The sequence below is a fragment of the Diceros bicornis genome, chromosome 28 (genome assembly GCF_020826845.1).
Source record: "Diceros bicornis minor isolate mBicDic1 chromosome 28, mDicBic1.mat.cur, whole genome shotgun sequence".
Taxonomy (NCBI): Eukaryota; Metazoa; Chordata; class Mammalia; order Perissodactyla; family Rhinocerotidae; genus Diceros; species Diceros bicornis.
Genome location: NC_080767.1, coordinates 39,321,394 through 39,464,293, shown reverse-complemented (window position 1 = coordinate 39,464,293; position 142,900 = coordinate 39,321,394). Strand labels below are relative to the sequence as shown.

The following is a 142,900-nucleotide window of genomic DNA, read 5'->3' as shown; positions in this document are numbered from 1 at the left end:
AGGGAGGATCTGTGCTTAGGTAAGTGTTTGTCTTCTTTGTGGAGGAATGAATCAGTAAAGAACCGAGCGTGCCAGATCCTGTGAAAACATAATGAATATAATTGTTTCCCCACCTTCACTTCTCTTTAGGCAACTTCACTGTGGATATAAATTCATTTTTGAGAGATTCTAAAAGAAGTATATAAACATTATTCTTTTTTTGATCACATATTTTCTTGCTAGATTATTCCTTTTTAAGGTTATTACTAATTCATTTACCAGCATTTACTACATATATTGTTCATTTCTTTCCCTGTGCTTTGCACATATTTCTGTCCTCTTTGTAATCCAGCTCCCCTAACTTCTTCAAATGTTAGTCACCTCTTTAAGAAACCTTTACTAATTGTCTTTAGCTGACAACTTTCGTTCCTTATTTGAGAGTCTACTAGACCTAAGACATTGTGTCAGCTGCAGTAGAGGATAAAGTATGTGAGAAGGTCTACACAAATAACTATGATAAAAAAGTAGAGTCTAACAGCCCTGAGGGAAATAAAGCAGCAAGTTCTAGGATGACTAAATAACAGCAGCAGCTGAGTGAGTTAGAGCACTTGTCTCAGAAGAATACTATGGAAGATTAAATAGCCAGGGAATGTTTGATGTAGGAGGAGGCATTTGAGTTGGACTTTAAGGATGGATAGGGTTTTGATAGGTGGTGCTAATAGTCAGGGCATTCTGGTTCTTTTTTTTTTTGTGAGGAAGATCAGCCCTGAGCTAACATCCATGCCAATCCTCCTCTTTTTGCCGAGGAAGACTGCCCCTGAGCTAACATCCGTGCCAGTCTTCCTCCACTTTATGTGGGACGCCGCCACAGCATGGGCTGACAAGCAGTGCGTCAGTGCACGCCTAGGATCCGAACCTGGGCCGCCAGCAGCAGAGCGTGTGCACTTAACCGCTACGCCACGGGGCCGGCCCCCATTCTGGTTCTTATTTGGGACAAAGCCAGCTATCTGTTTTGCTGGATGTAGGGTATATTATGGAGGTGTGAAAAATAAAGCTAGAAAGAAACAATAGAGTGAGATCTTGTAAGTACTTGACTGAGCCTTTAAATTTTCTTGGACGACATTGAGGAGCAATTGAAAGTCTTTGAGTAGGGCATTATTTTGCCACTGCATATCTGATAGAGCAGTGGGAAAGGACTGGAGGTAAGAGCTTGTGAGTAATGGGAATTCCTGCCAATTGAATGAAAGGTAGATAACAGCAAAGCCATATTGAGATATGGATGGATGAAGGGTGTATGTCTCTGCTTACCCATTAGCTCAAGGATTCAGTCCTTCATGCCAGCCAGATGGCACACACAATTCAGAGTCATGCTAAACCAGAATTTCTTATATCCTGGATTTTGTTTAGATCTGTAAATACCAAGTTTTTCTTTCTCTTTTTTCCTCTACTTTTGTTGTTTACTGAAGGATGAGAGTATAAAGTTCTGGGAGAAGTTGAGCTGAGTAGGAAAGATTGTTTCGGGTGTTGCAAACCGGATGAGAAAGTTGAGTTCATCTAGACTATCTCAATTTGTTCCCCATTAAAAAATGTCTTACAAAAGTGTATAGTATTGCTTGAAAAAAATGCAAGAACAATTTAAAACTTTGCTAGCTTTTTAAAACCTGTAGTTGGCAGCATTTTAAATTACTTGCTGCTTTGCTTTGTTTTGTTACTACCCAGATAAAGAATTCTTATTTCTCAATATATTCTAGTACCTTTTTCTAATTGTTTCATAATTCAGCAATTACTCCATTGTATTTCAGATGATAGTGTGGATCCTTTCTGGCCAGCATTACACTGTTTCATGGTGATTCTGGATCGCCTTGGATCTAAGGTCTGGGGTCAACTTATTGATCCTATTGAGGCATTTCAAACTATTATCAACAACGTGAGCTACAATAGAGAGATTCAGAATATACGGAACAGCTGTGTAAGGTTAGTTTAGTTAATGTGTCAAGATTTAAAAATAATCTCTATAAGGAAGTCTGTTGTAATTTGACTTAACAATAGGATTTTCTTTTTTTTCCTTCATTTCAGTAATTTTTATTTATTCTTAATATTTAAGGACCAAGTTAGAACCGGAGTTATATTTGAATGATACGGGGACTTGCAGCCAGATTGTATACAATTATAATCCTGAAAAGAACAAAAAGGTATAAAACATTTTGAGAATTCAGATGATACTGTATTGCCTTTATATTGTGTAGACAGTGTTTTACGTAATTGGTTGAAATACTGGTTTCGTGATATGTAGTTATTCTGAATCAACCACTGCGTAAAGGCTTTCTGATTGAACAGATGTATTGTGCGTGGGGAAAAAAATGGACTCTAACTACAGTGTGCACACTTTGGAAGGTTAATTTAAGTGTAGTTAGGAAGGGTGGAAAATTTATGGGATGGGGGAGGTAAGTGACATGACTAGAAATCAAAGTCATCTAATGGAAAGAAGGCCAGAGTACATGGCGATGTTGTAAATTTACATTTTCATGGAACCTTAACCTCGAAATTGAACTATGTTTTCAATTTCTTGGGGATATGGATAGGTAAACCAAACTAGGAAAATTGAGCAGTACATTTTCTTGTTTACAACTTGTGTGTGAAACCTATCATGAATGGTGCTGGTTTATCTGAATGTCAATATTTCTTTCATTTTAGGATTCAGGGTGGAGGTCAGCCATTTGCCCGGATTATTGTCCTAACATGTATGAAGAAATGGAAACATTATCCACCGTTCTTCAGTCCGATATTGGTCAAGACATGCGTGTTCATAACAGCACATTTCTGTGGTTCATCCCTTTTGTTCAGTCCCTCATGGATCTTAAGGATTTGGGTGTGGCTTATATAGTAGAGGTTATTCATCACCTGCACTCCGAAGTCAAAGATGTCCTCAACCGAGCAGATAGTGTGTGTGACCAAGTTACTGAATTGTGTGTGTGTGACAAAGTTACTGAATTTTTTCTTCTAATTTTGGTGTCAGTGATTGAACTGCATAGAAATAAAAAATGTTTGCATTTGCTGTGGGTTAGTTCCCAGCAGTGGGTTGAAGCCGTTGTAAAATGTGCCAAACTTCCTACCACTGCATTTGCACGAAGTTCTGAGAAATCATCTGGAAATTGCTCCAAAGGAACGTCAGTGATGTCATCTCTGTCATTGCATTCAGTGCCATCTAACTCTGTACAACATGCTTGTGTGCAACTGATTAGAAGTCTCCTTAAAGAAGGTTATCAGCTTGGGCAGCAAACTCTTTGTAAACAATTCTGGGATAAGCTCAATTTATTCCTGCGAGGAAATTTATCTCTAGGTTGGCGGTTGACTAGTCAGGAAACCCATGAGTTACAAACTTGTTTAAAGCAAATTATTAGAAACATAAAATTCAAAGTACCTCTGTGTAGCACTTCTGTGGATCTGACTCCTACGTGTAAAACGCCTCCTGTATCTTATATTAAAGAAGAAAATGAACAAATAGGAAAGAAGTCTAAAAAAGACATGCACTCTCTGGAAAATTCCAGCCCAACATTTCCTAAAGAGCCAGTGAAAGCTGATGCATATCAAGTGCAAGAGAGTATATTGTTCAAAGCAAGTAACACTGTAGAGGATAATGAGCAAAATGATATAAAAGACATCAAACTGGAAAACCATCTCTCACCTGAGTCATGCTTAAAGCAGAGTAGTAAAAACCTTTTCACTGAGAGAGCTCAAGATGAAGTTAAAAGTACAAGGAAGCAGAAGTCTGTAAAAGAGAATTCCTCACATACACCACAGAATTGCACTTTAAAGGATGATGCTCTTGGTCAAACTTCAAAAACTAAGGCACAGAAAGATGAAATCTGTGCTAAGTTATCACATGTAATAAAGAAGCAACACAGGAAAAGTACTTTGGTCAATAATGCTGTCAATTTAGAGGAAAACCTGACTGGGTCTAACATTGAGAGTTTCTTTTTAAGGAAAGATAGAGGAAGTCAGAAAGGGGATGGCTTTATACACAATATCTCTTTAGACCCTAATGGTATTTTGGATGATAAAAATGGGGAACAAAAATCACAAAGCAGTTTATTACTGAAAAAGAAACGAATAAAAAATGAAGAGTTAGATATTTTCTCTTCCCATGAAAACAGTTGTCAAATACAAGAATGTCATGTTGATGATAAAGATTTGGTCTCATTTACAGAAGTGACCAATACTTTCATGAAGAAAACATCTCCCTTTAAAGATCCCATGACTGTACTTGAATCAAGAGATAAGGAAATTAGCAAGAGTACTGATCAGGTTTCTTCTCATTTGAGAGAACAGGCATCTTGCATCAGTCCGAAGTCTGACACTTTAACAGATTCTCAGATAGACAGAGATCTCCACAAATTGTCTTTAATAGCTCAAGCCAGTGTTATTAAGTTTCCATCAGATTCAGCTCAAAAAAGCTCATCCCAGCTACAAAGAAAAGTAAAAGATGATAAGAGATGTTTCAAAGCTAACCAGAATAATGTTGGGGAAACCTGTCGTGGACAGGTGATTATTATTTCAGATTCTGATGATGATGATGATGAAAGAATTCTGGGTTTTGAGAAGCACATTAAACAAGATAAAATATGTGTTGAGAAAGAATGTCCAGGGCAGCATACATCAGTAGTTAATACAAATGTGGAAAAGAAGCTAATAAAGGAAGAAGAGACAAAGTCCCTTTTGCAGTTTGAGGAATCTGATTCTCAGTTTTTTGAGTTTGAAAGTCCATGCGAAGTGTTTTCAGTTTGGCAAGATCAGATGCCAGACAACAAGAATTCAGTTCAAGAGGATGAAAAAAATTCATGCTTGACTCCTATAGCTGATATCACAAATGATTGGGGTTATGATACAGATTATGTATCTGAAGCAGTTATTAAACAAGTATCAGAGGGCATTGAAGAACACACAGAACCACAGACTAGTAGTATTTCTGTTGAGGAGTTTTGTGAAATTGAAGTAAAAAAACCTAAGAGAAAACGAATTGAAAAACTTAAGGCTGAAGATCCTTTAAGGTGTTCATCTTCTGTCAGAAATGAACACCAGTCTGATAATGAGAGAGATCTGATTGAAAATGATTCTAAAAGTACAGCCATAAAGACTACAACTCCCAATTCAAGTATTCAGAGAGCTGCTACAGTTTCCCTAAAGAAGTCTTCTCCAAAGCCTCATACTTATTCCAACCCTGTCAGGAAAGTCCCGCGTTCTAAAACCCCTAAGAGAACACATTCAGATACCAAAAAAGGGCAGAATAAAAGTTCAAATTACATAAGTTGTAGGACAACTCCTGCTATAGTACCACCAAAGAAATTTCGCCAGTGTCCTGAACCAACTTTAAAGGCTGAGAAACTTGGTCTGAAAAAGGCTCCTCGTAAGGCGTTTGAGCTGTCTCAGCGATCTTTAGATTGTTTAGCTGAATTACGTCACCATGGCAAAACTGTTGGAGTAGTTGATACCCAAAAAAAGACTAAATTAATTTCTCAGACTTCTGTCAAAAATAATAAGAAATTGCTTATGAATCAAGATCTTCAGTTGCAAAGGCACATGAGATCCAAATCACAACAAAATAAACAAAGACGTTTAGAATATGAAAGTACAGATACCACAACAGCAGGGCCACATGCAGCACGGAATTCTGACATATTTGTACCAGAACCAGATAGGTCACGTAATAGAGGAGGAACTGAGGTAATTGCTGACAGTGATGGAAAACAATTAAAAAAATGTGCATCTTCTGAACTAGAACCCATGAAAGCAACATATGTTTCTCGGGTGACTGATGACACTTGTCTTTTGAACCAGTGTAATTCTGTAGTGTTAAATGGAAGAATACCAACAAATGAAATAATTGTCTCTACTTCAGAGGACCTTCTAGGTGGAAGTGACCTAACAGTACATCGTTTAGAGCTGGCAACTTTGAAAGAGCAAGAGCCTGAATCCAATAGTGATATGGAGGAAGATAATATATTTTTAACACAACATGATCCTGAAGATATGGATTTATGTTCACAAATGGAGAATGATAATGATAAACTCCTTGAGGTAGTTCATGGAAAACATGCTGTTCAGGTAGAAGATGATTCTATAAGTCGACCTCAATTGGAATCCTTGAGTAGCACAAAATGTAAATACAAAGATTGTGTTGAAACTATGAAAAACCAGGGTGAGTACTGCTCAAAACACTCTGAAGTTAAAGCAGCGGATGAAGATGTATTTCGTAAACCTAGCTTGCCTGTTTCTTCATCTAAACGTTCGAGACCTTCCACTGCTAAGATTTTTAGCTCACGTAGTACTTCACGAATTGCTAATCTTTCCAAGTCTTTGGAAAATACCTCAGCACTTCTACCAGTTCTAAAAAATAAGTCAAATGTACAATCTATTTTTAAAGCACCACAGCCAGTCTCTCTGGTGTCTCAAAAGCCGATGGGTGAAGTGAAGAGTTTTTGCAATGTTCTTCATTCTCAGACTCCAAATAATTCCAACAGACAAGGTTACAAACTTCCCTTTGGTGAAAACAAATCTTTTTTGACTTCCTCTCCAGTAAACATTGTCTTGTCATCACAGTCTATCTCTGACACCTTTGTTAAAGAGGTGTTAAAATGGAAATACGAAATGTTTGTGAAGTTTGATCAGTCTGGGCCCCCAGCAAGTCTGAGTCAGTCCATCTCAAGACCTGTGCCTGTCAAATTTCAAGATTGTGGAGAATATTTTAATGTTTTTTTCCCTTTGATGATATTGAATACTTTTGAAACAGTAAGTATATGTTTGAATTGTATACCTGTCCAGACTTTGAGTTGCTTTTTTTCTTTGCCATGCTGAGTAATAGAGTACAGTTACAATAACTGACTTCATTCTGATTTAGATGTAGTTTTTAGATTTTCGTGTTGAACAGACACTTGTACCAGACAGTGTTCTAGATGCTGGTGATACAGATGAAACACTTTCTTAACCTCTGCCCTTCTGGAGCTTACAGACAGAATTCAAAGTGCTAATGTACCAAGTTCAGTGGTAGCACAGGAGGAAAGGGTTTTTCGATGCAAAGGTAAGGGAAGACGTCTCAGAGGAGGTAGTCTCCCATCTGCATTTTTTTTTTTTTTTTTGAAAAGTAGACCTTTACTGAAGTTTTCTTGAAGTAGCAGAGGGTAAATTACATTGAACACAAAGCAACAAATCCTAAATTTCTCTTTCCACATCTGTCTTCCCAGTTTCTTACTCATTGTAGCAGCTGCTGTCTCCCTTTAACTGCTTCACCTGCCCTAACACATCCCATTCTGGTTCTTCTCTCTTCCTTACTCCCCCTGGCTAGGATTGGCAAATAAAATACAGGATTCCCAGTTAAATTGGAACCTCAGAAAAACCGCTAATAATTCTTTAGTGTAAGCATCCAACTGCATTTTGAAGGATGTTTTTGGTGTTCTCAAAGCAGGTAAGGGGTTGGAAGATTTTTTTCTTTTTGAAATTTCTTAAAAAGAAGAAACAAAGCTGATAATACAATGAGACTCTTAAAAAGAAAACCAAGAACATTGAGCTAAATGTTCGTGTATTCATTCACTTAACAGATATTTGGGTGCCTGATTCACGCCAAGTGCTGTTACAGGCCTGGGAGGTAAAGTGGGAACAAGACAGACAAGGCCTCTGGCTTCTGGAAGTGATCATTGCAGATGGGGTTAAGGGCTCTTGTGTGATTTAGAACAAACTTTAGATTGAGAGGTCAAACAGCCTCTGTGAGCAATGGTATTTACACTGAGAATGGAATGAATAGAAAGAATCGGCCATGAGAAGTATATTCCAGGCAGAGTGGAAAGATACTACAGTAAGATCAAGCTTAGTGTGTTGAAAGGGGAAAGGAAATGTGTTGCACAAAGGGGCAAGTCTACTACATAAGATAATCGAGTGAATTGCTAATACTTTTCAAGATAAATGGCTTTCATAAAGCTTGAATCAGTGCATCTTTAAAATGCACTTTATGTGTTTATATCAGTTTAGGCCCTAAATTTTAGCCATTGTTTTAAGACTTATTTTACTAGTGTTTCAAAAGCATTAGGAACGACTAATTGACAAAGGGTCTTAAATATCTCTTCGTGAGAGCAAAGTAAAATATTAAGTTAGTATTAGAAGAATTTTCTTCCTACAGAAAACTTGTTAATTCAGAGAATAGTGTATACAGTTAAGCTGGGAAAAATACAGAAGTTTCATTTATTTATTTATATTTTATTTATTTATTTTGAGGAAGATTGGCCCTGCACTAACATCGTTTTTTTTTTTTTCCTCCCCAAAGCCTCAGTACATAGTTGTGTATCATAGTTGTAGAGTTGTAGCTCTTCTATATGGGACATTGCCTCAGAATGGCTTGATGAGCAGTGAGTGGGTCCCCGCCCAGGATCTGAAGCGAAACGCGAGAACTTAACTGCTACGCCACCGGCCTGGCCCTAAATTTTATTTATCTTGAAGCTTATTTTTTTCTTTAACCCTTATTCTTGCTGGAAAGCACTAAATTGCTTAGAAGCCGTTCATAGCCCTTGAATTTAGGACACACACATATTTCTGATTTTATTTTTACCTGAGTTAAGAGGTATTGATATATTCCTGTTTAAGACTCCCTCCTTTTCAGGACATTTTTGTAGCCCTAGCCTTTTCAAAACACAATGAGCACAAGTTGCATTTGTGCATACACAAAGTTTAAAATAGTCAAATACTTCTGTAAGGTCTATTATAAAAAACAACAGATGCTCCTCACCTCCCAGGTAATCATTTTTGATTCTTAATGGATCCTTTTGTTATTTACTTCCATATTTCTAAATAACATGCCACTATTGTGGCTGCTTAATTTTTCAGTTTAGGCCTTTTCTCTTAGTTTCCTGCTTCCGGAAGTACCCTCTTCCCAGCCCTACCTTCACACACACACACCTTTCCTGTTCCCGCATCCTCACTACGTTGTCTTGTAATTTTTAGGTCAATAATTGTTGTTTTGACTGTAAAAAGGTTTCTGCAGCTAAGTCATGTAGTATGTTGTAACTACTTTTCCTTTGCTTCTCAACTCTTTGTTTTCTCTGGATTTGTTGTTTTATTTACTTAATTTTCTGTATACTTATTCCTTAATTAGCTTCAGACTCTCTTTTGGGTGTTTGTCTGTCATGAGCAGACACGTGGTAATGTATAAGTTTCATCTTCATGGTTTATGATGGTTATTCTGAAATATCCATCATCCTCATCCTGGGGCTTGTATTCTTTCCTGTACTGGATCTCTGTTTCCTGTACCCCAGGTTGTCTTTCTTGGTCACTCCCTCACTTGAGTAAGACACATCCTTCAGGTTTCCTCAGAAAAGGGTGTGTGGCAGGTAAATTTTTGAAACCTTGTATGTCTTAAAGTTTCTTTAATCTCCTCATTTTCTATCTCATTTTCTTTTTGTTATAGTTTCTTAGAGGCCTTCTCAACTTCCAAGACTTGAATTTTTTTTTTAGCATATTTTTAGTTTCATGAAATTCTTCCTTGAGTATTTCTTTTTATAGGATTCTGTTTTTTCGTGGACATGGTATATTTTTATTATCGAAAGTTTGTTAAAGATAATTTTAAAGTTAGTTAAAATTTTCCTCCCTTTGCATAGTCCCTGTTTTCCCAGTTGCTTTTTTCCTGTTCTTTTTAGTGTATACAGACCTTTGATGTTAACTTCTTTCTTAAGATGTCTGATGATTTTTGGTGGTCTCCTCGCATTTAAGAACAGGACACTAAAAAGCAGATGGAGCATTATTCATAGTAGCCAAAAGGTGAAAACAACCCAGATGTCCATCAGCTGATGAATGGATAACAAAATGTGATATATCCATGCAATGGAATATTATTCAACTCTGAAAATGAATGAAATGCTACTTGCTACTTTTACATGTTCATTGATGAACATTGAAAATATTATGCTAAGTGAAAGAAGTCAGGTACAGAAGGCCATGTATTGTATGATTCCATTTATATGAATTGTCTGGAATAGCCAAATTTATCGAGACGAAAAGTAGATTAGTGGTTGCCAGGGGATGATGGATGGAGAGGGGAATTGGGACTGACTGCTAATAGGTATAGGGTTTCTTTTGGGATGATGGAGATGTTCTGGAATTAGATAATGGTGATGGTTGCACAAAATAGTGAATGTACTAAAAACCAATGAAGTATACACTTTAAAATGGTGAATTTTATATTGTGTGTAATGTATCTCAATTATTAAAAATGTTATAAAAAAGAGGATAAATTTAAATAGTGACAGGTTAAAAGAGATACTTAGGGAAACAGATGAAACTCAGATACTTTTACTAAAATAATCCTCTTTATTATTGCACTGTCGAAGTCAAATGTGATCTGAAGGACACCATAGCATGATGAAACCCAACATTCGTTTTATTCTTTGTGTTAAGTTTGTATGCTTAGGTGTAGTTACGATCTATATTTTATTATATATAAGATTTTTTAAAAAGCAGATGAGAAGCCCTGAGTGAAAAGGTAGGCTTGTTGACCATTGGTGTTTCGTCGGGAAGCCCCATCCCCACCCTTATATCAATAGCTTTAATCTTTTTTTTTCCTCTTACATCAGATTTCCCAAAGGAAAATCTTCAAATATTTTGCCTGGAAAGTATAGGCCTGACTGGGAGCTGACTGTGGGATGAGGGTGAGGGACAGAGGGAAGGGTCCTAGCATTCAGTATATAAACATTTGCTTAATTCTTTTTTTTTTTTTTAGTACAGTATCACCACCCTGTCTGCTGTCCCCAAGGCCAGAGACTATTTCACCCTATCTACAGACTAAATCGCTGGTTTTTTGCTAGGAGCAGAGAGGGGCAGTCTCGCTTCAGCCCTCCTCCTTCTAGTTGTTTGCATCAGATTACTTCCTGGTTGGAGTTCAGCTTCTTGGATTTGCTAATAAGTTAGTTACTATTCATCCATCTGCTTTCCAGCTTCCAGGATTTTGATACTCTTATCTCTTCTTCTGTTCTCTTTGTCCTAATGAGTTAATCCTATTTTTAAAAATCTCTTTGGTGTTTTTTTGGGGTTTCAAGAGGAGTAAAAGGAAATGCGTGTGTTCAGTCTATCATTTTTACTTTGAAATTTTCTTTTATTAACCAACCATTTCATGTACTCATTTACCTGAGATCAAAAGAGGGGAGGAAAAATAACAAAATAAGGAAGTAATTGAATTTGAAAGCAGAGTCTGTTACCTTGATGGCAATTTTGGTGAAGTTAGGACAGAAGCCAGGTGTAAAAGAAGTGAATGGCAGAAGTGTTTTGAAAACTTAAACAATGAAGGGGAGCAGAAAAAAATGAGGCAGTAGTTGGATAGTGATTTGGAGATAAAGAAGGGTTTGTTTTGTTTACTGTTTTTTTTAAAATTAATAACCTTTATTTTTTAGAGCAGTTTTAGATTCACTGCAAAATTGAGCACAGAGTACAGAGAATTCCCATATCCTCCCTGTCCTCACATGGTTTGAGATTTTTTTTTTTTTTGCGAGGTAGGTCAAGGTGTATGCTGATGGGAATGAGCAATGAACAAGAAAAAATTGATGTAAGAAAATAGGTAACAAGAAAAAATTGATGTAAGAAAATAGGTAACTTTAGGAGTTTACGTCCTAAAGAGGACAAGAGGGATCAAGAACATAAATCAGTGAGTTTGCTTTTGACTTTCGTAATGAAAAGAGGAGGCAGGGCATAATGGGTATGAGTGACAGTTGCGTTGTAAGTTTCGTGTTTGGTTCTGTCTTCTAACATATAAGGCAAGGGCAACATTGGCTATTGGAACCAGCATTGCAGGAACTCCTTTTCCCTGGTGAAATAGCTGTTATTTTAATAATGTAATTTTTTTATTAAGGGAATTTTCTTGACAACATAACCATCTCATTATAACCAAATAGAATGAGTTTAGTTTATTTGTAAACATTATTATGAAAATGTAATATTAAAATATTTGATCTGAAGAAAGTTAAATTACCAAATTATTAGAAACATGCAGTTTCGTAGAATAATCCATTCTCTTTTGGAAAGGAAGAAGACTGGTACCTCTTCTGAGGACAAGGCCTAACTAGATAATATTTCTTTCCCCTCTGGATTTTCTACATAGATGATCATGTCATCTGTGAAGAAAGATAGTTTTATTTCTTCCTTCCTAATGAATATACCTTTTCTTGTCTAATTGCATTATCTAGGACTTCCAGTATGATGTTGAAAAGGAGTTGTGAGAAGGATCATCCTTGCCTTGTACCTGATTTTAATGGGAAAGCTTCAAGTTTCTCACCATTAAGTATGATGTCAGCTGTAGGTTTTTTGTAGATGTTCTTGATCCAGTTGAGGACGTTCCCCTCTATTCTAGTTTGCTGAGAGATTTTATCATGAATGGATGTTAGATTTTATCAAATGGTTTTTCTACATGTATTGATGTGATCATGTGGTGTTTTTTTTTTTTTAGTCTGTTGATGTGATAGATAACATTAATTGATTTTTTGATGTTAAATCAGCCTTGCATATCTGGGATTAATACCACTTGATCATGATGTATAATTTTTTTTATACATCGTTGGGTTCAATTTGCTAATATTTTGTTGAGGATTTTTACTTCTGTGTTCATGAGGGTTATTGGGCTATAGTTTTCCTTTCTTGTAATGTCTTTGTCTGGTGTTAGTATTAGGGTGATGTTGGCCTCATAGAATGAGTTAGGAAATATTCTGCTTCTGGAAGATATTGTAGAGAATTGATATAATTTTTTCCTTAAATATTTGGTAGAATTTACCAGTGAATCCATTTGGCCCTGGTATTTTCTGTTTTGGAAGGTTATTAATTATTGATTCAGTTTTTTTAATAGTTGTCAGCTTATTCAGATTTTCTGTTCTTGTTTGAGTTTTGGCAGATTGTTTCTTTCAAGGAATAGGTCAGTTTTATCTAGGTTATCAAATTTCTGGACATCAAGTTGTTCATAATATTCCTTTATTATCTTTTTCATGTCCACGGGATCTATAGTGATGCCCCTTTCATTTTTGACTAGAAATTTGTGTCTTCTCTCTTTTTTTCTTAGCCTGGCTAGAGGCTTATCAATTTTATGATCTTTTCAAAGAACCAGCTTTTTTTGTGCGTGTAAAGAAGATCAGCCCTGAGCTAACCTCCATGCCAATCCTCCTTTTTTTTTTTGCTTAGAAAGACTGGCCCTGGGCTAACATCCGTGCCCATCTTCCTCCACTTTATATGGAACGCTGCCACAGCATGGCCTGACAAGTGGTGCATGGGTGCGCACCCAGGATACGAATCTGGGCCCCCAGCAGCAGAGTGCGCGCCCTTAACTGCTATGCCACGGGGCCGGCCCTGAGAGCCAGCTTTTGATTTCATTGATTTTCTCTATTGATTCCCTGTTTTCAATTTCATTGAATTCTTCTCTAATTTCTTTTTTTCTGCTTACTTTAGTCTAATTTGCTCTTCTTTTTTTAGTTTCCTAAGATGGAAGGAAGCTTAGCTTGTTGGTTTTAGATCTTTCTTCTTTTCTAATATGTGCACTCAATGTGGATGAATTTCCCTCTAAGCACTGCTTTTGCTACATCTCACAAATTTTCACAAGTTGTATTTTTCATTTCCATTTAGTTGAATATATTAATTTCTCTTGAGATTTCTTCATTGACCATGTGTTATTTAATCTCTAAATATTTTGAGATTTTCCAGCTATCTTTCTGTTATTGATTTCTAGTTTAATTCCATTGTAGTCTGAAAGCACATATTGTATGATTGCTGTTTGCTAAGGTATGTGTTATGGTCCCGAATGTGGTCTGTTTTGGTGAATGTTCCATGTGAGCTTGAGAAGAATGTGTAATCTGCTGTTGGTAGTTGAAGTAGTCCTTTATATCTGGTTGTTTGCTGGTGCTTTTGAGTTTACTTATGTCTTTATTAATTTTCTACCTGCTGGATCTGTCCATTTCTGATAGAAGAGTGTTAAAAGTCTCTAAATAAAATATTGGGTTAATCTGTTTCTCCTTGCAGTTCTATCAGTTTTTGCCTCACTTATTTTGATGCTCTGTTGTTAGGTGCATATATATGTAAGCTTATTATATCTTCTTGGAATATTGATCCATTTATCATTGTGTGATGCCCCTCTTTATCCCTGATAATTTTCCTTGCCCTGAGGTCTGCTCTATCTTAAATTAGTGTAGCTACTCCCTCTGTCTTTCTTTCTTTTTCTTTCTTTCTTTCTTCCTTCCTTCCTCCCTCCCTCCCTCCCTTCCTCCCTCTTTTCCTCCCTCCCTCCCCTCCCCTTCCCTTTCTTCCTTTCTTTTTCTTTCTTTCTTCTTTTTAATTGCTTCTTCTATTGTGTATGTTTGGAAATATGCATAATGAGAAGTTTGCAAAAAATCTTGTTTGGCCAGTTACTAGCTGTATTGCCTTGGGCATGTCACTTTCATGTTCTTAGTTTCTTCTGCTGGTAATGGCACCTACTAGCAGGGTGTAGTGGTGTAGTGGTGTTAAGAAATGTATGTATGTAAATTGCCTTGTGTGATACAGCTACCACTTTCTTTTGATCAGTGTTAGCATGGTTTATCTTTCTCCATCCCTTTATTTTAATCTACAGTGTGACTTGATGTTTAAAGTGAGTTTCTTGTAGACAACAGATAGTTGGGTCTTGTCTTTTGATCCACTCTGACAGTCTCTGTCTTTTATTTGGTGTATTTAGACCATTGACATTTAAGGTGATTATTAATATAGGTGGATTAATTTCTGCCATATTTGTTACTATTTCTATTTGTTGTCTTTTTTTCTTTGTTTTTATTTTTGTCTTCCATGCTTTTTCTGCCTTTGTGGTTTTAATTGAGCATTTTATATGATTTCATTTTCACTCTTTGCTTAGCATTTCAATATTTGTGTGTGTGTGTGTGGTTGCCTTAGAACTTGCCATATATATTTACCGCTAATCCAAGTCCACTTTTAGATAACACTTCATGGATAGTGTGAGTACCTTATAATAACAAAATATTGCTAATTCTTCCTTCCCATCCCTTGAATCATTGCTGTCCTTTATTTCACTTAGCATAAGCATACATAAGCATATATATACACACACACAAGCATAGATAAATGAACACGTTGCTATTATTTTGAATAAACTATTATCTGTTAGGTCAATTAATGAGAAACATAATAATTTTATTGATGTTTTAATAGTTTTTAACGTTGTGAAATTTTGGGTTGTACATTTTTCTTTGTCCATCACATATATATGTCTCCCTTCACCCCTTGTGCCCACCCCCATTGCCCCTGATAACCACAATACAGTTTTCTCTGTCCATGTGTTGGTTTATATTCCACATATGAGTGAGATCATACAGTGTTTGTCTTTCTCTTTCTGGCTCACTTCACTTAACATAATACCCTCCAGGCCCATCCATGTTGTTGCAAATGGGATGATTTTGTCTTTTTTTATGGCTGGGTAGTATTCCATTGTATATACATACCACATCTTCTTGATCCAGTCGTCAGTCAAGGGACACTTAGGTTGTTTCCACTTCTTGGCTACAGTGAATAATGCTGCAATGAACATAGGGGTGCATAAGCCTCTTTGGATTGTTGATTTCAGGTTCATTGGATAGATTCCCGGTAGTGGGATGGCTGGATCATAGGGCATCTCTATTTTTAATTCTTTGTGGACTCTCCATACTGTTTTCTATAGAGGCTGCACCAGTTTGCATTCCCACCAGCTGTGTATGAGGGTTCCTGTTTCTCCACATCCTCTCCAACATTTGTTGAGAAACATAATAATTTTTATTTTACCTTCACTTACTTATTCTCTGATGCTCTTCCTTTGTTTTTGTAGATCCAAGTTTCTGACCTGTATAATTTTCCTTCTCTCTGAAGATCTTCTTTTAACATTTCTTGCAAGATAGGTCTGATGGGGACAAATTCCCTCAGTTTTTGTTTGTTTGAGAGTATTTCTCTTTCACTTTTTGTTTTGTGGTAAGGAAGATTGGCCCTGAGCTAAAATCTTGTCAGTCCTTTTTTTGCTTGAGAAAGATTGTCCATGAGCTAACATCCGCGCCAGTCCTCCTGCACTCTGTATATGGGACAGCACTACAGCATGACCTAATGAGCAGTGTGTAGGTCTGTGCCCCGGATCCGAACCAGGGAACCCCGGGCCACTGAAGTGGAGCGCGTGAACCCAACCACTACACCACCAGGCCAACCCCTCTCCTTCACTTTTGAAGGATAATTTTGCAGGGTTCAGAATTCTAGGTTGGTGGGTTTTTTCTCTCAGCAGTTTAAATATTTCACTCCACTCTCTTCTTGCTTGCATGGTTTCTGAAGAGAAGTCAGATATAATTCTTATCTTTTCTCTTCTAAGGTGTTTTTTTCCACTGGTTTCTTTCAAGATTTTTTTTTTATCTTTGATTTTTCATATTCCTGGAGTTTGTCTATGATATGCCTAGGCGTAGTTTTTTGGCGTTTATTCTGCTTGGTGCTCTCTGAGCTTCCTGGATCTGTGATTTGGTGTCTGACATTAATTTGGGAGAACTCTGAGTCATTATTGCGTCAAATATTGCTTCCACTCCTTTCTCTTGTTCTTCTGGTATTTCCATTACGTGTATGTTGCACCTTTTGCAGGTGTCCCACAGTTGTTGGATATTTTTTTTTTCCCCAATTTTTTTTCTCTTTGCATTTCAGCTTTGGTAGTTTCTATTGCTATAGCCCCAAACTTCTTTCCTCAGCTGTCTCCAGTCTACTAATGAGTCCGTCAAAGGCATTCTGCTGTCTCGAGTCTACTAATGAGTCCGTTTACCTCTCTCTGCTTACATTATCCATCTGTTCTTGCACGATCTCCTTTTTCCATGAAATGCTTAGCATATTAATTATAGTTTTTTTAAATTCCTCTTCTGATAATTCTGACATTCTTGCCATATCTGACTCTGGTCCTGATGCTTGTGAAGTGTCTTCAGACTGTGTGTTTTGCCTTTAAACATGCCTTGTAATTTTTTTGTTGAAAGGTAGACGTGATGTACTGAGTAAAAGTTACAGCAGTTAATAGGCCTTTAGTGATGTGGGGGAGTGGGAAGCATTCTGTAGGCTTGTTTTTTTTTTTTTTTTTGGTGAGGAAGATTGGCCCTGAGCTGACACCTGTTACCAATCTTCCTCTTTTTTTTTTTCCTGCTTGAGGAAGAGTGGCCCTGAGCGAACATCTGTGCCCGTCTTCCTCTATTTTGTATGTGGGATGCCTCCACAGCATCGCTTGGTGAGGGGTGTAGGTCCACGGCCAGGATCTGAACCTGTGAACCCAGGCCACTGAAGCAGAGCACACTCAACTTAACCGCTATGCCACTGGGCCAGCCCCTTTGTAGTCTTGTAATAAGGTCTCAGTCTTTTAGTGAGCCTTTGCCTCTGGACTGAGAACTTTACACATGCTTCTTAGTTTCCCCCCACCTCCTTAGATGGGACAGGATGGCTAGAATGGGCTGGAGTTGGTTATTTCTCTTACACCAAGTAGGTAGGCTCTGGTAAAATAGTTTCTCCATGAAGCAAGCCTTGGTAAGAAAATCAGAATGTTCTATTGTATTTCAAAATGGTTTCTTTCCCCCTCCCCCTGCTGGAAGCAGGAAGGGATTTTTCTCCAGTATTCACTGTGAGGACCTGGTAGAACTCCTGGAGGTAAAACTCACCGAAGTGAGGGGTCCCCCTTATGACTGGGTCTGCTTAGAGTTTTTGACACTCATAATTGTCCATACCGAGCCTCCAGCTATTTGTTAGTTATAGTTCAGCTTTTCCTATCCTGGCACAGAGGTTTCTACTTATGTGTTTCTGCTTGGGTAAGTTCAGATTATCTGTATCCATGTTGTCTGTCTCTCTACTTTTGGGGGCAAGTCTAAGAAGAGTTGTTGATTTTTCCGTTTGTTCAGGCTTTTACTTGTTGTTAGGATAGACTGGCAACTTCTGAGTTCCTTACATGCTGAACTAGAAACTGGAAGTCCCAAATTAATTTTTAATGTTTCTGTCACCTGGGATTCTAGGTTCTGGATTTTACTATTGCTTATTTTGGAAAATTTTACTGTTGAGCGTTTGCTTTCCATAATGTTTTTGCTTTCTTAATTTTGCTTTTTTTGCCTTATATAGGTGGCACAAGAATGGATCAGCTCTCCAAATAAAGAAAAATTCTGTCAGTTACATTTACGAAAATTTCCTGCTGAGTATAAAAAATACTGGGAGTTTGTAGGTAAGTTCTTATGTAACTTGAAATATATCATATATTAATTGGAGATTTCTATTTGAGGAAACAGCATCATTTTAATTTTTTGAGACATATGTTTCCTAAGCTGAATTTGTAACTCTTACAGAGGATATATTTAAAGTCTTAATAGGATAATTACTGGGACAGGTATGAATATAAAATTCATGGTTTTAGCCATTCTGTAATTAGACTGCCATAGGCCAGAGTGTCCATAGAAGCTGCGCATGGAGGAGAGGAGTGACAGGGCCTGGACGTGCGACGGTGGGGGCAGGGGGTGGGGGTCGCAATAATAGTGTTCATAGATTCTGAGTAAGTCTTCGTGCCATCTATCTTCTCATTTCATAATTTGTCTGAAACACTTATCACGTTTATATATTAGTTATAAGTAAATCATACATTCAGAACTCTTCAAAACAAAAAGTATAAATCTTCTTTTTGCCCTGCCGCCCCCCATCTATCCTACTCCATAAATTCACTTAAGGAAAAAAGTGTGTGTGTATATTTTTGGGGAAAGGTCCCATATGTTCATTACAAAACATTCAGATAATATTAGCCCTCAATAAAATAATCACCACCCACAGTTCCCATCATTCACAGGTAATCCTGTGAACATATTAGTGTATATTTTATTGCCAGACTTACTCAACTGTGTGAAGTGTGTGTGTGTGTGTGTGTACGTATGTGGTGGGGTCACTTTACCTATTTTATGACTTTTTTTATTGAGATTGTGTTGGTTTGTGACATTGTGTAATTTCAGGTGTGCATTAGTATGTATCATTTTCTGTATAGACTGCATCATGCTCACCACCAATAGTCTACTTTTTATCCGTCACCATACATATGTGCCCCTTTACCCCTTTTGTGCGTTCTCCCACCCTGGTAACCACTAATCTTTTATCCATGTGTTTGTTTATCTTCCACATATGAGTGAAATCATACAGTGTTTGTCTTTTTCTGTCTGTCTTATTTTGCTTAATGTAATACCCTCAAGGTTCGTCCATGTGGTTGCAAATGGGACGATTTTGTCTTTTTTATGGCTGAGTAGTATTCCATTGTATATATGTATACACCACATCTCCTTTATCCATTCATCCGTTGATGGGCACTTGGCTTGCTTCCACATCTTGGCTATTGTGAATAATGATGCAGTGAACATGGGAGTGCAGAGATCTCTTTGAATTGTTAATTTCATGTTCTTTGGATAAATACTGAGTAGTAGGAGAGCTGGATCATATGGTATTTCTATTTTTAATTTTTTGAGAAATCTCCTTACTGTTTTCCATAGTGGCTGCACCAGTTTGCATTCCCACTAGCAGTGTAAGAGGGTTCCCTTTTCTCCACATCCTCTCCAACATTTGTTATTTTTTGTCTTGTTAATTATAGCCATTCTGACAGGTGTAAGGTGATATGTTGTAGTTTTGATTTGCATTTCCCTAATAATTAGTGATGTTGAACATCTCTTCATGTGCCTGTTGACCATCTGTATATCTTCTTTGGAAAAATGTCTTTTCATCTCCTCTGGCCATTTTTTGATCGAGTTTTTTTTTTGTTTTTGAGTTGTATGAGTTCTTTATGTATGTTGGAAATTAACCCCTTGTCAGATATATGATTTGCAAATATTTTCTCCAGTTGGTGGCTTGTCTTTTCATTTTGTTCCTGGTTTCCTTTGCCTTGGAGAAGGTTTTTAGTCTGATGGGACTACCATTTGTTTTTTTCTTTTGTTTCTCTTGCCCGAGTAGACATGATTTTCAAAAAGATACTGCTGAGAAGGATGTAAAAGAGTGTATTACCTATATTTTCTTCTAGGAGTTTTATGGTTTCAGGTCTGAGATTCAAGTCTTTAATCCATTTTGAGTTAATTTTTGTGTGTTGTGTGAGATAATGGTCTACTTCCATTCTTTTGCATATGGCTGTCCAGTTTTCCCAACACCATTTATTGAAGAGACTTTCCTTTCTCCATTGTATGTTCTTGGCTCCTTTGTCGAAGATTAGCCATACATAGGTGTGTGGTTTTATTTCTCGGTTTTCAGTTCTGTTCTATTGATCTATGTGTCTCTTTTTGTGCCAATGCCATGCTGATTACTGTAGCTTTGTAGCTTATTTGTGTGTGTGTGTGTGTGAGGAAGATCAGCCCTGAGCTAACATCTGCCAGTCCTCCTCTGTTTTTGCTGGGGAAGACTGGCCCTCGGCTAACATCCGTGCCCATCTTCCTCCACTTTATATGGGATGCTGCCACAGCATGTCTTGACAAGTGGTGCATTGGTGGGCGCCCAGGATCTGAACCCCGGGCTGCAGCAGCGGAGTGCGCGCACTTAACCGCTATGCCACTGGGCCAGCCCCTGTAGCATATTTTGAAGTCAGGGATTGTGATGCCTCCAGCTTTGTTCTTTGTTATCAGGATTGCTTTGGCTATTTGTGGTCTTTTGTTGTGCCATATAAATTTTAGGATTCTTGTTCTATTTCCGTGAAGAATGTCATAGGGATTCTGATTGGGATTGCATTGAATCTGTAGCTTGCATTGGGTAATATGAACATTTTAGCTGTGTTTATTCTTCAAATCCATGAGCGTGGAATATCTTTCTATTTCTTTATGTCTTCTCAATTTTTTTCCATAATGTCTTCTAGTTTTCATTATATAGGTCTTTCACCTCCTTGGTTAGATTTATTCCTAGATGTTTTATTCTTTTTGTTGTGATTGTAAATGGGATTGTATTCTTGACTTCTCTTTTCTGCTAGTTCATTATTAGTGTATAGAAATGCAGCTGATTTTTGTAAGTTGATTTTATACCCTGCAGCTTTGCTGTAGTAGTTGATTATTTCTAATAGTTTTCTGGTGTATTCTTTAGGGTTTTCTGTAAATAGTATCATGGCATCCACAAATAGCCAGAGTTTTACTTCTTCCTTTCCAGTTTGGATACCTTTTATTTCTTTTTCTTGCCTAATTGCTCTGGCCAAAACCTCCAGTACTGTATTGAATGGGAGTGGTGAGAGTGGGCAGGCACCCTTGTCTTCCTGTTCTCAGAGGGATGGCTTTCAGTTTTTCACCATTAAGTATCATGTTGGCTGTGGGTTTGTCGTGTACGGCCTTTATTATGTTGTGGTCCTTTCCAGCTGTACCCATTTTATTGAGAGTTTTTAACATAAATGGATGTCGGGTCTTGTCAACTGCTTTCTCTGCATCTATTGAGGTGATCATGTGATTTTTATTGCTCATTTTGTTAATGTGTATCACAATGATTGATTCGCGGATGTTGAGTCATCCCTGTGTCCCCGGTATAAATCCCAGTTGATCATGGTGTATGATCTTTTTAATGTATCGTTGTATTTGATTTGCCAATATTTTGTTGAGGATTTCTGCATCTCTGTTCATCAGCGATATTGACCTGTAATTTTCCTTCTTTGTGTTGTCCTTCTCTGGTTTTAGTGTCAGGGTAACATTGGCCTCGTAGAATGAATTAGGAAGTGTCCCATCTTCTTCAATGTTTTGGAATACTTTGAGAAGGATAGGTATTAAATCTTCCTTGAATGTTTTGTAGAATTCTCCAGAGAAGCCATCTGGTCCTGGACTTTTGTTTTTTGTGGAGGTTTTTGATTACTCTTTCAATCTCTTGGGTTTGGTCTATTCAGATTCTCTATTTATTCTTGATTCAGTTTTGGGAGGTTGTATGAGTCTAAGAATTTATCCTTTTCTTCTAGGTTATCCAATTGGTTGGCTATATATAGTTTTTCATAGTATTCTCTGAGAATCCTTTGTATTTCTGTGCTGTCCACTGTAATTTCTCCTCTTTCATTTTTAATTTTGTTTGAGCTTTCTTTTTTTCTTAGTGAGTTTGGCTAAGGGTTTGTCAATTTTATATTCTCAAAGAAACAGCTCTTAGTTTTATTGATCCTTTCTATTGTTACTTCATCTCTGTTTCATTTATTTCTGCTCCAATTTTTATTATTTCCCTTCTGCTGACTTTGGGCTTTGTTCTTCTTTTTATAGTTCTGTTAGGTGTAATTTAAGATTACTTATTTGAAATTTTTTCTTGTTTGTTGAGGTAGGCCTGTATTCCTATAAATTTCCCTCTTGTTACTGCTTTTGCTGTATCCCATAATAGTTGGTGGGTTGTGTTTTCATTTTCATTTGTCCCCAGGTATATTTTGATTTCTCCATGATCCAGTGGTTGTTCAGTAGCATGTTGTTTAGTCTCCATGTATTTGTGACTTTCTCAGCTCTTTTCTTGTTGTTGATTTCTAGTTTCATAGCATTGTGGTTGGAAAAGATGCTTATTATGATTTTAATCTTCAATTTATTGAGGCTTGCCTTCATCCCAATATATTGTCTGTCTTTGAGAATGTTCCGTGTATGCTTGAGAAGAATGTGTATTCTGCTGTTTTTGGATGCAACGTTCTATATATATTTTTTAAGTCTGTCTGGTGTAGCATTTCGTTTAAGGCCACTCTTTCCTTGTTGACTTTCTGTCTGGATGGTCTATCCATTGATGTAAGTGGGGTGTTGAGGTCCCCTACTATTATTGTGTTGCTGTCAATTTCTCTCTTTACGTCTGTTAATAGTTGCTTTATGTACTTTGGTGTTCCTGTGTTAGGTGCGTATATTTTCATAAGTGTTATGTCCTCTTGGTGAAATGTCCCTTTTATCATTATATACTGTCCTTCTTTATCTCTCATTGTCTTTTGTATCTGGAAGTGTGCTTTGTCACATATAAGTATGGCAACACCTGCTTTCTGTTGCTTGCCTTTTGCTTGGAGTGTTGTCTTCCATCCCTTTACTCTGAGCCTGTGTTTGTCTTTAGAGCTGAGTTGTGTTTCCTGGAGGCTGCATATTATTGAGTCTTGTTTTTTAATCCATCCAGCCACTCTGTGACTTTTTATTGGAGAATTCAGTCCATTTACATTTAGAGTGATTAATGATATATGAGGGCTTAATACTGCCATTTTATCTCTTATTCTCTGATTATTTTATATTTCCATTGTGTCTTTTCCCCTGTATTTCTGACTCCATTTCAGTTTGGTGGGTTTCTGTGATGGTTTTCTCTGTGTTTATGACTTGTGGCTCTGCTCTGACTTTTTGTTCAGTGGTTACCATGAGTTTTGTGTAGAAGATCTCATAGATGAGATGGTCCGTTTTCTGATAGCCTCTTATCTCCATTAGCCTAAGCTGGTTTCCTCCCTTTCCTCTTCCTCTTGTAAGTTATTGTTGTCACAAATTGTTCTTTTTTGTGTTGTGAGTTTGTGATTAAAATGAAGTGTTTATAGTTATTTTTGATGCTTTTCTTCCCTTTATCTTTTATGTTATAATTGTTTACTAACCTGTTCTGGTATAGAACTGAAATTTTCCAATTCTGTTGATTTATCTCCTTGCTCACAGTTTTGTAAACCTTTACTTTTTAGTTTCAGATGGGAGGGCTCCTTTCAGCACTTCTTGTAAGGCAGCTCTAGTGGCGATGAACTCCCTCAGCTTTTGTTTATCTGGAAAACATGTATTTCACCATCATATCTGAAGGATAGTTTTGCGGCATAGAGTATTCTTCGCTGTATGTTTTTGTCTTTCAGTATTTCAGATATATCATTCCCCTCTCGCCTAGCCTGTAAGGTTGCTGAGAAATCCACTGAAAGCCTGATAGGGATTCCTTTGTAAGTTATTTTCTTCTGCCTAGCTGCCCATAGTATTTTTTCTTTGTCATTGACTTTTGCTAGTTTTACTATTATATGCCTTAGAGAAGGTGTTTTTGCATTGATGTAATGAGGAGTTCCATTGGCTTCATGTACTTGTAAGTTCAGTTCCTTCCCCAGGTTTGGGAAGTTCTCAGCTATTATTTCTTTGAACAAGCTCCCTGCTCCTCTCTCGGTCACTTCTCCATCTGGAATACCTATAATCATTATGTTGCTTTTCCTAAATGAGTTGGTATTTCTCAAAGAATTTCATCATTTTTTAAAAATCTTAGTTCTCTCTCCTCCTCCACCTGAAGCATTTCTATATTTTTATCCTCTAAATCACTAATTCTGTCCTCCATAACATCAGCTCTGTTTTTTATGGTTTCTAGATTATATCTCTTTAATTGTGTTCTTCATATCCAGAGTTTCTGTTTGTTTTTTTTTAGAGCTTCAGTCTCTTTGGTGAAGTATTCCTTCCGCTCATTAATTCTGTTCCTGAGCTTACTGAACTGTCTTTCTGAGTTTTTGTGTAACTCGTTGAGTTTCTTTATGAGAATTATTTTGAAATCTCTCTCATTTAGATTGTAAATTTCTGTGACTTCAGGATTGCTTTCTGAAGACTTGTTATTTTCCTTCTGCTCTGAAGTGTTACTGTAGTGTTCTTCATGGTATTTGATGAATTGATCCTTTGCCAGCGCCTTTGTGGTAGTATCAGGTCACACATTCCACCTGCCACTGCTGGGAGGCTGGCAGGAGCTGTCTTTTGTGATCCTGCCTCGTCTGCTGGAAATTGTGCTGGTAGGGCTGCTCTGCATTTGTGTGCTATTGGGTAGGTCGTGCACACATATGCAGGTGGGGCCTTTGTGCTCCGCTGTTGGGTCCCCCTCATGCAGGCAGGACTGCTATGCTTGGCAGGGGACAGCTGAGCTGCTGTGCTAGGCGGGAGGGGAGGGGTGCTTTCTTTTGCATGCTAGCTGACTCTGCACTCGTGGGTGGCTCGACTGAGCTGCTGCTCTTTATGGACAGGGCTCCCTTGTGGGGGCTAAGCCACTACCATTTGGCAAGGAGTGTCCCCACGGGTGAGGCTGCTGCAGCACGGTGGCCACTCCCACAGGCCAGGCCACCGCTCCAAAAGTGTTTGCGCACAAGCTGGGCTGCCCCTGCCTCCTCTTACAGTTGCGCCAGACATTGTGTGAGGACCCACAACCTTGATCGCTGCTTTGGGGGAGGGGGAGGCATCCGCTCATGCTGTTCCACCGCTTCTTGGGGATCCAGTCCACCCACCTTCAGATGTATGGCTGCGTGGATCTCTCAGGCGTCCTGTTGTGCTGTATAGGGAATCCTTTGTTGGTTATTGAATGTCCGTTTAGTTGTATCTTAGAGGGGAGAGACAAAGGGACCAGTTCACTCTGCCATGATGCTGACATCACTCTCTGTATTGTGACTTTTTTCATTCATTTGTTCAGCAAATATTTATTGACTTTATACTACCTGATAGTATATGATCCTAGATGATGGGTATGTAGCTGTGAAGAAAACAAAATTCCTGCCTTCGTGAAGATTACATTTGGCTCATTTTAATTTAATGTGTTATGAATGTGTTTTCAGAGTTATTAAATGGTAACAGTATATTTAATATTTGTAGTTATTCCATAGTAAGCATATGCTTCCATTTAACCAATCATTTCTATTTAGATGTGTACATTGTTTATAGTTTTTCAATATTTTAAACACTGAATAAATCCCTTTGCTGAGTCACACTGTATGCACATTTTAAGACTTTTGATTCATATTGCCTCTGCATACGAAATGGAATACCATTTTCACTTCTAACGTAAGGATGTAAGAACATACATCTCTCTATTTACTAGTTTAAACTTTTTTTCCAGTTTTATATATGAAAAATGTATCTCATTTGAGGTTGTAGTTTTTGTCCCCAAATCTTTACTGGTCATTTGTATTCTTGGGGGAGGAAGGGGATGTGGGGATAATTGTCTGTTCATGCCTTTTGTCCATTTTTCTGTTAGAGAGGTTGTTTTCTTCTTAATTTGTATGCATTGTTCTAATTTTTTTTTCAGTTTTATTATTTGCTGTTCAATTTCATGTGCAGTTTTTGAGGCATAGACAGTTGATTTATCTTCACATATTCACAATTACCGTATTTATTTGTTTACGATTCTGACTTTGGTCTTAGAAATCAGATAAGTACTTTCATATTTTCTTGTAGTCGTTTTATATTTCTTTTTAATATTTAAATCACTAATTTATCTGGCATTTGTCTTGATCATATGATAGAATCACATAGTACTTACTCTTGTGTCTGGCTTCTTTCATTTAACATGTCTGTACAATTCATCAATTTTTTGTGTATCTTTGTTATTTTTTTATTGCTGTGGTAGAATCTCATTGTGTGAAAATATTACAGTTTTACTGTTGATAGATATCTTTTTCAGCAGTTTTGGCCTGTATGTCAAGAGTCCCCAAGACCATCCCCAGGATCAGTGATTTGCTAGGAGGACTCACAGGAAGCAACATATACTCATGCTCATGGCTGTAGTTTATTATGACAAAAGGATACAAAGCAAAATCAGCAAAGGGAGAAAGCACATGGGGTGAAGTCTGGAGGAAACCAGGAGCAAGCTTCCAAGAGTCCTCTCCCAGTGAAGTCACACAGGACACCCTTGGTTTTCCTGGTAATGAGTTGTGACAATACATGTAAAATGTTGTCTACCAGGGAATCTCTTTAGAGACTCAGTATCCAAAACACCCTATGCCTAGCCTAAATTCTTGACTTCCAGAAGGAAAGCGGTGTTTGGCAAAAACCATATTCTTTTTACAAACAGTTTAGGCACAGTGAGCCACTCTCACCAGCGGATGATGGGAACTGTTCTGAAATCCAAGTTAAGTGCCAAGGGCCGACAAATGCTGAGGGCCAACCTTGGAAGCAGACCTTTCTAAGGATAGCAACCTCAGGACTGCTATGTTAACTCTTTTACACACAGCATTCTATGAATAATGCTGCTCTGCTTCTTCATGTGTCTTAGTGGTTTTGTGAGGGCATTTTTGTTGAGTTTATATCCAGAAATGGATTGCAGAGTCTCAGTGGATGTGTAATTCAACTTGAGTAGATAATAGTAGAAGCCTGTTGTACAAAATTGTACCCCACCAGCAGTGTATGAGAGGTCACATCGTTCCATGTCTTCACCCACACATTTGTATTGATTGTCATGTTCCTTTTAGCCATTATAGTGTGTGTGTAATGGCCTTTTCTGGTTTTATTTTGTAATATCCTTATCAGTGAGATTGAGCACCTTTTCATATATTTGGTAGTTGCTTCAGTAACCTCTCTTGGGAAGTGCCTATTCAAGGCTCTTGTTCATTTTCTGTTAGTTGTCTTTTTATTATTGATTTGTAGGAGTTCTTTGTATAGTCTGGGTACAAACCACTCTCCCAACTTTGGCTTGCATTTTGACTCTCTTAGTGATGTCTTAAAAATTCTTATTCTTAGTAAGAATGTCTTATTTTTAACATAACAAATGCATCTGTCTTTTTTTTATGGTTAGTGCTATGTGCCTTATTTAAGAAACTTTTCCCTCCTGCAGGTCATAAATATATTATCTTAACGTCTATAACAGGTGTCAGCAAACTACAGCTTGCAGATCTACCCCATATCCTGTTTTTGTATACCACTAGAGTAAGGTTTTTACATTTTTAAAGGGCCTTGAAAAAAAGATGATGATGAATGTGCAATAGACATCATATGTGGCCTCCAAAGAAGAAGTTTGGCTTTTTACAGAAAAAGTTTGCCAACCTCTTTTCTAGAAGGTTCATCATTTCATCAACCTGGAATTGATTTTTGTGCGTGAGTGAGATGTAGAGGTCTTGTTTCATTTTTTTTCAAAATGGAGATGTAATTACCCCAGTGCTGTTTATGGAAAAGAACATCCTTTCTCCATGAGCTGCAGTGCCATGTTTGTCTTAAATATAGTGTCCATTTAATGCATCGATCTTTTTCTGGACTCTTTTCTTCTTTATTAGATCAGTTGCCTACCGTTGTGCCCCTATCACATTGCCTAATTACTTAGTCTAACCTTATAATAAGTTTTAACAGCCAATGAACAAGTCCTCCTACCTTGTTTTGCCTTAAAGAGTGCCTTGGCTATTCTTGTCCTTTGCATTCCTGTATAAATTTTAGAGAAAAAAATATGGGAATTTGTAAGAATTGACATCTTTTTTTTTTTTTTCTTGTGAGGACGATCAGCCCTGAGCTAACATCCATGCTAATCCTCCTCTTTTTGCTGAGGAAGACCGGCTCTGAGCTAACATCTATTGCCAATCCTCCTCCTTCCCCCCCCCCCCAAAGCCCCTGTAGATAGTTGTGTGTCATAGTTGCACATCCTTCTAGTTGCTGTATGTGGGACGCGGCCTCAGCATGGGTGGAGAAGCGGTGCGTCAGTGCACACCCGGGATCTGAACCCGGGCCGCCAGCGTAGCACACGCACTTAAACGCTAAGCCACGAGGCCGGCCCAAGAATTGACATCTTTTTAATATCAATTTTCTAATTCATGAATTCGGTATATATCTTCAGTTATTCAGGTTTACTTTCAGTAATGTTTTATAGTTTTCTGTGGAGAGGTTTTGTAGATTATCTTTAGTTAGATTTTTGTTGTTGTCATTTGTAGTTATTTCAGTGAATGTCTCTAAAAGATACAGACCTAAAAAATTCATAATCAATTTTTTCTTGTTTGCCGAGAAAGATTCACTCTGAGCTAACATCTGTGGCCAGTCTTCTTCCATTTTGTATGTGGGTCGCCGCCACAGCAGGGCTGATAAGTGGTGTAGGTCCACACCTGGGATCTGAACCCATGAACCAGGGCTGCCAAAGTGGAGCGCGCTGAATTAACCATTACACCACCAGGCCAGCCCCCATAATAAAATATTTTATGGCTAAAGTAGTAACAATAATTCCTTAATATCAGTTAGCTAGTCGGTGTTCAAATTTCCACTTTCCTTATAATAATTTTTTTCAGGCTTTTTGAATTAAGATACAAATTAAGTCTACTCATTGACGTTGGTTGATATGTGTTTTTAACTATAATTCTCTCATTCATGTTTCTTTTTCCCTTTTTAATTTATTTGTTGAAAAAATTGGGTCATTGATCTTGTAGAGTTACTCACTGTATGTATTTTGTTTATTGCATCCCCCTGCTGTTGTTTAGTATGTTTTTCTGTCCTCTTTATTTCCTGTGAATTGATAGTTGTGTCTAGAGGCTTGATCAGATTCAAGTCTGATTTATTATCTTTGAGAAAACTGTTTCCTAGGTGGTAGTATATATTCCTTTATCAGGAGGTGCATGATCTCTAATTTCTCTTTTTGTAATATTTATAGTTGTTGATGCTTAATGCCTAGATTAATTAATCTATTAAAAGATAAAATGATATTTTTATTTGATCATTTCTTCGTTTATTAACTGGTATAGTTCTATAAAGAGAAATTTCTCTATATTATTTGGTTACTCAGTGGTATACTTTATGAAGAAAGGATGAATATGTACTTGACACTTTACCAGTTTTCAAAATAATGAGTTAATTCACTGCAAGCACTGGTGTTGGTTGACCAATGAGGTTTGTTTGTTTCTTTTTATAAATGCATGGACTTAAATATTTTAATCTATTTGTTTCAATCTATTGTAACTGGCTTGCTCAGGTTGGCTCCTCAGCCCTTTAGACAGGACCCTGCTAGTGTTTGAGAGCTTTCTTGCTATCTGATATGATGAATATCATCTATAATTTTTTATCCCATATCTGAACCTGCAGTTTTCTAAGTAGCCTTAGTATCTTTTAGTAGAAAATGGTATTTCAAGAACAATATGGGCACACTATATGCTGTTAACATGTAATACATGTAAACATAAGGATACAGAAAGGTTAAAAGAAAAAGATTGGAGAAAGATACTCATGCAAACCCAAGTAAAAGAAAACTTGTTTAGCTCAGTTGATATTAAACTAAATAGACTTTAAGGCAAAAAAGCATTATTTGAGATAAAAAGGGAATATTTCATAATGATAACAAGTTCAGTTCAACAGAAGATATGACAATTCCGGGTGCACATATACCTAAATATAAAGAAAAAACCGATGGAACTAGAGTATATTTTTTACGTTTATATGAGACTTTTGAACTATTAAATCAACAAAGGTGAAGTTAGAAGCAAACCATAAAGTGAAACACAATAGAAACAAATGAACCAAGTTATATATTAAATTTTTTTCTTTTGGTTGAATCCTTTTTAAAATATTTTCCTTTTTTAAACTTCTTTCCATTTTTTCATATTGTTTGGAGATTATTCCTCAATTTATACCTTTTTTGCTGTTTAGTAGTTAGGTTAAAACTTATAACATGCATGCTTGATTTATCAAAGTCTGTAGTTTTAATAGATATTTTAAATGTCTCCATAGATAAGGCAAAATCTTTAGAAGACTTTACTCCATTTATCCCCATCCCACTTTGTATACCGTTGTCATGTATTTTAACTTTATATTTTAAATTGTATAAGACATAATCTATAGCCCCTTGTGCAGTCATTTTTTGTTTATTGATTCTACCAGTTCATGGATTTCTTCTCTCCTTGTCTTGCTTATCTCTGATGTGTGTTGGTCATTTTCTTTGGGAAGTTATTTATAAAAATAATTTGAGGCCTACGATGATACTGTCTTTTTCCAGAGAGGATTTGCCTTTGCTTCTGTCACGCTTCAGGGGGCGCTAGCAGTGTGAGGTCATCTTAATCTGGTTTAAGGGATGGAGTTTTTCTGAAGTTGCTGGGTGGCTTGAAGCTGGGCTGCAGCCCACGTGAAGGATAGCTTACTTCTGCCTCATCCTATGGTCCTGACTGGAAGCGTGAGGGCTACCAGGGTCCCCACTCTGCAGGCCCTGGACTCCAGTTTTTGTCTTTTTATTCCACCAAGGCCATCCCAGGTACTGCTCAACCTGTTGGCTGCCACTCCCTGAATAGTTCAGATGTTTCTAGGGGGAAGTAACTGGGCTGACTCTTGCAGATTTCCACATTCTTCGGGATTTCAACACAGTAATTCTTCACTGTTGTATTTGTTCTCTGATGCCTTCAAATAGGTATTCCGTACATGCTGCATTTTAAAAATCTTTTTTTTGATTTAGTGGTTCTGTCTACCTAACCCCAGTACTTCATGCTTTAGTTCAGTATGTTGTTGCTGGATTTGGCATTTGGTACTAAACTTTTGTATTTTAGTGCTTGCTCTGCTTTCCCAGCCCCATTTAGTTTACAACTATCCTTTCCCCCTTGTTTGAAATGCCACCAATAGGCTCTAAATTCTTATATGTACTTGGATATGTTTCTGGATTTTCCAAGTGAGGAACAAAAGAGGAAATTTCTTGATTAAAAACTAAAATAAACTTAAGGAAAGGCAATTTATTAGCTACTTTTGAATATTCTGATTTTATCGATTTTGGCCTTGTAGCAGTTTTTAGGAAAAATTTTATAGTACTGTGTAATCAATATTTGAAAATGTTGACTGGCTTAGACTACCGTTTTGAAGTATATACAAAGTCCATTAGTGCTGTGTACTTGCTTGAACTTAGTACAAGGATTTAATATCCTTTAAGTTAATCTTATGTAAAATAATTCTGTTAGAATAAATGCTGACTTTTTGTTGTTTCATAGTTTATCTTGAGGAATGTGAACTAGCTAAACAGCTTCATCCAAAGGAAAATGATTTGGTGTTTTTGGTTCCTGAAAGACTAAATGGAGAGAAGAAAGATAGAGAGAGAAATTGCATGCAGGATCCTCCTGAATATCATTGTGGTTATGTTCATAAATTTCGCCGCACTTCAGTCAGTAAGTAATGAGACATTGAAGAGAAATTTGTCAGATATAAGCTTATCTTTTAATTTGCTTTACTTCTGTAAGTTGTGCTTTACTAGCCATGTATTTGCTATACATTTACCAGATATGCGTTTGCCAGGTTAATTATTTGTCGTTCAGAGTCCTTTTTTAGTTTTTCTAGGCTCATCTGGAAAAGGCCCAGTATTTATTGCTCTAGACTTATGATTTAAAAGTTTTCTTTTCTAATGTCCTCTCCCTCTGGTACATTCCTTCGTCTGTCAATGCGTTTTATACAGTTTGCAAGCCATATGTTTGTTGTATCTTAAATCACATTCCAACTTTGGTTTTGTGGCTAATTATTAATGAGAAGACGAAACATATAACTCATTAGGCAACTTGAGGGGTTTACTTTTTCCATCACTCCCATCCATTCTGTTGTAGGGACTTCTCTCCCTAAGGTAGCATAACCAAAATAATTTTAGCTTGAATTTAACAAGTACCTACTGTGTGCCAGGCAATGTGCCTTGTCCTTCCTACGCACATTTATCATCTTCCTCAAAGTCCTGCAAAGCAGTAGGAGTTATTTGTTCCCTGCTCATCAGAAAATCAGGGCTCAGGGATGTTAAGTAACTTATCCAAGGTCGTTCCTGGTATTACATGAGAGGTCCAGAATTGAAACCTAGTTTTGTTTGACTGTAGAGTCCACGTTCTTTATTATATGCCAAGCTGCCTTTTAACATTTGCCGCTTTCTTAGTCTCAGTTATGTGAAGGGAACATTATGTCATTATTTCTTCACCTTGTTGCGTCATATCTTAAAAAGAGCAACAAAGCTCCTTAGAGTTCAACATCATACTGCATTATAACTGGTGTACCATATTTATTATTATAAGTGTAATCAGAGCTCAATTCTTTGTGTAGAATGCATTTAGAAGAATACCAACAAGGATATGTAGCTTAATCTGTGCTTTGGACTCTTGCAAATGATTACATTTACCAAATTTATATTTTTAAGGTAGTCCCTTCCCTGAACTCTTCATTCATTCAACTATATGACATCTCCATTTGGAGATCTATTAGACATTTCAAACCTAGTCCAAAAAAAAAAAACACTTTATTTTTTTGCCTGACATCTGCTATTCCTTTGGTTTTTCTCATCTCAGTAAGCAGGGCTTCCATTCTTCTCATTGCTCAGGCCAAAACCTCAGAGTCATTCTTGATCCTTTCTTTTTCTCACACCCTACGTCTAGTTCATTAATGAATCCTAATTTGTTATACAGGCATACCTTGGAGATATTGCGGGTTAGGTTCCAGACCACCATGATAAAGCAAATATTGCAATAAAGGAAGTCACATGGATTTTTTGGTTTCCCAGTATATATAAAAGTTATGTTTACACTATAGTGTAGACTCTTAAGCGTGCAGTAGCATTATGTCTTAAAAAACAATGTACATACCTTAATTAGAAATTACTTTATTGCTAAAAAATGCTAACCATCATTTGAGCCTTCAGTGAGTCATAATCCTTTTGCTGGTGGAGGGTCTTGTAAGAAATGCAATATCTGCAAAGCTCAGTAAAGTGAGGCACAATAAAATGGGGTGTGCCCACGTAGCCAAGATCCAGGCCCCACCTGTGCTGCTGCATCCTGGTCCACACTACCATTGACTTTTACCTAGATTGCTGCAGTAGCCTCGTGAGTGGTCTTTTTGCTTCTGTGCTTTTCCCTTTGCAGTTTATTCTTCATTCTGCAATAAGAGTGATTCTTTTAATGTGCAAGTTAGAGCATGTCATTTCCCTTGCACAAAGCTGTCGTGTGGCCTTGTACCTGACTCAGAATAATATTCAGAGTCATTATTGTGGTCTGCAGAGCCTGTTTTACTCTCTGTCGTCTAGCACACTTCTCCCTTCTTTTCCTTCCAGCCATACTAGCTTTCTCCCTATTCTTAAAATACTCCTGTCGCACCTCTGCCTCGTAGTCTTTGCAGTTGCTGATCTCTGCCTGTGACACTCTTTCCCTAGATAACGGACAGCACGGCTCACTTATTTCAAGTCTGCTCAAGTATCGTCTTTTGTGGAAGACCTTCCCTCACTCTCTTATCTCCAATAATACCTCCCTCATATCCCTCATCACTTTCTCCTCATCCCCTTTCTCTGCTTTCTCCATAACATTCATCACCACCTGACATGTTTATTTGGTTATCTACCTCCCTCTTCTAGAAACTAAGCCTCCTGAGGGCAGGAATATTGCCTAATTCTTAGGAGGCATTCAGTAAATATTTATTGAGTGAATTATTTAAATAATGTATGATACAAAAAACGTAAGTTGTAAAATACCTGATTTTGAATAACCTTTTTAACCATACACCATTATTCACTGGTAACTGAAATTACTTTTTCTCCTCTTGATAATAGTGCGTAATGGGAAATCTGAGTGTTCCCTTTCCATCCAGACTCAAGATAATTTGCCAGTCAATTTAAATGAACCCGTGAAATGTATTGTAATCAGTTCTCTGGTAACTACACAAAGGAAGTTGAAGGCCATGTCTTTGCTGAGTGGTCGGAACCAACTAGCCAGAGCTGTTCTGAATCCAAACCCCATGGACTTCTGTACAAAAGATTTACTTACTACAACATCTGACCGAATTGTGAGTGATGATTATGTAACAGGGAAAGCCAGAAAATTTCATATCAGGATGTTAAAGCATCATGTTATTTTTAGCTGCTACATATACATGTTATATTTAGCTTGCATGCACAGTGACATTGTTTAATGCTTAATTTTCTTGAATACTGCAAAGTGTATATTAGATTAGCTTACCTCAGGAAAAAGGTATAGTACAATAAAGAATTGAGAGTATGCTTAAAGAACATTAAAATTTTAGGTGAGCATCCTACTGAAATGTTCATTAGATGATTAAAATTCGGGAGTAGGAGTAGGTTTGATGGAGTTAATTTTGCATTTGAATGATCAATGGGGAATTGACTATTGTTGCAAGTACGAAGATGAGTTGTCGTTTTGTGCAAACACGTATTTCTCATCGTGAGAGCTGTGTATAAGTTCCAGGAAATTAACACAGAGAACAGCAAAAGGAAAGTAATCTTTTTTGAACCCTGCTGTGTGTTAGGGCTTTCATGTGAGTTATCTCAATCAACTCTCCCCCTTTAAGAAATCCCCGATTTAATGGATGGCAAAGGCTGAGGCTCAGGGAGGTTAGAAGTTTAGAGACCTAGCTTTTGTGAGTGAAACTGAGGTTTAGACTCAGATATGACCCAAAATCCGTGTTCTTTCCTCTATATCACTGTGTTAGGAAAGAAAGTCTTGGAATGTTTTTTACCATCTAAGGAGAGAATTGACTAAAATGGGAAGAGCCAAAAAAAGAATAAATAGAAGAAAAGTATAGAACAATTTATTGTGATCATCTTTATAAGAATCACAAATAAAAATACAGTTGTAGTATTTGTAGAGAGGGGCTAAAGCCTGTAGACACTCATAAGTAATTTTCTTTCTAATAGTGAATGTAGTTCTTAGATTAAAGGTTAGTTTGGGGTCTTACCTGATCATAACCAAAGCTGCTGTCTGATAAAGATTAGAAGAAAGTCAGATACCATTATTTTCCTCTTATGTGCCACTACAAGAAGAGCAACTCATTCTCACTAATGTTTTTTGTATAGATTGCCTACTTAAGAGATTTCAACGAAGACCAAAAGAAAGCGATAGAAACTGCATATGCGATGGTGAAACACTCCCCATCAGTTGCCAAGATCTGTCTGATTCATGGACCACCTGGAACAGGAAAATCAAAAACTATTGTTGGCCTCCTATATCGCCTACTGACAGAGGTAGACTGTGTGTGAGGGCATCAGTGCTGTTAATTGAGTGCATCGTTTTACTTTACTTCTGTTAACTAACATATGTAAATAAGTATTAAAGTACCTTTTTCCCTTCACTTTTTTGTATCTTTTTGATATTGTGTGGAACCATATCAGAGAAAGGGGTAGCAGAGGGAGAGAAGGTTATAAGAAGTAAAAAGAGCAGAAAATACTATCTCGTGTGAAACTAATCCTAAAGTCTAGAATGCTGGTCTTCTGGCTTTATTATAGGTCACATCGAATGCCAGGAAAGTATCTTGAATGTATTCCTGGGCTGAGTTTTGGTTGGATTAAGTATTGAGTAAAATAAGTAGATAGTAAGGTAAAGCTCAGAGAAGTTGATAAAATCTTGTGTCAGAGTAATTTTAATATCAATATAAGATGTAGATGCTTTTATTTATTTTTAGTTGTTTATAAGGGGAACTTTTGAACACATGTGGAAGTAAAGAAAAACTATAAAACTACATAGTAGAGCTTATCAGTATTTTTTGTTTGTTTATTTGTTGGGTGTGTGTGTGGCAAATTGTAGAACCAGAAGAAAGGGCACTCAGATGAGAACTCCAATGCCAAAATCAAACAGAACCGTGTTCTTGTGTGTGCACCGTCCAATGCAGCTGTTGATGAACTTATGAAGAAAATTATCCTTGAATTCAAAGAAAAATGTAAAGACAAGAAGAATCCTCTGGGTATGTTACTTATGTGGGCTTTTAATTTTTGTTTTCAGTGTTTAGTGTGGGCAGCTTTGAATGACAAAGAGCAAGCCAGTTCTGGCAATGAATTCTACTTGTGGCTGTGGCCCATATATACTCATTGATTCCTGTAGCAAGTATTACTGAGCATTTACTCTGTGCTAGGCGCTGTGCTAAGTACTGAGGTTTCGACAACGAAGTGGATGGATCAGTGGGCAACTATAATATAAAACTATAAGTTCTATATAATAGAAGTAAAATGTGGTTACTTTCAGACGCCTTAGAGTGGCCCTTGCTTCAGTCATGTGAGGGTTAGGGAAGACTTTTAGAGGAAGTGATGTCTAAGATGAAACCTGAAGAGCATAATGAGTTAGCCGTAAGAAGTGAGCAGGGAGGGGACTCTAGCAGAAGTTACAGTAAATAAAAAGGAGCAGAGGCAAGAGAACCTCACATAGCTCAGTATAACTAGAATATAATAATCTCCACGAAGGCAAGGGTTTTTTGATTTGTTCACTGTGGCATCGCCAGTGCCTGGCACTCAGTTGAGGCTTAGTAGGTATTTAGTGAGTGAAAAGCTAGAGCAACCATCATTTATGGTTATTGAGCAGTTTCTGTGTGTCAGTAATCCTCAAAACAATCCTGTGAGCTAAATATTAAATAACCCTACTGTCTACATTTTATAGGAGGAGAAACTGAAGAGTAGAGACGTAAAATACACCATAGTGGTAACTTTTGTTCAGTACAATTGACATTTGTGAAGAGCATTACTGCGGGTGATTCAGGACGCTTGAGTGAAGATGTAAAATAATTTGTTTACTTAACCTTAACTCATACTTAATTACTCTCATACCACCCATTTTGAGTGGTGTGATTATGGCTCTGTATTAGACTACTTGTCCAGCTCATATGCCTTGTCTTCCCTAACCAAATTTTTCTTCCTTGAAACTTCAAGGAAGAGCCTTTTATCAGTTAGGATTAGATTTGGCTGCAAAATAATAGAGACTCCAAATATGATGGCTTAAATATGATAGAGTTTCTTTCTTTCTTATTCAAGCTCAGGGATGGGCAGTTCAAGACTGGTAATGGTGTGATGACTCTGCTTCAGAGAGTCTTCAGAGACCCAGCTCCTTCTATCTTGTTGTTCCACTGTGTGTGGCCTCCATTCTTTAGTGCACCTCATGCTCAGAGATGGCTGTTTCACCTCCGGTAATCACATCCAGCAAGTGTGAAAAAGACGAAGAAGGAGCAAAGGGAAGATACTAGTCATATTTTAAGGAAGGTTCCTAGACTCGGCCAGTTGCACCTCTGCTTATTTCCTTTTGGCCAGAACTTACTCACATGGCCACACCTAGCTGCAAGAGAACCTGGGATATGTCATCTTTATTCTGAGGGATCACACACGTTTTTTTCTTTTACTACATTTGTATTAGCTACATATAGAATTCATTTGCTTTTAAAACTTATAATACATTGTCAGTTTTCAACTTTTCCACTCACCATTACGTTTGTGCCAGCCCTGGTGGTCCAGTGGTTAAGATTCGGCACTGTCACCTCTGTGCCCTGGGTTCGTTTCCCAGTCAGGGAACCACACCACTCATCTGTTGATTGTCATACTGTGGTGGCTGGATGTTGCTGTGATGGTGAAAGCTATGCCACTGGTATTTCAAATACCAGCAGGGTCACCCATGGTGGACAGGTTTCAGCAGAGCTTCCAGCCTAAGACAGACTAAGAAGGACCTGGCCACCCACTTCTGAAAAAAATTGGCCACGAAAACCCTATGAATAGCAGCAGAGCATTGTCTGATACAGCACCAGAAGGTGAGAGAATGGTGCAAAAAGCCAGGCAGGGTTCCAGTCTGCTGTACACAGGGTCAGTAGGAGTCAGAATTGATTCAGCGGCACTAACAACAAATTATGTTAGATTTATGATTTTATATATCACTGTATATCAATACAGTCATTCATATTAATTGCTGTAGGGCATTTCATTGTATGAGTGCACAATTTATTCATTATGTATTGATAGAAATTTAGGTTCTTAGCCATTTTTTGTTATTTCAAACTTTATTGCAGTGAACAAACTTGTACATATTTCTTCAGTGCAGGTATAAAAATGTTTACTACAGTGAATAAATGAATTGTACTATGTTATACTGTCAGCAGTTAAAGGGAACGCACTAAAAGCACTGCGCTCTTACTGTGTCTCTTGTGTATTCATGCAGCTTTCTAGGGCAGTGCTTTTCAAATTGTAGCTTGTGACCAATTAGTGGATTGTAAAATCAGTTTAGGGAGACCAGAACCAGCATACTTAAACAAGATAAACTCTAGAACAGAAGAGAGTAGATAAGATCAGAGTATAGGGTAGTGAGGGTAAGTATTGTTTTGTGAAACCTGTTTCGTTGGTGAGGTGTGTGCGTGTGCTGGGTTTCAATGTGAAGTGTTCTTCATGCTATAGGTGAAAGTCAAAAGAGTTTATAAAAACACTGGTCTAGTGTGTGTATACCTAGGAGTGAAAATGTTGAGTTGAAGGATTTGTGCATCCAGCTAGTGCCAAATTCTTCTCAAAAGTGGTTGTACCAATTTACACACCTTAGAGCAGTTTCTGTGCAGTGTGCAGTGGTGCAGTTTTAACTTGCTTTTCCCTGAGTGAGGGTAAGCACTTTTTCAGTTGTGTATTGATGACATAGTAGGGCTGGGACTAGGATGGAGTAACCAAGGTGTCTAGGTTGGTTTTTTGATTTTTTTGTCAGAAAGAAAATGATACCTATCGTCAGTAAAGAGAGCTTTTTCCTTTTTTTTCAGTACTTTCATTTCCACTTCTTTTCATTACTTCTAGTGGTCTTTCCTGGGTGTCCTTTAAGGAAATGTGTCAAGATCTCACCATTAAGTATGATGCTTGTGTCTGGGTTTTGGTATATACCCTTTATCAGGTTAAAGAAGTTCCCTTCTCAGTAGAATTTCTATCAGGAATAGGTGTTGAATTTTATTGCATGCGTTTTTTTTTGTTTGTTTTTTTGTTTTTGCATCCATTGAAATGGTGATGGAATTTTTCTTCTTTAATCTGTTCATGTGGTAAGTTACAATATTTTTCTAATTTTAAAATATCTTTGATTCCTAGAATAAGGCCAACTTGGCATTATTATTTTTTAACACATTGCTGGATAGCTAAAGTTTTATTTAGGATTTTAAAAATTAGTATTCATAAATGAGGCCAGCCTGTAGTTTTTCCTTGTTATTTCTTTGTCTAGTTTTAGTATTGAAGTTACACAGACTTTAAAAATGGAGTTGGGGAGAATTTTTTAATTTATTCTTTGGAATGGTTTGTATAAGACAGAGATCATCTGTTCCTTGAAGGTTAATTTATTTTTAGTGTTGTTTGGTTCAGTTGGGTTTTTTCTTTTTGTCTGTTTTTTGACAGATGGGTAAGTTTTTATCTACTGTCTAAATGTCTTTAATTGTTATAGATCTATTCAAGTTTTCTAGATTTGAGTGAGTTTTACTAATTCATATTTTTTAAGAAAAATTTCCACTTCATCTTATGTTTTCAAATATATTGGCATAAAGTTGTTCATTGCATTCTCATTTTTAAAATCTCAGCTATATTTTGTTTGGGTCAGCTTTGTCATTCCCTGTGTTATATATTTAGTCTCTAAATCCACATGTGGCAGAGGCCTATGGTTGGAAAGTGTTAAAAGATAGTTTATTTTTTTCCCAGCTAAGCCTAGGCCAAGTTAGTCACTTTTTTTCCATCCCTCCTCCCCTTCCAGGTCCCTTTGCTTTCTAGTGGGCTTTGAAATCCAAGCCCCTGTTATAAAATTTATATATCTTGACTGGAATAGTAGTTTGTCAGTGTAGACGTTTGTCAAACTCTATAGAAGTAAAGATTTTAAGTCTCTGCATTTTTTTGGGTGTAAATTAAAACACCACCAACCTAAGCACCTAGACATTGACCAGCCCTTGCCCCTCACCCTGTACCCACAGGGAAGCCACAGCAGCTCAAGGGCTTTCAACTCTGATTTTCAGCTTTCTCTTTGTTTTTGGCCCCTAGGAATTTTTCGTAGATTCTTAGGAGCTCAGTTTAAAGGATTTCTGTTACAATTTATGGAGCATTTCTAGGTATTTATAGTGAGTGAATTTCCAGGTAATCTCATCCACCTTGCCGTTGGAAACCCAAGGAACTTAGCAGTTTTGAAACCTTCAAGTAAATGTTGGCCAGAGAAGATGGCTTCAGATTTAGAAGAATGAGCTAAACTAGGAACAAAAATATGTTGTAGACAATTGTATAATAAGTCATTCATTCAGTGTATATTTATTATACCTGCTGTGTGCCAGCTACTGTTCTAGGCAGTGACCAAAACAAAACCCTGTTTTTATGGGACTTAGATTCAGTGGAAGGAGATAGACATTAAACATATGAGTATGTGATGTGTCAGAGTGAGTTAAGTGTTGGTAAACTCTGCATGATTGCTATAATTTAGCCCAGTGATGCAGTGGGAGATTTTTAGATTAAATAATATCTAAAATGTAAGCTAAAATAAAAATGTGGTTAATAAACAGTCCAGTTAAATGATATTTACAGTTTTTGGAATTACCATACTCCAGAATTTCCAGCGTCTGTGTCCCTTTAATTCTGGAGTAGCAATATGATGTGGAGCAGAGTTTAAAAACTTTGTTCTGAGGGCCGGCCTGGTGGCGTAGCAGTTAAGTTTGGGCACTCTGCTTTGGTGGCCCAGTGTTTGCGGGTTTGGATCCCGGGCGCTGACAGATGCACTATTTGTCAAGCCATGCTGTGGCGGTGGCCCGTATAAAGTAGAGGAAGATGGGCACAGATGTTAGTTAGCCCAGGGCTAGTCTTCCTCAGCAAAAAGAGGAGGATTGGCAACAGATGTTAGCTCAGGGCTGATCTTCCTCACAAAAAACAAAAAAACCAAACACTTTGTTCTGAGTATTCTGCAGAAGAGGATTTGATGGTCAAATAAGATTCTGTTTTGAAAATTCAAATTATATTAATATATAAAAGTCTTTGTATATCTTTGAAATAGCCTGTGATTAAGAAATAGGTTTTAACTCGCCATTTCCCAAATACATTTTACCATGGAATGTTGTACAGAACATAGTTTGAGAAACATTAGTGTAAATAGAAGCTCAGCTCTGCAGCATACTGTTTATGGACCTCACTAGCTTTTATTAGGTGGAAAGGATAAGTACTTGCCTTATAGGGTTGTTATGAAGAATATCTAAAATAATGTATGTGAAGCCTCTAGTGTGGTTCCAGGTATCGGGTTGGTTGATAGCTCATGTTAGCTCTCTTCTCTGATTGGTAATATATTTTAGAAATAGATATTATATATTCTAGAGCTTGTGTTAGCTCTCTTCTCTGATTGGTAATATAGATTAGAAATAGGTATTATACACAGAGATTGGCAGCATCCTTATTAATCTGTAAGTGTGATTTTTATCAACAGGGAACTGTGGAGATATAAATTTAGTACGTCTGGGTCCAGAAAAGTCTATTAATAATGAGGTCCTAAAATTCAGTTTGGACAGCCAAGTTAACCACAGAATGAGTAAGTACTGAATGAAGTGCATCCTAATGTTATTTCTATTTCCTTTTGTGTGGTAGAAGATGGCTTGGGCGTTAAAGGTAATTTGGAGACCCTAGAAATAGTCCAGCTTTGAGAACTAGTTTTTCTTCTCATTGTATATGTATATGTGTGTGTGTGTTAGAATTAACGTATAATTTTTTTTTTTCCTTAGAAAAAGAATTACCTTCTCATGTTCAAGACATGCATAAAATAAAGGAACTTCTAGATCATAGACTAGATGAACTTTCTCGCCAGCGTGCTTTATGCCGAGGTGGAAGGGAAATACAGGTATCTAAACATTTCTTGATTAATGTTTTTTAATAACTGTTGATGATTAAAAATAAAAGTCAGTTATGTTACCAGCAAAAATGGGTTTATTTGGGAACAGCAAAGAATTGCAATTTGGCACATGCAGTCTGTGGAGGACCACAGGCATGTCTAGAGGACAGAAGGAGAGGAGAGTTCTTTTGCAGAGAAGAAGCAAGTGTTGAGAAGGGTGGTTATAAATAGAGTTCATTGGAGGAAACTGAGAGTTCAAAGTGTAATGGCTTTTCATTGGCTGAGTTGTGACAGTCTCTCATTGGCTAAGCTGTTGCCAGGCAAGGAGAAAATCTTCCTTCCTCCTGCTGGGACAGCAAAGCAGGCTTCTTCCTGTTGGGTCTGCAGTTGACATTATGTGATAGGGCGTGAGAGCTCCCTCTCTGACCTCCTGACTCCATTTTAAATGAGGTTTCTGTTTACAGTCTTGCACTGCATAACAACGTTTCAGTGATGGACTACATATATGACAGTGGTTCCATAGGATTGGTATCATAAAGCCTAGGTGTGTGGTAGGCTATATCATCTAGGTTTATGCAAGTATGATATTTGCAGGACAAAATCACCTAATGATGCATTTCTCAGAATGTATCCCCATTGTTAAGTGATGTGTGACTGTTTTTTCACAACTCATAGATACACAAACTAGTTCTTGAGTATTTGATGCCATTGTTTCATTGTGGAATGGGATAATTTGTGTATAAAAATGTATACAAAAATGATATGCCTTTCATCAGGGGTTAACAAACCTTTTTTGAAAAGGACAACGCAGTAAATATTTTAGACTTTGCAGGCTATATGGTCTCTATTGAAACTACTCAACTCTACTGTTGTAGTATGAGAGCAGCAATAGATAAAAGGATATGGCTGTGTTCCTGTAAAACTTTATTTATAAAAACAGATGGTGAGTTGAACTTGGCCCACAGGCTATAGTTTGCTATTGCCTGCCTTATATTAAAGCTATACTGGATTCACTAGGTATCTTTTGGTTGCAAGTTAAAAAAACTCAATTCAAGTTAAGTTAGACAAAAAGGGAATTCACTGGCTTATATATCTGGGAAATCTGAGAATGGGTTAACTTCAGCACAGCTGGATTTGGAGGCTCAAATGATGTCATTTCTTCACTCCTTGTTTTGTTTTTCTGTGTGTCAGCCATTTCTTCTCCGTGAGAAGACAAGTGCCAGCATCTCTGAGCTCCTCACCATCTCAGCTTAGAAAACTCATAGAGAGAGAAAGTCTCTCTCCCAGTATTCGTGCTTCAATTCCAAGCAAGGCCTCTGATTAGTCCTTGGGTGTGCACGCAGATCTGATCCCTGTTGTTAAGCGAATGGGTGCCATGATTTACCAGGCCTGTATTATATGCCCATCACTGTGGATAGAGGAATGATTGGGATGTAATTGATAACCTCATTTGAACCCCTAGAAATTAGTGGAGGAATGAAGCCCCAAAGGTTGGAATGCTAAACAGACAGAAATGGCATACATATCATACATTGGACATAACTGAATCTTACACAGTGTTAAGAATTTATCAAATTAATACTTACTAAATGGAGTGCGGGGTGCCAGATGGTGGGGTGCTGGATAGTGAACTACCATTGAAAAACAGACGACAAGAGAAATTGAAATAGAGAAGTTTATTACTCACAGGTCTTGGAGGCGGTACACAGCACACCACAAGGGGCCACACGGGGAGGTCAAGGCAGAGTGCAGACAGAGAGGCAGGACCTGGGGCACCTGCCTTTATTAGGTCATTGGGTGGAGTGCTTTGGGATTCTCAGGCTTGGGCTGGATTGGTCAATTCAAACCAAAGGAGCAGGGTTTCGTAAGCCCCACGGGGGTCTTATCGAAGGGGCGCATAAGGGGAAGGCGCTGGAGGCAGGGGTGACTGGATCACAAGGGCTGCTGGAGAAGTCATCTCCAGAACTTAAATTTGTTTGTGACTCTGCTGGCTGCTGTCCAGGGCACGCGCTTGTATGAACGGGCTAGTGTCAATTTAAAGTCTCCGCAGGCCACTTGGCCAAACAAAATGGATGCCGAGGCAGCAATACCATGGAATAGCTTAGCTAAACTCTTAACACGTAGCATACAGAAAGTTTGTCAGGGCTTTACTGGTAAAGGGAAAACAAACTGGATGAATAAGTTTTTCATTGGTAAAGTATAGACTCATCCTTTTGAAATGTGAGCCAGTCCATTGGAAAGCATTTTAAAATGCTCAGTTTAATTTTAATAATGGCATTCTAATTTTTTCCAGAGGAAAGAATTAGATGAACAAATTGCCAAAGTTTCAAAAGAAAGGCAGGAACTTGCTTCTAAAATTAAAGAGGTAAGTAGTTCACCTATAGCATTTTTGTAGCTTTTCTTTTTTTCTTAAATTAAGAAATAGGTCATGCAACGTATGCGCTTTTCTCAATTACATTTTTAAAATCTTTTATTATGAAAAGTTTAAAACATATATAACAGTGGAGAAAATGGTGTAATTACATGTACATTTATCGTAGTCTCCCCCTTATCTGAGGGGGATACGTTTCAAGACCCTCAGTGGATGCCTGAAACCACGGATAGTACTGAACCCTCTATATACTATGATTTTTCCTATACAGACATATATATCTATGATAAAGTTTAATGTATAAATTAGGCAGAGGAAGAGATTAACAATAACCAATAGTGAAATAGAACAATTGTAACAATATAATAAAAGTTACGGTAGAGCTTAGCAACCTCAACATACGATTTTTTTCCTTTTCTCATTATGTCAAGAACTTTCACCTTTTCACTTAAAGGAAGCACTTTATGGCTTCTCTTTGGCGTATCCGAATTGCCAGCATCACTACTCTTGCAGTTTAGGGTCGTTATTAAGTAAACTAGGAGTTCCTTGAATACAAGCACCGTGATACTGCCACAGTCGATCTGATAACTGAGACGGCTACTAAGTGACTAATGGGCCGGTGTCGTCTCCGCTGGACAAAGGGATGATTCATGTACTAGGAGGGATGGAGAAGGAAAGTGCGAGATTTCATCATGCTGCTGAGAACGGTGTACAATTTAAAACTGATGAATTTTTTATTTCTGGAATTTTCCATTTAATGTTTTTGGACCACGGTTGACTGCGGGTAACTGAAACTACAGAAAGCAAAACCTCGGATAAGGAGGGACTACTGTTCATTTCTTTTCTTTAGCCTAATGATGAATTCTTATCACCACCTGGGATTTCTAAGAAAGAGGTGATTGTAAAAAATCTTTTTGCTTTTCTAAGTTTGGGTAAGTATTAAAACTCTCTTGCCTAGGTGCTCTACTTCTCCCCCCACCCTGCAAAATCAGTTATGATCATTATTATCAGATGAATAGTTAATGAAAATAGGTTTGTGTTTTCTCTATTAAAAGAAAGAAAAAAATCGTGTCTGAATTCAAGTAGGCAGTGGCTGGGATTTGGCATAAGAAAGTACAAGCGCCTTTTTTTCAATTTTTGGCTGAAAGCATAAACTCTTTATACTTGTTTTTGATCATAAAAATCCTTCTATAACGTGTAACTTTTTCCCAGGTATTCTTTGGATATAAAAATGTCAGTAAGATTAAGATTGATCGAAGCTAGGGTGAGCGGGATATAGATCCTCACCACCAGAATGCAGCCCTTATAAAACCAATTGGTGGTCAGGGAGAGAGGGTAATATCAACCAGTAATGTTGCCAGTATGTTTGAGCTGAGATTTTTCCCTTGAATGTATTATTAACGTTCTCCCCGTGGCTAAATAAATACAGTTGAATTTAATTAATGCATATTTCCATTAGCAGTTTATTTAAATTAAAAATTATGTAGAAAGTTTTTTATATTAAAATTTTAAACTGAGGCGAAAATAATTAATCTTCCCAAATTTAAGGATGAAGTCCGTGTTTACTGCTCTTGTGGTTTTTGCTGCTCATCACGTTGTTCTCTGGGCCATTGAATTAATTGTAGTTGGCACTTTTAGTCACTAAATGGCTGAGAAGAGAGGTATGTGACAGTGCTTTAACATGAGCACTGGAGGGCCACAGTTGCCACCCTCTCCTGAAGCTTATAATACGTGCCTTGGAGTCCATGATTGAATATATCATTTGTGCAGAGATGAATCATTACTACTTTTCAGGAGCAGAAATAGGCTAATTGAATCTCTGATAAGAATATTAGTTTATTAGGGCCGTCCCTGGTGGCCTAGTGGTTAAGTTTGACGCACTCTGCTTTGGCGGCTCGGGTTTGGTTCCTGGGCATGAGTCTACAGCTCTCAGTGGCCGTGCTGTGGCGATGGCCCACATACAGAATAGAGGAAGATTAGCAACAGATGTTAGCTCAGGGTGAGTCTTCCTCAGCAAAACAAAGAAACAAAAAAAATATTAGTTCATTAATTTGAACACTAAATTGTATATGTCATGAGGTGTCATTCACACTTTCTGTCTGTGTCACCGTATATTGTATTGTAGAAGTAGACCAAAGTTGTTTTTATTACTGTGGAAGTAGAATGCTATCAGTTTCACAGGCATTTTGTTGGTACTAGCCTTTGTAAAAGAAAGAACAACATTATATACCTAAAAACTAACATAAAAATGTATGTTCAAGGGGCAGTCCCATGGCCTAGTGGTTAAGTTCGGCATGCTCCGCTTTGGCGGCCCACGTTCAGATCCCAGGCGTGGGTCTTCACCACTCATCAGCCATGCTGTGGCGGTGACCACATACAAAGTAGAGTAAGATTGGCACAGATGTTAGCTCAGGGCCACTCTTCCTCACCAAAAAAAATGTATGTTCAAGCTTAGTTCTGACTCCGGTTTTACTCCAATAATTGCTTTATAACTCATTAGAATTATTTAATCTCTGCCTATTCTGATACCCGCCCACATACGTCTGGCTGTAATAAGTGTAACTACTTTGACCAAATCAGTCCCTGAATAAGTTTTTCTTAATGTGTTAAATCATGTTCTAAGCTTAGACTGCACTACAAAGCACAGTGTTCTTCCTGGTGCTTTCTGATTATCTTGAATGTTTCTGCTGTTTTCTCGATTTGAGGTTCCCCCCAACGTTTACTAAATATTATTCTGTCACATAATAAATGGTGGGTGTTTTATGATAAAAGTAGGCCTATAATAATCAAGAATTTATATACAACTTAATATTGATTAACCTTTATTTGTTCCCTTAGGTTCAAGGACGCCCACAAAAGACACAGAATATCATCATCCTAGAGTCCCATGTCATCTGCTGCACATTGAGCACAAGTGGTGGTTTACTGCTTGAGTCTGCTTTTCGTGGGCAAGGGGGTGTTCCCTTTAGTTGTGTCATTGTCGATGAGGTAGGTAAGCAGTTGTCCATACAGCTTTGACTAGTGCTGTGAGGAGTAAGTCTTAGATGAATAGTGGCTGCTGAAATGTTGACAAAATGGTCTTTTTGCATCTGATTTTTACCTGTCATTACATGGTGATCTTTTATATTGAAATATGCTACTAATGACCCATCACGGTTAAAATTGCTTTTCCACTATTGGGATTATAGTCTTAAGGGTGCCTAATGGTTACAGCAAAATCCCTCCCAAGGATTATCTAGCTCCTGCTTGGAGTATCTGTGGTTACCTTTTGAAGCATTTTTAATATAACTTTGGACAGCTCTGAGCCACAACATTTTCAGCTAACATCTTTTATTCCTAGTTCATTCATTGAGCAAACATTTATTGGATGCCTACTGTTTGCCTGAATGTAGAGCCAGGAGACAAAAGAGATGGAAAATGGTATACAGAGAATCGACCCAGGAGATCCAAGGTCTGGTATTCACCAAAATGAAAGAATAGAGAAAGTGGAAGTCGTGAAATAATTGAAGAAAATGTCGTTGAATTGAAGAGAAACTTGAGTCTTGCAATTGAAGAGGCCTACTCAGGAGCAAGAGAGAAAGCGAGGCGGGAGCGTGGGAGACACAGACGTGTAGTTCCCTCAGGCACGTGCTCAGCAGGAGCAAAGAGCACAGACCTGGGACATTACATGGCCGCCTAGCTTGTGGCTGGTTCCCAAGTCGTTAGTGGCACCTGCCTGGTGGCTGGCTTCAAAATACGTGTGATTTTTTTTTTAATGAGTGTTAGAGTGTTTATTTTTGTTGTTGTTTGTTTTGTTTTCTAACCAAAAAAAATCCTTACTTTTGATATTTGGTGCAGGAGAGAGTGTAGTACTTTCCTGAATGGGTAGAACTTTTCTGAATTAGATGAATTGTACATGGATAAATAAATATCAAAGACAGTTAAAAGAGTATTTCTCCATTCTGTACTTTCTTACCAAGGCTGGACAGTCTTGTGAAGTCGAAACTCTGACTCCACTTATCCATCGTTGTAACAAGCTTATCCTCGTGGGAGATCCTAAACAGCTCCCTCCCACAGTCATTTCTATGGTAAGTGTTTTCATATTCATATTGCTTTAAAGTGAAAGGGGCTTTTTGGTTCTTTCATTTTGGGAAGGGGAGGTCTTTCTTGGATCATCATCTCGTATTTGCAGGGAAAAGTAGGGAATGGCTGAGAAAAGAGAACAACTGTTTGAGTCTTAATAGTAAAAGTCTGTGAAGATGTCGCTTTGTCCGTAATTACGCTTATGTATATGTGTGACAGGAGCCGTATTAAGTGTCGGAGACCAGAAAACTAGAAAGATCGTGTTACACGTGTGTTGGACTTGGCCTTTGGGAAAGGCAGTGTGCTTTTTAAGGACTGTATCTAATTTATTTTTATAACATAAACACAAAAACAATAATAAAAACTTGAAAAGCAAGGAAAAGAATCCCAGCCTTCTGAGTTATATTTAAATATGTGAAAATTGGAGGAAAACATTATAAAGAGAAATTATTTTTATTGTACATTTCCAGTTTTAGAATTCTGTATCCTATAGTGCAAGAAAATGTCTGTGCCCCTGACATCCTCTGAAAGTGAAGGTGACAGGACAAGAAGAGATTGTCAGCTCTGCTAGTAGGAAGATCAGCACCTAGATTGTGGTCCACTCCACTTGATTGTTTTTAATCTCACTCAAGATGGCTCCTAGAAATGCACACCAGACTCAGGATGCAGTAGGTGTTTGGGGTAGTCTGAATAGGTTAGACCATATTTGAGGAAATCTAATAAAATTTGAATATTTTACTAATACGTAGATTATTTGTACAAATGTAGAGTAGTGGCTGCATAATGAATCCCAGAGAACAGGTCATTTTCAAAGCGTGTTTTCAGTTATGGAATGCATGTTGTTGTCTTCGTTGTTTTTGACTTTGGAGGTATTCAGAACGGTAGTGCAGTTCTTTGACGTCTGAGTACACGTGTGTGATAAAGGTAGGGTGTGGCCTAGAAGCACACTTGTCTCTGATTAAAAACCCGTGTGGTAAGGAAAAGCTGTTGCAGGTGATCTTTAACTTCTGTCTTCTAAGGGCCTCAGCATATAGTGAAAAAGGATTGTCGACAGGCCTGAACTTTACTGCCTACTTTAGTGATTGATTAAAAACAGCAAAAATGAGAAAAATCCATAAGGGCTTTTTTTTTTTCAATGAGGAAAATTGGCCCTAAGCTAACATCTGTTGCCAATCTTCCTCTTCTTGCTGAGGAAGATTGGCCATGAGCTAACATCTGTGCCAGTCTTCCTCTGTTTTGTACATGGGATGCCTCCACAGCATGGCTTGATGAACTGTACGTAGGTCCACGCCCGGGATCCAAACCTGCGAACCTCAGCCCGCCAAAGTGGAGCACACAAACTTAACCACTATGCCACCGGGCCAGCCCCCCATTAGGGCTTTTTAAATTATTATTGCAAAAATAATACAGGCTTATTGAGGAAAATTCAGAAAATAATTACGAAGATCGCAGGTTATAACCCATTATTAGGTTTATGAAATCAACGTACTAAGTCAGTTGTCTGTCTCCTCCACTAGAATATAAGTTCTGTGAGACTTGATCTTATTAACCTTAGCAGTGTCTGGGGTCTGCTCAGTAGATATGGGATGGATGGATGAGGAAATTGGTCTTTAAAAGGCTTGTTTACAATGATATTCAATATTTCTATTTGTGAGAGCATGCCTCAGAAATAATTGTTAAAATCTGTTATTACATTTCTTTGCTTCTTTTATCTTTGATTCTTTCAGGTAACCTCTTGTTAGCATCAAAATGGCTTCAGTTGTGGTCATTCACAAGCTCACAGCACTTTCATAAGCAGTATGTGGGTTTTCTAAATAAAGAGAAAATACCTCAACTTTTGTAGTCAAGCTACGTGGCTTTCCAAGGGCCAGAGTCAGAAACATCTTCTTTCTCTAAATCTTTGGTTATTGGTAATGGCACCTAAACCTTGCCATGTACAGATTAGAGCTCAGTAATTGTTTTTATAATAATGGGAAAAGTACAAATGAATTCTTGGAGATTATTACTTTATTTTCCCCCTTCCAGAAGGCACAGGATTATGGCTATGACCAATCCATGATGGCCCGCTTCTGCAAACTGCTGGAAGAGAATGTGGAACACAATGTGATCAGCAGACTGCCGATTTTGCAGCTTACCATTCAGTACAGGATGCATCCAGACATATGTCTCTTCCCTTCTAATTATGTTTATAACAGAAGCTTGAGAACAAATAGGTGGGTTCCATTCATTGCTTGGTATTTTACTTGTAGGTTTAGCTGCTTAGGAAGAATAGCTGTTTTACCATGTTCTTAAGTCTTGTCGTAAAAAGCATAAATCAAAGGTTTAATAGTGTTTTCTAATTATAAAAGTGATGTTGAGTGCAGCAAATGCAGATAAAAAAAGAAGGGGGAAGAAAACCACCCATATTTATATCTCCCAGAAATAATCACTGGTAACATTTTGGTATATTTACTTCCAGTTCTTGTACTATGCGTATCTGTTTTTACTTTTTCTCTTTTTAAATCTTTGGGGGAAAAAAAATCACACCATACTCTAGATAGTATTCCATGGCTTGCTTTTTTCACTTACTGTATATTATGAGTAATTGTTATATTTTAATTACATAGATGATTCTCCCTAGCACTAGAATAGAAATAAAATTCTTTTTGTACTTTTCGCTAAAACAAATTTAAATAAAAGAAGGTCCTTCTTGTCCCCTTATTTTCCCCAGCTCCCTCCCCCCACAAAAAAATATGGTAATAATAATTTAAAAAATATTTTCTTATAAGTTGACTTCTGAATGGTGGCTGCTTTTTTGTAGACTGACGGAGACTAGTCGGTGTTCATCTGACTGGCCGTTTCAACCCTATCTTGTGTTTGATGTCGCAGACGGTTCAGAAAGACGAGATAATGAGTACGTTCTCTTCTTCAATCCCCAGTGACAGTCCCAGAACTGTTACATTGTTGTTGTTCATGTTTATATTCAAAACATTTTCCGTGTGCCTTTCTCAGCCTAGTGCCAGGTTACAATCATTTTCATTTAGCGGGATTAATAGCTTCTCCTTTTTTATCATAAATTACTGATACTTTTCTCTATGTATTTCAGCCTTTTAATTCTTCTTAACTATATAATAGAGATCATATTACCTAACATGTGCTAAGCACTTGAGTAGATACGTGCTGAGATCACAGCTGTGAGTAAAACAGACACAGCCCCAGTGCAAGGCTATTGTGGTCTGATAAGTGAGACAGACATTAACCAGGTCATCACCAAGGTAATTAATTACTCCAGTTGGGTTAAGTATTGTGACGAATACGTATGGGTTCAGTTGAATTAAGGTGTGAGACAGAGGATGGACGGTACTTATATATTGGATTGTGAATAAGGAAACGTGTTGAGGTGATTTGTGAATGACAACAAAAAAAGGGGTGGTTGCTAATTAGGAAACACTTCAGAGGAGCCAGAGCTTCTTGTGAGAGATTAGAGAAATAATAGTCCGGAGGCTGCATTTGTTAGTGCAGGTACAAATGCCACCTCTTCATCATGAAGTGTGAGGAAATATAAATTCCACCTTTGTGTCTTGAGAGAGCTTCAGAGCAGGTGGTGTCCCTAGCGAGAATCAGATATTCGTTAATGGAAGTGAAGGAGGGGAACATTCAATGAAGAAGTTAGAAATAGAGAAGCAGTGACCAAGGATGTGCAATGGAGCAGAGGGTTGAGAATTGAGCCCCATAAGTGTTATGGGGATGGAAGGTCACAAGAGGAGTGTTGACCTGAGAGGTGACCAAGGAAAATGAAGATTTCAGGGATGGAAGAGAGAGCTAGCTGACTGGGTTGTCTACATAGGAAGTCTTGAAGTTAGGATAGTGGGTATTTAAGGCTCTTAAGGTGAGACAGATAAGGTGGCCGGAAATAAAGGTGCAGGTACGGTGTATCTCCCAGGGTTCATGCATGTTGCATCTGGTATGGTAATGAGGGAACATGTGTAGTTTGGGAGATGAATTAGGAGTGCAGGATGAGGCCATTGAGGAGGACATTGAGGACACGAGCCTGTTGCAGGACCCCATGGTGTTCGTTTCTGGGGGCCACATCACATTCAGTCTGTGTGGATGGCATCCCCTCAGTTGTGTGGTGCATGGTCTGTACAGCCAGTGGTGGGGAATTAAGGAAGATAATACATTTAAAGCACTTTTCTCAGTGTTTGGAAGATAGTAAATCCATAATGTTAGCTAGTTATTATTCATATCTTCATTATATAAATACTTTTGTTCTTACTGTTGCTCTCCTTGTTTTAACAGATGAAGAAATTGGTACCTAAACTTTGGTTGACTCCAAACTCTTGTCTCTCTTACGACTTTATGTTTCACTTGACAGCTATATTTACTCATATTATATGATATTAGTGGTCTTTATAACAGCCTCTTTGAGTCTCTGCTGACTGAATAAAGGTGAAACCTAGCTGCCTGCCCTTTACTGTAATGGAACTTAAGTTAGCAATTGGACTGCTATTAGTTTTGATGTGTTGGTGGTTGTTGTTTTTTTTTTTCATCTTATTTAGCTCATATGTAAATGTTCAAGAAATAAAACTGGTAATGGAAATAATTAAACTTATTAAAGACAAAAGAAGAGATGTTACTTTCCGAAACATTGGCATAATAACCCATTACAAAGCTCAGAAGACGATGATTCAGAAAGATTTGGACAAAGAGTTTGACAGAAAAGGGTGAGGCATCTATATTTTTACAGATATTTCCAGTTTTTCTGTTGAATTAAGAAGAAAGAGGGGGCAGTAGGAAAGAAGAAAAGGAAACTTAACTCTAGGGAGTGGTCTTAGACCGTGGTGGTTTAGCACAAGGAGACTGACACTTTGGCTTCTATAGACTTGTGCTGGATAGGGAATGGTTACACTTGCCGCGTCTGTGGACAGAGTATCTCCTGCCAGTTGGAATGTCGTCACCGTTAGACTTGACAATGGAATTGACTGAGAGACTCTCCAGGCCTTTCCCTTTAGTCCGTGATTTGTTAATCTGAATTCTAGTTCTAGCAAGACTCACGAAGTCACATTTTCACTTGAAATAAATTATTTAACCATTTTAATGCACTTACGTATAGGGTGAAGATGACGTTTTTGTCTCCTTTTTACCTCAGTGGTGAAAGTAAAGATTAAATATTGGAAATTCAGGGCCTGCCCCGTGGCTTAGCAGTTCAGTGCACGCGCTCAGCTACTGGTGGCCCGGGTGCGGATCCCAGGAGCACACCAGCACACTGCTTCTCCGCCCATGCTGAGGTCACGTCCTACATACAGCAACTAGAAGGATGTGCAACTATGACATACAACTATCTACTGGGGCTTTGGGGAAAAAAAAAGAGGAGGATTGGCAATAGATGTTAGCTCAGACTTCTTCAGCAAAAAGGGGAGGATTATTAGCATGGATGTTAGCTCAGGGCTGATCTTCCTCACGAAAGAAAAAAAAATTGGAAATTCATGAACTCAAAAGTTTCTTAACCTAGAAACGCACAAACTACCAAAATTGACTCTAGAAAAAATAGAAAATGTGAACAGTCCTGTAAAAAGTAAAGAGATGGAATTAATAACTCTTTCAAAAAATAGAAGAAGAGGGAAGACTTTCTGACTTGTTTAATGAGGCCAGTGTTACCCTGATACCAAAGCCGTGGAAAGACGTCACGAGAAAACTACAGACCAATATCCCTTATGAATATAGATGCCAAAATCCTCAACAAAATAATGGTATATATCTGATAAGGGTCTTGTATCCAGAATATATAAAGAACTCATACAACTCAATAATAAAAAGATAATTTAATCTTTTAAATAGACAAAAGATTTGAGTAGCATTTCTCGAAGATAAGTAAGTGGCCAAAAAGCACATGAAAAGATGTTCCACGTCATTTGTCACTAGGGAAATGCAAATCAAAACCACAATGAAATACCATTTCACACCCACCAAGATGGCTATAATAAAATACCAGACAACAATAAGTTTTGGCAAGGATGTGGCGGGGAATCCTTATGCATTGCTGGTGAGAATGTAAAATGGTAAATCACAGTTGGAAAACAGCTTGGCAGTTCCTCAAAAAGTTAAACGTAAAATTACCATAGGATCCAGCAATTCCACTTCTAGGTGTAGACCTGAAAAAATTGAAAAAATGTTCACACACGAAAGTTTGAACATGGATATTCATAGCAACGTTATTCATAATAGTCAACAAGTGGAAACAACCCAGTGTCCATCATTTGTAAATGGATGAATAAATTGTGGTATATCTGTATAATCAAATATTCAGTCATAGAAGGAATCAAATATTCAGTCAAAAGGAATGCAGTACTGCTACATGCTATAACATGGATGAACCTTGAAAACGTTATGCTAAGTGAAAGAAGCCAAACACAAAAGGCCACGTATTTTATGATTCTGTTCATATGAAATTTCCAGTATGGAAAAATCCACAGAGACAGAAAGTAGATTAGTGGTTGCCAGGGCCTGTGGAGAGGGGGAAATTGAGACTGACGGCTCTAGGCACAAGATTTCTCTTTTGGGTGATGGAAATGTTCTGAAATTAGATAGTGGTGATGGTTGTACAACATAGTGAATGTTCTAAAAACCATTGAATGGTATACTTTAAAATGGTGACTTTTATATGATCTTAATTATATTTCAATTAAAAAAATGCCATGAAAAATGTTTTTGAAGAATACTACTGTATAAATATGTCTATTTAATAATTTTCTTACCTTTCCCAGTAAACATGTTTCTCTTGTAAATAGGCCAGCAGAAGTAGATACTGTGGATGCATTCCAGGGTCGTCAGAAAGACTGTGTTATTGTTACATGTGTCAGAGCAAATGCCATGCAAGGCTCAATCGGGTGAGTAACTGTCGTTGATGTTTTTACTTGTTTATAATCCAGAGTTAGATCTGTTTTTTGATCACTGTTAGAGAATACCATCATTTGCTTTATTTTCTTTTATAAAAACTTGTGGGGCCGGCCCTGTGGCTTGGTGGTTAAGTGCATGCGCTGCGATGCTGGTGGCCTGGGTTCGGATCCCAGGTGTGCATCGAGGCACCACTTCTCCGTTCATCCTGAGGCCGAGTCCCACATACAGCAACTAGAAGGATGTGCAGCTACGACATACAACTATCCACTGGGGCTTTGGGGGGAAAAAATAAAATAAATAAAATCTTTAAAAAAAAAAAAAAAAAAAAAAAAAAAAAAAAAAAACTTGTGTAATATCCTGAAGGTTTCTTTTTTAAGTTGTGAAGTTGATCCATTGTTAGGTCTGCTTCTCTTGGTACTTTGTATATTAACCCACATCACAGAGTGAATCTGTTTATTTAATAAGAGTGAAATAAATGACTGGATCAAGTGTATTTTGCGGGGGCCTGTTCCTCTCCCTTGATATGTGCCGTAAGGTGGTTTTTCCTCTTCTCTCTGTGTTTTCCTGCTTTGGTTAAGTTTGTTAACATTAACTACTGTCAGTTTACTTAGCGAAGATGCTAAGGACACAGTAATGGGTGATAGAAAACTCCCATGAGTCTCAGGGTCCCGAGACTCTTACGTAATTATTTTTTCCTTCTCACGAGAAGCAGATGGAATTTACAGATTTAAATATGTTTAATTGTTCTTAAAAGAAATAATAATTTATCTCTGCCCCTATCTAGAGATAGTCTGCATATATAAATGGAGGCCAGTTATCTCAGGACCATTTTGTGAATAGTCCATTCTTTCCCAACTGTTTTGAAATTTCATCTTATGATATACAAATTCTATTATTTCTGAGCTCTTTTCAGATCTCTTGATACATTTGTCTGATGTTTGTGTATTTCTGCACTAGTTCCACAATATTTTAATCTCAAATATATTTACATTTAAGATTAATTGATCTAGTATCATATTTTTAGGATGTTTTTAAGGCTTAAAAATCATACCATTACAATTTCTAGAGTCTCATCCAAGTTGAGATAGGAAATTGACAGATACGTCACTTGGAAGGAAAGCAGGGGGCATTTTGTTCGTTTACTGTTTTTGATGGGAATTACCTCTCTGCCAGGCACCCTGTGTTGGGGAAAAGAATGAGAAAGCACTGTGACTGGAAAGAAGTAGAAGGAGCCTGAGACAAGCTGTCTGAAGTATTGCCTGTGTCTCACCTACTCTGTGTGGCACGGCATTCTGTAGAAAGAAGTAACTCTTTTTTTTTTTTAATTGTTTAGATTTCTGGCAAGTTTGCAGAGATTGAATGTCACCATTACACGAGCCAAGTACAGCCTCTTCATCCTCGGACATTTGAGGACCCTGATGGTAGGTACATTCTTAGGGACCAGAGAACTCAACAGTTTGCCCGTTGTTAATTTGTGTTGAAGTTTTTTTATTTTCCATCAAAATGGAAGTGATTTCAGGGTTACAGAATAATGAGCATCTTCCCCCTGGTTGTTACATCCTCCAGCAACTTCTTCCTGGAAGCTTTTATACACGTAAACCACTCACCTTTTCTCAATCCAAGGCCCAGATATCCACAGTATACTCTCAAAGTGACCTTTTTAAAAAAAGCGTATCTACATCGTAGGATGTTAAGAAGATATATAAATCCATGCATGTAAAGTGCTGGAAGAGTGGTTGGTGCTTATTCAGCTCTTAGTAAATGTGGCTGTGACTAGCCCAACTTAATGCCAGAGAGAGGGAGTTTACAAGAGTATGCTGGGATCTTCTTTTCTTTTTTGGCACTTGGAGCAGTCCTGCTCGCTCTGTTTCACCTGGGAGCTGAGGGGCATTAGAGCTCCTCTGTCAGCACAGATGCTGCTCTAGACAAGGTGGCAAGTTTACATCTTAGTAGAGGAATAGTACAACTGAATTCGGTGATAGCACAGCTAGATAAAGCATATATTTGCTGCTTGTCTCATTAGTATTAATAATAACTGTCAGTTTTTCTGATTTCTCCTTTTTTTTTTCGTTTGAGGAAGACCAGCCCTGAGCTAACATCCATGCTAATCCTTCTCTTTCTGCTGAGGAAGACCAGCCCTGAGCTGACATCTATTGCCAATCCTCCTCCTTTTTTTCCCTTTTTCTCCACAAAGCCCAAGTAGATAGTTGTATGTCATAGTTGCACATCCTTCTAGTGGCTGTATGTGGGACACGGCCTCAGCATGGCCCGACAAGCAGTGCGTTGGTGCGCGCCCGGGATCCGAACTCAGGCCGCCAGTAGCGGAGCGCGTGCACTTAACCGCTGAGCCACAGGGCCGGCCCCCTGATTCTCCATTTAACAAATGCACTGGTTATCTTAGGAGAAGAACCGACTCAGTAGCTATCTCCTCTATTTTGGTTGATAGCACCAGAGGGCATTCGAAGACAGTCTTTCTCATTCAACTCTTACCACTTCTGTTGTTTGTGTGCCCCTTTAAAAGGATTTTTAAAAGCTGTGTACTCTCTATTTTTAAGTCAATATTGAAAAATTTTTATATAAGTTTAAGTATTGCTAAAGATTTTATTTCTAATGTGCTATAGATATTGACATTTTAAAATAAAGCTGTTAAAGATAAATCTGTTACATCGCTCTTCAAAGTATCCAATGAAATAGAGAGCAGTGTTAGTCTTTCTGCTCTTTGAGATTGAATTTCCATTCAGACTTGTTTAGGATACAATTCAGTGACATAATATATTTTTATAATTAAAAGCCTTTCTGTTCATCTCACTATTATGCTCCTTTGCCACAAAAATTTATGTATAAATTGAAAGTTTAAAAACTGGTTTTTCATAACTATTTGGGGAAACTGTGAAGGGCACACAAAACCTCTCTGTACTTTTTTTGTGACTTCTTGTGTTTCTATAGTTACCTCAAAATGTTTTTTAAAAAATTATTTTTCCTGTGACCATAAGGATCTGAGTGCTAAAAAATGATTTCTTGTCAATTGAATAACCTATTACAATTATTATTTTTACACAGTTGAATTTTGATAATGGTTAAATCTGAAAAGTAAAATGTTATTAGAGCTGTGTCTGTAGTGACACCATGATTAAAGGAGCCTTCTTGGTCACGCCTGTTTTTATTGCCCCCTTTATTTGGTAGCCAGGAGTTGTTATGCGCCCTGGCAGTGCACCCTGTGGTCAGATTTGGGATGGATGAGTCACTGTGATTGTGAAGGATGGAGTGGAGGGGCAGGAGAGCCCCTAAACATAGGAAGCTGGGGTTTAGAAATCGATTCCCATAAAACATTCTCACATCCCCCTTAGAAAATCTTTGTGAGCCCCAGGGTCACACTTACACAGATTTGAAGACCACTGATCTCTAGCTGTGGTGCAGACATTATCTTCACTCTGGGAAGCCAGTGCTACAGAAAGAATAGAATAGAAAAACTCGCAGCTTACCATTTGGGCTTTCCGACATACTTTTGTTGTCCTTGGGGCCTTTTTTTTTTCGCCCTTGTAACAATGAAATCAGTGATTAAGTCACTTGGTTTCCTCTAGACACCAAGACTAATAGCCCCTTCTCAAAACTGTTTTTCTGATCTTAGGATTGGATTAAACGCCAAGTTTTTAGGTGCAGTAGACTTGGCAGAAATAGCAGCAAGGCCATCTGCTTCACATCTGTGCTTCAGCCACAGAGTCAGACTCTCTCCAGCTCTCCTGAGTGAGAGCGAGATCCGAGCCCCAGAGCTGGCTGCTGCTCTCGTGGGCCTGTCTGGTATATGCCAGTCACTCGGCGTGCGTTTTACTTACGACTTCCTCTAAGACATGCAGGAATCCTGTGAAGTCAGCATTGTACCATAGTCTGTCAACTCCAAGAAGCCATTAATTATAATATACATTATTAATCTTTATGTGCTACTATTAAACTGTGTCACAGCACTTTATTTTCACTTAGAATTTTTGTTTCATATTTATTGAGAGAACTCTCTTACACAGATTTTTAGTATATCACTCTTGTTCATACATAAAAGAGAAAATACAAACAAACTGAATAGGTTAAGATATTCCTAAATATTCCACTTTCAGAATCTAACACTACTTAATCATTTACCAATTCATAGTCATGTGTGTCCCTGTTCATGCACGTACCGTTCCCCTGCGTAATCAGAAGGGTTGATGACTCACCGTTTCCTAGGAGCATCCACCATGGTGTCTGGGGTTTTCTTCCAACCCCTAATCTCCATTCCCCAAATTTTAATGCTGGTACTTTGTTGTCTTTATTAGAAGATGTCCGTGGATAGGTGTTCAGGCAAGAGCTGGGACTCATTCCTTCTTTAAATGGTTTATTGACTAAAAGTCAAGAGATTGTAGTTGCCTAGCCATGAATTCCTCCAGGATTAAGTACATGGAAACTGCTACCTCACCAAGAGGCACCCCAAATTCAGAAATGGTTAAAATGTGAAAACAATGTGCATTTTAGAATCAATTAAATAAAATATTGTTCCTATTTTACAGATGAGGAAACAGGCTCAGAGAGGTCAAGTGACTTGACCAAGGTCACACAGGGCGTAAATACTGTGTGTGCAGCCTCACTGCTACCTTCACCCACCTTTGTGAATAGTACAGGAGCCCACATGAGGGTAGCTATCCTTTTTCTTCTCTTTCCTTCAAGTTTTGTCTTTTTTTTCTCCCTCATGTTCTTTCTTTCTTTTTTTTCTGTGAGGAAGATTGGCTCTGAGCTAACATCTGTGCCCATCTTCCTCTATTTTGTGTATGGGACGCCACTACAGCATGGTTTGACAAGCGATGTGTAGGTCCACACCTGGGATCTGAACCTGCTAACCCCAGGCCGTCAAGGCAGAGTGTGCGAACTTGAACCACTACACCACCAGGCCGGCCCCTATTTCATTTTAATTAATTGAAATTTAAGTAGCTATGTGAGGTTACTGGCAGCTGGTGCAGATCTGCGTGACAGCTGACGATCCTGTAGCCGGAGTGCCAGAGGCAAAAATGGTGGAAGTGCTTTCTTACACGTGGCAACCAGTGCTCTTTTCTAGTAACATGGCGTTATTATTCTGTATTCCAACTTATTTTTCCTTTCAGCTTTGTCTAACGAGTAATGGATTCTTGAGAATCTCTTCATGAAAGTATACTTATTATTTGTTCAGAAATAAAAGCTGGAACCTCATGCTTCCCAAGCATATGGGTATGTCTTTGAGGTGTAATTGTTTCTCCCTTCTCCTTTTTTCAAGGAAAATCAGCATTGGAATCAGCTGATTCAGGATGCTCAGAAGCGTGGTGCAATTATTAAGACCTGCGACAAAAACTATAAACATGATGCACTGAAGATTCTGAAACTGAAGCCTGTACTACAGAGAAGTCTGACTCACCCTCCGACCACAGCTCCAGAGGTGTCCAGACCCCAGGGCGGCTTGCCCAGCAACAAGCTCGACAGTGAATTTGCCAAGACATCTTTTGCTTCTTCACTGTACCACACACCCTCTGACTCAAAGGAAGCTACTGTTACTGCAAAGGACTCTGAAAGGCCTCCTGGGCAGGACTGGCTTCGGGACCCACGGCTGCTTAGGAGGATGGGCATGATCCCTGAAGCCAAAGGGAAGTGCCTGATGGATCCACAGCCCCTGAGCCCCCAGCATCCTGGAGCAACACTTCCCTTGGGAGAGCCAGGCTTCCCTGTGAGTCACCAGGATCTGGGTAGCGTTGTGCAGCAGTCGACCACCAAAGGAGCCACTCCCAGCAACCACAGACCTCACGTGCCGTGTGAACCTCCAGCTGCTAGTGCTGATGCTTCCACAAGAAAAAGAAAATGTGACCAGGAAGAGGGGCTCAGCCACAGAAGAGAGACCAGGGCTTTTAGTGAAGGGGACCAGGAGAGGCATAGCTCTGTGAGCCATCATACAAAGAGGAACTCTGCCTGGGACAAGGATAAAGGAGGACAGTAGTTCAAAGAAAAGAAAGGTTTTATAGTAAAGCCAAATGACCTAGACTGTCAGCCGCAAGCATTATTGCAAACTTAAGATGACCGAGTATTTAGTTATGATTATTTTTTCCTTTCAAGAAGTTTGTGTGCTGTTGGAAAACATGGAAAATGTATCCTAACACCTGAACCTCTTGGTCATCTTTAGTACTTTTTGTTGGTTGCAGAGGCTTTCAGAGGGCATTTGTGTATCAGTAATAATGTCCTTGAAGTCAGAGACTTGAAGTGTTGACCTCTGGTTCCTGTATAGGAAAGGTCAGACTGGAGTGAATGTTGTAAAAGTTGAAAAGTATATTTGTATAGCAAATAACAAAATCCTTTTAAAATTTAATCTAGTAGATGCTTTTCTTTCCCTTGCTTAAAATGTTAATCATTTTCAACAGAAGAAACTTTGTATTTAAAAAAAAAAATGGCAGGAGTACAGATCCTTTCAACCATTGTTATGGCAAGACAGACCTCTCTAACAGCCCAGGTGGTTTGGAATAAGCTGAGTTAGTGCTAGTGGGTCAGATGTCTCTAGTTCTATTCAAAAAAACAACTGGAATCTCCTGGGGGAAACTTTGGGAAGCAGAGTTATGTTAGGTAAAGTTCTGCTGATGTACATTTTTACATGAGGCACCTTGGCACAGGATATTCAATTTCTGTGACAAATTCATCTACCTATTTTAGTAAGCACATAGTTCTCTAGCTAGAGTTCTTATTCTTCTTGAAATAGAAGCATATGAAATGAAAGAATAATTCTTGAAATATCACTCAAATGCCCCTAGCATATTGTGAGCATCCTGTAACTGGTGGTTTACAAATCAGTGGTTGCCAAGTGCTAGGAGAGTGCTGGGTGGCTAAGAACCACCTTGCGTTGCTTGTGAAAGCTTGCAGATTGCCAGGAGAAGCGAGCTAATTCGTTTTAGGTAGAGCCGGGAAAGCTGTATGTTAAACATCTTTCCAAGGGATTCTGGTCACCAGGCAGCTTAGGAACCATGAGGGCAGGCCAGATAGACTTTTAAGCAGGAAAGAAACACCCTTTTAGGAGAGAAGAGTAGAAGAGGAGTGTAAATACTTAGAACTCAGAACCAGAAAGAGAGTTGACAGATTTCCTATGATCTTTGGAAACTATCTTAACTGATGAAAATACACGGCTGTTTAGAATTGTTGTAGAATATTTGGTTAGAGCGGGTTGTGTTTTTGTGAAAGGAAAGTAGCCATGGTGAGTGGAGATTTCAGAGACTTGGACAAGGGAGGGGCTGCCTAATTGCAAAGTCCAATTTTTTAAACATGTTCACAAAGTGAAGTGTCACAGACATGAGAGTGTGTGTTAGCGGTTGACAGTTGTTAGAACTAGTGGTTCGTAGTGGATGCTGTGCGGCCCATTAGCTAATTTGGGGTGGGAAAACAAACCCCTGAAGATGAATGTACACCAGTTGAAATTTTCTTTGTTGTCTGCTTTTTAAGCAAAAAGGACTTTGTGTTAGAAATTCTACTGAAGCAGGTTATCAAAAGCTTAAAAAAAAAAGTTTGGTTGCCAGAAGTTGAGACATTCTACTTCTTCATTACCCAGGTCCCTCCCACTGGTGTGCAGACATCTGCTGTTGTCGCGCGAACACTCCTGTCACTCGGGGAGCGCGCGCTCTGTCCCCACAGTCGGCCCTTGCTCCCTGAGTGTGGGTGGAGAGAGTTTGTCCTTGGCCGTGCAGGGTGGGGTGAGCCCCACTCTCTCTGGGTCAGGGGCTCTGTAAGCTTCCTGCATGTGCCTTGGGCAAGAAATCTCATTGTTACTTGAAGTTTGTTTTCCTACTATCAGGGTAGAATGCTCAGTTTAGCAGATACTTGTCGTGTGACGACTTAGAGAGTCTGAACTCTGTAAGCTTATAAAGGAGGCATGACAAATCCAGCTGGAGTCAGGAACCGCTCCCACTCTGCTCAGGCCACACTGGAGTGCAGAAATAAGTGTCCCCAGGTACACACTGTGCTGCCACCCCCAGAGGATGTTATTTCCAGTGACATTTGACACTTGTTCTCACACGTCCTGTTCACCAGCTTGGTCACCACACGTCTACTCTGATTATGCAGGACTTAGTAGGAGACCTGCATAGTCTCTTCTCAGGAGCAAACCTGTATCCTGCCAGCCTCTCCCCTAAATTACAGTCAGACCTGACGTTGCATTTGAAAGTGTTTGTTGTTCCAGTTGGTAGAAGTATTTGCATAAAGCATTTCATATGTATAGTGGGCATTTCTTGATGTGGCTGGCACAGCAGTGTTGTGGGTGGTAGTGAATCTTACTGCAAGGTGGGAAATAACGGCTGTTGGCTTCATCCTTGCCGTGGCATTATAAGCAAGTGCCCTGTCTTTCAATATTAGTTTTTTCAAATATTTCAAATTTAAGTAGAATAAATATATTCTACTTAAAAACTTGTTTTGCTTCTTTATATATATATAATTTGCCTTGCGTTTGTTGTGCACGGTTTATTTAGTTATGTTTTCATGTATTATCAGGAGCACATTTGATAAGTACATGTGAATAGCCTCCTGTAAATGAATTTTATAAAAATTTACTAAACTATTTTCTAAAATTAGTTGTGCAGATAATTTTTTGTTGTAGCTTTGACTCTATGCTCTGAATTCATAGCTGGGATTTGGTGAACAATAGCCCTCTTGTCTTTGTTAAAACCTACTTTTAAGAGAAAATGGCAGAATTAAAAGTGGAAACAAGACAACTGACATGGGTTAGGAGTTATATGTTATTGAATTAAGGTACAAGGTACCACCCAGATAACCCGTTTAGTCTGCAGTTTGTTTTGTGCTGAAGTTATTTGTAGGGATTTGTTTTATGCAGGTTTATCTCCCTGCCCCCAGCCGCAGCTCTCCTTGCTGCCTAGCTCCTTTGGGAATCTCATCTGTAAGGTAATGAGGTGCATCGTGACCAACCGTGGTGTTCAGTTAGATATTGAAGTTTGGTCCAACAGAAATGCATGCTCACCATTAGGCTGAGATTGGGGATGGGGCGAGAGAGGAGGGACAAATGAACAGTGACCCATGAAAGGCGCTCCCAGAGGCACTGCTAGAGGGGCAGGGTATAGGTGTCCAAGTCGGGGTGATTGCTGGTTACAGAAGTGGAGCGCATGTGATAGAAGCAGTAACTTCAGGGAGTGTAGTGGTACTTGCCCTCAGCCTCTGTGTCTCACTGTGCCCAGGGCATGTGCACAGCCTCACTGGGCCGCTTGCTCATTTCAGATGCGTGCACACATTACCCAGGAGGGTAAAATGACGTGTTTGGGAGTTACAGAGCATAGTAAATTTGCCAAATGACCTGATGAGAGGTGAGTGCTCTGCGATGGCCATTGCATTTGTGGAATTCGTTACTGCAGCAGCTGTAGCCATGATTTTAAATCACTCCCGACCAACTCACACACGCGATCACCACCACCTCTTGGGTTTCACCATTCATTGAGGAATAAATAATTCAGGGTGGAAACTAAAATTTAGCTTCAGCTTAAATAGAATTTATGGTGTTGTGCAGCATCATAAAGGCAGTTTCTGTACACAAGGGATCTCTCCATAACTCTTAAAGGATCTCCATAACTCTTAAAGTCACCCTGTCCTGTACAGAAGGCATTTGCCAAGTCAAATGGCATAAACGGTCCCCATAGATAGACAGTATTTGGAGCCACTGGAGGCGGTCTGTTGTGTGCCGGTGTTCCTTACAGCTCAAGCTCACTGTGCTGGGAGACAGCTGCCTTTGTCTCGAAGCAGCATTGCTGCAGATAAAATTGTTAGTCGTCATTTTCAGCCTAGGGGATGCACTTTGGACTCACCTGGGAAGCTTTTGAAAAATTCCCTCTCTTGGCCTCCACCCTAGAATTTCTGATTTAATGCCTTTTAAAGCACTTGCTGCCTTTTTTTTTTTAACTCTTATACGTCAACAAATTCACTCCAGGTGATTCCATTAAGCAGCCAACCTTAAGGCCTGGCTCCTACAGGGTCAGGAGGAACTAGGATCAGTCCTGGGGCCCACTGAGGGTCTGCCTTCCTCAGTGCGTGGTCTCTCTTGGGTGCCCTGGACAGGGCATGCCCACCCTGAAAAGTCATCTTGGCGTCTTTGCTTTTGTTCAGGAGATTCCCAGGGGCAGCACAGCAGGGCCAGAGGGAGAGCTGAAAACAGCTTGGGTGACTCCTGATGCCATCAGAAGGGGAAGAAGTAGAAGGCTCCCTGCAGAGTCGAGGAAGATCCAGAGTGAATCAGTGCAGCCAGTGAGATCTCAGAAAGGTGACGGGTCCCGTGTGCTCTGGCCCCCAGCAAAGAGACACCCGAGTAGCTGCAGCGGTGCTGGGCTCTGAGTTGAATCAAAAGAATACTTGGTACGAGTCTGCTAGATGTCCGCACTCCACGTACGTCATCTCTGAGTTCTCCCGCCAAGCCCACGATGGATTGTCATCGTCGTCGCTGGATAGAGATTTTTATACCACCGGGTCATATCGGTGAAATGACCTGCCTGGGGTGATAGAGGGAAGAACTAGCAAAGCTGCAGTTCTCGTGACCCCAGAGCCCTTGCTCATAACCGCTACAATAGGTACAAGCGAGACTGAACGCCGAGCTGGCCACGCAGCGGCAGAAACGGCCCTGGGGAGGGAGTTGGCGTTGACTGGAAAGGAGGCAGGAGATCTGCCTTTGTTCTGCCATTGCCATTGGCCATGGACAGTTCACAGCCTCCATGGGCTTCACTTTCTTTACCGGGAAATGACAGTTGGGGTTTGAGTTGTCTTCTCATTCTTGTCACTAATCAATTCTAAAATCCCAAGCCCCAGTCCCTGAGATTCTGGAGAGGAAGAGGCTGGAAGAGTGTGATGGATTTCTATCTTGGTCCGTTCAGGCTGCTGTCACACAATACCAATGACTGGATGGCTGATAAATGACAAACATTTATTTCTCATGGTTCTGGAGGCTGGAGTCCAAGATTGTGGCACTGGCAGATTCGGTGTCTGGTGAGGGCCATCTTCTCACTGTGTCCCCACGTTGCGGAAGGGGCGAGCAAGCTCTCTCAGGCCTCTCTTAAAGGGGCACTAATCCCAATCATAAGGGCTCCACTCGCATGGCCTAGTCATCTCCCCAAGGCCCAGCCTCCTAATACCGTCACACTGGGGTTTAGGATTTCAACATAAGAATTCGGGGGGTGAGGGGTGGGCACAAACATCAGTGCATTGCAGTCTGTAAGTCGTCAGCTTGGATAGGCTGGGTTCCCGGAGTTCCCTGTATGTTTTCTTTAGGATGGACCACAGAGACACTGCATGAGATTTGGAGGCCAGAAATGAAGGAGCAGCCCTGTTGTTCGTGGGCTCTGAAGGTTGGGCCAGGGGCACCAGCACTGTAGTAACTCGTGCCAGTTGTCATTTGTCTGCTGGCTTGTTGGTGTGGGGCAGCAGCCAGGCCTGCTGCTGGGTCTCCTTCCCCTGTCGTCCTCAGCTTCTCCAATGCCTAGGCCAGGGCTGTGTGTGGCTCCACGACAGAGGGCACGAGCTTCTCCTGTGAGACACCCACATCTCCAAAATTGCAGGCAGACTGGCAGCTTCCAGTCCACACTCACAGGTTCCAGCTTGTCCTCACTCTCCCACTTTACATCCCTCTTCCTTTCCTGACGGCCCGTAGACTTCACGCTCCAGCGTCAGACGTGAAGACAGGAGTCTGACAGGGACAGTTACCCAGCTCCCACAACTGCATGAGGCCAAGTCCTTGCAATTAATACATTACATTTATTTTTTACAGTGGTTCTGCCTTTTTAAATTGAACCCTCACAGACACGGAATATACTGGTCCCTCCTAGTAATCCCCTACTTTTTTAGTCCCCTCCTACACTGACCAGGGCTGGCCTGTGTTGCCAATTTGGATATAGTGGAAATCATGGCATGTGTGACTGCAGAAGTGCAGTGCTTTCTCTTGGGTCATTTGCTCTGGGGGAAGCCAGCTACCATGCTGCAAGGACACTCAAGAATCTCTGTGGGGAGATGCCCACGTGGGGAGGAACTGAGGCCTCCTGACCACAGACAGCAGCATCAACATGGGCAGTGAGTGCGCCATCTTGGAAGTGGATCCTCCAGCCCCAGTCAAGCCTTCAGATGGTGCAGCCCTGGCCGACCCCTCGACTGCAACCTCAAGAGAGTCCCCACATCAGAACCACTGGACTAAGCTGCATTGGAATTCCTGCCCCACAGAACCTGTGTGAACTAAATGACAGGGCCCAAGACCCCCAAGTCAGTGTTTTTCAGCCAAGAAGAATGACATATAAAGACGATGGACAGAGTGTTATGCTGTGCACAATAAGCAGACATCTAGCTTGGGAGGCAGAGAAGGCTGAGAGCTTAAGGGTGGAGTAGAAGTTGGCATTCCAGACAAAAACTGGAAACCCCAACGAAGAAAGAGCATGACTGAGTCTGAGAACCCCTTGGCAGGGGCTGGCAATGAGGCTGCAGGTGTGTGGAGGAAGGCCAGATCCCACAGGGCCTTTTAGGCTGGCGAGAAGTCGGTCTTATCCTGAGGGCAGTAGGGAGCCCCTGAGGGTTTTTAAGCAAGAGAGAGGAGAGGCTGAGACTATAAGCAAAAGTCACTCTGAGGGCTGAAAGCATAGTGACTAGTTGACTGATACACGCCATTGGGACATGAGAGGTCACCGTCCGAGAGCCCAGGGGCCTCCTGTGCTTCTCAGCTCCTCCACTCAGTGCTCAGAGGCCCTGCTGCTTCATCTCAGGGGTGGGCCCAGAATCACCCAAACACACAGGTGGGCCAGGAGCCCACAGATGGCGCCTGCCTTTGCCCCGTCCTGGTGGCGTATGTCATGAGAGCTTTTATTTACAGTGGCCTGGGTTCTATAATAATGTTAGGTGATTAGAGCAACAAATAAAGCAAACTTTCCCAGGTCTTCAATCTACAGATCTTTGTACCGCAGTTCCCTGTGCTTAACTGAGGCCACGCTCTGGGTGAAGCAGCAAGAGAAAGGAGATTTTTTAAAAAGTGACAAGGATTGCCCACACACTGTCACTGTTCAGGCCACAGGCACACCGTATCCTGGCTCCTCTGGCCAGAGGGATGGGTTTTCTATGAGGATTTTTAGGACCCCACGCTCTGCTGCCACAGCAGGTGGTCATGCAGCTCCATGATTGGGTCAGGCCTTGGGGAGGGGCTGGGAGGAAAAAACCAAAGGCAAGAATAAGCAGGGGGTACCCCCACAGTCTGGCTCCCAAACCCCTGGAAAACTACAAATCCTTGCTGCTGCTTCCTTGACCAGACACTCCCCTGGGCCCTGCGAGAATCTGATCAGGCTCTTGAAACAGTTGATTCTGATCTCTTTAATAGCCTACTGGTTGCTTCGGTGGAGAGACCAACCAGGAGCTTCCTACTTTGCCATTTTCCAGGACATCACTCCTTCCTTTTTCAGTTGCATTTGTAAAACTAAATCTATTTTAATTTTCTTTTTAAACCCTGCAAATGCCTGACCTCTTCTAGTATTTAAATCGCTCTAGTAAATCTAATAAACTTATAAACATGGTGGGTCTCGGTGAGGGTGATAGGAGTGGGCTTCTGGTCCATGTTAAGGAGATGCCTGGGGGGGGGGGCTGGCCCCACAGCATAGCGATTAAGTGCACACGCTCCGCTGCTGGCGGCCCAGGTTCGGATCCTGGGTGTGCACCGATGCACCACTTGTCAGGCCATGCTGTGGCAGCGTCCCATATAAAGTGGAGGAAGATGGGCACAGATGTTAGCTCAGGGCCAGTCTTCCTCAGCAAAAAAAAAAAAAAAAGAGGAGGATTGGCAAGGATGTTAGCTCAAGGCTGATCTTTCTCACACACACAAAAAAAGAGAGGCCGGGGGAGTGTAAGCCCCTTTCTTCCCTCTTCCCTCCCTCCTTCTTCCCTCTCCCTCTCTTCTTTCTTCCTCTGGGTTCCTACCTTACCAGACCAGCCCTCTTGCCTGCCTATTGGGCGTCTCTTCTCCCAGCTCCTGACCTGACTGACAACACTGCCGTTCTAGACTCCCTCACACAATGAAAGAGCTTTCCCATCTTTATCTCATCACACTGGTCCGTGGACCAGACTGTGAGCTCCCAGAGGGCAGGAACCACCTCTGTCTGCGCAGGGCCTTGGCCTGGGACACACCGGAGATGGGAAGGGCCGGGATGACTGGAGTGGGGAAGGGCACTCACTGTGGGGCCTGGTGTTGGGGGTCAGGGGAGGGCAGGGGGGTCTGCCGGGCTCGTTGTGTCATTGTGCTGCTGAGCCTGGCACCTGGAGGCACTCGAGTGTATGCTGAATGAGGGGGAGGGAGGGGGGGGAGGGGGAGATACTGCTCCACTCGGCAGGAGTTCTGGGGCGGGGGAGAGGGAGGGAGGAAATGGAATCACAACAGCTGACACCTACTGACCCTGACTTGGTGCAAGCCCTGTTCTAAGCCCTCCACATATTACTTGTTTCATCCTCACAAGAGCCTGATGATGTGGGTACTATTAACAACCCATTTCACAGATGAGGAGACTCAGGCACGGAGAAACTGAGTAATTTGCCCGAGGTCATCCAGGTGCTGGAGGACAAGCTTCGAACCCAGGTGGTCGGACTCCAGAGTCTCTGCCCTTAACCGCCATCCCTTCTGCCTTTGGAACCACCCTCCCCTTCAGAGGAGAAACGCGAGCACTGGGTCAGCTGTGAAACGTACAGTGTGGGTCAGGCCAGTGCCTTTAGTGTCAGCTGCAGGGCACAGCTCCCGGAGATCCTGGGACTCTGGGCTCCATTCCAGCTACTCCTGGCCGGGTCCCCAGGGCCACCGGCTCGGTCAGCAAAGGTGTTGACTGGCCAGAAGTTATCTGGAGCGCTGCTCTCACAGGTGCATTCGCCTGACCTCTGACCTTGGGCCCACCCACCCTTGTAGGACAGCAAGGTCTTCTGTGCCACCAGGAACACAGCCTCGGGGACTCTGGGGGCCTGGCCAGACCCTGACACATCAGAGGGGCGCGTGGGCGAGGGAGTGACAGCTTCTTGCAAGGAGCTGGAGTCTTGCTGCCAGCCGACCCGGGCCCTGGGCGGGGAAGAGGGCGACAGGCAACAAGAAAAAGCGAAAGGAGGGGGTCTTGCATTTCTTTTTTATTTTAAAAGACCTCCTTTGATATTAAGGATATATTGCTAAATTTTATAAAGCGGGATAAGGAAGTGTGTATATAAGATGAGGCCATATTAGTAAAAATAAATAAAATAGAGGAAGAACGTGGCAGCTGTGTGGCTCAGTGTTATAAGCTTGGGCTTCTGCACCAGAAAGACTGGATTTGCATCCTGGCCTCTGCCTCTTCCTGGCTGTGTGACCCTGGGTGACTTGCCTACCCTCTCTGTGCGGGACAGTCATTGTTTCTTTGTGCCCTTCCTCCGGTTGAGGAAAGACAGCCCACCTCCCTTGATGGAGGAGGAAATGCTGGACTCGGGAGTGTGGGTACACGGTGGGGGCCTGGTGGGGAGGCCAGCAGGGGGCAGGCCTGGGGATGGGGCTGGTGCCCGAGGCAGCATCTGAGCCCACGGGGACAGCAGCACTGCTGGCCCATTGTGGGCAGGATCCCGGGCGTCGCTCCTGGCTTCATGGCGCCCTCCGTGCATCTAGCTCCCCCATCGTGTGTCTGTGGGTCCCTTGATACTTCAAATAATCTCCTTTTCTGCTAAATCACCCGAAGTTGGTTTTTGGTGCTGTGCCTAATCTCTCTGACCAGGACATTTCTGGAGCCTCAGTGTTCTCAGCTGTGAAATGGCTATATTACTGGAGCCCACTTCTCAGCTTCATTGCCAGGATCCTGGAAATAAGGATGTCAAGCTTCAGCACACAGCTTAGCCCTGGGCTCAACAGAGGCGGGGGAAACTGCGCGGGAGTTTGTTTTATGGAAAAGCACCAGAAACGTACATCAGAAAACGTTAACAGTTATAGCTCCGGATGGAGGATTCTGGTTGATTTTAATTTAAAAATTATTATCTTGCATTTCTGTATGTCTAACTTCCCTACAGTCGTGATTTGTGTTTTAAAAAGGAAAAATAAACAAGTAAAGCTTTTCTTCTCTGGGCCTCTTAACTCTTCTGGCCAGAGACGTGCTGGGCGTCCCTCGGGGGCTGGGGGAGGCTCGCCCAGCGGAAGCACGGGGCCGGGGCAGGGGTGCGGTGCCGGCGTGGGGTGAGCCCCCTCTCAGCGGGAGACGCCGACGGCTGCTCCCCGGGCACCCATCAGTGCCGCATAACCACAAGGCATGGTGGGGCCGGCCGCGGAAGGCCGACGCAGCAGGCCCGCTGATTTAGAGGGGGCAGGCGGGGGCAGGGGGCGAGCTGCGGAGGGCGGCTGGACAGGGATTTCTCCTGACAGCAAAGCCATTCGGATGAAGCCCGGCTCCCCAGGGCTCCCTGCTCTGCTGCAAGGCGGCGGCGGGAAGCGGGCAGGAGCAGGAGCGGTTGCAGGTCCCCCTGCTGGGTGGATGCCCCTGCTGGGGCTGCATGGCCTGGGTTCAACTGGGCTCCGGGGTCAGGCTGACCTGAGTCAACTCCTGCCCCTGCTTCTGAGCAAGTATGACTTCAGGCACGTTACTTCCCCTCTCCGAACCTCCACTTCCCCCTCTGTAAAATGGGGATGACAGCCCCTTGCACCTGGTTCTCAACCTGGGGCAATCCTGCCTCCAATTTGCAACGCCTGGAGGCACTGTTGATTGTCACAACCCGGAAGGAGGTACTACTGGCATCTAGTGGCCCGAAGCCTGGATGTTGCTAAACATCCTACAGTGCACAGGGCAGCTACCCACCTATCCCCACGACAAAGAAGTATCCAGTCCAAATGTCAAAGGCACCGAGGCTGCGAAGCCTGTCCCAGGGTGAAGATGACTTTTAAATGTAACAACGTGTGCACAGAGCCTGCGCACAGGTGGCTATTGTCATCTGAGCTGTGAGCCTTCTCCTCACCTCTCAGACCCAGATGTCAGTACGCGAGCTCTGGGGACAAGGGTGCACCGTTAAAAAGAGGCTGGGCGATGACTTTGGGCTCCACTAACCTTGCTTCTCCTCCTCCCTGCTGCCTGGAAGATGTCAGAGTTTTCCAAACGGCCACTGGCAACTTCCCCTCTGCCCTCCGGCCCGGTCAGGGCCTGAGCTGTGTCCTCAGGGACTGGAGCTGCCACTTGGATTTACGACATGCTCCGCCTCCCCGGCCCTTGCTCACACAAAGACTGGTCCCAGGGAAGCTGACAGAGCACCAGTAGGGTTGAGAGAGGTCGGGGAGGAGGGAGCGCTGCCCACCGAGGCCCGTCTCCTCCCAGACCCCCTCAGGAGCCTTCTGGGGACACACCCAGAGTGACACAAAGGCTGTGTGTGTGCAGTAGAAGCCGTTGGTGCCCAGCCTAGAGCCCCTGTATGGGAGCCGCCCCTCCACTGCTGCTGGCCTGTTAACAGCTCACAGCGCCCACCTTCTGTACCCCGGGGCTTATACTTCAGCCCCCCCAAACCAGTAGGAAGCCAACGACTGACATGAGGCTGACCCCTTGCCCCAAGATGGAATTCATGCCCCAGAGCCCCCCTCGGTGGCCCCCGTGCTGGGCCCTTCCCTCCTCCCTATCCTAATTCCCTCACCAGCTCAGCAAACTCCCGCACCGAATCCCTGTCCCAAGTTCTGCTTCTGTTACGGACACTGGACCTCAGACTGTGTGTGTGTGTTTGGGGGTGAATTATCGTGGTTCCTTTATATTTTAGTATCGTGATGATTAGGACGAAGGTGACAATTGCTTATAAATCGCAGCCAGCCATTGGTGGTTATCCAGAGGTGGATTTGGGTCAGCCTGCCCCTGTACTCATTTGAAGGTGGAGGCAGGTCCTGTTCTGGAAAGAGGGGGTTCGAGACAGCAAGGCCCTGAGCTCCTTGGCCTAATGCTGTGTTCTGCCATCTTCGTCGTTGTGGGCAGTGTTAGGACATGGGGGCTACGGCTGAGGGAGGGAGGGTTTTAGTTTCTCTGGCCTCGGTGGACTCAGGGGGCCTGGACGCTGCGTGGGGAGAGCCAATAACTTAGGAATTGGTAAGTCTGAATGTAACAGAAAACCCAAATCCCAGTGTTTAATCTCATCAAGATTTCTTTTTCTCACACATTAAGAAGTGCAGAGGTCGGTAACCAGTGCTAGTCCTGGCTCTGCTAGATTCTCAGAAAAGCAACTTCCACCATCCTGGCTCCACTATCCCGAGGGGACACTCACACCCAGAGTTGCTGAGTGGCCCCTCACCCCAGCCCTGACTGGACACCAGGGCGAGGGGCCAAAGAGAAAGGGAGGGCCCAAAACTTGGCCAACTGAGGTTTGATGGGGAGTAGGAGGGAAGGGAGGCTTCTAAGGAACTTTCTGGAAGCCCCACTCATCATTCCTGCTTACATCTCATCGGCCAGAACTGTGTCACATGGCCACTCCTATGGCCCCAGAGATGTTTTATTTTAGCTGGGCTAAGTGGGGCTCTGTCAGTAAGGAAGAAGTTGAGGCTGGACCACGGGGATGGTGGGGCTGAAGCCAGGGGGCACTTGACAGAAGGCACTTCCTTTGGGGGCTGGGAACTGACCCCTGCAACCTGGTGTTGGGGGTGGGAGGCGAGAGAGGCGGCCAGGAGGGGTGGCGTTTGGCCTTGAGATGCTCTGAGTCATACTTAATATCGGGTTGTAGCTCCTGCTGCTTTGCTGTGCTGTGATCTCTTGTCGTTCTCAAGGCCAAGTTTTGCTAAACTCCATCTTAGCCTTGCTTTGGGGACTTGAGGGAGGGGCTCAGGTCTAAAGCTCCTAGCCTGGAACGAGCGGCTGCAGCTGGCGGAAGGCAGCGCCCGAGGGGAACTGCAGGTGGGGCTGTGGGAGCAACTAGGAAGCAGAACCTGACCGTGGGGCTGGAATCTGCTCAGAAGTAAGTAAGCACATGGGGAGGGAAATCCGGACCTTCTGGAGAACAAGCAGGGGGAAGTGCAACCCCCAAGGGCTGGAGAGAGCCACAGGGGGCCTCCTGTGGCCAAGGGCCTCAGTTGATGGACCCCATTCTTCAGAGCTTCCTCTCACAACTCCCACTCTGCCCCTGGGTCCCCTCCACCATACCCTCCCTGATCAACAGCAGGGAAAAGGGAAGGAGAGGGTGGTCTGCTGTGGATCTTTGCAGTGCCCACCTCCACCTGCCTGCGCCCACCTTGGGAATCTCTGGCCAGCGGGGGTCGCTGGAAGGAGGCGGCAGCAGCAGACAGTGGGCCTGAGGCTCAGGGTCCATAGCTGTGAGACTACACATCCATCCCGATTTATAAGTTGGAGCCTGGAAGTCATGCTTCTTAGAATGCTCCACCAGTCATCTCTCTTGGACTTCCCAGCAACCATGTCAACATCCACCATGTGCTTTTAAATTTGAAGACAGCTGAAGAAAAGTGCCAAAAGCTCTGGAGTTTTTGGGGGAGGGCAGGGAGACAAGATCTCAAGTTTGGGGAAGCTCCTAACAGGCGCATCACTGGCAGGGCCACGCCTGGCCGAGGAGGAGGGCTGGCTGGTCTCATTCACAGGAGGGCCTGGGGAGGTGGTGGCCCCCATAGTGAAAGTTTCTTTAAGGCTATTTTGTGGGCTCCTCTTTAAACCCCAAACCTGCGGGGTGTAAATGAACACAGACAGAAAGAAAACAGGCCCTGGAGGCAGCAGTGAGCAGATTCTTTGTCAGGTTATACACCATCAACCAGCCCGGGGTGACCAGCGTCCAGCTCATGTCCCTCCTTACAGGAGACGTTAATACAAACCAAAATAGTTCTCTACAAAACAAAGTTTCCAGCCCTCCCCCGCCTCATTCCTCACTCCCTCCCCCAGACGGTGGGTTCCTTGGTCACCAGGCCTCTCTCGGGGCCTGGGGTCTGGTGGGTTGCAAAGGAAAACCAAGAAAGAATATAAAAGAGACTCAAGGTAGCGACTAGAGTTGTAGGCAACTGGAGGTCCGGGTCCGCCGGCTGAGGGTAAGCCCGGGACAGGCGCAGGGGGTGTCTGCAACAGTCGTGTGTGTGTGTGGGGGGGGGGTGGGAGGCAGACCTAGGGGTGTTGGGGTGAGCATTTCCCCTACCCCCTGTCTCACCGCCCGCCCAAAAAACAAAAGAGGGGGCGACGGGAAATATAAAAGAAAAGCGAAGACCAAAATCGCGCCGCTGGGGCCGGGGCCCCACAGCACCCCCTGCTGCAGTGCCGGGCAGGGGGCAGGTGTCACTGAGGGGGCGGGAGACTCTGCTGAATAGCACCTGGGAGCAGCTCGGGCCGCACCCTTCTCGCCCCCGGGCCTCGGATGCCGGCCCCCGGCCCCGGCCCCCCACCCCCGCCCGGCTCCCCGGGCGCAGGGCGCGCGCACCGGCCGTCCCCGGCCGCGGGTCCTCCGGGCCGGCTCAGCAGCCCAGGCGGGCGGCCAGCCCCAGCAGCAGCAGGCAGCCGAGCAGGGTGGCGGGGCGCGGGGCGGCCCCGGGCGCGCGGTCGCAGTCCAGGCCGCCGCCGTCGTCCGCGGGGTCGCAGCGGGGCTGCTCGCAGCGCACGCCGGTGTAGCCGCGCGGGCAGGCGCAGCGCTGGTTCTGCACGCAGGTGCCGCCGTTCTGGCAGAGCAGCTGGTCGTCGTCGCACACGTTGGCTGCGGGGCGGAGGGGCAGTTAACGAGGGTGGTGGCCCGGTGCCCCCCCGCCTCCACCCTGCTTGGAGCTTCTGCGACTGGGACGTGTGAACCCTGGGAGCGCGACCTGGACCAGAGGTGCTGGAGGCACGTGCCTGCGTGGATGTTAACAACAGCCCGGCGAGACCTGGCCCCTGCCTCCCTTCCGCCACGGCCCCCGGCTGTCCCCGCTTCCGGCCCACCGGCCTTGGTGCGCTTCTTCAGGTGCACCTGCCCTCTCACCTCCAGACCTTCGCACATGCTGTTCCATGTGCAAAGGTGGAGCGCCTTTCCACCCTCTTCCCGAGGCTAACGCCGGCTAGTCCCTCGGGTCACCCCAACTCCAACCAACCCCCAGGTCCCCTCTTGCCTCCAACTCCCTTCGGGGCTCTAACTCTATCCGCAGTCGCATCAGGCTCCGCCACACCCTGCTGGCCCCGCCCACCACCCAGCCCCCGCCTCTCGCAGCATCAGCCCCCGCCCCCGGCCCTGGACCCCCCCCCCGGGCAGCACCCCGGCCCCGCCCCTCGCCCCGCCCGCAGGCCGGCCCCGCCCCCACAGCACCAGGCCCCCCCCGCCGGCGGGCGCGCACTCACGGTAGCAGCCCTGGCGCCAGTAGTGCGTGGGGAGGCAGTCGTCGCACTTGGGCCCCGCCGAGCCCTCGCGGCACTCGCAGTAGCCGGTCTCGTTGCACCGGTCGTGCACGGAGCCGATCTGGTTGCAGTTACACTCTGGACGGACGGACACGTGCACGGCGTGCGGTCGGAGCGACTCGTGGGCGCCGTCCGCACGGATTCCCACCCCTCCTGGCCCCGCATCCCTCCTAGCCGGGTCTCGGCACTCCCCGGGCCATGCTCCCCACACCGTGTCTGCGTGAGCCCGCGGCTGGACGGTGGGTGGGGGCTGCCTGGGGTGTCCAGATCTCGAGGGAAGACCGTCTTCGTGCCCTGGCATCCATTACCTCCTCACCCGGCCCTGGCGCTGTGTGGCCTAGGCCAGCCCCTTCCCCTCTCTGGGCCTCGGTCCCGCGTCTGTAACTGGAGCTGGCGCTGATCCTTCCCAGCTCCAAAAAGCTGCACCTCTGACAGGTGGGAGGAGCCTCATCAGAGGCTATGGGGCGTCTGTCCCGGGCTGTGTGTGTGTGTGTGTGTGTGTGTGTGTGTGTAGCCCGCAAGTATAGCTCCTCTCCACGGTGGGTGGGGGAGCAGCCCCCGAGGCCTCCGGCCGTCTGCTCAGTGGGAGGGGCAAATGTCCCCACTCTGCGAGTCCTTGAAGCCCAGTGCTGGGCCTGGGGGTGCAGAGAGCTGCAAGGAAGGAAGATGGGGGCCGAGAGAGGAGGGACACCTCTAATCCGATCCAGAGGCCCGCCCTGTCCCTGCAGCTGGCCAGTGTGACACGGGCAGCACAATTCTGTTAGGATCACTTTAGAGTTGCAATTATCGGAAGGCCGCTGCTTTAATTCAGACTGACAGCCCCCCCTTTGTGGGCAGCCCCTCTGTGCAGCCAGAGCTGACCTGGTGGGTGGGGGATGAGCGATGGGGTCCCAAAGGGGCTGGGCACTTAGGGCTGAGACCTGGCCTCTACTGGAGACAGGGCTGGGGGTGGTGGGCAACCCTTCCAGGCTGGTGGGTATTGGCTGGGGGCCATGGGTTTGGCCTTTTGGGATGGCCTGCCCCTGGCCAGGCCCAGGGCCCCCATGATTTCCTTCTCTACCCCAAAAGCCAGTCCTGGAGCTGAGTTTGAGGAAAGCAGACCAGGTGCCCACGGGGGCTGGAGGGCAGCTTTATAAGCTGGGCCTCTGCTTCTAAAGCATTGGGAGAATTTCATCTGAAGAAAAGCTTCAGCCACAAAAAAGGGTTGAAAACCTTTGATCTGATCCACCTCCTGATTTTACAAATGGGGAAACTGAGGCCCAGAGAGGGGAAGGGAATTTCCCAAATGCACACAGCAGCAAGGCAAGCTCTAGAACCAGTCTTTGACTCTAACTAGTGGTTCTAAAACTCTAGTGCCTTCGGGGAGGACCGCATGGGGAGGTTATCAGTAGAGCAGATTCCGGAGGCTTCTGTCTTTAGAGACGCCCAGCTGAAGTGGGCCCTGGAACTGGGATTTCCACAGCCTCCCCAGGGGACTCTGACGTAGGGGTCTCCAGACCCCACCTAACACTGCTCTGCCGGCCGTGTGCCCTTCGCCCCATTCCAGCGCGCTCCCCGCTGCGCCCGGCTCACCGATGCACACGTTCTCGTCGTCCAGCTCGGCGGAGCCATTGCGGTAGTAGCCCAGGCGGCAGTGCTGGCAGTGCTGGCCTCGCGTGTTGTGCTTGCAGCTCACGCAGGTCACCACGTTGAGGAAGTCGATGTAGCTGCAGCGGTTGGAGTGGCCGTAGCACTCGCAATCTGGGCAGCCACGCACGAGAAACACCGAGGTCAGTGAGCGCGGGGAGACGGGGCCTTCCTGTTGCCCCCTCCCCCCAACGTGCATTCGAGGAAACTGAGGCACAGGGAGAAGAAGGACCCACCCCAGGACATGCAGGGGGTAGGACCTGGCACGGGAAGGTGCCCTGGGCCCCCAACACTTCTGTACCATTTGGGAAGAGACGGGCCTGCCAGCTTTGAGCCCGGAGAACTGGTCTAGGCCCAGCCCACAAATTCCCACCTGGCCCTGTGGGCAGACACCCAGCGAGGGCCCGTGGGCAGCACCTGCTAAAGGCCTGGCCGGGTGCCAGGGCGAGGTGCTCTCTGAAGGATGCCCACAGGGTGCCGGGGTGATTAGAAAATGATTCATGCAGGGTCAGCTCATGCGGCCAGACTGTGAGCTCAGGGAGGGTGGTGCTGGGTTCACGGCTGGGTTCACTGTGTCTGCAGTGAGGCAGTGGAGGATGGATGCATGCATGCACGCTGGACAAGATGGAATGGGCCAGGAGCTTCCTCCCCAGGCTGCTTTGGAAGATGGTTGGAAGGAAAACGCCCACCTGCAGGACCCTTTCTTACTAGCCTGAGCTGTTCTGCAAATTTGAGGGCCAATCTTGCACAACCCTGAGAGTGAGTGCCACCTTAAGGCGTCTCCCCCAGTACTGGCCCGCTTCTGACTCTTACTGGAGCCACACAGCACCACACTGAGGACAGCCATCTCTGTGCCATCCTGCTGTCTCCTCTGGCCCTACTTCTGCTCCAGGGACAAGTCCTGTGACCTGGAGCAAGGCCCCCAGGGATTGGAGGTGGACCCCATGATGTCATGAAGGGGTGGGGTTTGGTGAGGAGGGTCGCCTTCCCTGCTGCAAGAATGGGGGCCCTGGTGTCCCTCCTAAGGGGCTCAACACCCCCGAGCAAGAAAGCCAGTGTGGCTGTCCCTGAGCAAGGAAGGATGCCAGCCTCCCTCTTGAAATACCATCTGTGTATCTCTAGAGGCCCAGACCTCCCTTTTGTGATGGGGGAGGGAGGGACTGACCAGGTGTCGGTGGTCAAGGACATGGGGCACCTTGGAGGCACGAGCCTCTGAGATGTGCCAGGAGGAGGTGGTGGGCATTCCCACACCTTGGGCCTCCCGGATCTGCCCCCATCACCTTGTCCCTCCAGGGACAACGAGATGAGGCATCCTCCGAGTGTCCCAAGGAGTAGTGTTGGTGACCCCTGTGTCCCAGCTCTTGCTTCAACCAAGACAAGCCCCTGGGCCACACCTCCCAGGGGAGCCGCGACAGGCTATTTCTGGCAGCTGCTCTGCCTGCCCGGTGCTGCCCACTGGGCTTCTGACTCATGCCTGCTCCCAGCTCCCTTGGGGAGGCAGGACTGGAGGGAAGACAGGCTCATTATCACCTTGACCCAGCTACTCCTGCAGGGTTTTCTGAGCCAGGCATCTTTTCTTCCAGTGGAGGGGGTGGAGGTAATGGAGGAGGGCGGATCCAGCCCTGGCGCCTTCCTCTTACCTTGGAATTCTTCAATAGGCATCACTTGAGGAGATTTGGGCCTGAGCTGGAAAGGTTTGGAGGACTTGGCAGGGGCAGGGGCAGCGGCAGAGGTGCCCAAAGCTTGGAGAGATGAGAAACGAACTCTTTCATCAGCCATGGTCTAGCTGCCCAGGGTGGACTGTCTGAGCCCAGGAAAAGCCCAGCAAAGTGCCCTGGGCAAGCTCTGGGGCAGCCTTGTCACCTGCTCAGATTGGAGGTGACACAGCACATCCAGGAGGAGCATGCAGCAGCAGCCCCGCCTTCGGTCCCCCCTCGGAGACCACCTACAAATCCAGCTGGATTAATCCTCCCAAATGACTTCCCTGTCCCCAACATCCCACACAGCGCACTAAGTACTTTGTTGAAGCTGAACAATTTTTTGACTGATTGATTGAAAACATCGCCTTGCCCTCCCCTCTCCTCTCCAAACTCCCTTGAGCATCAAATCCAGAGACTGAACTCCCGCATTCAAGACTTTGGCATCTCCCTTACTCTCTGAAGCAATCTCCCTGCCACAGCCAAACTGCGTCCTCTACCGCCCATGGATGCCCTACGTGCAGGTGCTGTCGAGCCATGAGCACAGACAGTGCCTGCCCTCCACTGCCCAGAATCCCACCGGGGCCCCAGCCCCATCTTTGTGGGTGAGCATGACACTGTCGCAGCAGCACTGTCGCCTCAGCTCCCCCCTGGGAGTCTGCAGTGCCCCAGTTGGTCCAGGGCAGGGAAGTGATGGCTCCAGCTGGCTCTACCTGTGTCCATCACCAGGGAGGATGCCCTGACTCAGGGGCCTCCAGGTTGCTGGGAACCACAGACTCTCACTAACTGTGGTTCAGGCTCTGAAACCGCCTGCCAGCAGAGGGCACTCAAAGCCCTGCTCACTACGCATAGCTGGCTCAGGAGGGAACTTGAGGTGTGGGGTGGGGTTGCTGCCTAAGCCGGGCTGTTAGGGCCTACTGTCAAGGGAACAGGTGAGTTGGGACTGGGGACAGCTTCCCTTCTTGGAGACTCAGGCAGGCCCTGTGTGCTTCCTGTGCGTGTCCATCTACGGCTACAAATGAGCCCACGCGTGTCTCCTCCCACTGCAGTGGGAGAATGAGGGTCTCAGTTTGGTGTCAGTGCCTTCCATGATGCCCCTGCCCTCATTTAACCAACACATCTTCCACTTTGTCAGGCTGGTTGCTCACCGCCAAGCCTTTGCCCCCGCTGGTCCTGCTGCCTGGAATGCACTGCCTTCTCCCTATGTCTACTCATAGTCAACTCCCCTGCTGGGTCTGCCTGCCACCCAGCTCCTGCAGCAGCCCTCTCGGACTCTCTCTGAGCTCCCTCACTGCCTGGGTATCCTGTGAATGACGGTGGCAGGAGAGAGGATTCTGTTATGAGGGCAGAGTCTCCACTTGGCTCTGAAGCCCTTGGGGAGAGTGTAGGATCAAGAGGGTTTGGGTTTGGTGAAGTCACGCTGGCCCTCTGTAAGTAGGTGAGAGTTGGGGCTGGGGGCAGGTAGAGCTCCAAGGCCCCTCCCCTCGGCTCCCGTAGGCCCCCTCCCTCCCTGGGCTACACCACACCTGCTACCTCCACTACAGAGGGAGGGGCCTACCAGTCTAAGACGGAGCTTCCCAGGATTATGGCCTGTCCCAGGCCCTGCCCCCCATACCTTCTGCACTGGAGGACACCTGGGGCCAGGGGGGGCTCTCCCGGAGAGGGGCAGCTGTAGATGGCCTGATCCACTCTTGGGGGAAAGGAGAGAAGAAACCAAGTTATGCGAGGGGGTGGGGGTGGGGAATCCTGGGGACAGACTGAGGCATCAAACTCCCACACCCCTACATCCCCCTTATGAGAAGCAGCACTATAAGAATCAGCTCTAGCCACTCTCTACACTAGCCAAACAGAACTGGGTCCAAATCTCCTGGAGAGGCAGCGTCTACACTACTGCTGCCTGTGCAGGGCACGGGTGGACTTCAAGCCAGTTGGGAGGTGGCCCCGTGCCCGAGAGTCTGCATACTGTGGGCAGTCCTTTCTTCAGCGGGATGCCTGATTTTTGGATTTCTTCTTCCCTCCCTGTGTGGTCCCCGTTCCAACTGAAGGGTCGAGGTAGATAGAGTCCCATACCTGGACCCAGACCTCGCTGTGCTGAAGTCTCTGGCTAACGGCAGTAAAGGGGGTGTGTGTTCTGGCCAAGACATCAAATGTGTCCAGAAGGGTCCTCTAAGGCTTCCTGTCCAACCCCAATCCAGGGACTGTAGCATCCTCCGACGTCTGGCCTGCCTCCCCGGTCAGCCCCTTTCCCACCTCCCTGACCCCTGGTTTGGGCCCATTTTCACCAGGGACCCCAAGGTGAGTGAAACCTCAAATGCCATGGTGCCCATCTCTGAGACTAACTGGACACAATGCAGGGGAAGCAGGCGGGCTGGCAAAGGCAAGAAAGGGTTCTGGGCCGAATTTCAAAGGACAAACCCAGAGGAACAGAGGAGAAATCGGATTTTTTCCGCTTCTTAAAGGGATTAAGCACGATGCCGGTTGGTGGGGAAAGAAAAAGAAAATCTACGATCTAAAAAGTGCGGGAGACTTTCCAGCTGGGAGCCGGGAGCCTTTGGACAGCAAATTGACATGAATATGGTGTTCAACGAGGAGAAGCGGCTGCCAGACCCAGATGGGCAGGGGCTTAACTAGAGCCGCAGTAAACCCGCCCCGAAGGCACTGGCTTTGGCGCCTTCTCCCTCCACCCTCCGCGGCGGGAGAGCCAGGGAGGGGATTAGCGCTGAGCAGCCTTTCCCGCCTGCCGCAGCCCCTGCCCTCCAGAGAGCTTGACCTTGGCGGGAGGGAGAAGCATCTGGGCAGGGTTCCTGGGCCCAGCTGGGCTCTGGCCACCAGAAGCACCTGTTGGGAGGCACCTGGAGAGACTCTGGACCTTTCCGGGGGCAGAAAAGTCACCTGTCTGGGCTCTCCAGGGACAGGCTCAGGTGTGCGGGAAGAACATTCTCGCAGCGGCCTGTGTCGTGTGCCAAGACCAGATGGAGGCCCTGTTTGTTCCTTTGAAGCCACGCAAGCCAGGTCTGAAAGATGGCGCCACCTCCCAGCCCCCGAGGCCTCAGGGTGGTGGCACTGCGGGGCCGAGGGGGCAGGTGGCGCCTGGAGTCAGTGGCCCGAGTTCGAGTCCTGCCTGTGGGCCTTGGTAACCCTGTTACCTTGAGCCACTGCTGCTTTCTTTTCTCTCTTGTTTCTTTTTAAGCGGCTTTATTGAGGTACAATTTACATACCATCAAATCCAGCCGCTTCGTCCTAAGACTTACTCTCCTCACCAGGGGGACTAGCAAAGGAACAGCCCCCATCTCACGGAGCTGTGAGAGAGGAATACAACAATGCAAGCACAGCTCCTAGCCCAGGAGATGTCCACTCTCCCCCAACTGGAGCGACTGTCATTATCAGTGGGGGACCAGGAATCACGGGGCCCCGTGCACAAGGCTTCAGGCACTAAACAGGAGCCATGACCCTGGATGTGGGCTGCTCAGGCCCCTGGCTGTCGCACTGGAACCGCCTTCTCCCCTTAATGCCCTGCCGCGGGGTCCTGGGCTCAGCATGCCCAGCTGACCATGCCCTCACTGACTGTTTGCTAGTCCAGCCTGGAGGGAGGGGGCCTCTTTCTCACCACATGGGTCCTGGGGACCCTCATGGTTCAAACCTTACCTCGTCCAGGCTCACTGCCCTGCCTCTGACTCTCCCCTTAATTCCCAGTTTTGCAGTTTGCCCTCCACCAAATCAGAGGCAGCTCCGACCATGGGTTCAAGGTTCCCCGGTGTGTGTGTGATAGCGAGAGCGTCTGGCCTCCCACCCAGATGGACCACCATTTGCAGGCAGACACAGCACCCACCAAGACTGTTTTTGCTTCTGTCTGCCCATCCACAGTCTCAGAAAAAAGCGCAAGTCTCAGGCGGCTGGGCCAACTCGTGTCCGGAGCCTAGAATTCCTAGAGTAACCCCATCCTCCACCCCAAAGAGGATTCTTGGCCCAGGAGGCTCCCCTGAAATCCTCCAGCGTCCTGGCTAGCCCTCGCCTCCTGCAAATGTCTCCTGTGGAGAAGGGAGGAGGCAGAAAGGAAAAGAGCAGTATTATGCCACGCTCTGGCTCCTGGCTGGGACCAGGAAGGATTCCCCTTGGCCAGCATCTTCCTGGAACCCTCTGGGAAGGATGAGTCCTCTCAGACTCCTGGCATGTGCAGTGTGCAGGGTCTAACGGGACTCCCCAGGGGAGACCAGAGGGCCACCCAGCACTCCAAGCCTCGAAGACACACAGATCCTGCCTTTGGAGTGGAATCTGCGTCAGAGAGCCTGCCTGTAGCTGCAGGTCCCTGAGAGCAGCCACTCTGGTTGACGTGGGGCAGGACGTTGGCCCCAGCCCGGCCCTGCCCCCCCACTCAGCCCCCAAATGCCCAGCGGTCCATATTCTAAAACCCCAGCTCAGAGGCTCCCTTTGGCCTTGCTGATCTGAGGGGTTTTCCCTCTGGGCTAACGCTGGCTGTCCACTCCCAGGGTTGGCTGCTGAGGGGCTGGGGGCAGAGCAGGCTGGGGTGGCTGGCTCTGCGGGGCATTGAGGCAGGAGCCGCTGGGAGACAGGCCCCGTCTTTGGGTGAACTTCATGTGGCCTCGCTGCCACTGCCCACCCCCCAGGTCTCCCTGTTCTTTTGGCCACGCTGGTCTCGGGGCCCTCCTGAGCAGTGCCTTTGGGGGCAGGAGGAAGAACATTCCAGGAGCTTGACGTGAGCCCTGGATCCCCTGGCTGGGGCCCCATGACAGGTGAGTCTAGACGGCCTGCCTGGGCCCCACGCTCTGGTGGCACTAGGGTTCTAGCATTCTCTACTCTCAGAGCCAAGCCCTCCCAAGAGCTGACGGCCCCCGAGCATCGCACGTCACAGACAGAGGCAGGGACTCGGGAGAGAAGTGGGGAAGGGCAGGGCAGTGGGGGCTGCACCAGGACAGTCACCCACCTGTGGGCTGTAGGATGCTGGGGGCCCTGGGGGCCTGAGCAGTGAGCATGTTGGGGGCAGAGTGGTGGGGTCCCTCCCATGGCCACAATGGCCACAGGGGCTTTGGGGGTGGGATCTTTCCGGGACCTGCAGATGCCTGGCGAGAGACAGAGAAGCAAGAGCAAGTGGGGGAGTCGGCGGGTGTGAGGCAACTAGCACCACTGAGTGGACAGCGTCCCCCCCAGGATCCAGCTTCCTTCCGGTGCTCTCTCCGCCCACTGTGTCCCAGCCTGGGGTGGGGCGTGGCCCCAAAGATCCCTGGCGGTGGGAGGCGGCACCCCTTCCGAACCCTCTCTGAGCTTTGGGGTCTGTTCCACACTGGCTCGTCCTTTGCTGCTGACTCGGACGGCAATGCCCACGGGGCGGGGGTGCAAGGATGAAATGAGGCACTGGAGCATCCTGCCTGGCGCTTGAGAGGCAGGAGCTGAGCATGACTTCAGGCCTGCCCGCCGGCACCCACGCCCAGCCTTCCCGCCCTCCTCGCTGAGCTCTCAGGACCCACCCGCCTCCTTCAGACGGGCGAACGTGCTCTGGGGCCTGAGCCAAGTGGCTGCAGAGGGACAACTGCAGGCTGCTGGTGGGGGCCCAGCCCCACGGTCAGGCTGGGGGGACCCTGCCACTGGCCAGGGAAGACAGTGACCTCCACTCTTGCCCGGGGGAGGGGGAGGAGCGGGGAGTTCACCCAGGAGTCCAGGGGACCTTTCCAAAGCAGCACTAACCAAGAAGCTCAGGGGGAGAAGTTGTGAGACGCACTCAGCTGGTGCCACCAAAGGAGACGGAAGAAGCGGGTGAGCGATGAAGAAGCGAATGGGCACAATCAGAGGAGGGCGTGGAGAGCCCGCGGGCCCAGCGGGGACAGGAAAGCCCCTTCTTTTCTCTCCCACACTTTCCAGGATGTGCAAAGAGGCTCATGCGCTGGGGTCCCCCAACACCTTCCCCAGGGCGGCGACCCAGGTGTGTACTTACTGCCGATGGCGGAGCCCGCAGCGGCACCTGCAGGAGAGAAGAAAGGTCACAGCGTGGCTGCTGTGGAGTGAGGAACCCGGGCACCTCCTCCCTGCAGAGGAAGCCGCAGGGCTGGGGAAGGAAACTCAGGTCCTGGCAGGTCTCTGGGCCCTCACTGCGCAGGGACGCGGACCGATTATCCCCTTTCCTTCTCACCGCCGCCCGGAGAGGGAGGAGCCGCTATTAGCCCATTTTGCAGGTGGGGAAACTGAGTCTCAGAGCCATGACTTACCCTTGGGGACCTCCTAAGTGCCAAGCACTCCGCTGGGGGCTTCACCGGCACCCCTCTGGTTTGTTTTTAGACTCTTGGGCCCTCCAGGGCAGGACAAGGAGGCGGGAGCCTGTTCTCCGAGGGGCAACGGGATGTCTGGGAACACGAGGGTCACGGCCCCTGGGGCAGACTGGTTTCCTGGGGCCCTGATGGAATTTGCCACCAAAGGGAAACCACGGAGTGTGTTCCCATTAGGGGAAATGCGGGGACGGCCCAATACCCCATTGAAAAATAATCACAGTGGCCCCACAGGAGCCACCTAGTCCTCACGACAGCCCCACAGGGGGCTCATTAGGGTCGTGATTCTACAGACGAGGAAACAGTGCTCAGGGGGGAAATGACTCATCCAAGGGCACACAGTGGTGAGGGGCAGAGGCCTGACTCCACCTGCTGTCTGTCCGTGTGTCCGGGCCCCAGGGGCTGAGGGAGGCCTAAGGCCTGGTTTGACCAGGGTAAGAATCGTCACAGACCCAAAAGGAAGGAACCGGTGCCACGCTTCCCCCTGCAGGTGTTCCTGAGAAAAGACAGCCACTGAGGAGCCCCCAGTGCCTGGGAGGTCCTCGGAGTGGACGCTGTGGCATCAGCAGGGGATGGGTGGTGCATGGACCTCTCCTGGGTGAGCCCGGAGGCAGGATAGTTGGGGAGGCCTGGGAGGATGCGCCCGGCTGACACTTCCTCCCTCCTCTACCAACACATCTGAGCTCCCACGACGATGACACGACGAGGACGGGCGGGCACGGGGTAGAGCCTCAGGATGCCATGGGAGGCCAGCCTCAGGGGCAGACACGCTAAGGGAGGGGCAGGCAGGGACACAGATAGCAGATAGTTATTGTGTAAGGGTGTGTGCGGAGGCCGGGGAGGTGGGGGGCGACAGGCAGGAGGCTGGGGGCAGGGCAGAGAGGGGCAAGCTGGGCAGGGAAAGGTCACAGAGGGTCACAGGGGAGCATTCCAAGCCACAGGGAGGTGAAGATCCAATCACAAGAGACACTTGGGGGGTGGGAGTTCAGGGAAGTGGACCTGGAGGGGGCTTGAATTCGGAGGTGGGAGGCGGGGGGAGGGGGTGGTGATCTCACAGGGCCTTGTATGGAGGGCTTGACTTGTTAGGATTTTATTCTGAGGACACTGGGGGGCGGCACTGAAGGTTTTGAACAGGTGAGCACCAGGCAAGGAAAGCCTTTTGTGGAGGAGAGGATGGACTGGAGGGGCCCCGAGGGGAGGGGCGCGACTGCAGGGCCGAGGGCAGAGGTGGGGAGACGTGAGCAGGTGAGGATGGAGGGGCTGCAGTCAAGGGCGACCCCCAGACTTGCAGCTGAGCCCCCTGCGTGTCGGTGCCACTTGCTGAGATGGGGACATGGGAGGAGGGGCCGGGGAGGGCAGAGTTAACCTGGGCTTGTTTCCGTCTGTGTCTCTGGGCTATTTTCTCCTAGCTGTCCCAGAGAAGGTGGGAGCCCGGGTGGTGGGGGGAAGCACCCCCAGCCTCACCCCCGCTCCTGCATTTTCCAGGAGAAACCCCTCCTTCCTGGGGCTTGGGGGCCGCGCAGACAATTCCTGGGGATCTTGGGGAATCAGGGAGCAGGGAGCTGTTCCAGGAGCTCCCCCGAAAAGGAAGCTTCGGCTATCCCTGCAGGGTGGAGGGGAGGAGAGGTTTCAGAGGCAAAGCGCTGGCCCAGCCCATCTGTCCATCGCTGGTTAGACAGAGGGTGGCCTCCAGCAGGGGACCTGCAAAGAGTCTCAGTCTGTGGGTGCCCGGAGACTTTGGAGGATCCTTCCAAGAGGAATGGGACACAGAGAGAATGGAGAGGAGGTGAGGAGAAGAGAGAGGAGGGGGAGGCCAGCAGGACAGATGAAGGGAGGCGAGACAGTGAATCAGAGAGGGAAGTGACATCCACTAAAGACAGAGTTCAAGAACTGGCTCATGCAACAAAGAGTTGGGTCGGGCACCTGGCAGGAGGGAGCAGGCGGGGCGGGTTGTCAGCGCCCAGAGCGCTCTCTGAGCCTTTGAAGGCCATGAGTGCTGTGTGTGCCTGGCAAGTCACCTCTTCAAAGGCCTGTCGCGCCTCGGGCCCGGCACACGCACGACGTGCCTGTCACGGCCTCGCTGTGAGACTTTCGGCTTTGATCAGCCTAAAGTCACATAAATCTTTCACGTCGGCGGAGGGAGGGCACCGATGGAGGGGCTCCTGGGAGTGTGCCCAGGTGGATGGGCAGCCCTGATGCAGGAGGCTGCTGCCCGGCCCTGGCTTTGGAACCAGGTCCAGTGACTGGCACATAACTTGCTGTTAAAACTGGGAGGGCACTGAGGGCTGCTAGGCCTCAGTTTGCTCATCTGGAGAGCAGGGTAATAATAATACCACCCCTCAGGGTTGTTGTGAGGGCTAAGTGAGAAGCTGGTGCTAACGTGCCTGGTGCAGCCTCTTTGTCAGAGCACCGGGCAGACGGCAGACGTCAGTAAAGTCACTAGGGGGTGGGTCTGGGAGAGCAGCTCAGGGGCTCCGGGGGCTTTGTGATTTCACGGAGACACCCGTGGACCATGCTGGGGCCCCTGGGGAGTGGCGGGTGTTCCTGATGCAGGCGTGTATGGGTGACCCGAGGAGCGATTCCCTGGCACGGGAAGGCTGAGCCAGGGAGGGGAGGACTGTGCAGAGGGCGAGGGCCAGGGCCTCAGAGGATCCCTCCGTAAGATGGGATAATAGGAGACCCGCTTCCAGGGGCCACTCTGAGGCTCGAGGGGGTGGGAACCACTAGCGCCCTGGCCGGTTGTAAATGCCCCATAAATGCTGGTTATGAGGGATGGTGCTGATCACATCAGCCTGGAGTGAGGGCTCTCACAGCCCTCCTCCCTGACACCCTGGGGGGCCTTCTCTCCAGCCTCTGGGTCCAGAAGGGGAAGGACAGCAGGAGAGATGCTGAGCAGCTCATCTCGGGTTTCCTGCGGGCTGGGGCCAGAAGGGCGGCTTAGGTTTCAGCAGATTTTCAGCAGGTGTGCCAGAGGGTCTTGCTTACATGGCTGGGCGCTTGGGAGCCCAGTAACAAGGGGTGTATGTGTGTGTGTATGCCCGCGTGCGCGTGCATTTGTGTGCACATGTGCATGTGTGGACATGCATATATGTGCGTGCATGCATGCTTGTGTGTGCACGTGTGCTTGTATGTTTGTGCGCACATTTTTCTGCGTGCGTGTGTGTGTGTGTGTGTGTGATCCACAGCTCCTGGGGTTGACGGGCAGCGGGACCACGGTCTCGCTGGCTCACGGCTGGGGCACGCAGCAGCTGGGGACGCAGCATCAGCCCCTCCACTGGTACGTACACGCGTTGGGAGAGCCGTGGGGCAGCGGCAGGTAGGAGCCGGCGCGCCAGGACCGGGTGCGGAAGTTCCTCTTGCACTTGCCGCAGTCGGGGCCCGTGGTGTTGTGTTCACACTCGCACTGCAGGCTGCCCTCACGTACGGAGCACAGGTTGGCGTGCAGGTTGCACTTGCACCTGGGGGGACACAGAGGGGGCACAGACATCAGCAAACTCATGGGCAGGCCTGCCGGTCCCTGGGGAAAGGTGAGCCCAGCCAGCAGGGCCGGGGGGATATTGGGGCTGGCCTGGAAGGAACCTTGGAGGCCACCAGTGAAACCTGCCATGAAAAAATCCCCGACTCCCCTCCTGTCGAGCGAACACCACCATTTTAAGCCTTTCCCAGCGTGAAGGCTGCCCCTGGCTCTCTGCTGCTGGTCTACTGTCCTCTTTGATGGTGGTTCCAAGGGTTTCTTACATCTCGGTCAGAGTGGGGTGACAAGATGCCCTTGCCCCAGATGCTGTATTTTTAGTAACGCAGCTTCTGATCACCTTCGCTCTTGACCAAGGTGGGTTGACAGGTAGCAAGAGCTGCTCCGCGGCCCATGGTTGTGTAGACAAGGACCTGGCCCCAGGCTGCACCTCTGCTCTCAGCCGTGGCCCACGTGGCCCACGCCCACGCCCTTGAGGGGAGACAGAGAGAACCCCCGACTCCCAAACCCCTGTCAATTCATCCACACATGTATTATTCATTCATTCATTCAAATATTTATAGGCAACTCATTATTCTGAAAACTGGTAAATAAAGAGAAAGAATCAAGCACTTGTCCTGCCCATCCTATATAAACTGTACCTCCGGATAACCACCAGTTGATGAGGGAACGTCTCTTTTTATAGAAATATTCCTGCTAATAGTTGAAGAAGGAATGATAGAATCAGAAGGTTGCCGCTTAGCAGCCCCTACTGAGTGAATGGCTCTGGGCACAGCCTGGACTGTCACAGAGAGGGACAAGCAGAGAGAAGCTTCCCCGTAGAAGGATACACCTCACCCTGAAGCAGTCTTGTCAAAACAAGTTGAACGTGAATCTGATCAAGACTCAGGATCCAGCTACAAATTTACAGGAAATACAGAGGATAGAGAAACATACTAAACAGCACCAGGGGGGTGAAATCAGCAAAACCAGAGTGAGGGAAACTCCAGAGGTGATGTCCCAGCTTCCTTAACAGATGAATTGCAAGGGGCAAAATTTGATATGGAGGAAGCAGGGAGGAGGAGACCTCCCAGGCACATCACCCAACTGCAGGGTGTGGACCTCATCCGGGTCTTGATTCAAACAACCTCTAGACTCAGATAAACAAATGGAATGCACATTCATGAGACAGCTGGAAATTTGAACACTGACTCTATTTGACGATATCAAACAAATGTTTATTAGGTGCAGTGATGGTATTGTGGTTATGTTTTTAAAAGTCCTTATCTTTTAGAGTTACACCTGCAATATTTACAGATGAAAATATGTGATGTCTGAGATTGGCTTCAGAATAACACAGAAAGGGAGAACGGGGCAGAGACATAGATGAGACAAGAAGGGCCATGAGTTGATAATTGCCAGAGCTGGGTGACAGGTATATGGCGGTTTATTACAGTAGTCTGTTTTCATATGCATGTTGGAAATTCTCCATAATAAAAAGTTACAGAGAGGGAGAGAGCTCTATATTCTGATACGGGAAGATTTCCAAGATATATTGTCAATATTTGTAAAAAGCAAATTGCGGAATAACGTGTTTAGTAGAATCCTATTTTTATTAAAATATGCAAAGAAAGGTATTTATAGGGCACCTGTTATGTGCCAGGATCTGAGCTGGGACAGTGAGCATAACGGTTAACAAAGCAGACGGGGTCCCTACTCTGATCGAGTATGGGGTCTAATAGGGAGATCAAAAAAATCAGTGATTGGGGGGAGGGGGGAGGGATGAACAGATGGAGCACAGGATTTTTAGGGCAGTGAAGCAATTCTGTATGACACTGTCATGGTAGATACATGACATTATGCATTTGTCAAAACATATAGAATGTACAACATGAAGAGTGAACCCTAATGTACACTATGGACTTTAGTTAATAATAACAATGTATTAATGTGGTTCATCAACTGTAACAAATGCACCACACTAACACAAGATGTTAATAATAGGGAGACTGTGTGCGTGGAAATGGGGAGTATTAGGAACTCTCTGTACAATCTGCTCAATTTTCTGTCAACCTAAAAATTAATAAAGACTATTAATTTAAAAATAATAATCATGCAAATCTTCAATGCCAATTGTCATGGGTGCCCAAGTGTTATAAAAGGAGAGGGCATCCTGGGAGTCCTCATTTAGTCTGGGGGTGCAGGATGGGCTTCCAGGAAGAACAGTTTTAAACTAAGACCTGAAGGAGGATCAAAGTTACACAGGCCAGGAGGGGAGAACCTTCCAGAAGGAGGCAAGAGCACGAGGAAAGACCCTGGGGCTGAGAAGGCTCAACTCGTGAGGCCTGAGATGAGGCTAAGAGGGTAGAAGGAGGCCAGACCGTGACACAGAGGCCGGATATTATTCTTCAAGCAACTGACAACCATTGGAAGGTTGGAAGTGTCTCGCTCCAGCTCATATGTTATATCGCTGTGGCCGCTCCATGGAGATGGTTTGTCTGGGGGACAAGACCATGGTGGGGAGATGAGTGAGAAAGCTGTGCCCCCGCTGGCGACGAGGACAGTGGCCTGGACTAGGGTGGAGCCACCTACGGCCACCAGGGACGCCTGGCATGTGCGGCATTTCCCCTCACTGCTCATGTCATCTCAAAGATTGTTTCCTGAAGGCTGAAGGGCATTTCTTCTCCAGCTCTTCCCCCTTCTCCTCATTGCCCCCTTCCACGGGGCTCGGGGGTGCTGTCCCCTCTCCCACGTCACACTCCGCAAATCCCCCCTCCACCTCTGCTGATCCACACGATGAATACCGACCGCCCTGCGTCTTCCCTCCTCGGGAGTCAGTCCCGCCAGAGCCCTCGTCCTGGCTCTCCCTGCCTGCCCTCCCGCCGTCTTTGCCGCTACCCCACTGCAGCTCCGCTGTGGTGCCAGCCCTCCAGGGCGACGTCCCGAATGTGGAAACTGGTCGCCCCCGGCTTCCACCAGCTCTGCGGCTCCGAGTTAACCTACTGCCTGCAGGCTTCACAATCGCCAGGGCTGCCTTCCTTCTCGCACTTTCTCTGCCCTCAAATTATCCCACAAGGATTAAGGAAATTAAGGTACATCTATGCTATGGAATATTCTAAAGCTATTAAGTATTATTTTGTCAAAGGCCACCTCAAGCCATGGGGAATGGTCCTCACACGAATGAACGAGACCATACTTACTGAGCTCTTACTATGTGCCAGTGAGTGTCTCCTTCCATCCTCTAATGACCACAAGAGCTGGTACTATCGTCACCTTCATTTTACAGATGAGGAAATGGAGCCTCAGAGAGGTTAAGTATCTTGCCCAGAGTCACAAGGCTGCCCAGGAATGTGCCTGGGACTGGGACTCAGAGATATCTGACTCTGCAGTCCAAGAAGCTAACATGAGATAGAATACGGATTGTAAAAAGTAGGTACCAAGTGTAGGTATTGTAGCGTTATGGACTGTATTGTCCTCCCAGCTTCATACCTTGAAGTCCCAACCCCTAATGTGACTGTATTTGGAGACGGGGCTTTCAAGAGATAATTAATGTTAAACCAGGTCATGGGGTGGGGCCATAATCCACTAGGGCTGGTGGCCTTACAAGAAGAGGAAGAGACATGGAGCTCTCTCTCCACCACGCGAGGACACAGTGAGAAACTGGCCGTCTGCAAGTCAGGAAGAGTCCTCACCAGAAACCAGCCCTGCTGGCACCTGGATCTTGGACTTCCAGCCTCCAAAACTATGAGAAAATAAATTTCTGTAGTTTAATCCCCCCAGTCTGTGGTGTTCCATTATGGCAGCTTGAGCAAACTAACACGTGTAGTTTCTGATTATGTTTAAAATACATATATCTATACCCAAAACACCAAGAGAAAACACATCTAGGTATTCCTGTGGCTGTCTTAGGCAGGGAGGGGATGGGATTATAAACGACTTCTATTTTCTTCTTTGTCACTTTGCGTGTTTTCTATATTCTCTATAGTGAGCAGGTATTACTTTTATAAGCAGATAACAAATGTTATTTGAAAACAGGATGTCAGGCCAGGGTGGGGAAGGCGGCTGGTTCCTGACCTCACCTGCCTTTCCTCTCAGGAGGGGAAGTGGGTCCTTCGGGCCTGGGGGGCACAGGAGCGCTGTTTGGGAAACCATCACTCCATGTTACACACCATACACTGTTCGTGACTCTCAATTCCCAGCTCAGAGGATGTCTCTGGAATTCTCTGGAACAGAATTCGGATGCAGAGCCCTGTCCAAGGGCGTTAGCAGTGCTGAAGGCTGTGTAGTTTTAACTCCAGCTTCCCTTACAGCCTGGATGCTGAACCTGTTAAGGTTTCAGCCTTGACAGGTTCAGCCGCACACAGCTGAAATAAACAGGGCATGGAAAAGCCAGTTCACGCTTTCTCTGGAGTTCCAATCCACGACCACATATGTATTGTAGGCCTACTATGTGCTCAGCTCTGGGAAAGGCACAGAGGGGGATGGGCAGGCACCTGTCAGCACTGAGGACTCTTCTTCCCGGGGGCCTTAGACCCCAGAAAGGGTCCCTGGCAAAGAACGGTCCTATGCTTAAACTTTATGGGCCAATGCATATCACACTTTCCTAATGCCCTCATACCCTGCACCCTGACCCCCGACTCACATCCAGCAGCACAGTGCACATTGGCATTTTAAAGGCTCTGACAAGTCCTGCAGGAAAGAAACCTGTCTGACTTTGTCTAATGAAAGTTTGTTGGCAAAATGTGTTTGACCTCTGAAGGTTCTATTTATTTTTTTCTTCTCAATTCCTATCTGACATCCCACTGAGCTAGCTGGAGAGGAACACCCCAGCTGTGTGGAAGCAGGAGTGTACTCCATGCCTCTGGCCTGAGGACGGGATATTTTTAGATATCAGCTACATAAAGAAAAGATTGCCATCTCGACTTTGGGGGATAACATTGACCTTGGCTTGTTAAAAATGCAGAAAAGACCAGCCGAATCTGAGGAGCCTACTGTAATGATGGTAGTAAGGAGTTGTGGGATGTCAGAGCTGGACAGGCCCGCGTGGCACAGGTCGGGAGAAGCTGCCCAAAGTCGTGCAGCTGGTCACTCCTGACCCAAATCCAGGCGTCCCTCCCTGATCCCGGCTCCGCCCTGGCCCCATGCTGGCCAGCTCCTCCCACCAGCCTCATCTCCTAGAGGGGTCTTGGCTTCTCCACCCTCCCTGGCTTAGCCCTGGAATGAGTGCCTCCTCTACCAAGGAGAAAAGAAGTCCCGATGGGCAGGGCTGCCAAGAGGAGCCCACGCAGTGTGGGGGAAGCCTCGCCAAGGCTGGCACAGCAACAGAACCCAGTCAACTGAGGGAGGTGCTGCTTACACTTCCTGATTTTGCAGGAAGCTCTGTGTGTGTGTATGTGCATGTGTGTGTGTGTGTGTGTGGTGTTTGTGCACGGGGCTTGACCTCTGGCTCTCTCTTTGTGTCCCTCTCTCTATGTCTCTCTGTGTGTCTCTCTCCCTGTTTCTTTCCAGCATGTGTTCTGATCTGGTCTCCTCTGGACCTTTGCACGTGCTGTTCCCTCTACCTGGAACATGCTGCCAGGCTCCACCCCTTGCTCCTAAAGCTAACCCCTAGAGGAAGTGTCAGGTTCAAGGCCAAAGGTCACGTGTGCAGGGAGGCCTTTCACAGCCCCTGCCTCCCATAAGCTCCTGCTCCACTCTCCCTCATCCCTCATCCCTCCTCATTCTCTCAGCATCATCTCCCCAGGTGGGGTATAGAAACAACCAGGGGAGGCACATGCATGAACTATAAAACAGTTTAATGGTTATTATTTATTTTGGAATACACAATATTTTTTTTAAGTGACAAAGTCATCAAATCTGGTATCTTAAAAATATTATTGCCTACACGAGGCCAAAATTTAAAAGTATATTAATTTAAAGAAATTGTTAAGTAAATAAATAACATGAGATACCCTCATGCAAAAGAATGATGTTAGAACCCTACCTCATACCATAAACAAAAACCAACTTGAAATGGATCAAAGACCTATATGTAAGAGCTAACGCCAGAAAACTCTGACAAGGAAACATGGGGTAAATCTTCATGACTTTGGGTTAAGCAGTGGTTTCTTACACATGACACCAAAAGCACAAGCAACAGAAGAAAAAATAGAAAAATTGGACTTCAGCAAAATTAAACACTTTTGTGCTTCAGAGGACACCATCAAGAAAGTGAAAAGACAAACCGCAGAACCGGAGAAAAATTTTGCAGCTTATATCTCTGACCAGAGACTTGTATCTAAAATATAATGAACTCTTTCAACTCAATAATAAAAAGACAAATAACCTAATTTTAAAAATGAGCAAAGGGGCCGGCCCCGTGGCTTAGCAGTTAAGTGCGCGCGCTCTGCCACTGGCGGCCCGGGTTCAGATCCCGGGCGCTCACCGACGCACCACTTCTCCGGCCATGCTGAGGCCGCGTCCCACACACAGCAACTAGAAGGATGTGCAGCTATGACATACAACTATCTACTGGGGCTTTGGGGGGAAAAATAAATAAATAAATAAAATTATAAAAAAAACAAATGAGGAAAGGATCTGAATAGACATTTCTCCAAAGAAGATACACAAGTGACCAACAAGTACGTGAAAAGATGCTCAACATCATTAACCATCAGAGAAATGCAAATCAAAACCACAGTCAGTTACCCCTTCACACCCTCAGGATGGCTGTCATCAAAAACACAGACAGTAATAAGTGTTGACGAGGATGTGGAGAAATCGAAACCCTCATACACGGCTGGTGGGAAGGTAAAATGGTGCAGCTGCTCTGGAAAAGCAGTCTGTCAGGTCCTCGAAAGGTGAAACTTTGAGTTACCTTGTGACCCAGCAATTCTGCTCCTAGGTGTATACCCAAGAGAAATGAAAACATGTCCACACAAAAATGTGAACATCAGTGCTCATAGCAGCATTATTCATACTAGCAAAAAGGTAGAAACAACCCAAATGCCCATCAACATAAAAACAAAATGTAGTCTATACATACAACAGAATATCATTGAGCCATAACAAGGAATGAAGTCCTGGTACATACTACAACATGGACCACCCTTGAAAACATCATGCTAAGTGAAAGCAGCCAGACACACAAAAGGCCACATAACGTATGCTTCCATTTATATGAAATGTCCAGAAGAGGCAACTCCAAAGAGACAGGAAGTAGATTAGTGGTTGCCTGGGGCTGAGGGGAAAAGGGGATTTAGGGTGACAGCTAAGGGGAGCAGGGCTTCTTTTTAGGGTGACGAAAATGTTGTAAAGTCAACAATGGTGATGGCTGCACGACTCTGTGAATACACTAAAAGCCACTGAATTGTACACTCTAAATGGGTGTATTGTGTGGTATGCAAATTACATCTCAGTAAAGCTGTTAAACAAACAAACAAACAAACAAGTAAATAAATAGACATCTGGGGAAAATAGTGAAGGGGTTACCTGACTGACTAAGTCTGGGAAACCTGGTTTTATTGTAAGCTCTCTCCTACAAACCTTCAAAGGTTTGTTTTACTAATTGTGCAAACCTATCACGTTGGACCCTAAAGAAAGGCTTCTGGGGAAATATAGCTGATACAGGGCACCATTCTGAGAGCTCACACGAATGAACACGTCAGCCCTTCGCAACAACCCTATGAAAGACATACGTTAATATCTCCATTGTGCAGATGGGGAAACTGAGGCCTGGGGCGGTGAAGTGAGCTGCCTGAGGTCCCCCAGCTGGTCAGGGGCAGAGCCAAGACTTGAATCCAGGCAGCCTGATGCCAGAGCTTCCACTTAACGTCTTCACTCCCCGCTGGCCCGTGTACTGGGCTCCCGGGAGCAGAGCTCTCAGTGGGCGGGGCTTCCACCAGGCTCCCGGAGCACACGGCTGTGCAGCCCTGCACAAGTTCTTAACCAGAGTCCCCACTTTCTCACCTGAGGAGTGGGGAGCAACAGTCCTGCTTACACCACAGGCTGTCATGAGGGTCGGTGACATTGGTCATTTGGGAATGAGGCAATGGACGTGAGTGATGCACCAGCCACATCCTCTACCCACACCCATGGGGGTGGGATGGGACCAGAGCTCCTGCACACAGGCGCCTGTCCGGGGTTTGGCTCCATCCTTTTGCCTTTCCTGGGGACTGTAAGACCATGGCCCTGTGGGTCCCCTGGTCCCACAGCTCGGGATGTTTGGCCACTTACTGTGTGACCTTAGGAAAGTTGCTGGGCTTCCCTCTGCCTCAGTTGCCTAATCTGTAAAATAGGGTCGGTAGTGGCACCTACCTCAAGGGGCTGTGGTAGGAGCAACTGAGACACGGTCTGCAAAGCACTTGCTCAGTGCATAGAGGTGCTCGAACATGGTAGCTTCCCATTGCTTTCCTCATTTCCTATACTTACGAGCCTCTAGAGACAGGGCTCCTGAGAGCTTTCCATGAATGACACGCCAAATCCTCACAAGAGCCTTATGAAGTGTATATTGCTATCATCTCCATTTACAGACAAGGAAATGAGACACAGAGAAGTTAAGTAAGTTGCCCCAGGTCACACAGCCGGTGAACCCCACTTGAGGAAGGGTCTCAGGCAGGCAGCTGGGCAGTGGCCTGGAGAGGCTCCAGTGCTGGTTCTCAGACAGACACAGGCTCAGAGAAGTCCTACCAGCCCACGATTCCCCCAAACACAGGCCTGTCCTTCCCCGTCCTCTCTCAGGCTGCTATCCTTCTGTGATTTCTCTTCTCTATTCCAGGAGGCCCTTGGGAGATGGAATAAGTCAAATAAATAAGCAAGGATGAATAAATAATTTATGGAGCATTCACTCATATGTGAACAGGTGCTGTGTGACGTGCATTATTAACAGAATCCCTGTAAAAACGCAGAAGGTGCCACTCTCCCATTTTACAGGTGAGGATGCAAGATGCTGGCAGGTCACGTGCCAATCACTCACCCCAGGTCTCTGAGTGGAAGAGACGGGACTGGAGTCCAGGGATGCTGGGCGCTAGAGTTGGACCTCATGGCCCCTCTCCCACCCTGCATCTCTCTCAGAACTGCCTTATGCTGATTCCACGCGGATAATGATGGCCAGGGGAGGGGCACTGAGGCAGATCCTCCCCGTGCCCACCGCCCACAGCCTTACTGGCCAATTCTGAGGCCCGGCCTTGGCCAAAGAAATGCAGCCACAGAAGAAGGAAGCCCCCTTTCCCGCCCTCCCCCCCAATGCCAGCTTCTGCCTGCGTCCAGACCTGGGAGTGTGGTCCAGACTCCTGGAGGCACCTCCAGCCCAAATATTTCCCCTGCGTCCGTGGGATCAATTTTCCCAAGGAATTGCTTTCTGAATGTGACCTTTGAGAACCATCAATCTCACCAGGAAACCATCACCTGAGCCGCCTGACCCCACTACACAGCACTTTTCAGCTCATCCATCAGGAAGCATTATTTAATAATGAACAGAGGGACAGTGCAAGGCCGGCCAGCCCACGGGCCTGCCACTGGCCAGCAGTGGACTCCTAGCCCATCAGGACCTGCTGCCCCCTCCCCACTCCCACCCCACTGCAGAATCCCACGGCTTCAACTCCTTGGATGTCAGCAGGAGTGGTTCCATGGGAGAAAGCGAGAGAGAGTTAGAGAGAGAGAGAGGGAGAGAGAGAGAGAGATGCTGAGTCAGCAGCCAGATTCTCGCCCAGGCCCTGCTCCTGATTTGCTGGGTGACCTTCAGCAAGTCACTTCTCTGGGTCTCAGACCTTTGCAAATTGGAAGGGTTGAATTATAGCTTAGATTTTCAATTTTGTTATTTAATTGTTTGTAAGTGCTTAGCATACTCTCTGGCACACAGTTGGCTCTCACTATCTGCTGAATGAATGAAGGAGGAAATGAGGGAAAGAATGCATGAGATAATGCACAGCATCTGGTATGGATCAGCTGCTCAATTAAAGGCCAGTCAGTGTCACAGCCGGGCTGAGGCGGCATGTGGTGGCAGGTGACCAGCCTCCGGGTCTTAGCTCTTGGTTCATAAAACTGGAAAATGCATGGTTCCCACATGACAGGGCCGTTGGGAGGATGGGATGAGCTGTCACATGCAGAGTGCTTAGCACCGGGTCTGCACATAGCGAGCCCTCCATAGATGCTGGCTGTTATTATTGTTCCTATTGCTAACGGCCAACAAGTGACAGAGGGAGGGACAGAGGTGGGCACGTGGGGGTTCCTGGGAGCAAAGATTGGCCTTAGCTGCAGCCCCCAGGTGCCCAGCCCCAAGGGACAGGCCCCCTCATCCACACTGTCCTGCTGACACTCCACCCCGGAGCCCCTCTCAGGGGCAAGCAGCTCCCAAAGCAGACAAGACTGACCTGTTCTCCGGAGCCCTGGCGGCCCCACAGCGGAGACATCCCTGCTGTCCTCTTCAAGTCACTTCCATGAAGAGCCCCCTGACACTACGGCTGCCACATTCAGCAAATAAAAATACAGGACGCCGGTTAAATTTGAATTTCAGGTAAACAATGAATAGTTTTTTTAGCATAAGGATATTCCATGAAATATTTGGGACATACTTATACTAAAAAAATTATTTGTCGTTTATCTGAAATTTAAATTTAACTGGGCGTCCTGCATTTTATCTGGCAGCCCCCACCCCTGCTCACCCACATGGCTGAGTTGTGGCCCTCTGGCCTGAGCCCTGACCCCTCTCGAGGCCTGGCGTGGGGCACACCCACTGGCCCACTGGAAGCTGGCTCTGCTGCCTGCCCACCAGACAGAGGGCCGTGGCCGCCTTCTCTGCTAAATCGTTCCTTTTTCTAGAATTGATGAGTCCCTAATGAGGCCCAGGGGACCACAACTGTTTGGAGGCAGTGCCTGCCCTCGCCTCCAGGGGAAGGCTGTCCGGGACAAGACAAGTTCTAGGGGAAACGTGCTCTGCCCCTGCCAGGAGGGGACTGACACGCTGGCTTCACCCCGTCCTGTCTCCGTGCTGGGCCCTGTTGGGGGTCCAATAGCACAGGAAGCCATCGTCAGATGGCAGGGGCACCCGCCTGTGCCAGACCGCAGCGTGCCGTGCCCCGCAGGGAGGGATGGGCAGTGCCCGGGGGCTGCCGGTGGGAGCGCCATCTGGGCAGGAGCCTGGTACTGGCGCTTTGAGAAAATCGTGAGCGGGGCCCTTCCCTCCTCGGGGCGAGAGGAGCTGGTGGGGGAGGAGGTGGTTTGGAGTGCCTCCCAGACAGGAGGGCGGGAGAAATGTAGGTCAACTCCTGGCTGCCGGAAAGAGTGATGTCATGGGCTCCTTGGGGGAAAGACGGGGAAGCGGTGAGTTTGGGTGAGCGAGAGAGGGTGCTGGAGCTGGGCAGGTTGGAGGGGGCCACGTCTGGCCCCTCTCCTCTCAAAGGTCAAACCACCAGGATTTCAGGACACTCACAGCGACCCCTGGCACACGGGGTGCACAGGTGAGGGGCAGGGGAGAGCCCAGGACCCTGGGGGTTCTTGGTAACTGACCACCTCTGCCTGGCATCTCCCCAACTTCTTCTGCCACTTGGCCGCACATTATCACACACAGGTGTACTGAGGGACTTGCATAGTTCCGACACCTCGAAGGCCAGAGTCAGAAACCAACCAGTCTTTAAAGCAGCCAGCAGCGTTTTCCCATTTCTCTTGCCAGCTAGAGCCGGTATCTTCGGTAAAGACTGTTCTGTTCTTTTGGGTAAACATTTCAGTGGGCTGTCGGGTTATGAAGAAGCAAACCCCACACCTCCGCAGGCCTGGAGATGTTGGCCCATGAGGTGGACACGCTCTGCAGGCTGAGGGAGAAGGCGACGTCACTAAGGGCGCCTCCCTGTGCAGGGCCCTTCCCTGTGCAGGGGCCGTGGATCTGGGGCGGGGGCCTGGGCTCCATCCTCTTCTACATGATAATTCCCACCCACTGTCTCCAGGCCTGAGTCAAGTTGTGACGAAACACCATGGCCTGGGGGTCTTAGACCTTCTTTGGAGGATTAAGAGAGAGACTGTGTCCTTGGCTGGGGCACAGCAGTGTGGAGAGATTGGCAGCTGTCGGGGAAGCAAGCAGTGGTCAAGAGAAAAGCCCAGAGAGTCTGGCTGGATCAAGAGGTGACAAGTGACCACAAGGACATAGCTGGGGATCATGGTAAGGAGAACTTGGTAAAAAACTGGACTTCCCGCTAATTAGTGGAATGGAGGCGGGCTGGCGTTTTCGAGGGAAGAAAGCCCATGGACACTGGAGACCTTGAACCATCTGGGTCAAAAGGCCGCCAGTCAAGGCCTGAGACCCCGCGGAGGGGGAGACCGAGAGCAGAGCTGCACGGAGTGGGGTCTGCAAGGCCCCGGTCGCCTGACACGACCTGGCTTTTCCAGGGTAATGTGGATAAATGCTGGCTGGTGCTCCTCCTGGAACGCAATCAGGTCGGCAATTGAGTTCATTGGCCAAATCAAATTTGGGCTTCTGCGCGAAGTCCTTTTATATTAAGTGCTTTAACGTACATCACCTCCTCCAGTCTATTGATAAATCCTATTACCCACAAGAAAGCCAGAGGCAGCTCCCAGTGAACAGGAGAGAGGCTGATGGAGGGGCACTGGTGGGCTGGGTGTGTGGCCTGAGGGTGACACCATGGGTATGACCAGGGCCTGGAAAGGCACCCCCAGCCTGACCGGGCTGGTTGACTAAAGCAAGATCGCCTCTTCCCCTGTGGGAAGCCCAGCCCCCTTAGGCAAGGGCCAGGCCCAGGTGACAGCCCAGAAAAACATGAGGAGGAGCTGGTGTGATGGTGGAAGGGTGGGCAGCGACAGGCGACAGGGGTGGGTGGTAGCAAGCCCAGCCAGTTTCATCTCCCTGCCTCCTAACTCCTGTGTTCTAGTCTCTTTCTTCTCCGGAAGGAGTTACTGACCAGAAGACTCACTTGTTCATGTAAGTGACTTCATTTGTTCATGAATGAATGAGTGAATGAATTCAGCAAATATACAGCATGCCCACCTGGTTCTCATGCTGGCCTTACAGGGTAAACAAGGTAGACCCAGTGCCTGCTCTCTCAGAGCTCAGAGCCTGGCTCTGTGTGTGTGTGTGTGTGTGTGTGTGTGTGTGTGTATGGGGGGTCAGACGTGTATGTGCGTGGCTACGGTAGCTATGACAGTGCAGTGGGATTGCTGTGCTCCTTGGAGGCCAGCAAAGGGGACAGGGGGATGGCTGCTCAGGTCTCCAGGCTTCGGGAGCCCCAACAGGTGCTGTCTGAGCCAAGCCCTGAGGGCCGAGGAGTTTGCCAGACAGGAGGGTTGTATTCTGGGTGGAAGTCAGAGGGACCCAGCATTGGAGCGGCTGATCTGCGAGTACTCAGAGCTCAGGCTGCTGAGGGAGGTGGGAGGAAAGGGATCCACGTGGCAGCGTCATGGAGTGTGGCCTCGATGCTAAGGCCCACGGGAAGGGTACTGTGCAGGGAAGCGACATGACTGGGTTTGTGTTTGCAGAAAAACCTCTGCACGGAAGGGGCAAGACTGACGTGGGTGTGGCCAGTCACCTCCCCAGACAAAATCCTGGTGGCGGTGCGCCTGTCCCCGGGGTGCAGGGGTGGTGATGGGGGTCCCTGTTAGGGACGTGCTCAGGCTGAGAGCATGGGGAGGGATGCGTAGGAATCGAGGTGGCGCATTTCCCCTAGAGTAGAAAGAGGCCTCCAGGACCCCAAGCACAGAACGGGCAGCTCCAAATGGGGGAGAAGCACCCACACTCCCCAAGGCCAGAGCAGCGGAGCCAAGGTCACTTGCTGACCCTGGGCTCTGGCCGAGGCCTCCACTCACCCCATGGGTGGGCGTCTGTGAGCAGGGTGCACGGTGCTGGTGTATTGAGTGATGTGATATGACTGGTGCTTGTGGAGGCGGATTCAGGAGTGTGGGTGGGGCAGGTGTGTGCGGCCTGAAGGGGAGCATCTGTGGATCTGTGATGATGTGGGTCAACATGCCAGCGAGCCTTCAACGTGACCCCCCCAGGCTCCCTTGTTGGGGGCAGAGAGAGGTAGTCCAGCCTGGGACAGGAGGAGAACACGGCCTGATGATTAGTCTGGGGTTGATCTGCCTCCTCCCCAACAGGATGTCCCCCCTCCAGCCCCGTCTGTCCTGCCCATGCCTCATTAGCCCCAATTACAGCTAACCCGGCCCTCAAGTCACACAGCTGGGGTGGGGGACAGGAGCCTGCTCCTCCAGCCCCGCGCTGGTCATCCCGGTCCCCCGCAGGGCGCTGCGCAGGGCTGCACTCCCCAGTGTGCTGTGGGCAGAACGCTGGCTTCCCAAGTCACTGTGGCGACATCTAACATTCAAATGGGTCTCTCGTTCCTGTGCACCTGCTGACCAATGAAGGGGGCGGGGAGAGGACACCCAGAGGCTATTCTTGGCCGGAGAGGGTCCTCCAAGTGAGCGAAGCTCCCGCGGAAACGGGGTTTGTGCTCGGGTGACTGAACGCCGGCTCCTTACAAATGACAGCGGCTCCCATTCCCAAGCACCTACTGCGTGTGGAGCCCTGAGCTCCCCCGCAAGTTCTCAAGATCCGCACCACAGAGGATCCCATTTCACAGGCGGGGAAACTGAGGCTGAGGACAGTGAAGAGACCTGCCCTGGGCCGTAAACTAGCAAATGAAGGAGTTGTAATTCAAACACAGGCTTCTCTTTGACACCACAACGTGCTGCTATGGACTCATTACAAAGAGACCTCTTGGAGCCTCGAGGATGGCTACTCTCGGTTGCCAGGACTGACGAGGGGTCGCTAGAAGAGTTAGAAGCTGGGGTTTCCGACCTAAATACTAAATCTGTCAGCCTGCCTGCGTTCTTCTCCTCTTACACATGGTGGGAGGTCGCCCTCCGTCCTCTCCTGCTCTCCACCCCACCCTCACAGCTTCCTCCAGCCCTTTCCCTGCTGCTCCCCTCTGCTCTCTCCACATCGTCAGTTTTGGGTTATTCCCACCAGAGCACCTCCCCTTCTCAGGAAGAACCCTCTCCTGCCCCCCATCAGCCCATGCCCCATTTCCCTGCTCCCTTTCAGGGTCAAACATCTTCAACGCCTTATTGACACCCCCTTTTTCTTTACCCCTCATTCATTCTTTTCAAATTTTTTGCATTCACCCTGGAACCCACCCCAAGATGGCTTTCTTCCCCAACTCCCCCAAATCTGCTCTTGATGAGGTCATCTTTGACCTCTATATTGCTTAGTCCATAGGCCCTCAGCAGCATCAGCCACAGGTGCCTGATCCCCCTGAAAACATTCCTTCCGCTTGGCTTTTCTGGATTTTTCTCCCCTCACTGGCTCCTTGTTCTCTGTCCTGCCTTCACTATCCAGCTTCTCAGGGCTCCATCCCAGGCCCAGCGCTCTCCCCATCTCCCCTCTCTTTCTCGGGGGTCTCGAATGCTCCCACAGCGTTAGGGGTCATCTCTAAGCCCAGGACTCCCCGGTGTCCAGTCTCGCCCACACTTCAGACTTGGATGTCCAATGCCCCGGATGCCTCCAGGGCACCTCACAACAACGGGTCCAAAGCAGACCTCCGTCTTCCTCCAGTGGACAGCCACTCTGGAAAGCTGTTGGCAGCTCCTTATAAAGTTAAACACACACTTATCCTATGACCCCGCAATCCCACCCCTGAGTATTTACTCAAGAGAAATGCAAACTTATGTTCACCCAAAAACCCTTACACGAAACGTTCACAGCAGCTCTCCAAATAATTGCCCCCAAACTGGAAGCAACTGAAATTGCCTTCAATGGGTGAATGGAGAGATGAGCCGGGGCCCACCAGCCGCACGGTGGAGCACGACTCAGCGATAAACAGGACCACATTTGACGGGCAACAACGTGATGAACCTCAAAGGCACAGTGCTGAGCGAAAGAGGCCAGTCTAAACAGGTACATGCTGTACGACTCCGTTAACAGGACATTTTCAAAAAGACAAAACTAGTGACAGAGAGCCGGTCAGCAGCTGCCCAGGGGCCGGGGTGGGGGAGGGTGTGGTACAAAGGGGCAGTTTCGTGGGGAGATGAAATATTCTGTGCCTCCATCGTGGTGGTGGTTACATGAATCTATACAGGTGTTAAAACTCATGGAACTGTACCCCCATAAGGTCCATTTTACTGTATGATACTATAAAATATAAAATTAAGAAATGTAAACAAAATTTTCCTCCAGAAACTTCTTCCCCCACAGTTGTCCCCACTTGGCTGGGTAAAATCTCCATCACCCTGTGTCTCAAGCCAGAGTCCTGGGAGTCCCCTGGATGCCTCCTGCTGCCACTAGCCACTCCATCAACTCTACCTCCAAAGGCCATTTCCAGGTGGCCCCCGTCTCCCGCCTCCATTGGAAGAACCTGCCTGGTCTCCAGGTCCCCTCCCCACACAAAGTTCCAACCATCAGACATCAGATCATGTCACTTTCCTGCCTAAAATCCTGCAATGGCTTTCCCCGAACTCAGAATAAAACCAACTCCCTCTCGCGGCTGCAGTGCTGGCATGAGCTGGCCCTGGCTGCTCTGCCCTCGTCTCACGGCGCTCACACGCCACAGCCACGGCACGTGAGGTTCTTAGAAGGCACCGTGCGTGTTGAAGGCAGGCCCTTTGCACCTGCTGTTCCCGTGCTGGGGATGCACCCCATCTGCTCCCACTCACCTCTCAGGTTTCACCCTCAAACTGAAGGCTGCCTCCCTGGAGGGCCTTCCCCGACCACCTGGGTCTAGATCTCAGGTTGGTCCTCCCAGCACCCACCCCCCAAATTCCTCTTGGTTACCTTCCTAGCACCTTTAGTCATCTGTGGTTATCTGGTTTCTTTCTTCCTATCTCCCTGCTAGACTGTAACCCCATGAGGTTTTTGGATCTGTAGCACCTGGCTGGGTCAGGTACATAGTAGATGCCTGTTATGGGTTGAATTGTGTCCCCCAAAAAGATATACTGAAGTTCTAACACCCGGTGCCTGTGAATGTGACCTTACACGGAAATAGGGTCTTTGCAGATGTGATTAAGATATAAGCTAAGATGAGGTCATACTGGAGTGGGACAGGTCCTGATCCAACATGACTGACGTCCTTTTCAGAAGAAGAGATCTAGGGAGCACACCAGACAGAGGCAGACGGCAGAGAGAAGACAGCCATGAGAAGATGGAGGGATTGGAGTGATGTAGCTTCAGCCAAGGAAGGCCAAAGGTTGCCAGTACCACCCAAAGCTGGGAGACAGGCACGGGACGGATCGTGCCCTACAGGCTTCGGAGGGAGCACGGCCCTGCCAACACCCTGATTTCAGACTTCAAGCCTCCAGAACTGTAAGACAATAAGTTTTGGTTGTTTTAAGCCCACCTATTTTGTGGTACTTGGCTCTGGCAGCTCTGGGAAACTAACACAAGTGCCCATTAAAAATATTTCTTGAATGAATTAATATGATAGTGAGAAAACTCGCAGAAGGAAACTCCTTCTCACTCAGCAAGAGCAAGGGGGCACCGACGCTCCACAGCGCGGTTGGGAAGGCGTGACTGTCAGTGATTCCATCCCCAGCTCGCCCACAGGGCTCCCCCATCTTCTGTGACCTCTGCCAAACCCAGGACCCCCCTCCATCACCTCCCGCTGAGGGTGGGGTCACAGCCGGTGGGTGAGCAGATGGAAGGGACCCTGAGGAGCCTGGATAAACTCCCTACCGGCCCACCCACCACACTTGGCAGCAGACCACCCCCCTACTCCTCAGCACAGCTCTGCTCCCCCCTCCAATTCTCCACACACGGACAATACTGTTTTTAATTATGCATGTCCCCTCTTTGGTGGAAGCAATGGTTCAGGAAGCTTGGCAGATCCAGTTAAGGGGGGATGAACTGCACCTACTGAAATCTCTGTCCCCAACGAGCTGGGCTCATATATGTTGGGTTAAAAAAAAAAAAAAAGCAGAACACAAAGCTGACTCTCTAAACGTTTTGGGATCATGGAGCCCCTTTGAGAATGGAATAAAAACCAGGGCCCCTCTCCCGGGCTGACGGCACACCCCACACACGACACTTAGCACGTATTTCTGGGAGCCCACCCATGGCCCTCCTAAAAGCCCTCTGCCCTGGGAGAAGGACCTCCAGGATGTACCCTCTGACCCTGGTGTTTTACTGAAGTAATGGTGACACTAGTGCTTCCTGTGTGCTTACCAGGCCCAGCCACGGCGCTACACGCTTTTCCTGGATCATCTCATTTAAACCCCATGGTCACTGTCTCCATTATTTGAGGGGTGAAAGGAGTCACAGATAGATTAAGTAACTTACCCAGGGTCACACCTGAGCCGGGATTTGCACGTGGACAGTCTGACATGGAAGCCATCTACCCATCTATTTCTTCTTCTTATTCTTTTCAAAATCGTGATAAAATTTACTGTTTTACCATTTCTAAGCGTACAGTTCAGGAGCATTAAGTACATTCACACTGTTGTGCGATCATCATCACCATCCATCCCCACAACTTTTACATCATCCCAAACAGAAACTTTATTCCCACTAAGCAATAACTCTACGTTCCTCCTGCCCCCAGCCCCTGGTAACCTTTATCTCATTTTCTGTCTCTATGATTTTGACCTTTCCAGGTGCCGTCATATATAAGTAGAACCCTACAGGATTTGTCCTTCTGTAACTGGCTTATTTCACTTAGCATAATGTCCTCAAGGTTCATCCATGGTGTAGCAGATGTCAGAATCTCCTCCCTTTTTAAACTCAAATAATATTCCATTGTGTGGATAGACCACATGTTGTTTATCCATTGTTCATCGATGGACACTGGGTTGTTTCCCCCTTTTGGCCATTGTGAATAATGCTGCTATGAACATGGATGTACAAATTTCTGTTCAAGTCCTTGCTTTCATTTCTTTTGCACATATACCTAGGAGTGGAATTGCTGGATCATATGGTAACTCTATTTTAGTTTTTTGAGGAACCACAGACTGTTTTGACAGCAGCTGCACCATTTTACATTCCCACCACAGTGCACGAGGGTTCCCATTTCTCCACATCCTTGCTAACACCTGTTATTTCTGTTTTTCTGACTACAGCCATCCTAGTGGGGACGTTCATCCATTTCTTAACCCCAAGCCTCAGTTTCGTCATCTGTGTACTGGAGACAAGGATCCTCATGCGGCAGGACTCAACGAGGAAACACACATGAAGGACTTGGAATGCCACTTGGCCCATAAGAGCTGCTCAGGAAATGACAGTTAGTAGACTGAAGGAGGGAGCCCCCCTGCCCCAGCCTCCAGTGGGGATTGCAGAGGTGCAAGAAATCAGCGCAGGCAGAACAATTCAAGCATTCCCCGTCTCACTCCGTTTTCCCTGTAGGAGGGCCAAGGAAGAGACTAGAAGGAGGGTTGGGCACACATGTACAGTAAGTGAAAAGGTGTCTTCTCTCTCTGATCCCCCTCCTCTGCCCACCTGCCGCCCCCCTGCACATGCACCAAGGAGAGGTCTTCTTCCCTCCATGGTTTCTATTCTCATCCTAAATTCTGTCCATCTCCAGTTACGGGGGCTCAACATGGAGAGGACGTTTATGGAAAGAGATGAGACGGCAGGAAAGGGGGTGGGGGTTAAGGGAGGAGAGACCCTTGCACTGTCAGCTGGCCCAGGGACTCGGATGAGAAGCCAGACCCCCACGGAATCTGGGGAAGCCAGTGGGCTCCTCCAGTCCAGGGTCAGCTATGCCCGCCCAGGCCCAGCTCAGCCTCTGGGCTCTAGCCAGTCTCCTTCCTCTCCAACGGCTTCAGCCTCCTCCTGGGTAGGACGGGGTGAGGACACAATGCCTGGCCCTAACACCCCCCACATTTTAAAATGGTATCTATAGTTCTTGTTCACTTAATCAACATTTATTATTGCTGTACAGAACAGGTGCCCAGGACCGTAATCTGATGCACAGGACCTCTTTCCATCGTCTACCACAAACACCACCTTGCTTGGCTTGAATACCTCCGGGAATGGGGAACTCACTCTTCCTTTCCTGTCCCTGGCTGGCAAAGGTCCAACTGGATTGGTTCCATGGGGCCTCTATGAGTTTTCGGGGCAGAGGAATTTACCCCTGGGCAGGGCCTGGGGGTGAGAATAGGATGATTCCCCCCCACCCCCGTCCCAGACCTGGAGTGGGCAGGACTGGAAACACTGTTTTGCCAGAGTTTGCCCACGCCCCAGCTCCTGGGGTGCCCACCCGGCCTGGGAACTGCTGGATATTATTCGTATAGTGGCTGTGCCATCACAGCTGCAAGGAGACATGAAAATCTCAGAGCAGAGGCGGCACACTGTGCTCCTGTGCTGCCCTGGGCTACAGGTGTGCTTTGTTTTACCTGCACAGGGTTTTCAAAGAATTTTGAAGTAGGTGCCAATATTTTAAAAATCAAGAGATTTCACCCATATATCTGCCGTGGGCCTTCTTTCGCAACATCAGAAGATCTGGCAACATTTGGTCTGTTGACCTGCTCTCTCCATTTCTCCACAGACCACACTCTTCCCTATTGCCTCTATTTATGTTACCCACATATGCTGTCTTCTGAGCCCTTTTGGACATTTGGTTTTGCAACCCCCACTAACCCAAAAAAGTATGCTTCCCCATTCCTTAGCTCCAGTATCTGGGGGTAGGTGTGGTCACGGCCTCCCACCCAGGCAGCCTTGGCCCCATGCCTCTCTCCTTTACCTCTCCTGCCACTAGCCAGAGGAATGGGACACGGGGATAAGCTCTTCAAATAGATCATTTTACTGAATCCTCACCACGAGCTGGTGAGGTTGTTACTATACCTCCAGTTTGCAGATGACAAATCTGAGTCTCAGGCGGGTTAAGATGATCCAGCTAATCAGTGATGGAGCCGGGATTCAGATCCTGGTTGGTCTAATGATGCCCAAGTGCAAATTCTATCTGGAGGCTCCCGCCTCTCCAACTCGCTTGAGGAGCTCTGCAGACACAGCTTTCCAGATCTTGCCCCAAACTGACGGGATCCAGAGCTCCTGGCGGTGGGGCTGGGGAACCTGTCCTCTTAAGAAGTGCCCCTGGGGGTCGACCCCGTGGCTTAGCGGTTAAGTGCGCGCGCTCCGCTACTGGCGGCCCGGGTTTGGATCCCAGGCGCGCACCGACGCACCACTTCTCCGGCCATGGTGAGGCCGCGTCCCACATACAGCAACTAGAAGGATGTGCAACTATGACATACAACTATCTACTGGGGCTTTGGGGAAAAAAAGGAGGAGGATTGGCAATAGATGTTAGCTCAGAGCCGGTCTTCCTCAGCAAAAAGAGAAGGATTAGCACGGATGTTAGCTCAGGGCTGATCTTCCTCACACACACACAAAAAGAAGCATCCCTGTGTGACGGTGGCTGGGTCTGGGCTTAGCCACTCTAGACCACTGTGTTGGGGGTGGAGGTCTCTGTCTCTGACCTCCAAGCACAGCAAAGGGGTGATCTCATTCCTCCTCAAATCCAGGTGTTGTCCCAGATTCGCTGCACAGTTAAAGCCAGCCGCTCTCCTGCTCTGCACCTGAGCCCCTCCTCCCCTCCAGGGGTGTGAAAGGAGAAAGTAGCTCCTGAGCCTTCCTGCCATCCAGGAATGAGACTGAATAAGGGGGCAGGCCCCCTCTTCTCTCCATCCCAGACCTGGGGTGGGCAGGACTGGAAGCCTGTTTCACCAGGACCTGCAGGGAGGCCAGGCCGGTGGGGGCAGAGGCCTCGAGGTGCTGGAGGCTGTTCCCCGCCTTCCCCTCCATGGGGCAGCAACTCAGTCTGCCCCTTTTCTTACCCCCCGATTTGTACTAGTTCCTCATTCCCTGGGCCTGGGCTTTCCCCAGCTGCTGCCCTCTCCCCCCAGCAGCCAAGTGCCTCTGCCCTCTGCTTCCCTCCCCTGCTATCTGGGTCCCCCTGAAGTTGGAAATAGCTGACATTAATGACAGGAAGGGAGTAACCACAGTATCAAAGACCTTTGGATTCAGAAAGGGAGGCTGATGAAATGGCCCCATATAGAGATGGACTTGAGCTTGGATGTGCTTGGGTTGGATCTTGGCTGTCTGGTGTTCAGTTTAGCTGTGTGATCTCCTTAGATTCCTTGACCTTGTCAAAAAACATGAGGCAGAGGGGAGCGCTGTTCCTGTAAGGAAAGCTCTACCAGATGGGGATCAGGTCTGGCTTGCTCAATGCCATGTCCTTGGCTTGTGAGATCTTAGGGATTCAATAACCATTGGGGAATCAAATGACTATTGATTAAATAAGAAAATGCACATGAAGCCTAGCTCAGTGCCCAATAGGAAATGAGCCTATAGCAAACGCTCAGTAAATATCAGCTATGGTAGCAGGCTACAGGGGAGGCAACTCTGGGTCAGGAACCTCTGAGGGAATCCAAGAACAGGTTCAGTCTGAAATCTCAGAACCTGGGAGCCCCTGGGGGTCCCCAGGTGCCCACTCAGGAACATCAAGAGCATTATCTGGGCCCCACGTTGCCTTTGCCACCCCATCCTGCCTCTCTGGGCCTCTCTGGCCGCCTGGCACAGCTGGGCTTTCCCACCTGGAATTTAAACAGGAAAAGCGGAGGAAGTCACAGCTCTTTGCTGAACCGTCTAACCAGATCTGCTTAATCGATAAGCCAAGCTGCCGCTTTCCTGCCAACCAGCCACCTGAAGAGCACTTACTCTCTCTGTGAATTGATTGCCGTACTTTCGCCACCGCTACCGCTAATCCCCGCCGCCCGCAGAGGCTGGGTGCCAAGGAGAGCCGGGGGCTGCCGCGCAGGGACCGCCCTGCCACCTTGCCAGGGAGACGCAGGCTCTGCGTGGCCCCAGGCCTCACGTTACAGATGGGAAACCGAGGCCCAGAGAGGTGCAGTGGGGCGGGGCTGGAACCCAGCTCACCCGGCCCCCAGCTCACCCCGCCCCAGCATGGCGTTCTTGATTTGGTGGGGCTGAAGGCCTGAGGTTCTTTCTCGCCCTTGATGGGTAAGCTCTGCCTCACTGCTGCATCTCAGAGTTCCTGCTATGCGACAGACGACCTTCACCCCCTGAGGTGTAAGGGGCACAGAGCCCGACTGTCACCACCCAGCCCGGACCCTGCAGCCCATGCTGACATCAGGACCCGACATGAGCTGCCTAATGAAGTGAAGGCGGGCCCTTGACCAGACTCCTGAAGGTGAGGGTCCCCCTGTAGCAGCCCAAGGCAGGCCAGAACAGGGGCCACAGCCCCCAGAAGGTGTGGGGATCTGGTTCCCACTCATAAGCAGCTAACGCGGGTAGGAGTGCGGGGCGGAGGAGGGTCTTATACTGGCCCGGCCATTGCATCCTGAGGGCAGGCTGAGGTCACTGAAGTGACCACAGGCCCAAAGTCTGGACACGGGCCAGAGAAACAGGCATAGGAGTTCGATTCTTGATCCCTGGCTTCCACAACAGCGGCCATATATCAGGTGGTCTCCAGAACATTCCTGATCTAAAGTATCCTGCCCCACGTGGGGAGGGTTAGAAGTCACGGGCATCAGAAGCACAGGCCCTACGTGTGCACCTGCCTCACACCCACCTGCCGGCCTTGAACCTGACCCCACCTCCTGAGCCACCTGCCTCCACCTGGGCCCACCTGGAGTCCACACACACAAAGCGAAATGAAACGCAGACACAAGCAGAAAACGAAAGCCCCTCACGGCCCCTGCCCTGCCCGGCATGCAGGCGTGCCCACAGTGACGGGCTTCAGCTGCCAGCCTTCCCCCCGTACCCATGGTGCTTTCCTGTGCCCGGACGGACTTCTTTCCAATGTCTATTCAAGACGTAGAAATCACGTGCACACAGGCAAATTATATATTTTACAAAAATGGGATTACACTATACAGACCATGCAGCAAATTGCTTTTCCGCTCATCAGTAATTATATACTCAGGCAGTCCCCAGAGCCTGCTGGAAAAAGATGTCCAGGATAGGTTGTCCCAGCCGGGTTCCTGGTGCAGCTCCTGCCCACGCCCGCCGAAGCTGCGCTCCTGGCCCTGAGTATGCCCCACTTTAACTCACCTAACTCTCACCACAATCTAGTGAGAGAGCCATGATTGTTATCATCCCCATTCCACAGATGGGGAAACCAAGGCACAGAGAGGTCCTTGCCCAGAGTCTCACAGCCAGTGGATGGCAGAGCTGGGAATCCAACCCAGGCCATCTGGCTCCAGAGTCCATACTCCCAACCGCCACACCAGCGCTTCTCAAACCAGAGTGTGCATCAGAATCCCCCCCGAGGGCTAGTTAAAACATGGATTACTAGGCCCACCCCTGGAATTTATGATGCGGCAGGTCTGGTGTGGAGCCTGAGAATTTGCATTTCTAGCAAGTTTCCAAGTGATGCTGATACTGCTGGCCCAGGAACCACCCTTGGAGACCTCTTGCATTACCTGCTACTGCCCCCTATGATTGACCCCTTGGTTACCCAGTGACAGGGCCTCCCCAAGCCTCTCTCCTGTGCGGACCAGGGTGTTATACAGATGGCTCGGGGATAAAGTCCTTGCCCCTTCAGACCAGCACATCACCTGTCAAATGAACAAGTGATCTGGGACAGAGTAGAACCATTTAATCATCTACAATCTAAACAATTCCTGGGAATCAAAGGCTGTTTCTACTTCCTACAACGGTCTTTTATCTCCCCTAAAAGTGTCCTCAGAATTTATTCTCCTCCAAAGCTGCGGGGAAGGATTAACTCTGCAGGTCTGGGTCGTCCACACCCTGCATTTTCCAAAGAAAAGTTTGGGTCTTGACGGCTCCTGGGAGGGAACCTCCGAGCCCTTGGAATGTCCTGCCTGATAAGCGTGTCTGTTTACCTGGGGCCTTGGGCCACACCGGATAGTTTATGCTAATGATGGGATTTATGGTGGAGGTTTTGGGGCTTGCAGGATTAGCTTGACCTCTGGGTCAAGGGATTGAGGACCAAGGTCAACCACAGGGGCAGTCGGCCATGCCCACAAGACCAATTCCCAATAAAAACCCTGGACACCAAGGCTGGGGCGAGCCTCCCTGGCTGGCGCTAGTCCGCACGTGTTGTTCCACATCATTGCTGGGAGAATCAAGTGCTGTCTGCACCACTGCCCTGGGAGAGGGTGACGGAATCTTGCACGGGTCTCGCCTGGAGCCTGCCCTATGCACCTGTTCCTGTTGCCAATTTTAATCTGTGTCCTTTCATTGTCATAAACTATAACTGCAAGTATAACAGCTTTGCTAGGTTCTGCGCAGATCGTGGAGCCTGAGTATGGTCTTGGGGACCCCCAGACACAAGTGCCCATTCATTGAGTCAGCGGACAGTTAGGAAACACCTCCTGAGCGCCGGGCTTCTGCCTAAGCCCTGCCCACACTGTGCAGCTCCACTCATCCCCTCCAGAGCTCCCAGCCCCGTGGCTGGAGGCAGCCCAGGCCCTACGGAGGATGTTTATCCTCCACCATTCACCTCCATCCAAGGAAGAACCCGGGAATCTTGTCTGTGCAGCCCTGGCCCTCATAGGCAGGCCCTTGATGTAACATCCCAGGAACCAGGTAACATCTCGGGTTCCAGGTGACATCCTGGGTAATAGGCAACATTCCAGGAACCAGGTAACATCTCAGGAAGCAAGTAACATCCCAGATATCAAGCAACATCTCAGGAACCAGGTAATGTCTCAGGTACCATGTAACCACCAGGAACCAGGCATCATCTCAGGTGTCAGGTAACCACCCAGGAACCAGGTAACATCCTCGGTACCAGGCATCATCACAGGTGTCAGGTAACATTCCAAGAACCAGGTAACATCCCAGGAACCAGGTGACATCCCGGTGCCCCGCAGCGGGCCTTACCTGCCGATGACCTCGATGTTGGAGATGGCATAGAAGTACTTGTAGAGGTTCTCTCGCTGCACGTAGGTGCCCCCGAGCGCCGGGCGCAGCAGCCGCATGCGCAGGTCGGTGAGCGTGAAGAACTCCTTGAGGCCCTTGGCGCTCTCCAGCCGCGTGTAGAGGTTGTCCATGTTGCGGAGGTCGGGGCCGGCGAAGATGGCGAAGCGGTCCCGCACCTCGAAGCGCACGTGCTTCTCCTTCTTGGAGCCGGCCCAGCGCGAGTACTCCTCGGTGCACAGCACGCGGTGGGCGCCCGAGGCGGCCAGGTCGCGGGCCCGGCGCGCAGGCATGCCGAAGGCCTCCATGCAGTCCTCCGCGTAGAACTGGTAGGGCTGCCACGTGCGCCCGTTGTCCAGGGACTTCTCGAGGACCATGACGGTGGGCCGGCCGTACTCGAAAGTCACCACCACGTCGTCCGTCAGCTCCACGCTCTTGTTCCACGAAAGGGTGATGTTGGCCTCCAGCGGGCTCGGGTAGCGGCTCCACGTGACGCTCTGCCAGTACGTGGCCAGCCCCTCCGCCTCCTTGTCGAACATGAGCTGCGGCGGGTGGGCCAGGTCCGGGTTGGAGGCGTCACACTCGTTGCTGCACAGGTAGGGGTTCTCCTGCAGGGGAGAGGACAAGACGGGGTGGGTGCAGCTGCTCAGGACAGCCCCCACCGCGTGCCCGGGTGTCTGCACAGCCTGTGCTCCAATGTCCGGGCACCAGGAAGCGTCTCCCGGGCAGGTAATTTGTACCCATTTCCCCAAAGTGTGTAAAGACATGCAATTCTGTGGCTTCCCAAGAAAACACACACTTGTTCCTACTCCAAGAACAGACGATCAAGAAGGGCAGGTGTTAGTTCCCTGTTCCAAGGTCCCCCATGGCTCCCATTGCCTGGAGGATAAAGTCCCAACTCTTTAATACGTTGACCCTGCCCTCCTCCCACCCTGCCTGGAGCCTCTGTTCCCTGCCTCCCACCTGAGCACTCCTGTCCTCTGAGCCTTGCTCATCTGGGCCCCTGAGCCTTTGCAGATGGTATTCCCTCTCCTTGACGTGCCCTTCCACTCTCTGCCTTGAAAATTCCTACTCACATTCTTGACTCTTTAAACACCTCCAACACTGAGACGCCTTCCTGACCCTTTAAACAATACCATTAGCAGCAACAGGAGTGGTGGTGAGAAAAGAAGCCAATTTCACGGCAAATATTTGTTGAACTGCCCCCCGGTGCCAGGCACAGCATCTCACTTACAGACCGCATTATCTTACTTCTCTTCTATGTAGTATCTCACCTCCAGACAGAGTGCGAGAATTACCTCCGTGCTCCGGATGAAGAAACCTGGGCTCAGGATGATGGTGGCCCTTGCCCAAGGCCCCCTCTGGGGAGAGCTGGGAGCCAGACTCTGGCCTGTCTGACACAGAGCATGACAGTCACGCCTGTCTCTGGCCCCACAGCATGCGTGTCCACGTCATGCCCAGCTGGGCACACTGGAAGGATGCTGAGTGTCCACGGGTTCCTCTCAAGAGGGTGCATCTTTGTGGCATGTCATTTCTAGGTCCTGGGCACGTACCTGGCAGGTCCGGTGTGGGACGCCAGCTGAGGAAGGCAGGGCACGGCCCCTACTCGCTTACTCTCCTCCCGCCCTACCTCCAGAAGGCTGGCAGCCGCTCCCGGGCCCAGCGGGTACCAGCTGTGGCTTCCCTCCATGGCAGCTCAGATCCGTTCTCTGTGTCTGGTCCACTGTGTGAACTCACCCGGAGGCCTGAAAATGTCACTAACATAGCAGTTGCAGGGGGTCGGAGGTATGAATAGGTGGAACGTGGGGGATTTTTAGGGCAGTGGAGCGATTCTATATGACACTGTCCGGTGGACACATGACATTATACGTTTGTGAAAATCCACAGAATGCACAACTCTGGGAGTGAACCCTAACGTACACTATGGACTTGAGTTAATAATAACGTATCAGTGTTGGTTCATCGACTGTAACAAATGCACCACACTCATAATACCTTAATAATAGGGGGGCTGTGTGCAGGGAAACGGGGGGTATTAGGAACTCTCTGTACTGTCTGCTCAATTTTCTGTAAGCCTAAAACTGCTCTAAAAAAGAAAGTCTGTTGATCAAAACAAAACCGTCACTAACAACCGCACAGCCCCCCGACCACTCACAGCCCTTTGTGAGGAATATTTCGGGTCTCTGGTTTGCTCAGACAAACCGGCTTGGATCTCAGTTAAAGTCAGTCACTCTAAAATGAGCCGTTGGTCTCCCCCGGGGAGGTGGACGCATTGCCCCGAGAGGCTGAGCTGGCCCCCCGCCACCCCCCTCCCGCCGGCGTCACTGCGGGGGCCCCAGGCCACCACCTTTGAAACCCGTTAGTGGAGGACGAGGTCCTGGGCCGCCCAGGGCTCCTCGGTGAGCAGGCTGGCCCCAGGGTTCACTGAGGCAGGTTCCACAAAGTCCTCCGTGACCAAAATAGCTCTGCCCTCCATCCCCCGTCGTGCCACTGGCCACCCCCCCAGCACAGCCCTGCCGATTCACCGGACCCGCAAACCTCGGCGTGGAAGGGGTGCACCACTGACTCCAACTCCTCACTGTGCAGATGGGGAAACTGAGGCCCAGGGTGGGGCAGGCCTGGCCCAGGCCTCCTTGAGAGTGGCAGTGTTTCTGAGGATGAGCCTGCTCCTGTCCTGGACAACCTCAGGGGTGTCCTGAAACCCTGGCTACCTTACAGGCAGCATGGCAGGGGGAGGGGCCTGGCTCAGCTCCTGGGGGTCCAAGCTTCCTGGCGCTCCAGCTGAGTGACCCTGTGCTGTCACCCTGAATGGGGAGGGGCTGAGAGGTCCCATGGGGATGGCTCAATGGCCTGCAGAGGCGAGGCCTGGTAGCAGCCTACCTGGGAGGGACAGCCCCTCCCCAGCCCTCTGCCGGCCCACAGAAGAGAAGAGCGCCTTGAGCCCAGAGGCGGAATGAGCTCTGGTGGTGCCATTTGGGGTGGAGAGTGGTGGGGCAGATGCCCCAGAGCTCACCTGGACTTCCAGGCAGGAGGACACAGTTTGCACCCAGGTTGGCATCCTTCTCCACCCCATCCCCACCCAGCAGTCACCCTCTTCCCACAGCCCCAGGCCCCCCTTCTCCTGCCCCTGGCGCTTTGTTAGGGGCTAAATTGTGTCTCCCTCAAATTCATACAATGAAGCCCTAACTCCAGGACCTCAGAATGTGACTGTATTTGGAGACGGGCCTTTAAAGGGTAATGAAGACAAAATGAGGCCATTAGGTCGAGCCCTAATCCAATCCGACTGGTGTCCTTGTAAGAAGAGGAAATTTGGACCCACAAAGAGACACCAGGGGTGCGAGTGTGCAGAGAAAAGACCACATGAAGAGGCATCAAGGGGGTGGCCATCTGCAAGCCCAGGGGAGAAGCCTCAGGAGAAAGCAACCTGCCTCGGTCTTCAAGGGTCACACAAACCTTGATCTTGGACTTCTAGCCACTAGAGCCGTGAGAAAATAAATCTCTGTTGTCTAAGCCATCAGACTCTAGCAAACTAATACACACTTTATCCCAGGTGAGCAAAGACCGTCAAGGTGGGCGGAACGGCTCAGAGGGGCGAGGCTGAACTGTGAGTTTTTGACGGTTCCCCCAGAAGCTCTCTCTGGGCCTCCTCCACCAGCCTGGCTTCTGAGCACGCTAGTACCAGGTGGGGTCACGCTTCTTTGCCCACCTGGGAAGCTCCTATCAACACACCACTGAAGGGCATGACTTTTCCCTGGCTGCCTCGTCCCCTCTCACCTCTGAGCTTGCGCTCCTGCAGCCCCTTTCCCTCCTCCCGGTTTTCAGAGCCCTCCCCCATGCACTCCTCCAGGAAGCCCTCCTTGCCTGACTCAATCTGTGAACCCAGTTCCCTCGTCACCCATCACAGGGTTGTTAGTGTGCTTACCTGGGACAGTACAGTGAAGTTTCTGTATAGGGCCTGGACCTCAGTAACCGCTCACTAAATTATGGTTATTATTGTCATCGTATTAATTAGTTACTAACACAACTAGATTAATATTAATATATCTCACATTGAGTGTTGATATTATTCCTGTCAACCCCTGACTGCTGCAAGTCACTCACACCTCACCTTTTTCCTGGTTTCTCTTTGTCCCGCTGTCTCGCCTTCCCTCACCCTGCCCAGCCTCCTCGTGGTCCCCAATGGGGGACATCAGATCCCTCACAGCCCCCAGCTGCGCCCGGCCTGTCACCAGGAAGACTGACATGGCCGGCTCTGCCAGGTTTCGGGGGCTCCAACCTGGCTGTGGATGCCGTGCCGCCCTAACCTGCAGGGCCCGCTGGCCCCTGCCCCCAGCCCGAGAAGCAGATGGTCAGAAACTAATGAATCAGCCTGTGTATTTACCAGCCCCGCGCCTGCTGCGGAGCGGGCTTAATCAACAGCGAGTACGATAAATAAGTCCCAGGCCATCGCCAACACAATTCTGTCTCTCTCTCTCCTATTTCTCTTCTTCCTCCCCCACCCCAAGATCTCGGGATTCCACTTAACCGTTTAGGGGTTCGGAGTGTGCCTCCTGCTGCAGGCGCTGTCTACGCGGAACGCACCGTCCTTTCCAAACCCCATGTGCTCAGACTCCCGGTTTCCTCCTGTGCTTCCTGGGGGAGGATTCCGAGGAGCGAGCCTGGATTAGAAGCCCCGTTTACCCTGAGTCCCCCACCCGGAGAGCTGACGGCTGATTACAGCTCGTGAGGGAGGGGCCGGGCTGGAGGCCAGCGGTTGCCAGCCTTCCTGGTCTGCACATTTCCACTCGTCTCTGTGAGATCAGATTAACTAATGACGAAACAAACAGCCCCAATACAGTGGCCTATACCAGGGAGAAACAGTCAGGATGTTTGAGGCACACCTTAACCTTTTAGGATGACATCAGGCATTGTTTCTTTAGACAATTCACGAATATTACAAAAAAAAAAAATCATATCCCTGATTAAAAGCCTTGGAACTTTCTCCAGAAAAATGTAACATACCACATTTTCCACGCCAATTCAGGGTGTTCATGGAGTCCCATCTCCCCACTTAGGGAGAACCTAAGTTAGAACCCCTGTTCTAACTGGAGTCTGGAGCAGTTAAGGAAACTAGCTTTGGGGTCTGAAAGTCCTGGGTGCAATCTCAGCTCTATCCCTTGAGGCTGTGTGACCTTGAGAAAGTTGCTTTACTTCTCTGAGTCTTTTATTTCTCATCCAATATCTTGTGATAATGTCCCCAGAAAATGTCCCCAGACGGTAGCAGTTACTATTAAACGGCAGCTTCATATACACCAGCTCAGGGGCTCTCCCAGCAACCCTCCAGGGGAAGAAGTAAGGCTGAGACCAGCCGGCTCGTTAATGGTAAAGCCAGAACTTCACACACCACACGGACCACCTTGGGACTACTGGCTCAGAAGAGTGTGATGATCATGGCATTCATTGAGTGCCAGCCACGTGCCAGAAATGGGCTGGGCCCTGCACACCCATTCCTCGACGCGTCCTTCTAGCAACCCGCAGGGAGAGAGGTGCTACAGTCATCTCCACTCACAGGCGAGAAACCGAGTACTTGCCGGCCGCCGGGCACTTCCTTTGGACTCTGCGGGACCCCACCAAAGAAATCTGGGGGAAACCGAGCCCCTTAGATCTGCAGCTCCCCTGTCTCTACAGACACACAAAGGCCTGAAAGGTTGGCAGCAGAGCTGGAGAGGGGACAGCAGGAGTGCAGGGTGAGGGAAGGTGGCCAGCCTGGACAACAGCACAGAGGATGGGGTGGGGACACATCCCCCACATGGACACCAGGTAGGGGTCGCCCGGCATGAACGACTCTATGCAGAAACCACTTCACACCACGCTTTTCAAACCCTGTGACAGTCTCTTAAATGCATTTGCTTTCATGTTATTTTCTGTGTAACGGGTGCAGCTAGAGTCAGAGGCCAGGCTGTAAACACCGTAGACAGGCTTCGGGCAAAAAATATAATTGAGTGGGAAAGCCAGTTGTTAGCAGGGACGGAGGGAACTGTCCCCCGGGGAAGTCTGGCTGTTTGGACCTTCGGGCCCCTAATAAGGAGCCCGAAGAGGGGCAGTCGCAGAATTGTAACGAAGTCTGAGGAAGAGGGAAAAACAACTTCACGAGGAGCGGCCTTGCAACCCACACCCGTGTTGGGAAAACATCTCACGGTCACTGCCCACCCACAAGGCGGGTTTTGGCCAGAGCGTGGCGGGAAGGGCTCTGCCATTTGTAGCCAGGTGAGCGGGCACTGTCCTCACCCGGCCACTCACAGCCACAGGACTGTGGGCGAGTCACTTCACTGCCTTGAGTCTGGATGGAGGGGAAGGGCCATGAGGACCCTGGCACCACCTGCCCCGTCCCCACTGCAGCCCAGCCCCTGGCACTCCTCGGGGACTCGGGAAACCTTTGTCGAATGAACGCAAGTTAGTGAGTGGAGGAGGCTGAGTCCATAGGACTGGCGTGAGAACTGGCGAGAAGCCCTGGCTCTCGGATGATGGATGTAGGGAGAGCATCATGACCATCACCAGCCCTGCATGTCCATTATCCCTCCAGATGCTCACAGTGATGCTGGAGGATGGGGTCCCTGTATCTACATCCTACACGTGAGGAGAGGCTGAGCTACTTCTCAAGGTCACACTGCTCCGCGGTGGCCGAGGTGGGACAAGACGCCGGGGAGTCAGGCTGAGAGAGAAGTCAGGAAACTGTGCCCGTCACCCAAAAGGGAAAGGATGGGGCCGCCCCAGCCCTGTGCCCCTCCCCCGAGACTCGGGTTCCACCAGGAGGCAGACAGCCCATCCCTCTGCCACCGAGGCGTGTGGGCAGGCCCAGGGAACAGTTTAGCAGCTGACAGATTTTTTTGAACCTGTCTGCAGAGTTGCCAGCGGAACTCATCCTCAGCCCCGTCAACCTCAGCTGAGGCGGGAGGCATCTGCCTGTGGGAGGCAGGAGGCCACCGAGGAGAGCCCTGGGCAAGGGGTGCCGACGGGGAGAGACAGGGAGCACGGCCATCAGTGGGGATTCCTCTGACAGAACAGGACAGGAGCAGAAACGAAGGGAGGAAACCGGAAGGCAGCCAAGCTAACCCGCCCTCCACCTTGCATGATGCTTCTGAAACTTGGGGGACACTCGTCTAGCTTGGGCAGGCGTGCATATCAGTAACAAGCACCTGACCCATGGGGTCATGGACTCGGGATTTGACTTGGGAGACTGTCCCTGACCCCACGTGTGACCTTGGGCGGGGCCCCATCTGTGCCTCAGTTTCCCTGTTCACGAAACAACGGGGCTCTGACACTGACATCCCACAGTCTAGGTCCCTCAGTCCCCCACGCCACTCAGGAGGAAGGGCGCAGACACACATCCCCACCTCCCCCTACTCCAGGGAGAAAGCCGGGGTACCGGGGGAATTCTCTCTAACAAATTATTTCCCATTTATTGGTAAGAAAAGTTGCAGCAGGGATAAATTATTAACAAAGCGGAAACGGAGATTCTGTCGGGAGCCGATTCTAATTCTAGCTGCCCTGACCATCTCTAACTCTCTCCTCCCTCAGCTCGTCTCTCCCCGCCCCATTCTCCTTCTGTGGTTTCATTGATCCCTGTCCTCTAACTCCCACCCCCACCCGCAGGCTCCTCTTCTCTTCCCTTTTTGGTTTCTTTTCCAGCTAAAGCCCTGGACAGCAGCAAGGTCACCCTCCCTGCTCGTGAATCAGCGGAAACCGACCCCGTGCGGCACGTCAGAGCAGGAGCTACAGCCGGCCTGGGAGGCTTCGCTTGTTTTTTTTGGTTTTTGTTTCTCGTTGGAGCCGTTTCTTCCCAGCGCAGCCATCACTCAGGCAGGGGGAGGCCAGGAGCGGGGCCAGGCGTCTTCCTGGGACTCATCCATCCTGGAAACGAGCCTCCAGAAGCCACGGCCACAGCCCCCCTCCCACCCCAGACCCTGGCCCCAAACCAGCCACGGTGGGCGTCTCCTGGGCAAAGGCCCACCTCGGACCCGCGTCCCAGGCCGCCTCCTGAACCTGCCCCAGCCCAGCCGTAACTCAAGGAAATGCACCTCAGTTCTTCAGTTGCTCAGAGCGGCTCTCCGCTGTGCTCCAGTGCCCCAAGTTGTTTCAGAGGGAAGAGAGGCCTTTCATTTCAACCCTGCCCACAATTCGCCTCTTTCCAGAACCTTCCATGACTGAGACTGGACTCTAGGACAGCAGGGCCGGGTCTGGCCCACCCTTGCTCCACACCCTTGAACAGTCATTTGCATATAGCAGTATTCGATAAACGTTTCCATATTGAGGGAGGACCCTCAGCAATTGGATCTAATGACAGTGTTTGTTGAGTGCTTATTCAACATGCACTTTCCAGCTCGTGTCACTGAATCCATTGCTTTGGTGCCGCTCTGAGAGGATGAGCCACCTGCCGGGCGTCACCCAGGTAGGACTGTGTGGTTACTGAGGGAAGCAGGAAGCAGCTGGCTGAAGTGCTGTTCTAGCAGCCGGGCAGGGACCCTGGTTCCTCAGTCCTCTTCACCCCAACTCTGGCTTCCCCAACAGAAGACTTTCCAACGACTGAGGGCCTTGGGCTGCCCTGGTGGACGAGCTGTCCAGGAGAGGGGCAAGGATGCTTGTCACACTGCTTGTCACGACTGCAGACCCAGCACTGCCGAGTTCCTCCACCAGCGGAACAGCCAGAGGGGGTGGGATCGTGCCACGGCTCCGACTAGACAAGGGTTAATCGCTCTAGGAACTTAAAATTTCATTCTTTTTTTAAAAAAAGGATACATTTTGCTTTCCCCTGGGCATATGTGGAAGCTTCCCACAGCCAGATTTCTAGAAACACTTGGGGTGGGAAATTCTGTCCTAGCTGAAGGGTGCCTGTGCTGATCCCTGTGGCCCCCCACAGATGACAGCTGCACCCCAGCCCCTCGCCTGGTACCACATAACTGACCAGAGACACGTGGGTGCCTTCTCAGACAGAGGATGGCTCCCCTTCCATTTGCATGCCCCTAGTGACAGGGAACTCACCACTACAAAAAGCAGGTAGGCCAATCTGGACTGCTCACTCCCTAGAAAGTTTGGCGACATATTTTGGCTCACGTTCCACATATTTTCTTTGCTTCGGGCCCCCTTTGTTTTACGTGTTGGTCCTGTTTTCTTTGGTGATGCTGTAAACATTTTCTAATTGATTAGAAAAAGGAGAGACAGGCTGGATGAGCCCAAGCCTTCCTCCTCCCCATGCCAGGAGCTCAGACACTGCTTCCCCACAGGCCCAGCGGGAAGGCCCAGCCGCTCCTCCTCGCCTCCTCCCTGCGCACAGACCCAACCTGTTCATCCTAGGAGCTCGCCTGCTGGCAGCTGCCCCGGCCTCCTCCCTCTCCCTTCCTGCCCACGCCCACTCCCCACTTGAGGCTCGCCACCCAAACAGCTCAACGCTTTCATTTAATACTTTATAAAAAAGAAAATAAAAGTAAAGAAGGTGAGAAAGAAGGATGAAAGAAAGAAGGAGGGAGAGAGAAAAAAGGGAGAGAAGCAAAGCCTGCCAGGGCGGGCGGAACGGGGCCGAGAGGAAGAAACGCTGCATCCAGAGAAGCCCAGTAAAGTGCGTTATTGATTCGGGACTTAGAAAATGCTTAGAGGGTAGGAAAAGCGTCCTGCTCTTTAAAAGCCTGTGCAAAGCGTAAGCCAGACACATGCAGCCTTCCCAAAGAGGCCTGCTCTGCTGACATGAATATTTTATCACGGAGGAAAAACAGTGGCTGGGAGGATTTAAATGCTGGTGGGGAGGAGAGAGGGCAGGGAGCGGCCCTCTCTGCTGGGGCTGGAGGAGCACTCAGGGCAGCTGCCCGTTCCCAGATCCCTGGCGTTTTTGCACAGCCCCCTCTCCTCTTCTCTGAGAGCTGCCTTGGCTTTCTTGCTGAAGAGCAGAACAATGGGGCCTCCGGTCCTGAATGAGGCCCGGGACTGGCGAGGGAACACTGACTGAAAGGGGAGGGTCCAAGAGGGCTGAGGTTGACACTTGATCCCAGCAACCCACTCCCCTAACCTTTGCCCTGTCCAGCCCCTGCACAGCCAACACCAACCCCTCCAGCGTCCTCACCACCACCTGCCACCGAGGGAAACACCAGTGTGTTCTCAGCTCCCCTGCTAAACCCCAGAGCACCCCCTTTGGATAAAGTCCAAACCCAAACCAGTCCTGGCTCTGCCTGCCTCTCCCACCCATCTCACGCCTTTATCCACCTTGTTTTCTGTTTCTTTTTTAAACTTCCATATTGAGCATTTTTAGTAGCACCAGACATGAAGATCATGGTTTTTCATGTGAAATTTCATTTTCTCTATTTGTGACAATGCTATGAGGTAAGGTACAACTCCTAACCTTATTTTTCAAATGGAGAAACTGAGGCACGGATCGGTTAGGCAACGCGCTCCACATCACTTTGCTGAGCGAAGAGCAGAGCTGGTGTTAGAAGGCCCCCAATTACGCGCTCTGTGAAAAGCCTGCTCTGCCACACTGCCTCTTACTACACCCTCACTCCTTGGTTTAGGGGTAATTTAATGCATTTTTTGTGCCACAGATGTCTTTGTCTGCAAAACATATACACAAGTCTTACAAATTATTTTATAATTGAAGCCATTTTCCAGATTTGTTTTCGACTCTCTTGTCTCTTCTTCCTGATGCCCACCCTCCATCCCATGCTGGGCTTTCGGGACAGGGCACCCTCTGTCTGGACCTCCTCCCCTCCGCCCCTTTGCAGGTGTCCGCTTAAACATCTCTTCCTCCTCGGTGGGAAAGCATCCCTGGCCACCGCCCCCCACCCCGAGATGAGTGCTTGATCACAGTTTTCCTTAGTGACCTCTTTGGTTAATTACGCGTGTGGGTCCCCTCCCCGCTGTGTGCTCCAGGAAGGCAGGTGGAACATGCAAGGTGCTTAATGAAGGTTTGCAGAGTGACTCCTCCTCAGCAGGTCCCTTCTCCGGGTCCTCTGCACTTGAAAGGAGGTCTCAGGAGTGGACGGTCCTGGTGCTGCCCGCGCCAACAGTCACAAGTCAGACCTTTGAGGGTTTCTTCCTGCTGGTCTCTGAGGAGTTAAGTGGCGGGGCAGAGGACGAGTAAGAAGTCCTTGGGCATGCCCCACACCTGGGCACACCTGGGCATCCTGGACAGGTGCGTCACTGTGGCGATGGCCCTTGGAGGGGGTGGGAGTGGCAAGGCTGAGCTGGTAAGGTTTCATTCATTTTTCATTCACTTACCCATCACCTATTTCTGAATGTCCTCTGTGTGCAAAATGGGCTTGGAGAAGCAGCAGTCAGACCTGGCTGCCCATCAAAGGGCAGGGAGTGGTGTGTGGAAATATTCCTGGGCCCCAAGGCCAGAAATTCTGCTCCAGATTGCAAGCAAACCAACCAACAAACCAGCCAATCAACCAAAACCCTGTGCAGTGACTCAGATGCCCAGCCACTTCCCCCTGGTACAGCTGATCCGAGGAAGGGCACCTGTGCTGTGACATAGGCCCTGCTCTCACCATCATCCCCACTTCATAGGTGCGAACACTGAGTTCCCCAGAGGCCAGGCCCTGACTCAAGGTCACACCTGCAGTAACCCTGGTGCTTTGATCCCTTAAAGGAGCGTTGACTGCTCCACGGTGACCGCCAGAGAAATCGCCCATGGCTCGGTCCCATGAACGGCACGGATGACAAGCCTGGAGGGGACTTGGCTAGGATGGCCAGGAAGGCTTCCTGGGGGAGGCGGGATTTCAGAAGGACAGGCCAGAGAGATGGGTGGGCCGGATAGGGACAGGCGGAGGGAGACTGACCAAGCTGTGAGGAGGGCTCTCTCTGTAGAGGGACCTAGTGCAGGGCCAGAGCAGACGTGCAGGAGCCACAAGGAGAGAGGGGTTAATGCCCTTGGCTGGGCCAGGAGCCTGGAAGGGAGCTCAGGAGACGAGGCCCAAGGGGAGGCCTGGAGCCAGCCGGCAGCCTTGACATTTAGCAGCTGCAGGAAGGCCCTGACGCTGGCCGGCCAGCCTCCTTCCAGGAAGAGAGGTCAGGAGCCTGGGAACGGAGGGCGAGGGGGAGCCGGTGCCCCTCAGCCCCAGGAAGCCGGGGCCAGGATGGAGCGCCTGCAGCTCAGATGTAAGGAAGGATTCTGAGAGCAAACTCTCTCCTCCTCTGGTCTTTGAATTTAAAAATCAACAAGCTGCTTAAGGCTGGAAGGGACCCGGTGCAGCCCCGGGAAAGACTGAAATGAGGTTCTCAAACTTGGCTGCACCCTGGGGCCACCCGGGGAGCTTTAAGAAACCCCGATGCCCAGCCGCCCCGGGGAGTCTGCCGCAGCAGCCGGAGCTGCAGCCTGGGCGGGGGAGGGCTCCCAGGTGGCTCCACGGTGCAGCCCGGCTGAGGACTGCTCGGGCCCTGGCAGAGCCAAGTCTGCTCAACTCCCCGGCCCCTGCCTTCCTCACTCATTCCAGAGTCCCAGCTGCCCATCTGGGTCTGGGGTCTTCGTAAGGGTTAGGAGACAGCGGGCTAACAGAGGAGAGAGCCACAAAATCTGAGCCTCCTTTCCTGCTGCAGAGACCCCCGTTACAGCGTGCTCACGTTAGGCTCACCTCGGCGCACCCCAGACCAATCATGTCAAACCCTCGGGGGTGGGTCCCAACCCGGTCATTGGGCTGGTCATGGCTTCCAATGTGCAGCCAAAGTCGAGGCCACTGAGATGGCCCAATTCTCCATCTTGGGGGGCACCTGGCCCCCCAGCCCCTTTTCCTGCCCCTCCCCTTCCCATGCCCCTCTCCCAGGCTGAGAGGCAGCCAGACCCTTGGGGAACCCGAGTGGGAGGCAGACGGGCCCAGTGGAAGGTGGACACCATGCTCCCCTTCTCCTCTGCTCCCCTCTGCCCCCTATTTTTAGGTCCATTATTGTCCATTGTTGGGTGTATTTTTTTCCACTCCTTCCCCAGAAAAACAGATCCAGTTCCTCCAGGCAAAGCCATCTCGCCTTCCCCGGAGCTGGTGCGTGGGAGCGCGCACGCTGCCAAACAGACAGGAAATAAGTGAATTATCAAATAAGTGGATTAGCAGACTCCGTCATGTCTCAAAGGGCAGGGGGGTGGGTGAAGCCACGTGCTCCTCCCCAGCCCTCCTTCCTCAGGCTGACAGGGCCAGCACGCTCATCCGGCACAAATGGCTGCACACACACACAAACACACCCGCCTCAGTCTATCAGATGCTCTCTGAGATCCTCAGAGCACCTCAGGTCAGCTGAGCGGCCTGGTCAGGAGCTGGGCGCTGGGTCTAGGCAGCCCGGGGTGGAGGCGCCAGGCTCCTCTTCTTAGAAGCTGTGTGACTTTGGGCAAGTGGCTTAATCTCTCTGAACCCTAGGTTCCTCATGTTCAAAATGGCTGTAAATATAGGATCTACTGTAAGTATTCTAAGAGGGTTTAATGAGCCAGTTTAGGTCAAGTGATTGGTATATAGTAGGCACTCAATAAATGTAAGCTGAGGCTGCTCTGAGGAGGAGGAGGAAGAGGAGGAGGAGGAGGCAGAATCAAGAAAATCCTCAGACAAGAGGACCAGTCAGTTACAAGAGGACAAATGTGGATGTTTCCTGAGCTTAAGGGCCCCCAGAGGGACCGCAGGGGCCAGGGGTGGACTCAGGGTGCTCTGGGAAGCCCTGCAAGTGTTTGCAACTGTGAGTGTGCGTGCACTCATTGTTCTAGGAAGAGCACCATGGATTCTCAAAGGGGCTGTGACCCCCGAAAGGTAGGAGCCCCTGCCCTGGGGTTTTGCTGCTGAGGTGTGGGTTGGTCCCCTGCTTTATTTGTCCCCTCTGGGTCCCCCTGGGTGCCTGGAGGGATAATGGTCTCCTCCCTGTCTCTCCCTCTCCCTGTCAAGTTTGAAAGGCCCAGAGGCCAGAAGCAGAATGTGGGAAGGCAGTGGGGCTTGGACGTTGAATACACAGACCCCCTCATGTCACAGGCGGGAAATCTACCTCCCAAAGAGGGACGACACTTGCCTGAAGCCACCAGCTCCTGGCAGCCAATCCAGTGGGGAGCCCGGTCCCCAGGAGCCCAGCCCAGCACAGTGCCAGCCCAGAGCCGTGGCAAGGGTTTTGGATGGTGCCTGGGGTGAGGACAGAGACAGAGACAGCGTGCCCGTTGGACAGCTGGCTTCTGCTTTTGATGACGCCTGCCTTTGGCCGTCTCTTGATTCCCCAGAGGCAGGGGACACTGCAAGAACCTGCAGTCCCCCAAACGGGCACCGTCCACATTCCATGGGCTGGCGGCAGAGGGAGGGCGCTGCCGTGGCAGAGGGGAGCTCTGAGCGTCACCCACAGGCTCCATCTCTCACTAGGCGCCTTCTCAGCTTTTGCCCAAGACCACACTTCTGCTGTGACTGAGGGGAAATGCCCGGGTCATGTTTCATTTCCTGCTATTTCCCTGGTTGAGGCTTGGAGTCAAGCGGACAAAGGACTTCGGTAGCAGGAAGGAGCTGGAATGAGGGACTGATGGGGTCCAAACGGTCCCGAAGCACCCAGGACAAACTGTGCTGGGGAGAAGAATGCCAGACCCTTGAAGACGGAGCCCAGGGCCCTTTATTAGGAGGGGCGGCTCCAGAACCCCCAGGTTTAGGTCTGGAGGGTCCATAAATACGCACTCCTTTAATTCCTTTCTAAGAGGAGACCCTGAGAGGTGAGGTGACCCCTCTGTGGCCACACTGTGAGATCTCAGGTCCCTTCTCACTGCCAGTCTCAGGACAGCCATCCAGACCTCTGTGCTACAGAACCAGGCAGGATGGGACAGTGGTCAATGCCCTGGAGATGGATTCCGGCTTTTTCATTGGCTGTGCACACTTGGGTCAGTCTGTCCACCTCTCTGAGCCTCCCCCTCCTCATCCGTGTATTACCCGTCTCAGTGTGGTGTAGAGGACACAGAACACTGCACACAGAAAGGGCTGTGCAGATGCCTAGCTCACATGGGGGCCTCGGGAAACGGGAGCCGAATCCCTCCAGGCAGGCGTGGGGCAGAAGCACAGCACGCAGACCTGTACAAGAGTGTGTTCCTCCAGCTCTCGCTTCCTGAAGCCCCTGCAGAGGGCTGGGGCTGGACCAGCGCACACCACGCCGACGCCACAGGGCATCGCGGATGCTGCCTCTGCAGTGATGGCTAACACTCCGCCCGCCACCCTGCCTCAGCCCTGGCCTCCCCGCCTGCCACCAGCATCCCCTCCTGTCCACCTGGCATGGCACTGCCACAGCAAGGAGAACCACAGCTTGCGGATGGGCCGGGGTGGGGGTCTCGGAACCCTCAGGGCCTGCGAGAGCCAGCTCCGAGCAGTGCCGGTCACCAGGGGCTGCACACAGGTGTGAGAGCTCACCTAAGCAGGCCACAGAGCAAACGCCTTACCCTCACAGCCACACCTACTTGGGAGGTGCACTCCGGCCCTCGCTGGACAAAAGTGGCTTTCAGGCAGGCATCCCGCATCCCCCACCCAATGTCACCACATGAGGTCACATCCAGGGCACAAGTGGATGAACGGAGGCCTGGTGTGCAGTCCCTCATGTCCCCAGGGCTCCAGTCCACTCTTCTGGGAGAGCCCGTGGCCTACGGTGGAGCCTCCTGGGTCCTCTGCCCCCTCAATGGGGCACAAGGAAGTCACACCACCCTGTTGGGCCTCAGTTTCCCTGCTTAGAAAATTGGAGGAGTTGGACTCCATTAGTGGTTTCATACTGTGTTCAGAGGAGCCGTAGGACGGCCTGGGGTGGGGGCTCAGAGGCCGGGGCAGGGGCAGAGGGACACCAGCAGCCAGGTTCCAGCACCACTCTCCCCTGAACAGTCAGTTCCACTGTAATGTGCTGACAGATATTGGGGTTCCTCCGGTCTTAGACAATCTCTAGCCCCCCTCTGAATTGCACTCTGTACTTGAGATGAGGGATAATTATCATCAGCATTTATTCAGCTCCTACTATAGGCAAGCACTACCACGTGACAGAGGTGGAGACACAGAATCTGGTGCCCTGCCGAGCAGAGGAGGGGAGACCAGAGAGAAGTCACAGGTCACAACACCCCTCCCCAATTACCCTCCTCTGAGCATCAAAGTTAACATCCCAGCCTAAAACATATCTTAGGAAAAAAGGAGTAAGAAAGAGGAGAGGAGGGAGGTGGGAGAGAGAGGGAGGGAGGACAAGGTGCGCATTTGGGCTTCCCCCTCCTCAGGCCTCACCACGGCATAGTCGTTAAATGACTGGGGTCTGAGTCTGAGCCTGGACTCTGCCACTCGGCACGGGAGACTCAGCTTCCTCATCTGTAAAATGGGAACAATAGGATAAAAGTAATTTCCACCACGTGGAATATTTGGGAGGGCCTGATGGAATACTGCATGGAGAATGCTCAGGGCCTTGATGGAAGAGGTTTGAGAGTCCAGAAATAAACCCTCACATCTATGATCAATTGATTTTCGAGAAAGGTGACAGGACATTTAATGGGGACAGAACAGGTGTTTCAACAAATGGTACTGGGAGGACTGGATCTCCACACGCAAAAGAATGAAGGTGGATACATCTCACACCATGTGCAAAAATTAACTCAAAATGGATCAAAGGGGGCCAGCCTGGTGGCACAGTGGTTAAGTTTGCACGGTGGTTAAGTTTGCATGCTCTGCTTCAGCAGGCTGGGGTTTGCGGGTTCAGATCCTGGGTGCGGACATACGCACCACTTATCAAGCCATGCTGTGACAGGCATCCCACATAAAACAGAGGAAGATGGGCACAGATGTTAGCTCAGGGCTAATCTTCCTCACCAAAAAAAAAAAAAAGGATCAAAGATCTAAATATAAGAGCTAGAGCTATAAAAGTCTTAGAAGAAAGAACAGAGCAAACATTCATGACCTTGGATTTACTAACGGTTTCTTAGATATGATACCAAAAGCACAAGCAACAAAAGAGAAAAATAGATAAATTAGACTTTACTAAAATTAAAAATTTTGTGCATCAAAGAACACAATCAAGAGAGTGAAAAGATTATCTGTTGAATGGGGGAAATATTTGCAAGTCATATATCTGATAAAGATCTAGTATCCAGAATATATAAAGAACACGTACAACTCAACAACAAAAAGGCAAACAACCCAATTTAAAAACGGGCAAAAGTCTTGAATATTCATTTCTCCAAAGAAGATCTACAAATGGCCAATAAGCCCACAATGCCCCAGCATCATTAGTCACCAGGGAAACGCAAACCAAACCATAGTGAGATACAACTTCCCACCCACTAGGTTGGCCACAATAATAAAAAATAAAAAAGGAAAATAAGTGTTGGCAAGGACGTGGGGAAATTGGAACCCTGGTACAGTGCTGGTGGGCATGTAAAATGGCACAGCTGCTGGGGAAAACAATTTGGCAGTTCCTCAAAAACTTAAATATAAAATTACCATACGACCCAGCAATTCCACTCCTAGGTATATACCCAAGAGAAATGAAAACATATGTCCACACAAAAACTTGCACACAAGTGTTCGTAACAATATTACTCATAATATCCAAAAAGTGGAAGCAACCCAGATGTCCATCAACTGATGAAGGGATAAACACAATGTGGCAGATCATGCAATGGAATATTACTCAGCCGTGAAAAGGAATGCGTTCCTGACACATGCTACAATATGGATGAACCTCGAAAACATTATGCTGAGTGAAAGTAGCCAGATACAAAAAGTCACACATTGTATGATCCCGTTTACATGAAGTGTCTAGAATAGGTAAATCCACAGAGACAGAAAGCAGACTGGTGGGTGCCTGGGGCTGGGGGAGGGAGGAATGGAGAGTGTCTGCTAATGGGTACGGGGTTTCCTTTTGGGGTGATGAAAATGTCTTGGAACTAGATAGAGGTGGCGGTTGTATAACATTGTGAATGTGCTAAATGCCGCACTGTACACTTAAAAACGGTTAAAAAGGCAAATTGGATGTTATATATATTTTACTGCAATAAATTTTTTTTAATGGTTAATTTCATGTTATGTGAATTTCACCTCAATTTTAAAATTAAAAAAAACATCTTTTAAAAAATACCCTCATCACAAGAAAAAAACAATTGTAACTATACGCCGTGATGGATGTTAACTAAACTTACTGCGGGAACCCTTTTGCAATATATACATATATCAAATCACATTGTACACCTAAAACTAATTCGATGTTGTAGGTCAATTATATTTAAATTAAAAAAAAATTCTTTTAAAGAATTTAGAAATGGAAATCAGAGGGAAATTACATGATGGACCATTATATTTTTAGCCCTCAGTTTTGTTTTTCTTTGTTTTGATTTCCATTTATGAGAATACTCTAATCAAGGGATTTGAACTTGAAACACAAGGCCTAGTGCTGCGCTTGGCACAGGATACGCACTCTGAACCCCTCTACCTGCACCGGAGCCCACGGTTCTGTCTTTTGTGACCAAGGCTGAACCCCAGCCTAGATTTCCCCACCTCCCAGAATGCACCTGGCAATCACCTAGGAATGCTGGATGAACTGGTTAATCTAGCCAGACCCCATCATTGCACAACTGGGGAAACTGAGGCTAAGGCACTTGATCGGTGTCCCAGCAGCAAGGAGACTTTGCCGGGGCCTGATCTGCTAGGCTCCCACCCGGCGCTCATCCTGCGCTGACACGGCGCCCCCCGCCAGCAGCTGGTGTGTGCTCGGGGAATTAGAAACACATTTTCATATATTTAAGCAAATCTGCTGCTGACGAGAACCAAATCAGAACCTGCAAATCACAGCCGAACATAACCGGCTTCTGCATCCTCTGCCATTTCCCACTTTGCTCATCACTCTGGTCCCCTCCAAGAAGGAGCCCGGCAGCCTCATGGGCCCTGTGGGCCCTGGCCAGGTCCAAGGCAGGAGAGCCTGGGTCACAGGCTGTGTGACGGGAGCAGAGCTCTGCGGCCCGGGCCCCGTCCTCATGGCAGCGACGGCTAGGCAGTGAGGGCAGGGATTGCAGCCTGGTACCTGCTTCTCTGAGGCTGGCAAGCTCTGTTCCAGCACCACAGCTTAGGACTTCCATGCCCTGTGGGCTACCTCAGCTCTCTCCCTGCTCACTATTGCCCTCCTCCCCTCCCTCCTGCCACACCTTTGGCCTAATCCCACCTACTCCAGAGATGGGTTAGGAGCCAAGCAGGAAGGTTGCATCCCAGCTCCACCATTTAGCAGACTTTGGGAAGTCGGTCTTTCCATCCACCAAATGGCACAGGGTGGGGGGGCTTTGGTGAGAGGCTCAGGCAGAGCGCCTTTCCCCTCCCTGTCATCCACACGCTCTCCCCTCGTGTCACCCAGACCCTCCCTCTGTGTCTTTGCACATGCCATTCCGTCTGCCCCGACCACCGCTCCTCTGAATCCCTCCAATCCTTCAAGGCCGAACACCACCCCAGACCGCCTTGGTGCCTGGCCTCTCGCCTCTACTCTCCTGCAGCGCAGGCTGACCACGCCCCGCTGCCTGCCTGGCCCACAGGATCACCTTCTGTCCGCTATTTCCTACTTTTACTCCTCTTGTCTGTCCAGCTAAATTCTAGGATGGAAGAAAATTCCCTTTTTTGGAGCATTCCTGTTGTGCCAGGCCCCCAGCTGAGGGCTCTCCGTGCCTGTCTCATCTCATTTGGACAACCGTCCTTTGAGGTTGTGTCTAGTGTCATCCCACCTTCCGAGAAGAAAACCAGGGCTCCGAGCACGAGGGACTGATCCCAGGTCCCAAGGCCCACAAGGGGCGGGGTAAGCGTTACTCCATCTGCCCCATCCCAAACCCCATGTCCTCATCCACAGCTGGTGCAGGCTGCCCGTCCATCCATCCGTCCACTCCCTACCCCATCACCTGTGGGATTTGAGGCAGCTTGTGATGAAACACGCAATAAAGGAGAAAAATGAAAACATATTAAAAATCAGGGCCAGGGGATGTAGCGATGGAAGAGGAAGATGAGCCTGGGAAAGGCAGGATGCGTAAACTGGAAAGTTCTAGAACCTCTAAGGCTCTGACACTCTTTGGAAACATGCCCCCTCCCAGCTCCTTTCCCTCCCCCTGCACTGCCCCCGACCCTCCATGGGGCGTCTGGACCCAACCCCATTTCCTTAAGACAAGTGTCCTGAGCAAGGATCTCACTCACGTGGGCCACGGACCTCGCAGGCGGCGCTGCCCCCGGGCTGTCACTCTTCTGCTCCCCAGCAAGAAGACGGCACTGTGCAGCCAGATGTCACGCATGGAACTATTCCTGTCCTAGGCTGGGCCCTGCCTCAGGCGTTTCAAGAGATGGAGCAGCTGTAACCAAGTGTTGGGTGAGGCTCAGTTTCCAAAGTCACTTCCTACGTAAGGACAGAGACGTGCAGACCTAGCGTCAGCCAGTCTCACATCCCACAGAACAGGGACGCTAATGGAGACAAGCAGAGGCTTCTGCTGCCCCCTCTGTCCCGGTACAAACTCTAGTTCTTCCTGCAAGAGTCAGCCTAACCTCTCCTCCTCCAAGAAGCCTTCCTGGATCACACCCACCTTCCACCCACCCATCCGTTTGTTCAGTAAATGCTCACTGAGCACTGAGTGAGCCAAGAGGGAGGTGCCAGGGATGCGAAGATGAAGAGACAGCCCCGCCATTGAGGAGCTCACAGTCCAAGGAAGAAGCAAACATCAAGAGGATACTAGCCAGCATGAACTGAGCACCTACTATGTGCCAGGCTCTGTGCTCATGACAGTCCCGTATGCATATTCTAGCAATAGCCCCAATTTGAAGAAATGAGGCTCAGAGAAGTTAACTGCATGCCGAAGGTCACACAGCATGGATTCCAACCTCTCTCTCTCTGCTTCTAAGGCTTGAGCTCTTAACAACTAGGCCACATCAGTGAGCACAATGACAAGATGTGACCATAGGGGGGCCTTCTGACAGACTTGGGCTAGGGAATCAGGGAAAGCCTCCTGGAGGAGGTGAGGGTACAACCTGAACCTCAGAAAATGAGCCGGGGTTATCCAGGCAAATGTGGAGGCCTCGGAAATGAAGGGAGCAAAGGAAGGCATTCCAGGTGGAGGAGACAGCAGGGGCTAAGGCAAGGAGGTGGCAGACATCGTGGAGAGCTGGAGCCTGGAGGGCTAATGGGGAGACACGCCCCATCCCTCCCCAGCTCCCCTCACATCAGGTCTGCTCGCCACTCCTTGTTAGTTGTGTGTGTCTTTAAGGGCTGTCGTGTTTCTCGTCTGTCTACCCAGATCTGCAAGTTCCTCACTTTCCCATCACAACTGTGCCAGCCTGAGGTCAGAGCAGGCAGCCTCTGCCGACTGGAGGGGTGTAATGGGGAGAGGACGGAGCTGGGGAGTGGTGTTCCGCATGCTCCCCTCTATGGGTTTGGGGGTCAGAACACACAGGGGGAAGGAGGCTGGAGCCAGTGGCCCGGTCAGGCGGTGCCCCTGGACAGAAACATTTCGTGAACATCGAGGTCAGGCAGGAGGCGGGGCGTCTGTGACCTTGATTCTGCACCTGGTGTCCAACTTCATGGGGTGGGGGGTTTGAAGACTCCAGGACCCCCCCTGCCATCTGCATCATCAGCCCAGCAGCCCCCTGGGGGAGGGATGGGGCCATTCGCCCTGCATGTGGGTAAACTGAGGCACAGAGAAAGTAAAGTGTGTTCTGAGGAAGAAGTGTGCTCAAAGATGCACCTTCACGGCCCTCTCTTGGTTCTCATGTCCACCAGGACCACAGCCCCTCGTGCCAGTCTCCTTAGATAAACCGTTTCTTGTTGCCTATTTCAAAGTCAAGATGGTCAAGATGGAACAAATGGTGACAGGAAAGCCTCACAGCGGAACAGACTACACACTGCGTGAACTTCCAGATACTTTGAGAGACGCATTTCCTTCTCCCAGGGAGTTGCTGGGGCGAGAGAGGCAGCCATGATCATCCCCCACTACAGATGGGGAAACTGAGGCTCAGAGAACTCAAGGCTTGCCCAGATCACCCAGCCCGCGAGTGGCACAGCCAGGATGCAAGCTCAGGTCTTCAGGTTCTAGGTCTGTGGCTCTTGCTAGGGTATCAGCTGCCTCTCTCTGGAACCTTCCACCAGGTCTCCGACATTCAGGGATCTCAGCTCCTGGCTCCATCCCCTCACTCCTGGACCCCACACTCCTCCTTCTCTTCCCCTTTCTCCCTCAGCAGCAACTCCCCTCTTAGCCTGCAAAGACCTCATGGGGACCACAGGCCTCTCCCGCCTTCATCAAAAACAGGTTTCACCTACCACTGAACGGTTAAGTACAGCAGCGCTTCTCAGACCCATACCCTGCGTGCATCTGAATCACTGGCATTTCTTGCTAAAAGGCAGCTTCTAGTCCAGCAGGTCTGGGGCGGGTCCTGGGATTCTGCATGTCGAACAAGGTGAGGATGCTGGTCCAAGGACTACACTTTGGGGAGCAAGTGGGTAGTTGGAGGATGGCTTTAAACACCGCCTGCCCAGTCTGTGGCTGGCGCCCTCTCTCTCTCCTTCCTCACTCTCTCCCTCCTGAGGCTCAAGGGTTAGTTTTTGTCTCTGAGGCACAAGGAAAGGGTCTTCCCTTCCTTTCACAGCTGCACAGGCAGCTGGCAGACAGCCTCTCTTTGGGGGCACTATAGGGATGCTCCCCATGCCCAACCATGCCCTCCCATCCGCAATGGGTCCTGGGAGTGGCAGTTGCCTTTCCGGGCACTGCCCTTCCCTCCTGGTCTTTGGCCCTACATCCTCACCAGGCTGGCCCTCTCCGGCCAGGTGCTGGGAATCAAGGGGCGGAGGGGCCACCTTTCTTCCCCGCAGCCTCATTGAAATTTTGCCCTTGCCCAAGAATCCTCGGTTGAGAGCTCATCCCTATTAATTCTCATTGTGCATTTAGAGCCAATAGGTTTTTATTTATTCATTTATCTTGGTCTTCCTTCCCCCTCCCCTTCCTCACCAGGCTGGAATTTACAATTCAGTTCTCAGGTGGCCTTGCGGAAGGATAGATGGGAGGCCTGGGGGGAGGGAGGGTCTGCACCCTGAACCCTGAAAAGGGCAGCCACCCCTTGGCCGCTCTTGCACCCTAGAGGTGCTCCGGGGCTCACGCTCTGGTTGGCTGGATGTTGGGACTGGCCCGACATCCACCTCAGGAGGGATGCCAGGGAGCCGGGACCCACTGGGCCATTGCAAGGCTATGGGGGCAGTGGGCAGCTGGCTACCATTAGGGCGCCCCCTGGTGGCTGGTTAACACCACCTGCTGCTGCTGGAGGAGTTCAAGCTCCCTGAGCACCCATCTCCGCCTGCTGCCCAGAGGCTAGAAATAACAGGGCATGGCGTCCTCAAGGCTGGAGAGAGGCAAAGAAGAGCCATGGACGCCACCGAGGGATTAGAAACAACAAAAATAAGCGAATAACAGCTACCGCACGTTGAGCACCTGCTGTGTCCCAGAACACGTGTGGCCCGGCTACACCCTCCTGCCAGCACTGTGACACTTGTACAGATCATCTCTACTCTACAGAGGAAGAAACTGCAACACAGAGAGGGGAGCCCAAGCCGCCTGGTGGGTAAGTTCCTGGTCTGCCTTCTACACCCAGTGACCTTGGCAGGATTTGGGCAACCCCTTCTAACCCCTAACATGGGATCAGAACAGAACCCATCTCACAGCACCCTAGAGATGATTAAATGAGACACGCACAGGACCTGCTCAGGCAAGCTGCAGTAAAGGGTGGTGTCTCCCCTCTGCAGAAGCCAGCCACCCCCGCCCCCAAGGCTGCCCTTCACCTGCCAAAGCAGTGTCCCCATGCTTGTCGGCTGCACATGTGCAATCAAAGACAGAGCCGGATGGCAGCCCGTAATGAAATATTTAAGTCCATCAGACAGGTGTTGAGACACTGAGGACCCACCTATGCGGGAGACGTTGGAGATACTCTTCTTCCTCCCCCGCCCTCCTCACCTGTCATCCCAGGAGAGGAGAAGGAGAAGAAGATGAAAACTCCTCCCAGACCCCAGAGCTCGAGGACCTGCGCGGGCTCAGGCCGGGCAGCATCAGGACTGTGGGAGTGACTACCCCACCCTGGCAGCTGCCCTGGTTCTCTGTGTGAGGGTGGGGGCAGGGTGGAGGTCCAGGACCAAGGGCATTCCAAGCCAGCTTTGGCCAGGAGAGGGCCTCCGACTCGCATTTGATGATCATCTCCAGCCCCCACCCCTTAACCAGAAGCCAGTCCAGTGAATTACGATTTAGCTGCCCTGCCCCACCCCAACCCCTAAGCACATTAAGACAATGATTAACATTTAAGAGAAGAAATACAGTCAAGACTCGGACACGAGAGACAGAGGTTAACTCTGCTCAGGGAGTGTGGAGAAGTACTCACACGAGCTGCGGTGGGCAGCCAGCCCGAGATACAGACTCAGAGCTGGGCTCCCACCCTGGCCTGCCCTTGACCTTCAGGGGCCGCCCCCTTGCCCATCCCTGAACCATCAAAGCCCTGGGGTTCCCAGTGCAGTGATCCCCAGAGACCATCCAGCCCCTGGCTCCTGGCCCTCTGCTGCCTTCTCCTTCCCTCCCTCCCTCTCTCCCCAGTGGGCTCCCACAGCCCAGCCACCACCCCCAGTGACAGCCTCCTGACTGCTGGCCGTCCAGGTGAGAACCTGGCTTCCCGGGCTGACTGCTCCGTGATAGGATTGAAGCACCCTAGGGGACTGAGGCGTCCTCAGGAGCCCGTAGGGACACCCGCTCAGTCCAGCCATCAGCCCCGAGTCCCAAGGACAGGTGGAGGCAGCAGCCACCCCGAGGACAACACTGAGCTCCTCCCGCAGCTCCTGCAGCCTGGCTGCCCTGCCCGGCCTCCTGCTAGGCCCAGGGCCTCGCCAGCACTGCCCAAGGGGAAGACACCTCTCGGGAGGCAGTTCAGCTCAGTGACTTCGGAGCCAGGCACCTGAATCACAGCTGCACCACTTCCTGGTGTGTGACTGGGCCTCAGTTTCTCCTTCTGTACGACGGGAATGACAACAGCTAACATCTACGGGGCACTTGCTCTGTGCCAGACCCTATTCTGGGCATAGTACATATATACATTAGCTCACTTACTCCTTACAACGACCCTAGGAGTGTGTGCTGTTAGTGTGCCCATTTTACAGACGATGGAACAGAGGCCCAGAGACGCCACTGGTCCAGAGCCCATACCCTAAAACTCCCACTTTATACAACACAGAATCAACCTGGCTGAGCTGAGGGAGGACTCCATGGAATGACACATATCAGGGTCTTAGCCCACACACTTGACAAGCTCGCGTTAAATGATCACCACTATTATTATTGTTGTTATTGTTGTCGTTAATATTACTTGAGTACTGAAGTACTCCGTGGCTCTAAGACCTCATCCTTCACTAACTAGGGACTCAAGTGACAACACCTGAACGTCTGCCTTCCCCCCGACTTAACCAGTAACTTCGGTGAGTGCACATAGGGATGGAATTAGAAAGGGCATCAACCACATCAGCCACCTTGGTCTGATCCCCTCCTTCCTCCCTTATGAATCCCCTCTGCACTTCCATCAAATCTTCCTGTCAAAGTGCCAGCTCGGTGCTTGGCATATCCTGGCAAAACTGTTTGCTGGATTGGATCCAGTGGGAAAGGAGTTGTACCACAGGAGGGATGGACAGAGGGAGGTCAGAGTGCAATGCTGCAAATAGTCCCTTGCTCCCTCGCCCAGAATTCTGACTCCCTACAAGGGAGGCGGGGCTTATCTGTTAGGCTGGGGAATTGTGGCTACTATGGTCTTCCTGAGAAATGATCTGATGGTCAGCAGGCCAAGAATTCCCCACTCCAGAGAACTGTGTCACATGATCCCGGAGTTACCAGGGTGGCCTTTGCTTTGGCACGTTTCCAAGGTGGGACAGAGACCTGGTCCCAATCCCAGAGGCAGGAAAGTCAACCTCGCATCCTGGTCCTCCCACTCTGCCCACCCATCCCAAGGGTCTGCCCCAGGCCCCCTCCCACTGGGCCTGAGCACACAGAACAGCAGTGGGCTGACTTACATGGGAGCAGAATCTCTCAGGGGGGTCTCCGCACGTGATGCCCGAGGGCTCCACCTTGACCTTGACATAGTCCTTCAGGCGCATCACCTTGGGCTGGCAGGCGTAGAACTCCCAGGTGGGGCCCTCATCCGTGGTCACCCAGGATTTGCAGATGTCGTAGTCCCCAGAGGCCAGTGGGAGGCAGTGCAGGAAGAGGGCCAGCAGGGGCAGCATGGCTGCACAGTCCGCAAGGGCGCGGCCCGGAGAGGCCCTGGAGAGGCAGCGACGGGGTCAGGCAGGACTCGCAGCCTCAGCATGGAAATGCCACATCTACAGGCGATGGAGGCCAGATATCCCAGGACTTGAACACTGCCAGGCTGCAAACAGCGAGGAACTTGTTCTTTCCAGAAGGCCGATACGAATCACTCAGAGCCAGCGTTTCTCAGACTGCAGATGGGCAGGTCAAAAAGTTGCCCATAACTTTGTGTCCTCCTAACCTTGGCATTACACCTCTCCCAGAGGTGAATCTGATCAACCCAGGCAGACTCTCAAATGGTGACAGCGGATGGAAATGGGATAGGGAGAAAATCCACAGGGATCTGGCATGAGGCCGGGTCAGATTGCTTTTAACTTTTGTCCTTCCAATCAATCCGGGTCTTTAAAGGACCCTTAATGTGTGATGTGCCCAGCACAACTGCAAAACACCCCTCCGGCCTGCATTGTAAAGATAAAACAGAATCAAGAGGCATACGTGTTAGCTGGAAACATGTTCCCTCTATAGGACTGGTCTGGGCATCTCAGACCAATAAAAGAGATTTCTTTTCATATGGGCTCATAATGACAATAATCGTGCCTCTGGACTGAAATATAGAGAAGCTACTGAGGTGTTAACCGAGGAGAAGGTTATTTGGCTGGGCTTTGGTGGGGACAGGCACTAATGGGGGCCAGCTGACCTTGGCTGCTCGCCATCGGCAACTTATTATGAAGTTTCTGAGACTTCAGCTCTTAATCCATCCAGATACCGGGGGTCTGGCTTGTCTTTCATTGTAAGAGGGGAGGAGAGAGAGCTCATTAGCAACAACACCTGCAACAAATTAAAAAGAGAAACGGAGGAATAAAGATGCATAAGAACAAAAGCTCTCTGGCAAAATGTGCAAAAAATGAGCCCGCATTAGCAAGGTCTCCTGAGGAAACTGGGTTATTTTTATTAATATCGGAGTTGCACGTTTGGAGATGGGTCACATTATT

At 47.6% G+C, this 142,900-nt stretch overlaps 2 protein-coding genes across 8 annotated transcripts in view; one reads left to right on the top strand and one right to left on the bottom strand.

Annotated features, from left to right (window-relative positions):
* SETX (senataxin) overlaps window positions 1-61,830 on the top strand; it is an 86,186-nt gene extending 24,356 nt beyond the window's left edge. For 5 of the 7 annotated variants that reach the window (XM_058524352.1, XM_058524350.1, XM_058524351.1 and 2 more), the window contains 19 exons: window positions 1,782-1,953; window positions 2,084-2,171; window positions 2,674-6,765; window positions 18,115-18,214; window positions 31,586-31,759; window positions 34,159-34,391; window positions 35,419-35,586; window positions 36,146-36,302; window positions 41,771-41,872; window positions 42,063-42,178; window positions 44,463-44,534; window positions 47,379-47,528; window positions 48,500-48,607; window positions 50,628-50,815; window positions 51,403-51,495; window positions 53,141-53,305; window positions 55,370-55,468; window positions 56,812-56,899; window positions 60,754-61,830. In XM_058524352.1, coding sequence (XP_058380335.1) covers window positions 1,782-1,953; window positions 2,084-2,171; window positions 2,674-6,765; window positions 18,115-18,214; window positions 31,586-31,759; window positions 34,159-34,391; window positions 35,419-35,586; window positions 36,146-36,302; window positions 41,771-41,872; window positions 42,063-42,178; window positions 44,463-44,534; window positions 47,379-47,528; window positions 48,500-48,607; window positions 50,628-50,815; window positions 51,403-51,495; window positions 53,141-53,305; window positions 55,370-55,468; window positions 56,812-56,899; window positions 60,754-61,464 — 7,076 coding nt within the window. In that variant the 3' untranslated portion in view covers window positions 61,465-61,830. Of the gene's footprint in view, window positions 1-1,781; window positions 1,954-2,083; window positions 2,172-2,673; window positions 6,766-18,114; window positions 18,215-31,585; window positions 31,760-34,158; window positions 34,392-35,418; window positions 35,587-36,145; window positions 36,303-41,770; window positions 41,873-42,062; window positions 42,179-44,462; window positions 44,535-47,378; window positions 47,529-48,499; window positions 48,608-50,627; window positions 50,816-51,402; window positions 51,496-53,140; window positions 53,306-55,369; window positions 55,469-56,811; window positions 56,900-60,016; window positions 60,409-60,753 lie in introns of those variants that run through there. The other 2 variants (XM_058524355.1, XM_058524354.1) reach the window with 2 other exon arrangements.
* Window positions 61,831-75,856: 14,026 nt separating this feature from the next.
* On the bottom strand, window positions 75,857-142,360 carry NTNG2 (netrin G2). Its single transcript, XM_058524348.1, is given in 11 exon segments — window positions 75,857-76,139; window positions 76,754-76,888; window positions 78,383-78,550; window positions 80,077-80,178; window positions 81,749-81,823; window positions 85,076-85,137; window positions 85,139-85,211; window positions 86,081-86,107; window positions 89,694-89,866; window positions 115,631-116,274; window positions 141,674-142,360. Coding segments are annotated over 11 exon segments (1,908 nt in total). The 5' UTR covers window positions 141,887-142,360; the 3' UTR covers window positions 75,857-75,903.
* Between the last annotated feature and the right edge of the window lie 540 nt (window positions 142,361-142,900).